The sequence below is a fragment of the Grampus griseus genome (genome assembly GCF_964374135.1).
Source record: "Grampus griseus genome assembly, chromosome: 1".
NCBI lineage: Eukaryota > Metazoa > Chordata > Mammalia > Artiodactyla > Delphinidae > Grampus > Grampus griseus.
Window position 1 is genome coordinate 87869558 of NC_139017.1, and position 106454 is coordinate 87976011.

General features: G+C 38.4%; 2 protein-coding genes across 2 annotated transcripts; one reads left to right on the top strand and one right to left on the bottom strand.

The window, feature by feature from the left end:
- The first annotated feature begins 2488 nt into the window (after window positions 1–2488).
- On the top strand, window positions 2489–29253 carry CLCC1 (chloride channel CLIC like 1). Its single transcript, XM_082678653.1, has 11 exons — window positions 2489–2578; window positions 13651–13791; window positions 14193–14294; window positions 16450–16557; window positions 19144–19365; window positions 19630–19770; window positions 21475–21568; window positions 22827–22924; window positions 23207–23353; window positions 24967–25308; window positions 26767–29253. The coding sequence occupies exons 2-11, from the start codon at window positions 13663–13665 to the stop codon at window positions 26980–26982; spliced, it is 1599 nt and encodes a 532-aa protein (XP_082534779.1). The 5' UTR covers window positions 2489–2578; window positions 13651–13662; the 3' UTR covers window positions 26983–29253.
- Window positions 29254–30167: 914 nt separating this feature from the next.
- GPSM2 (G protein signaling modulator 2) lies at window positions 30168–93148 on the bottom strand. The gene is made up of 15 exons (XM_082679125.1): window positions 93079–93148; window positions 79362–79660; window positions 70210–70431; window positions 69695–69830; window positions 69195–69337; window positions 68540–68663; window positions 68309–68424; window positions 65670–65825; window positions 64441–64549; window positions 63445–63574; window positions 47093–47163; window positions 44486–44662; window positions 42032–42191; window positions 40939–41156; window positions 30168–30970 (listed from the first exon to the last, which is right to left on the bottom strand). Exons 2-15 carry the CDS (start codon window positions 79415–79417, stop codon window positions 30743–30745), a joined length of 2046 nt encoding a protein of 681 aa, XP_082535251.1. The 5' UTR covers window positions 79418–79660; window positions 93079–93148; the 3' UTR covers window positions 30168–30742.
- Between the last annotated feature and the right edge of the window lie 13306 nt (window positions 93149–106454).

Genomic DNA, 106454 nt, shown 5'->3' on the forward strand with positions numbered 1-106454 from the left:
TTGTGGATATTCAGCAGTACAATTTTCCTACCTCTCAGGCATGCAGAAGGGAATTCTGCTAAAATCAGGCCACAGTCTCCTTTAGTTTACTTTCATACTTAGTTTTACACATTTTAGATATTATAGCAGGCCATTAGTGTTAATTTAAAACTAGAAAAAAAGGGCAATTTCTTGATGTAGACCAGATCAACTTCATGGTAAAAAGTGTTCATAAAATTATGTATTCTACCTCCCTCACTATCAAGGAGAAAACTTTAAGGTCCTCCCATATGTTGGGTGTTTGTACTTTGCAGTGCATTAGATATAAGCACTAGAAATTATCTTACTTATTTCAGTAACTGTCTGGTTACATATGTCCTTTTTCCTGTGCCTCCACACTGTCTTCTGCATGGAGGTGAATAGATTCTTGGAGGTTCATGTGAAAGAGAAAATACGAGAACTGAAGTATCTATAGTCTCTGAATCCTCTGTTGGGGGTTCAGGGAAGGAGACTGGGGATGGGAGGGTGGTGTAGAAGTTCCTGACTTCTCCCTGGCAGAAGCTTCAGAGGTCTGATTCAAATTTCACTTTAAAAAAAAAATTTATTTTTAATTTTTTTGGCCATGCTGCTCAGCTTTCAGGATCTTAGTTCCCTGACCAAGGATTGAACCCAGGCCACGGCAGTGAAAATGCCAAGTCCTAACCACTGGACAGCCTGGGAATTCCCCAAATTTCATTTTTTTAATGTTTAATTATTTTTAAAAAATTGTGATAAGCCAAAGGACATAACAGTGAAAGGGCAACCCATGAAATCAGAGAAAATACTTGCAAATCATGTCTGATAAAGGATTAATATCCAGAATATATAAAGAACTCCTACAGCTCAACCACCACCAAAAAAAAAAGTCTGATTAAAAAATGGGCAAAGGACTTGAATAGACATTTCTCCAAAGAAGATAGACAAATGGCCAATAAGCACATGAAAAGATACTTAATATCATTAATCATTAGGGAAATGCAGTTGAAAACCACTGCACACCCAATAGGATGGCCGCTATCAAAAGAACTAAGTGTTGGCATGCATGTGGAGAAATTGGAACTCTTGTGCATTGTTGGTGGGAATAAAAAATGGTGCAGCCACTCTGGAAGACAGTATGGTGGTCCCTCAAAAAGCTAAAAATAGAATTACCGTTTGATCCAGCAATCCCACTTCTAGGTATATATGCTCAAAAGAATTGAAATCAGTGTCGCAAAAAGATATTGTACACTGATGTTCATAGCAGCATTACCCACAAGAGCCAAAATGTGCAAGAAACTGGAGTCCAACAGATAAATGGATAAACTGTGGTATACAATACAATGCAATATTATTCAGCCTTTAAAAAGGAAGGAAATTTTGATATATGTTACAACATGGATGATCCTTGAGGATATTATGTTAAGTGAAATAAGCCAATCACAAAAAGACAAATATTGTATGATTCCACTTGTATGAGGTACCCTAGAGCAGTCAGAGTTATAGAGATACGAAGTTATAGAGTATCTTTGGTGATTGCAGGTGGCTGGGGAGGAAATGAACTGTTTAAGGTGTACAGAGTTTCAGTTTTGCAGGATGAAAAGATTCATGGAGATGGATGGTGGTGATGGTTGCACAAGTATGAATGTACTTAATGACACATCTGTACACTTAAAAATGGTTAAGATGGTAAATTTTATGTCAGGTGTATTTTTTAAAAAAATATTTATTTATTTTGGTTGCTCTGGGTCTTAGTTGTGGCATGCGGGATCTTTTAGCTATGGCCTGCGGACTTTCTTAGTTGCAGCATGCTGACTCTCAGTTGCAGCACGCATGCGGATCTAGTTCCCCGACCAGAGATCCAATCTGGCCCCCCTGCATTGGGAGCACGGAGTCTTACCCACTGGACCACCAGGGAAGTCCCTGTCCAGTGTATTTTAATTTAAAAAAATTGTGATAAGCAACACGCACACTCAAGTGTACTATATGATATACCAAATTTTAACTCACTTTTAAACTTGCTGCCAATAACTTCTGCGTACACCTCTCATTTCTTCCAAGTGTGTAAAACTCATTATTTCCTCTTTGGAGAATTTTACTGACCTTGCAAGGCCAGTAAGGGATAAAATGAAAAGAAAACTTACTATTTCCAACCACCACATAGCGTGCACTCCCCCACCCCTCCCCAGTACCCAATACTTTAGAACTAGTTTGTCATTCATTATGCCCCATTTAAAAAATTATACTCAAAATAGATTCCCGGGTTTTACTGCAAATGTTACACATTCGAGAACTTATAAAATAAATCGATACTAAGAAAATACGCTTCGTATCCGTTTTATATATTTGGCTTCCATGTAAGCCTTCCCTTGCAGAGTTCGGCTGACGAGCGTAAAAAAAAACTCTTGCCTAAAACAAGCCGACGGGGGCCGGCCCCGCCCCCTCGGCAGGCCAATCAGCTGCGCACCCGGGAAGGACGTACAGCTGCAGGCCGAGCGAGTCGATGAGGCCGAGCGAAAGGTAGGACCCCGCTGAAGTGCTCGGCGGCTCGAGGGGCGGCTCGCCATCTTCTCCAGCCTCTCGGGTAGGTGTTTGTCTTCCCGGAGCGGTAAGCTGGCGACCAGAGACGTGAGTCCGCCCGGTCGGGTGTGTTTGTGCGGCAGGCGAGGCTGCGGTTCGGCCTGGGCGGGTCCCGCGGGCGGCGACGCAGGGGAGGCCGGGACCTCTGTGCTGGCGGGGGCCGAGCTCGCCCGGGTCTGCTGGGGACTTAGGAAAGGGGCGCAGACCGGGATGAGCGAGAAACCTGCCCCCCTTATCTCCCCGGCCCGTTGGCGGTCTTAACTCTGGGTGCCACGCGGCTGCTCTTACTTTACGCCATTCATAGAGCGGCCTAGGGAAAAGGGGCAAGAAGGGCAAAGCGAGACGCGAGCGAACGTTGACTTTTGTTGGCTTCAGTTATCTCTGAAAACTTTAGGTACAATCTGAACAAATACCGTCAGCAGAATGGCTCGGATTTGTTTGTAGTTGTTTTCAAAAACTCCAAATTAATTTGAATCTTAATAGAGATGCATATTTATGAGTGGGTGGTGAAAAACAATGACGATTTTCACTATGATGGTGGTTATGAAGGTGTGGTCCCCAGACTAGCTTATCACCATTACTGGCATCATCATCGTAGTCATCGAGGAACCTTTAGAAATGCATATTTTCAAGTTTGAGAACCACGGTTCCAGGAAACTGCACAACGCACACGAACTAAATTGCAAGACCCTGACTTTTATGCCAGGCTACTTCTAGGTTAATACAGAAGTTGACTCTAATACCCAAGTTAGCTTTGTCTTACTCATTTCACGTGTAAATTCATTGAAATCAGGTGTGTCTCCTTTGTGCCGATTTCCACTCAGTGGCTGGCAGTCTCCTTGGAGATCTCTGTCTTTGTTGGTAGCTGTACAGTCTAGTAACTCCTGTTAAAGTCCACTCTCCGTATTTCCTGCTTTGTGGAGGTGGGGATCCCGCAGTTCCTCCTCTCCATCTTCTCAGAAGATGCCACTAGCATCTTGCCCTGGAGAGGCAGTTTTAGGTAGAGCCAGTCTGGGTTTGACCACCTAATAGCTGAGTGGTCTTGGGCAAGTTACTTGTTTTTCTAATCTATAAAATGAAGATAATAATAGTACTACTTCTAAGAGTTCTTGTGAGGATTAAATGAATGAATGCACGTAACAGGTTTTCGCACATAGTAATCAAATACTAGTTACTATTATTATATAATAATTTTTACATTATTAGTGTCAAAGACACATAGATGAAAAAATTTTTAAAAAATAGAACTAAGGGAGAGAGACTATTACTGACAAATGGTAGAATAACACGTGCCACCACTGAATTACACCAACATAGGATGGTTACTTTTCCTTAATATTTTGCTACTCAGAGTGTGGTCTGTGGGCCAGTGTCTCTGCCATCACTAGGAGCTTGTTAGAAATGCAGAATCTCAGGCCCACCTCAGATTTACTCAATCAGAATCTGTTTCTTAACAAGATCTCCACCAGGTTTAGATGTGGCTTTGTTTGGAGGAAGTGTGAGATTATCTGAAGGATTTCTCAAGGAGAAATCAGTGACCACAGGGATTTGGCAGGAGGCCCTGACTTTGCAGCTGATTTCACTATTCTGCATCACCTCCTGGTCTTCCATCATTTCTGCATTGCTAAACCCTGTCCCTGGATCTGCTGATCATTATTGGAGAAAATAGCCTAGTTGCCAATAGCATGACTTTGTGGGGGTCATAGTCAAAACTCAGCTGCTTGACAGGCGTTTTGATTCATCTCCCTTTGTGGAATGCTCCCTTTAGTGCTGTTTTTCCACATCTCCATTCTCCATCCCAGCCTCTGCGTGCACAGGGACACTCTGGGCTTTCCAATGGACTTTTTCAGTATCCTGTTGATACAAACAGTAATGTGAACTTTGAGCTTCTCTTCTTTTTGCTTTAGAACCTTTATTTCCATCCTTCCTCATTCATTTCTGTTGATGAAGTCATGTAAAACTTTGTTGCCTATGAAAAGCCTTAACTGTAGCCTTGATATTAGACACTGCCATCTTTTCCTAGTCTCTGCTCAGTTCAGACACTCCCCTTGTCACCTATTTAGTTCTTTTTTTTTTTGGCCGCGCCATGCGGCTTACAGGATCTTAGTTCCGGACCAGGGATTGAACCCGGGCCCACCCAGTGAAAAAGTGCGGAGTCCTAACCACTGGACCGCCAGAGAATTCCTTAATTCTTTTTTTTTTTGTTTTCATTGAAGTAGAGTTGATTTACAATGTTGTGTTAATTTCTGCTGTACAGCAGAGTGATTCAGTTATACATATATATATACATTCTTCTTTTAAATTCTTTACCATCATGGTTTATCATAGGATACTGAATACAGTTCTCTGTGCTATAGAGTAGTACCTTGGTGTTTATCCAGTCCGTGTATAATAACTTACATCTGCTAACCCCACCATCCCACTCCATCCCTCCCCCAACCCACTCCGCCTTGGCAACCACAAGTCTGTTCTCTATTCACCTTCTTAGTTCTTAACTGCTTAGAATTAGGCTTCTCCCTGTCATTCTGTGAAAGTCAGTTCACAGATGACCAGCTAATTAACCAATCCAATGGCTTTTTTCAAACTTTATTTTTCTCATTTTCTCTGAAGTATTTAATATAGTTGACTAATACCTCCTTCAAATTAAGCCCCTCTTGCATAAAACACTGCATGTTTTTAGCTTGCCTTCTATTACTCTCATTAGTCTTTACTCTCCTTTTGTATTTGGGTCTTCTCAAGGCTTTATTCCTTAGCTTAACTCTTTTTTTTTCCCCAGTAAAGTAATACAGTTATCCAGTATTTCTAAGCATCTCTGGAGCGTGATAGGGATTTTAGGATGCCTTTCCCATCATTATTGTTATCTAGTATTTTGGCTTTACATTTTTAAACATAGAAAGTTAGGTTTTTTAAAAAAACTATCAGTTGTTTACTAAATTTATCAATATGCTTGATCAGTTCCTATGCTCATTGTTGTTTCTTTTATTCACACCTTTCCTCATTGAGGTGAAACTTCTTTAACATATCAAGAGTCTGTGGGTTGTAGACTTTATTAGTTTTTTTTATGTCTAAAGAAATTTGTATTAGTTTGCTAGGGCTACCTTGACGAAGTACCACAGACTGGGCAGCTTAGACAGCAGAAATTAATTTTCTCACAGTTCTGGAGGCTGGAAGTCCAAGATCAAGGTGTCAGCAGGGTGGGTTTCTCTGTGACCTCTCTGCAGGTGGCCGTCTTCTCCCTTTGTCTTCACATCATCTTCCCTCTGACCTGTGTCCAAATTTCTGCTTATAAGGACATGAGTAATATTGGATTAGGGCTAATGACCTCATTTTTAACTTAATTACTTATTTAGAGATCCTGCCTTTAAATACAGTATTCTGAAGAGCTGGGGGTTAGCACTTCAACATATGAATTTGGTGGAGGGATGCAGTTTAGACTGTAACAATACTTTTTTAAAATTAATTTTCATTGGAGTATAGTTGCTTTACAATGTTGTGTTAGTTTCTGCTGTACAGCAAAGCGAATCAGTTATGCGTATACATATATCCCCTCTCTTTTAGATTTCCTTCCCGTTTAGGTCACCACCACAGAGCACTGAGTAGAGTTCCCTGTGCTATACAATAGGTTTTTGTTATCTATTTTATACATAGTAGTGTATATATGTCCCGATCTCCCAATTCATCCTACCCCTGTTTCCCCCCCTTGGTATCCATAAGTTTGTTCTCTACATCTGTGTCTCTATTTCTGCCTTGCAAATAAGCATAACTATATATTAATTAGTCTTTCCCATGGGGGGAAAAAAACCTTTTGTAAAATGTGAAATATACATACAGAAAAGTGTGTAAAATACAAATGTTCACCTTAGCAAATTATTAAAAAGCAAGCACCTATGTAACTACCATCCGGGTTAAGGAGTAGAACATTGCCATCGTCTCAGAAGCCCTCCAGTACCTTCTCCCTTGTCTCATTCTTGATCTCAGAGGGAAGGGTTTCAATATTTACCACCAAGTGTGATGCTTGCTGTAGTACTCTGACAAAGTTTTCTTTTATTCTTGGTTTGCTAAGTGTTTTGTTTTAATCATGAGTGAATTTAACCTGTTTCTTGATATGGTTTTGGGGGCCTTCTTTTTTTCTTCATTAATCTTACTATAGGTTTATCAATTTTATTCATCATTTCAAAGAACCAAGTTTTGGTTTTGTTATCTTCTCTATTACATGTTTTCTAATTTATTAATTTTTACTCTTTGTTTTTGAATTGAATCTTTTCCGTGATTCTTTCTCAGGCCTCAGGTACTTTCCTCCTATGTGTGCACTGATCAGTGTGGTGCTGAATATTCAAGGGAGTCTGTTCTCATACCAATTCCTCTGATAACACACTGTGTCCTCCAATTCAGTTCAATTCTGACCCTAACTATCCAGTTACTGCACACCCCACAAGTTAAGGGCAGAGTCCTTTACAAGACTTTCCCCACATCAGATGCATGTCTTGGGGGCCCCCTGTACTTCTGACCAACTGGCTATAGATTGAGGGCTTCCCATTACCCCGTCAGATTGGGTAATTCACTAGAACCACTCACTGAAAGTTCTACAGTTAATGGTTTTATTATAAAGGCTATAGATGAAGATCAGCCAAATGAAGAGACACATAGGGCAAAGTCTGTGGGGGAGAACGCAGAGCTTTTGTGTCCTCATGGAATCCAGGTGTGTCACCATCTCAGCACATCACTCTGTCACCAGCCAGAGAGCTCCTCTGAGCCTCAGTGTCCAGAGTTTTTATCAGTGTTTCAGTCCGTAGGCATGATTGATTCATTGACCACATGATTGAATTCAGTCTCCAGCTGCCCTCTCATCCCCAGAGGTTGGATGGCTGAAAGTTCCAACCCTCTAATCATGTGCTTGGTCTTTTGGATGACCGTTCCCCAACCTGAAGCTATCTAGGAGCCCACCATGAGGCACTTCATTAGCATAACAGACAGTCCTATCACTCAGGAAATTTCAAGGGTTTTTGAAGGAGCTGGGGCCAAGATGGAGTAACAGGGACCCTCTGCAGACCTCTGCAGGTCTGTCTCTATGCAAATTTCCCTCCTGAACTCCAGCTGCCTTGATTTCTCCAGACTCAACTCCATCTCCTCAAGGATCCCAGCTCCTGGGCTCTCCCTGAGTTTCCCCTCTGGGTGCCCATGGTTACTTAAGACAGTAGCCTGGGGCAGTGGAAGGGCTGTCCATGTTTGTTTCCCATATTTCAAGGACCACCATTCTTTCTTGCCTGGTGTCCAGTTTCTTGAAAACCATCTCATTTTTTTTTTTTTTTTTTTGCTGTATGTGGGCCTCTCACTGTTGTGGCCTCTCCCGTTGCAGAACACAGGCTCCGGACGTGCAGGCTCAGTGGCCATGGCTCACGGGCCCAGCCGCTTGTGAGGATCTTCCCAGACCGGGGCACGAACCCGTGTCCCCTGCATCGGCAGACGGACTCTCAACCACTGTGCCACCAGGGAAGCCCATCTCACATATTTTATGCAGGGTTCTTTCTTGGTTGTTCAGGCAGGAAGGTAAATCTGGTCCCTGTTACTCCATCTTGGCCAGAAGTAGGAGTCCGGGGAGTGCTTTGGAGCAAGGAGTTACTATGTCATCTTAACCCCAAACCTTTACCTGAATTATTCCTTTATTCCTGTCAGGCTCTTGTCCCTAACACTTTGTTAAAAACTGCTGTACCAAATCCAGTGGTCAGTTTGCTGCCCTCTGATCACCTGATCTTTCAGCAGCATTTGATACAGTTATCTGTTCCCTTCTTTCTTCACATGGCTTCTGGAATACCAGCCTCTCCTGGTTTTCTTCCTGCCTTACTAGTACTCACTGACAGTGTCTCGTCAGTTCCCCCTCTTCTTTCTGACCTCCAAGTGTTGGCATGCCCTAGGACTCAGTCTTTTATCTTCTTAATGGATCTTATGGTGATCTTATCCAGTCTGTGGCTTTAAACCTCATCTACATACTGATGGCTCCCAACTGTGTTTCTGTAGCCCCACTCCTCTCCTTAGCTCCATACTGTGTATTAGACATCTCCACTTTGATATTAGTAGGCATCTGAAATGTACGGTGTCTAAAACAGAGCTCTTGGTATGTCAGAACTTGGTATCTGCTCACCTGAGTGTCCCTCAGTCTTTCCCATTCTTCCAGTTGCCGTGGTCACAAACCTTGATGTCATCCTGAATCTTTTCTTGTCCTTACTTCTTACGTCCAATTTACCGGCAATTTCTGCAGTGTATTTCTGGATTAGTTAGGGTAGCACAAGATGGTGTTAAAAAAACAAACCCCCAAATCTCAGGGCTTACCATAAAAGAAATGTATTTTTGTTCACATGAAAGTCAAAAAACATGTTCCCACGTAGTAGGTGGCCTTGCATGTGGTCATTTAGGGTCCCAACTCCTTTAGTTTGGCTGCCCTCCTCTAGGGCTCAGTGCCTTCCCCATTCCCTGATGGTCGAGGGGGCCAGCTGATGGAGGGTCACGTGTGGGAGGCTTTCATGGATGTGTTGCATATCCTTGCACTGCTTTTGTGCTGGCTAGGACTTAATTGTCACATACTTAACTGGAGGACGGGCTGGGATGTGTAGTTACCATGTGTCCAGAAGGAAGAAGATGGAATGTGCTTGGTGACTTGTTAGCTGGTCTTCGCCACATGTGGTAATGTCTACCTCAAATTTTAAAAATCTTATCATTTATCATCGCTTTTGTTGCTGTCTTAGTTCATGCCACCTTCATCTCTCAACTGGACTACTGCAAATCCTCCTTTCTAGTCTCTTGCTTTTGCTCTTCTCTTCCAGCCTCCACATAGTAGCCCCAGTCATTGTAGAATGTAACCCAGATTCTATCTCGTCTGTACTCAAACTCCAGTGGAGACACAGATGTAGAGAACAAACGTATGGACACCAGGGGGGAAAGTGGCGGGGGGCTGGTGGGGTGGTGTGATGAATTGTGAGATTGGGATTGACATGTGTACACTGATGGGTATAAAATGGATAACTAATAAGAACCTGCTGTATAAAAAAATGAAATAAAATTCAAAAATTCAAAAAAAAAAAACCTCTCTAGTGGGTGGCTTCCTATTACACTTAGAGTAAAAACCACACTCATTGCTGTGGCGTATTCCCATTCTCCCCTCCAACTCATTCCCAGGACCCAGTTGTTCCGGCCTTCTTGCCCGTTCTTTGAATGCTTCAAACATAATCCCTGCTTGGACCTTTATGCTTGCTATGCCCTCTCTCTGGGTTTTCTTTTCCTAAATCTTCCTAAGGTTAGCTTATCATTTTTCTGTTTAAATGTTGTGGTTATCTACCACTGTGTAACAAACCACCCCAAAGTTTAGGGGCTTTCAACAACCATTTTATCATCTCTCATGAGTCCGTGGCTTGTGGGGCTTGACTGAGCTCAGCTGGGTAGTTATTTTTTTCCACATGATGTTGGCAGGATCACCAAGTCAGTTACCAAGGGATTGGACTGGAACCACCTAGAAGGCTCACCCACATGGCTGGTCGTTGATGTTGGCTGCCAACTGGGAGCTCAGTGTGCCCCTGCACGTGGTCTCTCCAGGTAACTTGGCATTCTCAAAGCGTGGTGGCTGAGTTCCAAGAGGGTGTCCCAAAAGCAGGTGTTCCAGAGTGGTAAAGTAGAAGCAGCTGATCCTGGTATAGTTTAGGCCAGGCCCAGAACCAACACAGCATTACTTCTACCACAGTATTTTGGCTGGTCACACGGCCAGCCCAGATTTAGGAGGAAAGGAAACAAACTCCATCTCTCAGTGCGGGAAATGATAGAGAATTTGAGGCCATGTTTCTTCTCCTCAGAGGCCTTCTCTAAAATACCCAGCATTACCTAATCCATCTACACCATTGCCTTGTTTTATTTTCCTTATATGACTTACCACTATCTGAATTTTTTTTTTTTGCCAATCCATTGTCATCCCCCACTAGAGTGTAAGTTTCTTAAAGAAGACCTGGCTGGTCTAGTTTCCTGGTAGCCCTGTCACTTACGACAGTGCCCAGTATCCAGCAGGTGTTTTGTAAACGTTGAACAAGAGAGTGCTGAACGTTCTCCCAAAACCTTATTCTCGTTCTGAAAATGATAGCACCATTTTTGTTGTTGGTAGGCCTTAAAATCTTGGAGTCCTGTCTGCCATCGTTCTCTTTCTTTCCTTCTACGTGCATTCAGTTGCTGAGGTCTATAGAATTAATCTTTTAAACATGTCCGATGGGTTCTTTCTGTTCTCATCCACATCACTCTTTCAGACCAACATCCTTTTTCTACTCAAGCCTCCTTGTTGAACTCTCTGAGTGTACATTTAATGCTAGTTTCATCTTCCCAAAATGTAGTTCCCATCACCCTTGAAAGCTATTGTTAGCCCGTGAAGTTAGTCATAAGCGTTTTTACTTTTGCAAAGTCATCTCAGCCACCTCTCCACCTCTGTGTTCCGCCATGTCCATTCTCGTGTTTCCAGTCTCTGAGGAGTACATTTTCCTCTCTGTCTCTGCCTCCCTCATCTCATACTCTTAGAATGTTGCCCATACTTCAAAGTCCATTTCCCATGCCCATTCCTCCATGAAATCTTCCCAGTTTCTCCCAGTCAGATGTGCTTCTTCATCCTGTGAGCCCCTAAAACACTTTGAATCCCTGCTGAGGCTTTGATCATTTGCATTTGCGGCTTAACAAACATTTGCTGAATGTCTTTCACTTGCTGGCCACTGGGCTGAGTGTTGGGCTTGGAGAGATGGAGGGGGCAAGATGGAGAGGGCATTGGGAAGGTGAATTTAGACTTGAGTAAGATGTTACCTTCCCTGGAAAAGTTCACGTTACAGTGCAGTGGTTTTCTACCTTCATTGTGTGATGGAACCCGGTGGGGAGCTTTAAAAATCGCAATGCTTGGGTCCCTCGCCTAGAGATTCTGATTCAGTTGGGTTGGGATGTGGCCAGAAGATTGGAGGATTAAGAAGCTTCCCAGGTGATTCTAATGCACGGCCAAGACTGAGAGCCCGGTGCTAAGGGATGAGACTGCCCAGTAAGTGGTTAATTTCAGTGTGTGATACTCTAGAAGAAGAAACAGAGCACACCAGGAACACAAAAGAGTGTTTAGTTTAGCCTGGAGTTACTTTTATTCCTGCAGCTAGAGTGTAAGCCATTTATGGGCAGGGCCCAGGGCATTCTCCTCTTAGAAATCCCCCACCTGATCCGTATTCAGAGTAAGGTATAAGAGAGGCTGTCTGACAGAACATTCTGCAGTGGTGGAAGGATTCTGTATCTGCGCTGTCCAGTTTGGTAGCCACTAGCCGTATGTGACAACTGAGCACTTGAAATGCAGCTAGTGAGAATGAGGAACTGACTTTCAATGTAACTTAATCTTAATTAATTTAAATTTCAGTAGCCACATGTGGCTAATGACTACTGTGTTGGACACTTGAATAGAGGAGATACTGTGTTTTGAGATACGATTTGAGGGTGTTTATGCAGAGGCTTAGATGAAGCAAGCTGTTTTCTCTGTTTGAGAGTTCAGTCACATCATTTGCATCTTAATTTTGCACCTTTTAAATTTCCCATTTTTTAAAAAAAAATGGGAGATGGGGAGGGTTTGGTTCAAATACCTGTTTTCTTTAAAACAGTTTTACTGAGAAATGATTCACATACTATACAATTCACCCATTTAAATTGTACAATTCAGCAGTTTTTAGTATATTCACAGATATGTACAACCATTACCACAGTTAATTTTAGATCGTTTTTCATCACTATCTAAAACTTTTCATCAGTTTTTCATCAAAAACTGTGTACCGGGGACTTCCCTGGTGGCAGAGTGGTTAAGAATCCGCCTGCCAATGCACGGGACGTGGGTTCGAGCCCTGGTCTGAGAAGATCCCACATGCCGTGGAGCAGCTAAGCGCGTGCGCCACAATTACTGAGCCTGTGCCCTAGAGCCCGCGAGCCACAGCTGCTGAGCCTGCGTGCCACAGCTACTAAAGCCCGCACGCCTAGAGCCCGTGCTCCACAACAAGAGAAGCCACCACAATGAGAAGGCCGCATATCACGATGAAGAGTAGCCCCTGCTCGCCAAAACTTGAGAAAGCCCGCACGCAGCAACGAAGATCCAATGCAGCCAAAAGTAAAATAAATAAATTAAATTAATAAAATTGAAAAAAAACCCCAAAAAAGTCTGTACCGACTCACAGACATAGAGAACAGACTTGTGGTTGCCAAGGGGTGGGGCAGGGATGGATTAGGAGTTTGGGGTTAGCAGACACAAACTATTATATATAGAACGGATAAATAACAAGGTCCTACTGTATAGCACAGGGAACTATATTCAATATCCTGTGATAAACCATAATGGAAAAGAATATGAAAAGGAATGTATACATATGTATAACTGAATCACTTTGCTGTATGGCAGAAACTAACACAACATTGTAAATCAACTATACTTCAATCAGAAAAAAACCCTGTACCATTTAACTACCACCCCTCTGTCCCTTATTATATCCTCAAACTTATATACCTACCAATCTGCATAGATTTGCCTATTCTGGACATTTTGTATCAATGGAATCATATAATATATGGTTTTTGGTGACTGGTTTTTTTCACATGGCATGATGTTTTCAAGATTCATCCATGTTGTAGCATGTATCAATACTTCATTCCTTTTTATGGCCTAATATTCCACTGTATGGTACTCATTCATCAGTTTAGGGACATTTGGGTTGTTTCTCCTTTTTGGCTATTGTGAATAATGTAACTATAAATGTTTGTGTACGAGTTTTTATGTTGACGTATATTTTCATTTCTCTTGGAGATATACCTAGAAGTGGAATTGCTGAATCACTTAGAAAATCTTATGTATACTTTTTGTCTCAGTGAGAATAGAATATGTGTGCATGTGTGTATGTGTTTTTATGCGAATACCACTTAACTGAATATTTTTAATTCAGTTATTATTAAGAAAGCATTATCTTAACACTAGAAGGAAGTGGATTGTTTTTATTAAAACAGTTTCCTTCAAAAGTAATCATACTTCACTATATCTATTAATTTTTGTAGCCTTCATGCAGGATGCTGTGTTCTGTGCTCTTTTGTGAATGTCTGTGGCTGATAACTGCTTATGCTCATGATGATGACTGGATTGACCCCACAGACATGCTTAACTATGATGCTGCTTCAGGAACAATGAGAAAATCTCAGGTATTTAAAAAATGCATGTGTGTATAACACCTTATCAGTCCTGTGATGGAAATAGTCTACTTTTGTTATTGTTTTTCACAGAACTATGAGAATCCTATATCAATGATTAGCAATCATGCAGAATGTCTTCTTGCCTCCTAGTCTAAGATGATTTCAACCTCATCTGTTTATTTCTGTTTCAAATTTGAATGTAAAGCCCGTCGAGAAGCAAACTAATTTGATTTTAGTTCTTAGCTAGTGTATAAATTTGAGGCTCTTACTTTTTTGGTGGTTTAATACAGTTGAGGAATATAATGAGCAAAGCCATAAAATGATGAAGTAAAAATTTTAGTCTCATTAACTGTAGGTTATTTTTACAACTGAACTATGAAGAAAGAAAATCTCTCTCTCCTTTGCTTTAGGTGAAGTATGGTATATCAGAGAAAGAAGAGGTCAGTCCTGACTTATCACATGCTGATGAATTGTCAGAATGTTACAGCAGACTTGATTCTTTAACTTACAAGGTTAGGTTTTTTTATTCATGATTTTTGTATTATTTATAGTATGTTAAATTGCTCTCTGTTTTCCTGTCGTTGCTAACATTATTTGTGTTTCTATCTAAACTACAATTGACATATATATGGGTTATTTTTCTTTAGTTACTCTGGCCTTTGATTTTTAAAATAGTACTTCTATTTTGCTGTAATAACATCTCACTATGCAGTAATTATTTCTTTACCAGACTGAAAATTTCTTGGGACAAGGAATGGGACAAGGTGATGCTCTATCACCTGTTGCAATGCTGGGCTGTAGTAACAACAAATATAGCAAGTGAAGAAATGGCTCTACTGCTAGTTTCTAAGCATAAGAGTTGCTCTTATAAATATAAGGGATTATTATAATTTAGTGTGTGGTAGCTATTCATTTATTCAGTCCTTTATGTGGCTGAAGTAGAGTTTATGAGAGAGGAAGTAAGTCAAGATTGCTGGGGAGTTTGAACACAGGTTATGCTGCGGGAACCCACCTCAGTTGGTTGTGAGGCAGGGTGCTGGTGGCAGTGTGGAGGGGGCTGGGATGGGGGGGATGGCAGAGGTCCAGTGACACTGGAGGCTCACACTGAGGCAGTGACGGGGTGAAGAGAAGAGGAAAGCGTGCAACTTTTCCGTGGTAGAATAAGCAAGTTGTGATGGTTGAGGGAGGAGGGGAAAAGGATAGGGAAGGCTAGCGTGAATGAGGGAGGTTTCCAGCTTGAGAGATTGGGAGGGCTTTTTAATTGAGATCCAGATATATCTGAATTCGAGATCTATAAGCAGCTGCTTGTGGTTCTTACCAAATGTGAATGTTTTCTCACCCGAGTGCTAGCAAAGAAATGCTTGGATAAAATTTGCTTCAGTCTTAACTGCATTTTGTGGTGTAGTGAATTAATTTGGCTGGATGTTAGGAAATGGAGAAATGCCTTTTTACTGAAATTTTTCATTCCATTGTTTGTGACTTTGGTTCAAATGTTGTAACAACATGATTGGTAAAATGGAGTCCTTAGTCTTTGTTTTTAAAAAATCGTTTCTCTTAAAAAGAAACTAAAAATTCTTAGGGTTTGTTAACCTTGCCTGACAGCAGAGGAGACTGCCCTGTGACTTCTTGAGTGTCTTTCTGTCCTGAGTCTGTGTGTGCTGCTCTGTATGTTCATCATCTGAAGCCCACTTCAGTGCTCCATGCAACTTGTGGTCCACGCTCAAGTAAAAAGTACTTTTTCACAGGTTCTAAATGTCTGTAAGATGTGCACTACCCTCCCTCAGAGACTAGGCCACGGTGGTGTTTGTAGAGCTAATTTCAGAGGAAGTCTGTTCTAATGAAGGACTCTGTGCAGAGGGGGTGCCATGTGTAGGACACTCTGGAGAAGCCATGGTTCCTGGCATATGGTAGGGGGTGATTGATAGTTGGCAGGAAAAATTAATAAAAGGCCAAAAGTAATATGCACATTCAAGAAAATCTTTGCTGTGTCCTTCATTTTCCGGCTTCATGCTATCCCTGTTTCTCTTTGTCCTCTCTTTCTGGGTTATTTTTCCCCCGCTTTTTCCTTTCATTCCTTTCTTTGTTAAACCATTACTTTGGAATTAGGAAGAGGCAGATTGGTCCAGATGTTCTGCTTGTCCACATCTCTGCTTCCTTGTTTCATGATCTTCAGGTTTTTTTTTTTTTTGTGGTACGCGGACCTCTCACTGTTGTGGTCTCTCCTGCCGCGGAACACAGGCTCCGGACGCGCAGGCCAAGCGGCCATGGCTCACGGGCCCAGCGGCCATGGCTCACGGGCCCAGCCGCTCCGCGGCATGTGGGATCCTCCCAGGCCGGGGCACGAACCTGTGTCCCCTGTATCGGCAGGCGGACTCCCAACCACTGCGCCACCAGGGAAGCCCATGATCTTCAGTTTTAAAATTGCTGAAAGTCAGCAAGAAAACTGCCAGTCAGGGTACAGTGTGGGACATGTGTTCCTTATTTGTTGCCTACTTGCCCTTTGCAAAGAGAACCCACAAGAAGCAGGTGAGATCTACATTTTAATGCGAGCTTGATAAAAAATAACGAGCTCCTTACTTTGATCTCAATGGGGCCACTAGGCTAGAAACTTGACCCTTATTACATTAAACTTTGACGCTAACTAATGTATTTATTTTGTGGTTACAGATCGATGAGTGTGAAAAGCAGATGAGAAAAGACTGTGAAAGTCAAAGCAATCCTGTTTTTAGGAGATACTTAAATAAGATTTTAATTGAAACCAGAAAGCTTGGCCTTGTGAGTATTTGGTGCTGTGATACTAATCAGTGTAGTGGATATTTTCATTATTTATTAATTTCACATTATATCAAGCAGTGGCAAAGCATCATTATGCTTCAACAGAGAATACCTGACTCACCCTTTTACCAAAACCTATTCATGCAGGATTGAAGGCAGCTGCCTGCTTTACAGTGGTTTGGTGGAAGGCAAGTGAGCAGTGCAGATCCCTCCTCTTTTTCCTGTAGTTCATGGGGATTTACTTACTCTGTGCACTGCCCTACCACTTAATTGAGTTGGAGGGAGAGGGGTTTGTTTTTTTTTTTTTTAAATTTTGGCTGCACTGCACAGCATGTGGGATCTTAGTTCCTCAACCAGGGATTGAACACACGCCTCCCTGTATTGGAAGGTGAAGGGGAAGTCCAGAGGGAGATTGTTTTAAATTTGCTATTTGAACTTTACTGAACAGTTAGAAACTTAATAAACTCATGACTTGGTAAGGAAATCCTATCCCAGTCCTTACTTCCTGTTTTCTACCACTTCCACACTTTCTTATTCAGATGATGTAATATTACATATTGAGAAAAAGAAAAGTGTGTTTTAAGTAGTTTTTTCCCCCTAGCTGTTTACTGTGGCAAGGCTGCTTTATAGAAATTACATATCAGGCACATACTGTTCATGATTAATGTTAAGATTCCATTTTTTAGAGTCATTGTTTTCACTTTGAGGAGTCGAAACATCAAGAAAACTTAAAAAAAGGGGGTGTTAGATGAATAGTAATTCCACCTTATTTTGGAGATGTAAAAGCAGATGTACTCACATGTACACCCTTCAGTTTGAGTCTTATAACTGAGTGCAAGGTGGAAAAGAGTCTATTTTATAGATGAGGAAACAGGTAGAGTCAGAAAATACTCAAGATGGAGATGCTTGGAATATTTCGTTCCTGGTTTTTTAGAAATATTAATCAATGGATGCTTTTTTATACTTACTGATGATTTGTGATATTACATGACACTTTGGTTTTTCTCATTTTATATTTACTTTTTAATATAAATATCAGTATTTACTATTAGAAAAGATAATGTTTATAATGATTTTGCTAACCTGAACTCTCAGTAATATAGTTGTGACTGTCATGCATATTTATGGAAACCAGATTTTGCTGCTTTTTGAGATCCTTTTTGTTTTTCTTATTTGTACTACTGCAAATTTTAGGCTATTTGAAAACTGTGTCAGCAAATGGAAAGTCATAAATGGAATCATAAAATAATGATAGTTTATCCTCATTATTTGTGGATTCCATATTTTTGAATATTTCAAATATTAAACTTTATTTGTAACCTCAGAATCAGTACTCCTGCTTTTGTGGTCACTTTCAGATAAGCGCGGAGCGACAAAACATTTGAGTTGCTCAGTGAGCCCATTCTCAGCTGAGGTGAAACAAGGCCATTTTTTGCCTTCTTGTTTTCAGCTCTCATGTTATAAACAAGTACTTTTATGTGGTCTGTTTATTTTTTCGGGCTTTCATTTTTTAATTTTTAAAATTTTGCTGTTTAAAAATCTCCCGGGCTTCCCTGGTGGTGCAGTGGTTGAGAGTCCGCCTGCTGATGCAGGGGACGCGGGTTCGTGCCCCGGTCTGGGAAGATCCCACATGCCGCGGAGCGGCTGGGCCCGTGAGCCATGGCCGCTGAGCCTGCACGTCCGGATCCTGTGCTCCGCAACGGGAGAGGCCACAACAGTGAGAGAGGCCCGCGTACTGCAGGAAAAAAAAAAAAAAAAATCTCCCAAGTGTTATGCTGTCTAGTGTTCCTAAGCACAAGAAGGCTGAGATGTGCCTTAAAGAAAATTCCCTTGTTAGTTAAGCTTAGTTCAGTCATTAGTCATAGTGCTGTTGGCTATGAGCTCAGTGTTAATGGATCCACAGTATATATATTAAGGTGTCTTTATTTATATATATTTTTCTTTCCTTTTTTTCCTTCAATATTTATTTATTTTGGCTGCGCTGGGTCTTAGTTGTGGCATGCGGGATGGTTTTTTTTTTTTTAGTTGCAGCACACAGGGTTCTTAGTTGCGGCATGCATGTGGGATCTAGTTCCCAGACCAGGGATTGAACCTGGGCCGTCCGCATTGGGAGCGTGGAGTCTTACCCACTGGACCAGCAGGGAAGTCCCTATATTAAGGTGTCTTTAAACAGTAACATAAAAGGGTTATGAATTGATTGGTTGATGAAAACGTGCTTGCAGGAACCTAACCCTGTATTTCCTGTAGGAGCCATGGTTCAGTATTTGCTAACTAGTGTGCAGGGTGACTTTATAGAATGTAAGTACTGCAGATAGCAGGAATCAACTGTAATTTAGTAAAATGTACTGTATGTTACTTGCATAGAGTTTTATAATTTTTGAAGTGTTTTTCACGTTATTATCTTTGGTTTTCATGTTGGCCTGTGAGTCAGACAGGTAGATATTATTCCTCTTATTTTATACCTGTGAAATATTGTGAACTAATTATATATTTAGTTCCAAATTAGCTTTTGTCTTAAAATATTTCATTGAGTAATGATAAAATTCTCCTTTTCTGTTTGTTTTTTTTCTGGCAAATTTAATTCAGCCTGATGAAAACAAAGGTGATATGCATTATGATGCCGAGATTATCCTTAAGAGACAAACCTTGTTAGAAATACAAAAGTTTCTCAGTGGAGAGGATTGGAAGCCAGGAGCCTTGGATGATGCACTAAGTGATATTTTAATTAATTTTAAGTTTCATAATTTTGAAACATGGAAGTGGCGATTTGAAGATTCCTTTGGAGTGGATCCATATAATGTATTCATGGTAAGATGGGATGAGGGGGACATGATTAACATGTTTTTATTTTAACATGTTTTTGTTTTTTAAAACACTTTAAAAACCCCACCATAATTATGTTGAGAACTCATACTAAGTCACTGTTACTGGGTTGACGAACATGCAGCAAAATGGTACAAATGATTTTGCGTATTCAAGTCCAGTTCTTTTGTTTTTGCTGACGATCAGTGTTGTTTTTGGGAAGGATGGCTTGGCGGTGACTCTTCTTTCTATTCTGTTTCTGTTTTTGAGATGCTTCTGTGTCTGCTCTGCATCGTGGTGTTAGTAGCTACTGAGCTGTGGACATATGTTCGTTGGTACACCCAGTTGAGACGTGTTTTATTCATCAGTTTTCTCATCAGTTTGGGATGGAATTGGATGTATTTATATAAGGTATTGTATAGATAGAAGGTTTTTAAATTTTCAAACGTTACTTCATAATGAAAGACTGTAATCCATTTAGAGCTAGTATATAATCTTGCCTCAGACGAGGGCAGGAGGCAGTGATTAGAGGTGGTGATGGTGAGGAAATTGGCAGCTGCTCAGGTGTCCCTGGTGTTTTGGGTCCTTGACCAGTTAGTGGGGAAAAATGTGCAGTCCTGATTTTCATAACCCAATTCCTGATGTTGGGTGGCATCTGGACAGCTAAATCAGAATAGAGTTATGTAGACACACTTGAAAAATTCTCATGTAGGTAACTTGGGGTATGTCTTTTTGTTTGCTAGAAGTGATACCAAAATACTGTTTTTTAAAATTAGTTTATTTTCTGAATATAAAAGTGGTATATTTATGGTAGAGAAGATAGGAAAGATAGAAAGATACAGAGAAATTTAATTCTTAAAAATTGTCTAGGGAATTTCCTGGCAGTCCAGTGGTTAGAACTCGGCACTCTCACTGCTGGGGGCCTGGGTTCGATCCCTGGTCAGGGAACTAAGATCCCGCAAGCTGCGTGCAGTGGCGAAAAAATAAAATAAAATTGTCTATAATTTTACCACCTAGAGATAATCACTGTAGATATTTTGAGGTATTTCTTTTTTTTTTTTTTTTTTAATTTACCATCTTAACCATTTTTTAAAATTTTATTTATTTATTTATTTTGGGCTGTGTTGGGTCTTCGTTCCTTTGCAAGGGCTTTCTCTAGTTGTGGTGAGCAGGGGCCACTCTTCATCACGGTGCGCGAGCCTCTCACTGTCGCGGCCTCTCTTGTTGCGGAGCACAAGCTCCAGACACGCAGGCTCAGTAGTTGTGGCTCACGGGCCTAGTTGCTCCGCGGCATGTGGGATCTTCCCAGACCAGGGCTCGAACCCATGTCCCCTGCATTGGCAGGCAGATTCTCAACCACTGTGCCACCAGGGACGCCCCGAGGTATTTCTTATAAACTTTTTCCAAATTTTTAATTCTTTAAAAATCAGGACCACGTTATATATAGAAATTTGAAGAAGCATTATTGTTCCTGTCAAAATAGCATAATCATTTAAGGAAAATTTTAGACCTTTTTAGCAGGGTGAGTCAAGTAGCCAACTATTTTCAGTGAATTCATCTGATTAAATCATTGTGATATTTCCTTAGCTCTAAGTTCTATAGCTTCTAGAACTAAGTATTTACAAATTGGAGGAAATAAGGTAGTTTGGTTGAAAATTGTTCTCTCAATGATTTCCCCCGGGGCTTTTATTTTTAAAAGGCATATTTGTCATTTGTGCTAAAAATCATCCAAAGCAAAACACCATTTTGTCATGAATTGTATAAGAGAATGAGTAGTCGTTTAATATGTATAGCTATCTTTGGGGGCATGATATCAGCTATATTTGAACTAATTTTTAAAACAATCTTTTTAGTAAAAACGTTTTCCTTCCTCCTCATAATTACTTTATAAAGAAGGCAATTGTAGTTAGTTCTTTACCTGTTGCATTAAGACTGTTTTGCCATGAGCTGAAAAGAGCCACTTTTAAAAAATAATATATTTTTTTCTGTGAAAAATTTTTAAATAATCTGGTTTGGGTGAATGGTGAAGACACACTTTGAACTAAGGTTTTTAGGATGTGTAGGCGTAACCTTCATTGTTAGCAGCCTTTCATGGTTCCCTTTGGTGTTGGTCAGCTAGCCTTTGCCCAGCATCAGGCTGAAGTTGCCAAGATGGAGCCATTAAACAATGTGTGTGCTGAGAACATGGATTGGACTGGAAGTCTCTTGGGTAAGGTGTTGGTTCCCTTGGCCTTATTTTGAGTAGAATTTCTGAGAATGAAAAAACATATTAATAATTACAAAGAAATGATAAAATGCCAGAAGGAGGCTTTCTATGACTGAATCTTTAGTATCAGAACAGGCAAGAAGCGTCTTAGGTTTCAGACCAGTGACTTCTATGTTCATGTAATGTGACAGGAAAGGGATAGAAAGTGTGTATATTGCTGGCTCTTATATTATCTGTCTCCCTGCATTAGACTCACTTTTGTTCATCTAGTCCTTAGCACAGTGCCTAGCACATTCTGGGTCCTCAGCAGAAGTTTATTAGAGAAGTGAATCAATGTATATATGAATTCATTTCCATCTTCGATTTAATCTCCTTATATTGACGTGTGAAATCTTATTGTAGCTTTACTATACTGTTTTTTTTAAAAATTAGGAATTATTTTACTTTTTCTTACAAATTTTATGAACACTCACTAATGTTGACTGCCTTTAGTTATAGGTATCTAACAGTGGGAATGGTTTGATGATCAAAGTCTCTTTATAAATGCAAGTCTCTAATGACTGACCCAGAATAGAATCTCAGCAACAAATCAAGGTGTCCAAAAAATTAATTTTCTTGAAAAGATATGGGAGCCAAACCAGCCCAGCCTTGCTTCCTGGCTTCAGGGGACAACTAAATGCCTCCTGTAGCTCTTGCTAGTACATAATGTACATGAGTCTGATTTAGAAAAAGTGAGAGAACTAATGTTCTACTTTATTTTGTAAAATAAGTAAAGAACTGACATTTTTAATTGAAATTGTTTGGACATAGTTGTAGGTTCACAGGTAGCTGTAAGAAACAGAGATCCTGTGTACCCTTTACCCACTTCCCCCACTGGTAACATCTTGCATACTTACAATAGTGCAGTATCACAACCAGGATATCGACTTTGATACAAGCCACCAATCTTACTCAGATTTCCCCAGTTTTACTTGGATTCCTTTGTGTGTGTAAAGAACTGTTTTTGTTTACCTTTTAGAAATCTTAATAAAATATATTTTACCTGTATAAGAGTTGTATAATTTGAATGGATTTTTAAAATAAACATTTTGGACATAAGATGAAATTTTTAAAAATCACTGTTAGTGGGAGACTGTTTGCAAAACAATTTAAAATTGATTGGGGGTTGTGGGGAGAGGGACAGTTAAAACTAAAATATTGTCTTATTTGGGAATGAAATATGACTTTTTAAAAAAATGACTGTTTTTGTTTCTCTAAATAGAATGGCTTAGAAGTTCATGGACCTATAAGGATGACTCATGCCAAAAATACTATGAGCTCTTATTAGTCAACCCTATTTGGTTGGTCCCACCAACAAAGGTTAGAATATATTTTGTGAAAATTACTTATACAAAGCAAGTAAAAAGTCTCTGTATTTATTAAAAATTGTTAGTGTTTTTTACCATCATTTTGCTAATAATAAACCTTTGTTCTAGAAAAAAATACTTCCATTACACAGTGATTTTCACATGAAAAGTATATGATAACATTTAAATGTATGGAATTTCATAATTTCAGCCTCAGTACAGTTGATTATGGCTTATTCTATATGCCTCAATCCTTTGAGGAAAAAAATTAAGTTGTTTTTATCTTTTGTTGTAGGCACTAGCAGTTACATTCACCAACTTTGTCACGGAGCCATTGAAGCATATTGGAAAAGGAACTGGTGAATTTATTAAAGCACTCATGAAGGAGATCCCAGTGTTACTACAGATTCCAGTGCTGATAATTATGGCATTAGCTGTCCTGGTTAGTATATAGCACTGTTAACAATTAACAGGATTTACAGAAAAAAGGCAATTCTGAAATTATTAGGTTTCTTTTATGTTGTAAATCAGGCTAAGTCATGCTTAATGGTATGAAAAGATGATTTTTAAGTGATAAATGTTTGTTTATACTTACTTGTACATTCCTCTAAGCAAGAAAACGGTTCTCAAGTTTGATTGTAGATGTCAAAGCGGTGATTTAGAATAATACCCTCTTTTAACATTTGTTCTTTAAACTTCATGAATTACTACACATGATATCAGTTATGTCTTCTTTGAGAAAGGGGACCTTATTTCAGTCTGAATTTTTGCCGCACTGAGAACAGAAGAACAGTGGGTTTAACATAGCATCAGAAAAGGATGTAGAAAGAGGTGGGTGTACTAAGAAACAATTTGGGGGATCCAGGAGCAGACATTTATTAAGGAATATTACAGTATTACTTGTCAGTCATCCATGGTCTCTTCAGCTCTTTTTTTGGTTGATTTTCAGCCCTTACCCTAATAAAGCAGTTGTCTCATAAAACAAAATGCAAAGAACTCAGATATGCCTGGGGAAATTATTAAAGAATTGTCTTCCCTTAAGGATACAAAATTCACCATGATCTATTTACTTAAAAATTATTCTTGTTTTGTTTTTTGACTTGTGATTAGGATTCATTGGTTTAGGGATATGGTTTTGTTAGGTGACATTAGTTGTATAGTAGTAGTTTAGTCTCTAAGACTGAAATTATAAGCAAAACCCCTTCATCGCTTGTTGCTTCATCTGCTGCCTAAGAAAAGGCCTTTTGCTGCTCTGTCTTCAAAGAGTAGTATCTCCAGTACAGTGGTTTTCAAACTTTTTGTTCTCAGGACCCTTCTGTATTCTTCAGAATTGAACACCACAAAGAGCACTTGTTTGTGGGAGGTTTATTTATTGATATTTACCAGAAATTTTTAAAATACAAGTATACACAAGCACACAGTGCATGAGCCATCAGAGTGAGGCAGTCACTGTAGCCCCACAAGACTCTGCTGTACAAGAGGAGAGTGAAGAAGACTAATGTCTTTGTATTATGAAAACTTTTGACCTCACAGATTCCTGAGAGTCTCAGAGATCCCCTGAGGGGTCCCTGGGCCACACTTTGAGAACTGCTGCCTAGTTTTTCCCTTGGGGTGTGACTCAAAACCTGTTGAATTTTAGCTGTAGCTAAAGCGAGTTTGTAAAAAATAAACCTACAGGAGAATATTTACATAATGGTGTACAACTTTAATTTTCAGCATTTGCCTTATATGATGCGTGTGAATGTAGACAACACATGAGCAATGATCAGACAATTAATACCTTTTAAATTTCTAGGCTTTAGCCTAACTGCTGTTATAATTCAATAAAAATGTGTCCAGCTGATTGAAATGTCTGCTTAATACTTGGCGATTTCTCAAATTTTATTGGCTACTCTGGCCCTGTATTAATCTAGAGAAAATCCAGTGAAATTAAGATGTTTATGTCTATAAGTGCCACAAGTTATGAAATTTTGTTGGCACCGTGGAAAGCACCTCAAAATTTCGTTGTAAGTCAGCCATTAAGTACTCAGGAATATGTATTTCTTTTCCTTCTAGAGTTTCTGCTATGGTGCTGGAAAATCAGTTGATGTGCTGAGACATGTGGGTGGCCCTGAAAGAGAACCACCCCAGGCACTTCAGCCAGGTGAAAGAAGATGGCAGCAGGAAATTGATTATAGACCCCATGGTGGAGCAGGTGATGCAGATTTCTATTACAGGGGCCAAATTGGCCCCATTGAGCAAGGCCCTAATGACAAAACATGTGAGGGTAGAAGAGATGTTTTGAGAAAGAGAGATGTTGACTTGAGATTTCAGACTGGCAACAAGAGCCTTGAAGTGCTTCCGGCATTTGATTTACCAGACGCAGAGGCGAGAGAGCATCCCAAGGTGGTACCCAGTGTAAGTCAGCAACTGTTTATTTCGCTGTCCCTTCATACTAGGTGTAAGTGCTTCCTATAGTGCTTTTGGTTAAGTGCTTTTACTTTTCATGGTTAATTATATCACCAGTGATAATAATTATTCACTCTCCCCCTTTCTGGTTGAAAGTTAGTCCAGCCTCCTCAGAAGAAATGAGATTTAATTTTTATGTTAAATAGTATTTAACAGTAATTTGTTGGAACAGATGGTAATTCATAATGACATTTCATAGGAAACCAACAAGTGAGCATGACTGAAATTTCTACCTTTGAAGAGATCAGAGAAAAGTCCTCACTGAAGGCCTGGAGCCTTAGGGAGCCAACCCGCAGGAGAGCCCTGAAGCCTTAGGTAGATGAAGAGTGAGCTGGGAAAGGACCCAAAACCTCGCTTTCCCAAATCTTTTATATCGTTGGCTGGCTAGACTATACTTTTTACCTGTGGAATGGTGAGGCCTCTTTTCCACCATTATTGGCCATTTAAAGGGACATTTCCATTTCTGTTTGAGAGAGGACTTTGTATTGTCATTTGCAAAGTTTAGGTTGCAGACGCAAACCTTTGAGAAATAGTAAGAAGCGCAGTAGAATCTAGGAAATTGTAGAATCCCTTCCCATGGAGTTCCTTAAAAGAACGTATCTGCCTGCGTCTAGAAAATTAAGATGTTCCTTTCAGCTTTAATAGTTAATGGTTATCTGTCACTCATCTCAAAAATCCTCCAGTGAGTTCCGGGCTCACTTGAAGGGAAAGCCAAAGATATCAAGATGGCCTAGGGCTTCCCACCTCTGTTACCACGCTGCTCTCTCCTCCTGCGCCCCCTCCACCCTCATCCTCCTTCAGCCACAAGGGCCTCCTGCCTATTCCTTGAACTCAAGCCTTTGTACTTGCTGTTCACTATCTAGAATGCTGTTCCCAATATATTCATAAGGTTCATTTCTTCAAGCCTTTGCTCATGTCATCTTTTCAGACCGCCCTAATTTAAACAGCTATCCAACCCTCCCACCCCCAGCATGATACTTTGTTAAGTTATTGCCTGATTCTCTCCCCAGCTTAAATGTAAATTCCAGGGAGGGCAGGGGTTTTTGTCTGTTTGTTGTCTTGTATCCCCAGCACCTCGAACTTAATGTATGCTCAGTAAATATTTGTTGAATGAATTATTCTCCCTAGCAAGAGGAGTTAGCAGTACTGGTCACCAGTCTTCCTGACCCTTCCTTAAGCTGCATCACTAGACCACCTGGCATATCCTGAGTTTCCCATTCCTCCATGTACAGTTCTGTGAGGCTTAATAACATTTATATAATTACAATCCAGCACTGGAACCAGGACTTGAAAGAGTTCAACGTTTGCTATAACAGATTTGTGTGGGAACTTGTTGAACATGTTTATTACGAACTTTCACATTATGTTAATTAAACAATTAAAACACTGTAATTCTCTACTTTGTAGCATAAATCACCTATTTTGGATACAAAGCCCAAAGAAATTGGTGGAATCTCAGGAGAAAGCACACTGACTGAAAGCAGCCAGTCTGCTAAGCCTGTCTCTGGCCAAAAGATACCAGAGTGTGTGGAAGGTTCCCCTGCAGTGGAAAAGGCCCAGCTCAGGACTGACGCCACAGGCGGCCCAGAGGAAAGCAGCACGTCCAGCCCAGCACTGCAGTGAGGGTGTGTGGAAGGGATCCAGACTGCAGCCCATGTGGCTAGAGGAACACAGACATGGACCACAGCTCTGAGGTCATCTTTGAGTTTTGTAAAGTATACTCCTCACAGCTATTTCTTCTTCTCTACAAATATTCTGTTATTTACTACACAGGTGCCAACTTAAACATCAGTATTTTTACTCATAATCAGAATTAACAAGCACACATGTATCTCTGTTTAATTTCATCTTTCTTTGATATTAAGATGCATCCTATAAAGTTTTGAAGTGTTAATTCTGGAACAGGATCTCATAGATGACATATGGCAAGCATTAATGATTTTGAATAATCAAAGAGGCCAGTCTGAATTAGGGGACATTGAAAAAGAAGTTCTGTTGTTTACAGGCATATATAGGAACCAACTCACCAAAGTGTGTGTTGCCTCGTCGAAGTCCTGTGATACCTACTTTAGTTAACAGAATTATTTGTTGTGCACTGGACTCAGAATATTTCACGTGGTAGGTACTCAAAACCAACATTTAAGGAAAGTCACTGTAGTCATGCTTACCCTCTTCATTCACTTCAGCATTTTAGTGCAGCCACGAAGTCTGCATCACCAGTGTCAGTCTGCCTCGTGTAGGCTGCCTGCAGATCAGCCTTCATCTCTCAACTCTTACCGCTATTACTGGGCCTGCTTCCTTATCACCCCCTTTACTTTATCCTTAGCTAAGACAGAACTGAAGAGTGTCAGGGGAATTTAGATTACATAGCTTGTTAAGTCAGTAATCTCAGTTTTACATCCTTTGAGAATGGCTTTATTTCCCCAGCAGATGAAGTACACAGGCTTTATAAGACCTGTTTTCCTTGCTACTCAGAATCCCAGCAGTTGTGATTGTTAGATATTACTATATCTTATTTATATTACAGTAAACCATATTGTCCAAGCCATATGAAGTTCTAATTTTTAGAGATCTATACAAAGAGAGGAATAAATACCACAATAAGGAAAACAGAGTAGGATGGTTTTTTTAACCCTAGACAGGTGATATAATCAACATTTCAAATTAGTTATTCTGATTTTTAAACTATTCATTTTAAACTTTCTAAAAAAGGAATTTATAAATTTTGCACAAGATCTAACTAGGAAGCACATGTATTACACATATTCGGGTATCCTTTATCTTAACCTTCACACTACAATTTATATTCAGCTGCTTACTAAAAATGATAGCAGTCAGGAATGGTCTTAAAATTTTCATGCAGGCATTTCTTTCAGAAAAAAAGATGTATTTAAAGCATTTGCTTTTTTTTTTTTTTTTTTTTTTTTTTGCAGTACGCCGGCCTCTCATTGCTGTGGCCTCTCCCGTCGCGGAGCACAGGCTCCGGACTCGCAGTCTCAGTGGCCATGGCTCACGGGCCCAGCCGCTCTGTGGCATGTGGCATCTTCCCGGACCGGGGCACGAACCCGTGTCCCCTGCATCGGCAGGCGGACTCTCAACTACTGCGCCACCAGGGAAGCCCAGCATTTGCTTTTTGATATGTTTTTTTACGTGAAATGCAGAAATACCCCCTTTTTGGCTCCCAGAAGCATCACTTAGATGCCTGTAACGATTTAATTTTATGTGTTAATATTGTTTTCTAGCTTCGTACTGCAAACAGTATTTCATCAGAAAGGTAATTTTCTCCAAGAAATGCAAAAGGATTTTATATAAAACTTTATAACATAGTAGGCATGTAGGGATGCCAGCAGTTTGGGATAGATTTGTGAACATTGATGAATATAGTCATCTGGGGGCTAGGCCTGTTCACACTGATTGTATGCTCTGAAGGTGCTAATTATCCTCTGAGCTGTGAAATGAATGCCTCAGTTTATAGACTGTAACTGTGAGAGTACAGTTAATGTTGTTTTGCACTTCTGACTGCTTTTTATCTATCCAAAAATGAATCTTTAAAAGAAAATTTAAGAGAAAGTTCACCTTTGTATTCTTTCATTACAGATAACCATTTGGGGGTGAAATCTACTTTGACAGCAGGGCAGCAAGGTACTGCTGTTGAAAGGTGACAGCAATTCAGAGAAGACTTATTAAAGCAAATTGAATATATCAAGGCCAGTTTATAACTAGAAGAAACAGCCTTGTTTATTGTCTAGCCAATATTTATCATTAAAATCAAGGATGATAGTAACGAGCTTTTAGGAAAATCAGAGTGGGGCAGATAGCTTTTCAAAAGCAGTTTTTAAGTGGAATGGATAACGCTGAATGTTTACAGGGTCTGAGAACTACCATATACACAAAATAAACACTTATTTTTACATTATTGTGGTTTGGTATGCTGTCTTTGCTCAGTAAATATGCTTGTAAGAAAAAGCCCAATGGAATTTAAGTGCAGGTTTTAAAAGGATGCTAATCCAGGACATTATACCCTATATATAATACATAAAACATAATATAATCCAGGTGTTAGTACTTTTGACAAAATTTGTGTCTGATCTCAGAACCAGGAGTAATCTTTTTTTTTTCCTCTGAGCCCTTAATGTGAGTCCAGATTGTGTAACTATCTTTCTTCTCATTTTTTAAAACATTAGCTATTTGTAGAAGTGCTTTTCACTGCCCGTAAAAATCGCCTGGAGGATTTTTAGAAAGAACAAAGGCCCAGATCCCTAGATCCCATCCCAGCTGTGTAGAATCAGAAGCAACCAGAGGTGAATGAGTTGCCAACTTGTTCCAGGCGTGGGCATTTGTATTATGCAATTCAGCCTTAGTCCAGGCCCAGCTCTGTCCCATCCTTGTTGACTTGCTTTTGCTAAACTTATGTCATGTTGCATTATGTCCCCTTGTAAAACCACCTTCAGTTTCTGGGAAGAGGCTTAATGACAACTGAGGGCTTAACCTACGTCTTTCGTACTTAATTTTTGTGACCTACGTTCTTGACAGAGTCACATGAGGGTTTTGGATTTTCTGACATTAGGTCCTAAAAAGTTTTACAACAGTATTTTGCAACAGAACATACAATTTTAAACCATTTTATATACATACACATACACACACACACACACACACACACACAATGTACATATATACATATCTGTACTTACATATGTAAATATATAAAAATTAGTTAGTTATTTAAAAAATTACACAGAGGCCAAAACATGCTAAAGAAGTTTATTTTTAAGAGTTTCTTTTATAATGGTTTTGGCCTAAAATTATATTGAAAATAGAGATTTTCTTAGTGGAAAAAAATCTAGATTTTTTAATAGACTGTATAATTTTTTACACACTGGTCAAGTATATTATTTTTATGAAATAGCATAATTTCCCACTACATCGGTATAAAAAAGAGCCACTGTCAATTAAAAGTTAAAAAAAAAAAATCTACCTCAGCAAGAGGATTAAATCCTAGGCTAGAGTCATTTAACTTCCTACTTTACAAATACTAGGTAAAGGAATCTACCAAGTTGCAGAAGAACATAATCCCAAGCAGTAATCACAAAAGTTGACTTTTCACTGCCTGTAAAAATCACCTGGAGGATTTTTAGAAAGAACAAAGGCCCAGATCCCTAGATCCCACCTCTACCCTGAAACGAGTGTCCAGAGGAATGTTAATTAATACTATGCTATCAAAGGTTAAATATTTACATCAGGCTAAAAACATTTTAAGCTCAGTACAGTGCTATAATTTCTCCTTTGAAGGAAAAAAGTAATAGATTGAATTTTCCTGCAGTGTTCTGAAAGGAAATAAGGTTGCTTTAAAAAAGATATTCATTGTATACTAGTGGTTTGCTTATTTTTTTCCTGAATTTTCAAGTTCCAACAGAGCATTATTCTGCAAAAGGTCCTTCGGTCCAAATTCAGTGTCTCTGTTTTGATCTCTTTGTAAAAGAACTCTCTGTTCATCCATTCTTTTTGCTTGAGACCGTAAAATAAGGCTAAAAAAGTCCTCATCTGGTACTGTTGGTCCCTTTGTGGCAGCAGGTGGTGGAGCACATCTTTGATCATCTAATCTGGATCCCTAAAAATTTACAAGAAAGAGATTAAAATACAAATACTGCAGGGAAGGAGAGCACCAAGGTATGTTATGTCTGTCATTCACAATAAGAAAATGTAGCTTTAAACATTTTCTGCCTCTTAGAAGTTTACTCAATCTTTAGACCTGAAACCTAGTAAGATCTTTTATTTGAAATGACATATAATCAGAGCATAACAAGTATTGTGTATAACAAATATGAAGCCATAGCTTCATGGCTTTGGTAAGATTAGTTAAGATGCAAGGTCACCTATGTCTAAGATTATAATCTTACTGTAATAGGCATCACTAAATACAACGTACCAAATCCTTAGGAATATCATGTGAGGTACAGAAACCCTACATCTCTACCTTATAAATACTGTCTTCGGCCAAGGGTCAGCAAACTATAACCCACTGACCACTGTTTTTTTAAACAGTACTTTCGTTTCAATACCACGCTTGTTTGTTTATGAACTGTGTACGGCTGTTTGCCTGCTACAAGGGCAGAGCTGAGCAGTTGCAACAAAGGCCATAGGGCCCCAAAAAGCCTAAAATATTTTCTTTGGCCCTTTACAGAAAAAGTTTGCCTACCCTTGTCTTAGGCAATAAAATCTGTTAAGGAAATAAATAACCCAGAGTGAATTTTTCCTTCAAGTTCTGACTTACGATTCTTATTTTAGAAGTACGTTAGAAATGTTTTTGATCAAATGAAAGCACTTAAAAGTCTACAGGACAGTGTCTGGTATTGTAACTCAAGAATACAAGTAGGAATGTGATGGCTGACATCGGAGTGCCCCGTGTTGCTAGGCGCTGTGCACTAACACGCCTGAGCGTTTAACCCCACCGCCCAGTGAGGGTGCCGTGGCTGCCCGGATTCCTAGTCAGCGCCATCCCACCCTCCACACACACCTGGTTCACTCTTCATCATCTCTCCCGTCACGATTCGTGGTCATTTCACTTTCCTCTAAGTTTACCCAACACTCAGGCGCTTCAGTTCCTAGACCTCCCCTCCTCTGGTGTTTCATCCTTGCCCTCTGCCTTATCCAATAGCTCCCATGGTCAGAGGCCAGACACAGTCATTCTCAATAACTGCACCGTCTTTGAAATCATGATTTTAAAATATCTCATGTTGACCACGGACTCCTATTTTTCTAGATCAAGCTCCCCAGTACTACCCCCCAGTAAATCATTTTTTAAAAAACTGAGGTAAAATAAATATAAAATTTACCATTTTTTTTTTTTTTTTGCGGTATGCGGGCCTCTCACTGTTGTGGTCTCTCCCGTTGCGGAGCACAGGCTCTGGACGCACAGGCTCAGCGGCCATGGCTCACGGGCCCAGCCGCTCCGCGGCATGTGGGATCCTCCCGGACTGGGGCACGAACCCACGTCCCCTGCATCGGCAGGCGGACTCTCAACCACTGCGCCACCAGGGAAGCCCCAAAATTTACCATTTTAACCATTTTTAAGTGTACAGTTCAGGATCAGGTACATTCATATTGTTGTGCAATCATCACCACCATCCATCTCCAGAACTTTTTTCATCTTGCAAGACAAACTCTAAACCTATTAAACAACAACTCCCCATTCTCCCCTCTCTCCAGCCTCTGCAACCACCGTTCTACCTTGTCACTGTTAATTGGACCACTCTAACTAGCTCACATGAGTGGCATCAGAGTATTTGTCCTCTTGTGACTGCATGTTTCTCAGCATCCATGTTGCAGCATGTTTTTAAGGCTGAAAATATTCTACTGTGTATGTACACCACATTTTGTTTATGCATTCATCTGCTGATGGACACTTGGGTTGCTTCCACCTTTTTGGCTGTTGTGAATAATGCTGCTATGAATATGGGTGTACAAATATCTGTTCATGTCCCTGCTTTCAGTCATACCTAGAAGTGGGACTGTGTATGATAATTCTGTTTTTAACTTTTTGAGGAACTGCCGTACCGTTTTCCATAGCAGCTGCACCATTTTATATTCCCACCTGAAGTACACAAGGGTTCCAATTTCTCCATATCTACACCAGCATTTGCTATTTTCTGCATTTTTTGGCTTGTTTTGATAGCCATCTTAATGGGCGTGAGGTGGTATCTCACTGTGGGGTTTTTTTTTTTTTTTTCGGTTGCACCAGGTCTTAGTTGTGGCATGTGAACTCTTAGTTGCGTCATGCATGGGGAATCTAGTTCCCTGACCAGGGATCGAACCGGGCCCCCTGCATTGGGAGCATGGAGTCTTATACACTGTGACACCAGGGAAGTCCCTCATTGTGGTTTTGATCCTACATTTCTCTAATGATTTGTGACGTCAAGCATCATTTCCTATAATTACTGGCCATTTGTATATCTTCTTTGGAGAAATATCTGTTTGGGTTCTTTGCCCACTTTTGAATCAGGTTTTTTGTTGTTGTGCTTTTGGAGTTCTCTATATTCTAGATTAATCTTTATGTTATATGATTTGCACATATTTTCTGTGGGTTGCCTTTTTGCTTTGTTGATGGTGTCCTTTGATCCATAAAAGTTTTAAGTTTTCATGAAGTCTTTTTTTTCTTTTGTTGCCTGTGCGTTTGGTGGTGTAACCCAGAAACCATAGCCAAATCCAAAGTCATGAAGCTTTCCCCTTAACGTTTTCTTCTAAGAGTTTTTTAGCGCTTATATTTAGGTCTTTGATCCACTTTGAGTTAATTTTTGTATATGGTATTAGGTAAAGGTCCAACTTAATTCTTTTGTATGTGGATATCCTGTTTTCCCAGCATCAACTGTTGATAAGACTTCCTTCCATACTGAATGGTCTTGTCACCCTTGTTGAAAACTGTTTGACAGTATATAAGAGTGTTTATTTCTGGGCTATTCAATTCCATTGGGTCTCATTATGCTGGTATCACACTGTTTTGATTACTGTAGCTTTGTGATAAATTCTGAAACCAGGAAGTGTGAGTCCTCCAACTTTGTTCTTCTTGTTCAAGATTGTTTTGGCTATTTGGGTTTCCTTGAGATTCCATATGAATTTTAGGATGGATTTTTAAATTTTTGTAAAAAAGCATCACGGAAGTTTTTGATAGGGATTGCATTAAATGTGTAGATCACACTCTGGGTGGTACTGACTTAAAAAAATTTTTTTTCACTTTATTAAGTAATTGTCAGACCAGTATACTGGTCTGACAATTCCGTCACACTACCCTACAAATGAGGAGCGATGGGATTATGTCAGGTGTCAAAACAGTGTTGACTTTTTAACAATCTTAAGTCTTCCAGTGGGAGAGACTTACGTCATATTTAATTTCTTTCAGAAATATTTTGTAGTTTTCACTGTACAAGTCTTTCACCTTCTTGGTTAATTCCTAAGTATTTTATTCTCTTTGATGCTATTGTAAGTGGAATTGTTTTCTTAATTTCCTTTTTGGACTGTTCATTATTAGTGTATAGAAACGCAACTGATTTTGGATGTTGATCTTGTAACTTTCCTTCTTAGTTCTAATAGTTTTTTGGTGAAATCTTTAGGATTTTCTACATATAAGACTCTGTCATCTCCAAACAGATCATTTTACTTCTTTTCCAATTTGGCTGCCTTCTGTTTCTTTTCCTTGCCTAACTGGCTAGAACTTCCAGTACTATGTTGAATATAAGTGGCAAAGTGGGCATCCATGTCTTGTTCCTGATCTTAAAAGCTTTCAGTCTTTTACCACTGAGTATGATGATAGCTGTGTGTGTGGTTCATAAATGATTTTTATTATGTCATTGTAGTTTCCTACTATTCTTAGTTTTTTTTTATCATGAAGATGTGTTGAATTTTGTCAAGTGACTTTTCTGCATCAACTGAGATGACTGTGTTTTTTTCCTTCATTCTATTAATGTGGTATATTACATTGATTGATTTCCATATGTTGAACCATCTTTGCATTCCAGGAATAAATCCCATCAGGTTATGGCATATAATCCTTTTAATATGCCACTGGCTTCTGGTTGCTAGTATTTTGTTGCTAATTTTTGCATCTGTATTCAAAAAGGATATTGGTCTGTAGTTTTCTTATAAAGTCTTAACTGGCTTTGGTATCAGGGCAATATTTGCCTCATAGAATGACTTAGGAATGGTAAATGTTCCCTTTTTTACAATTTTTGGAATTGGTGTTCTTTAAATATTTGGTAGAATTCACCCATGAAGCCATCAAGTCCAGGGCTTTTCTTTTGTCAGGAGGTTTTTAATTACTAATACAATCTCCTTATGAATTATGGATCTATTTTCTATTTCTTCATGGTTCAGTCTTGGTTTTGTGTTTCTAGTTATTTGCCCATTTCATCTAGATTATCCAGCTTGTTGGCATACAGTCATTCATAGCATTCTCCTATAATTCTTTTTATTTCTGTAGAATCAGTAGTAATGTCCCTGCTTTCATTTCTAATTTTAGTAATTTGAACCTTCTCTTTTTCTTAATATAGCTAAAAGTTTGTCAATTTTGTTAATCTTTTCAAAGAACCAACTTTTGATTTTGTTGATTTTTCTCTATTTTTTCATGTTCTCTCTGCCTCTGCTCTAATCTTTATTATTCCTTCCTTCTGCTAGTTTTAAGTTTAGTTTATTGTTCTTTTTCTAGTTCCTTAAGTTGTAAAGTTAGGCTGTTGATCTGAGATCTTTTTTTTTTTTTTTTTTGCCGTACATGGGCCTCTCACTGTTGTGGCCTCTCCCACTGCGGAGCACAGGCTCTGGACGCGCAGGCTCAACGGCCGTGGCTCACGGGCCCAGCCGCTCCACAGCATGTGGGATCTTCCTGGACCGGGGCACAAACCCGTGTCCCCTGCATCGGCAGGTGGACTCTCGACCACTGCGCCACCAGGGAAGCCCGATCTTTCTTTTTTAATGTAAGCATTTACAGCTATAAATTTTCCTGAGCACCGCCTTCACTGCATCCCATAAGTTTTGGTAAATTGTGTTTTCATTTTCATTAGTCTCTAGGTTTTTTGTGTTTTTTTAAAATATTTATTTAGGCTGCACTGTGTCTTAGTTGCGGCACACAGGATCTTCCTTGTGGCACGTGGGATCTTTAGTTGTATCATGTGGACACTTGGTTGTGTGCTGGTGGGCTCTTAGTTGTGGCATGTGGACTTCTTAGTTGCATCACGTGGACACTTAGTTGTGGCACGTGGGCTTCTTTAGTTGTGGCATGCATGGGGGGATCTAGTTCCCTAATCAGAGATCAAACCCAGGCCCCCTGCATTGGGAGTGTGGAGTTTTACCCACTGGATCACTAGGGAAGTCCCTAGGTATTTTCTAATTTCCCTTTTAATTTCTTCTTTGACCCACTGGTTTAACTTCTACAAATTTGTGAATTTTGCAATTTTTCCTTTTGTTGCTTCTAACTTCATCCTATTTTGGTTGGAGAAGATACTTTGTATAGTATCTTAAGATATCTGTTGAGACTTAATTTGTGGCGTAACATATGGTCTGTCCTGGAGAGTGTCCCATATACATGTAAGAATGTGTATTCTGTTCTGTTGTGTATTATTCTAATCTGTTAGATGTAGTTGGTTTATCGTGTTGTTGTCCTCTGTTTTTTCTTATCTTCTGCTTGGTTGTCCTACCCAGTAATGAGAGTGGGGATTGAAGTCTTTAACTATTATTGTAAAAACTCCATTTCTCCCTTCAGTTCTGTCAATTTTTGCTTTATAGATGTTGATGGTGTGTTATTAGGTAAGTAACTTCAGCATTTCTTGAATCCACTGAGACCACTGCCACTTTTCACTTTCACACCTTTCCTTACGTTCCTTCTTAGACACAGTCCAGGTTCCAAAATCTGTTACTAAAAGCACTTCCTGACATTGCTCTCCCTCTCTATCCTATTCTCCTGGCAATACAAAGCTTGATTAAATCTATCTCTCTGCCTCCTTAAGCAGCTGGTTATGACTGGAGAAAATATACAACTACACTGACCAGCCTTAGTTCCATGACTGTGAACCTCAGCACAGCTCAGCAACCCTGTTTTCCCTGGTCAGCATGCTTTTAGTTTCTCCAAGTCAACTATACTCCACTTCCTTTTGTTTTCATAATTACCATGCTCCAACCTCAGTCTCTGCTAAATGGCTCTATTTTTTCATTCATTCATTCATTCAGTTTATTCTTTTGGCTGCATCAGGTCTTAGTTGCAGCACGCAGGATCTTTTGTTGCAGTGTGCAGGCTTCTCTCTAGTTGTGGCAGCACGTGGGTGCTGTAGTTGCACATGGGCTCTCTAGTTCTGGCATGTGGGCTTAGTTGCCCCTTGGCACGTGGGGTCTTTGTTCCCCAACCAGGGATCGAACCTGCATCCCCTGCATTGGAAGGCAGATTCTTAACCACTGGACCACCAAGCAAGTCCCTCTATTTCTTTTTTTTTTTTTTTTTAATTAAGTATAGTTAATTTACAATGTTGTGTTAGTTTCTGGTGTACAGCAGAGTGATTCAGTTATACATATTTTCTTTTTCATATTTTTTTCCATTATGGTTTATTACAATATATTGAATACAGTTCACTGTGCTATACAGTAGAACCTTGTTGGTTATCTATTTTATATATAGTAGTGTGTATATGTTATTTCCAAATTCCTAATTTATCCCTCCCCCTGTCCCCTTCCCCCCTCCTTGGTAACCATAAGTTTGTTCTCTATGTCTGTGAGTCTGTTTCTGTTTCATAGATAAGTTCATTTGTATCACGTTTTAGATTCCACATATAAGTGATATCATATGGTATTTGTCTTTCTCTGACTTACTTCACTTAGTATGATAATCTCTAGGTCCATCCATGTTGCTTCAAATGGCATTATTTCATTCTTTTTTATGGCTGAGTAGGTATTCCATTGTATTTATGTACCACATCTTCTTTATCCATTCATCTGTCAATGGACATTTAGGTTGTTTCCATGTCTTGGCTGTTGTAAATGGTGCTGCTATGAACGTAGGGGTGCATGTATCTTTTCAAATAAGAGTTTTCTCCAGATATATGCCCAGGAGTGGAATTGCAGGATAATAGGGTAACTCTGTTTTTAGATTTTTTTGTTTGTTTTAATTGAAGTATAATTGGTTTACAGTGTTGTGCCTCTTTGCCCATTTTTGAATTGGATTGTCTTTTTTTTTGGCTGTGCCAGGTCTTCGTTGCTGCATCGGGCTTTCTCTAGTTGTGGCAAGCGGGGGCTAACTCTTCGTTGTGGTATGTGGGCTTCTCATTGTGGTGGCTTCTCTTGTTGAGGACCATGGGTTCTAGGTGCACAGGCTTCAGTAGTTGCAGCACGCAGGCTCTAGTAGCTGTGCTACTAGTTGCAGCACGTGGGCTTCAGTAGCTTTGGCGCGTGGGCTCAGTAGTTGTGGCTCATGGGCTCTAGAGCACAGGCTTGGTAGTTGTGGCACACGGGCTTAGTTGCTGTGCGGCCTGTGGGGTCTTCCCAGACCAGGGATCGAACCTGTGTCCCCTGCATTGACAGGCAGATTCTTAACGACTGTGCCACCAGGGAAGTCCAATTTTTAGTTTTTTAAGGAACCTCCATACTGTTCTCCATAGTGGCTTTACCAATTTACATTCCTACCAACAGCATAGGAGGGTTCCCTTTTCTCCACACCCTCTCTAGTTATTATTTGTAGACTCTTTCTTTGATGATGGGATTCTGACCTGTGTGAGGCAATACCTCACTGTAGCTTTGATTTGCATTTCTCTAATGATTAGCCATGTTGAGTATCTTTTCTTGTGCCTCTTGGCCTCTGTATGTCTTCTTTGGAGAAATGTCTGTTTAGGTCTTCTGCCTTAAATAGCTCTACTTCTTACTTTGCTAAGAAAATAAAAGCAACCAGAGATAATTCCTACTTGCTTCTACCTCCAAGTCTGTACACATATACTGTTTTCCTTCTCACCTATGCAAAAACTGTTCTTTATCCATACTCTTCTGCATCACTGGTTCCCCTCTCTACGTGATCATTCCATCAGCAGACATGCTGTATATTAACTCTCAAAATAAGGAAAAACCCACCTATATCCTATAACCCCCTCCAACTTATGATGCATTTCTTTGCCTTCCTTTTTTTCTGTGTACTATCTCCCCTTTTACATTTCCCATTTTCTCAACCCACTCAGTCCTTTGCCCCCTCATGCCACTAAAACAGTATCTTTCACAATATAAGTGTTGCCATATCTAGTAGGCTCAGCCATCATCTTACTTAGCTTCTTAGCAGCATCTGACACAGATGAACATTCCTTAAACACTTTCTTCACTTGGCTTCTACCACACTCTCCAAGTTTTCTTCCAAATCTCTGGCTGATTTCCTGCTTCAGTGGTTCATCTTCCTTTATCCAATTAGTGGTTTTCCAGTGCCCAGGGCTTAGTCTTCCTATTTCCTTATCTATTCTTTATGTAATCTCTTTCCCAGGGCTTTAATACCAGCTGATGACTCCTAGAGTTACTTCTCTCTGGGGCTCCAGGTTTTTATTTTAATAGTGCCTATTCCACTTGAATGTCTAATTAGGTTTCCCACATTTACATATCTAAAGTAAAACTCTTGCTTTTCTCCCCATACCTGTCTCTCCTCTGGTCTTCTCCATTTCAGTAAATGGTACCATCCGTTTACTCAGTTATTCAAGCCAACAAGGTAGGAATCATCCTTGATTCTCTTTCTCATACCCTCCATCCAGTTTATTAACAGGTCTTGCCAACCAACCATAATTTCAAGTTATATCCCTATTCTGACCACTTATCATCACTGCTCCCACTATGCTAGTCCAAGTCACCAATATTTTTTGCCTTATTACCACATTAGTTTCCTAGCTGGTTTTCCTACTAACAAACACCCTTTGCCACTACATTCTTTCAATGATGGTCAGGATGATCTCCTAGAACCATCCAATGTCTTCCTATCACATCTGGAACACAAGACCTCATCATGGCCTACAAGAGCCTATATGATCTAGGCACTGATCACTTCTCCATCCTCATCCTGTAGCACTTTCCTCTACCCTTTACTCACTCTACACCAGTCACACTACACTGGCCACCTTGCCATTCCTTGAACCTGCTAAGCTTCTATATCCAAGAGGGGACTTGCTGTCTCTGCATGGAACGCTCTTCCGGTAAATATGCACATGGCTGACTGCTTTACCTCATTCAGGTCTGTGTTCAAGTGTCAACCCAGAAAGGTCTTGCCTAACCACCACGTCTAAAACAGACACTCCATCAACCACCACCACCACCACCCCTGGTTACCCATTACCTCTTTATCTTGCCTTAATTGTCTTTATAGCAAGTATCAGTACCTGACATATACTACCTATCTATGTATCTGTACACACACACTCTTACTCAATGTCTCTCCCGCTAAAATGTAGGATCCTTTAAAAAGTATCCCCAATATCTAGAATAGTGCCCAGAACATAAAAGGTGTTCAGTAATATTTTGATTGAATGAATGAGAGATCATCATTTCATCTTTTTATGAATGAGAAAACTGAGACATAGAACACAGAACTAGGGTTAGGCACAGGAAATGTCTCTTTTTAGTGAAAATAAGCATTATTTTTCTCATGGTCCTGTCCAAGCCATTTGAGATATTTCTTAACCACTTTGGTTAATAATTATTAAAACAGCTAAAATATGAAAGCTATCTCAATATATACATTTCTCCCAAATGGTAAACTGTCTAGAAAGGGCCCCAGCTAGACTCTCTCCATATTAATCACTGGGTTGCTCCTGATGCTATTCCGAAAATTCAGAAGAGGGGCTCTTCCTGTAGTCTCTACTACAGCTCAGAGGGAGTCATTGGCAACATCCCACCTCACCAGCCAAAAGGAACACAAAATATGAAGCGATCATAAGGGAGAAACAGTGTCTGATGGACCCCTGAATAATCAACTTACTGCCTTTCTAAGACAAAATGAGCTTTTCCCAATTTAGAATCATAATACTGCCAAAGCTCTCAACAACATCTGAGCTATATATACGGAATGACAAAAATGTGCAGACATACTTGACATTTTACAAGGATGTCAAAGAAGTCTTCATCAGCCTCTTTGTTGTCATTAGTCATCAGGTGGCCAAGTACTGACTGACTGTTGTTTTGTGTCAGACGAAGGCCAGGCAAATTACTGAAACTGGCTCTCTGATCATCCAAACGGCGGCTCTGTGAGCTGGCAAGAAGGTCTAAAAACTCATCTGTGTTGGGGGACACCATGGAAACAGATGGTGCTACGAAAAAAAATCAAAAAATAATAAAGTTATTTAAGCATATTTATTATATACATAAAATTTCTTTCTGCCTTATTCACTCCCAACACCCTTTCTGCCCTCCTGCTTTAGCTCCGTCACTGAGAATCACTGATAGGCTGGGGCCAGACTAGATGGGTGGGGAGGGAAGAATGAATCCCAGAGTACTTCAGATGGTCCGCTTGGAGGTAATTCGGACTTGACTATATTTCCCTTTATCTAATGTCACCCAATATGTAACTTTATAAGATATGGGGCTAGATTTCAGAAGGTAACTAAATTGTTTTTCTCACATACTTTCTCAGACCAGGATGAATGGACAGTATTTTTATCCCATGCCCTGGATAGGACATTCAGCTAACTAAACTTCGAGTTAAGTGCTGCTGGCAAGTCTTGGTCTATGGGGGAGGAAGTCTTTTGGTAACTGAAATAGAAAATTTTAAGTAACCTATTTTAGATCTTTCGAAGGCTCAGGCAAGCCTTAGCTTCTGCTATAGCCATAGGTTCCTCTTCAGTCTGTCCTGGCTTTTCTTTTTTAATCCACATATGAAGTATCTGCATTTTACATGTAATTATAAGGTATGTATAACTATAATTTTTTCCTCATTTTTTTTAAAGTTAGATTTTTTCCCCCACCCCCTAGGAAACTTGGGAGGCAGTATGATATAGTTAGTAGAAAGTGCACGGGACCAGAAATACAGATAAACTTAGGGGAACTGAAACAAAACCTTGTTTGAAACTGTACAAATACCAGCGTTTCAGATGTACCTTGATTCAGGCTCCTTTACTGTACCTCCTAAATTCTCAGAAATAAATCACAAGAATATCAAATTGCAGGAGAAGCACAGATAACTTACTTTGTAGCATCATTCTGGGGGGAGTGGCAGAAGCTGCTGTTGAAGCTGATCCGGAGTTCTGTTCTTTTAAGCAGCACCTCTGATCATCCATCCGATTGCTCTGAAATCGGCTCAGCAGGTCAAAGAACCCTTCATCTCCAATAGTATCTGCACTGATTTTCTAAAATATTGAGAGGAAGTCTAAATATTTCAGCATTATCCTTAGATCATCAATGAAACAATAGCATATATACCTCAAATGCAAATGGTAAACGATGAAGATTAAAAATAAAAAATTGACATTTTCTTTATACAAGATGCCAACCACTTGGTAATAAAAAGTTATTTCAATCCAACTAACAAAAAGCATTTCTAGTTATTTTTTAATCCTTGTATTCCTAAAGCTAAATAAATGTACCTCAGACTTAGGGGAACTGCTACAGATACTGAATAAATTATGCAAATATCAGTGATACAGGCATGTAACCCAGGTTCAAAGTTCAGTTCTAAGATTCTACAACAGAATTTAAGTAAACTAGTCTTTCTAAGAACTGATTAAAGTAAGAAAGCATGTATATTTTCCTGGCATAGTGATTTTTAAGGTCTTTTATTGTATTTAAAGATTTGAAGATCCTGAAGAAATATAAACTTCAAATAAATGAATATTTGAGACAGAGGGGTACCAGTTATACTTTATTTGGAAAGCTTCAAAACTAAAATAATGTTTAATAAAAGTAATTATTTTAGTTTTCATAATGATAGTATTATAATAGAAGTACATATATACAAACTGTTATGAGCCTTGGGAGAAGGGTGTAACTAATTCTTAAGTGAAACAGCAGAAACTTACGTGATATTTGAGTGGGTTCCTGGAGAGTGAATAAGCATTTGCAGGGTAGAGATGTTTCACACAGATTAATGCGTAATTCCAAAGCTTTGTAGTGTTTAGGGGATAATGAACTGAAGGGTATGCAGGGGTGGTGAAAAGGGGAGGGGAAGAAGAGACCAACACAAGGACCTCTGTATGACTAACAAGTTAAAGACATCCTATGTGACATAAGAGAAGCACTGGTAATAGCCAGTTTTAAGCGGTTTTGTACAGAAACAGAACTGGCCCTTCCAATTGATTACAACGGTTAATAATGGAAGGAAAGGGGTCAGTTCAGGTGCCTATTCCAGAAATCTGGGTAAGAGATAAAGCAGTACATTAAGAACTAACACATAGTAACAGAGATTTTTTTTAAAGATGGGGGGACGGTGGTCAGGGCAGATCTGAGTGATATAGGGATTAACTGGATGTGGTCAATGAAGGAGAGGGAGTCTAGAATGACACCGGCGTTCCTAGCTTGGGTGACAGTGTAGTATACATGGTATCCCTTTAATTGAAGTAAGGAAAACAGGAGGGCTTGAGACAACACAATTTTTAACACGTCAAGCTTGAGGTTTGGGAATAAGTATGTACATAAGCTATAGTCAACTGTCTTAATCACTAACAAAAAGACTTTTCCCTAGGGGCAAAAAGCCTCTAATTAAAAATTCTGAATATCAAAAGACAGGCTCCAAAAATACAGACATTTTTGGTTGGGCTAAGTGGGCTTAGTTAAGACCTCAAACCTTGAACAAAGATATGCCTTCCAGATCTACAAAATTATTCTTGGACCATTTTTATATACCCCATAATATTTTTAATAATATAATAATAATTATAATAATTTCCTTTTGTTAGTCATACATGTGTAAGGAACATGTAAAAAACTGATAAAAACCAAGGCAAAGGACACTACAAGGGTGCAGATACAAAAAAAAAAAATGCTGACAACAGGACCAATAGAAATTTCTGTTAAAAAATAAAAGGCTAACAATTTTTTCAAAGGTTCTCAACTGCTTGAAAAATGGACTTGATAATTTGAAGTATCTTCTTTGTAATTTATTTTGATCTTTTTATCAGACTGTAGGGTAGATAGAGATACCCGATACTTACCAGTAAACCCATGGTATTTTTCAACTTCTAAATATTTTTTTATGTTTAATAATCTGATTTCTATGCTCACTTTTAAACAAAATCGTTTTTAACTGTATAATTTTAACAATAGAAATAAATAGAAATTGATCCATGCAGACACTCTTCATTTTAAATTAGTATTTAAAACTCCTTGAACATCTGAATTTCATTTGTTCTGACTTCTCGACTGAGTGGAGGACATTTTCACTGGGAGATGCTCTGGTGAAATGAAGGTAGTATTTTTGCAAACAACAGTGACTTAAAACACAAAGAAATAATTACTGCCCAAAGTAGTGGAGCAACTTATCTATGAATGGAGTAATTATAGTTTCTAGCTTTGAAGAACACAGAAAAGATAGGAAAATACAGAAGACTTCTTTGAATAACAAAGATATTTTATACTGAATATCTAAAAATATATTACAAAAATCCAGTATGAATATAAAAAACTCAAAAACTTATTTTAAACATACCCTTTGAGAATTTGAAATTCGGTGATCGATGGAATTACTGGCATCTTGGAGAACTTTAGTGGAGGAATTACTTTTGTATTTTTTCCCCTTCAATCTGTTGACAAAGAGGAGCTTTGCAGAAGGTTTGGCAATAAGAGGTTTTTGTTTAGCAAGAATTTCACTGTTCCAGTTTTGAACCTACACAATTATAAATGGAAAGCACGACATGAAAAAAAATCACCAAAGCTATATATAATCTGCCATTTAGTAATTGGGGGTGGGAAGGGGGGTGAGTGGCTTAGATCTCTTAATAAATTCCTTTTTGCCAGTATATCTCACTGTTTTCTTTTTTAATTAATTATCTTTGGCTGCATTGGGTCTTCGTTGCTATGTGCGGGTCTAGTTGTGGTGAGCAGGGGCTATTCTTCATTTTGGTGCGTGGGCTTCTCATTGCGGTAGCTTCTCTTGTTGTGAAGCATGGGCCCTAGGTACATGCTTCAGTAGTTGTGGCATGCGGGCTCAGCAGTTGTGGCTCATGGGCTCTAGAGCGCAGGCTCAGTAGTTGTGGCGCACGGGCTTAGTTGCTCTGTAGCATGTGGGATCTTCCCAGACCAGGGCTCAAACCCATGCCCCCTGCACTGGCAGGCAGATTCTTAACCACTGCGCCACCAGGGAAGTCCCTAACTCACTGTTTTCAACAGCTTGTACCGAATGTGTGTTATGGATTTCTCATTATCAAAATATTAAAATGGAGGTTTTTAAGAACCTAAGAAAACAAAGTTTGCGAAAAGTCCATAAAAATAAAATTTAAATGGTCAGAGAAGAAGCCAAAGTTTTATTCTTGGTATGAGTTACTTAGAAATCTGCTACAACTGGAAATTTTGGATGTATGTAGAATTTATAACCCTAAAAAATAACATCTAAAACTTACACAGCAGTAGTAATCTTTTGTTGATAAAACTGTACTGAACTCTTTGACTTTATTATGACTTCCAAACAGGAAGTTAGGGACTTCCCTGTTGGTCCAGTGGTTAAGAATCCATCTTCCAATGCAGGGGATGTGGGTTTGATCCCTGGTCAGGGAGCTAAGATCCCACATGCCGCAGGGCAACTAAACCTGCACGCTGCAACTACTGAGCACACAGGCCACAACTAGAGAGCCCACGTGCCATAACGAGGAGCCCATATGCCTCAACTAAGACCCAAGGCAGCCAAAACTAAAACAAATAAATATTTATTATGAGGTAAAAAAAAAAATCACGAAGAACTAATTCCACTTAAACATATTTTAAATTAGACATAAAGCTTTATCATCATTAGGCTCTTGGAAAATTACAGGGTTGAATCTGGTCATCTTCTCATGGAATTTACTGTTGGTACCACTACAGATGCACCAAATTAATTTTGCTGCTTATTACTAGTTTCCTACCTACTAGAAAAACGAAGGAGATCTAAATTGACTTAAGTTTTTTGTGTTCTGGTTTTTTATTTTTTAAATAATCTACAGATTTAAGGATTTGAGAACCACTCACCAATATAAGAGGTAAATATATGGGGGAAATCATAAAGCCCTTCAGAAGTTAACCAGAAGTTTTAAAAAAACTCTGTAACTGTTTGGAATAAAAAAATATTGGATATTAGTTCAAATCAGATGTTGGTCTTATGAAGACTACTTACACAAAAATGTCAATATTAAAAAATAATATGCCTATTATAATAATAGAGCAGAAGAATATTTCATTACATGGAAAGATGTTGATATATTGCTATGTCTTATAAAATAGTATCTATAATATGATATTCATATGAAAATGCAAGATGAATAAATACAAAAACATTAATTTTGGTTACTACTGGGAGGTGGGATTACCGATAATTTCAATTTCCTTGTTGGAAGTTTCCAAAGTTACTACAATAAACACATTTTATAAAAAGTGTTTAAAGAAATATACCATAAAGGTGTTAAGAGCATACCGTAACAATGTAAAATTAAGATAAATGGAGGTAGAAGAAAGCAGCCTAGATTTGTTCTTCAATAACCTTTTTCCAATTATAAAGTCCCTTCTCTGTTACTTAAAAAAAAAACCTAGAGAAGATGCGTCTTGAACAGAGTTATTTCTTTGTTAAAAAAAATGCTTTTCAAAAATGCAGTTAAAAACACTAGCTTGATCATACATATCATTAATCTTGCCAATAATGTTGCTGTTATTTAGGTGAAAAAAGTTTCCTAATCCTTTTCTGATTTTCCTGTTCTTCTTTTAATTAAAAAAACAAAGTAATGCATGTACATGATAAAATAGTAAAATATTCAAACAGTTCAAAATAGTATATAAAAGTGTTTCTCCTAACCCAGACAGCAATTCTTTTCCCACAGGCAATCGTTACAAGCAAGTATCTTATATATTATTCCAGAAATGTCTTATGCATCTACAAAGTATATATATGCATAAAACTTTTCTTAAACAGATGGCAGCACACTGTACACATTCTTTTTGCATTGTACTCGATTCGATTCTTTTCAAAGGAAAATGTTAAAGTGATACCCATATATGACAAGACTTAAATTATTTAAATTAAAAGTTGCTAAAATATTTTGTTATAATAGTTCAAGAAATAAAAACTGCCAACCTTTTCTGGTGTTAACTTCATAAGTTCCATGTTTTCCATACTGTGTCGGCGTCCAAACTTGGGGCGTGCACCTTTGTAAAAAAAAAGTTAATTTAAGTAAGCCAGGGAGCCCTTAAGACTGAAAATTCAGCATCACTGTGTTATTCAAATTTAAAGTCTGCTACAAAAACCCACATGGAAGGAGGAAACATGTATTCGTTCAAGAATAATAATTTTCCACACCAACTAAATTAAAATAAAATATACACTCCCTCTAAAACGTTTTGATGTAAGGAAGTTAACATTTTGGTTGGAAACTAACTTTGGTTACTAACTACCCCTTAATTTAGAAAAGGCATTTTTATAATAACTGGTTTTATATGATACACAGTCTCCTAAAAACAACCCAAACAAACTGTAGAGAGGTTTAAGTAAGTAGAAACATAAGGAAAACATAAGGCCTTCAAATTTGAGGTAAGAACCAAAATAACATCCCCAATACTATATTATTACTCTTCTGAGTTACCTGTTTCCATTTTAAGATCTCATTAGATGACAGATTTACTGCCAGTCAGGAAAAAAGTTAAAGAAAAAGATCTTCAAAATATTTTTTCAAAAAGTTGTCATTAAATATGAAGAACTTTCATATCCATTCAATCTTTAATATTTTAAAAGGCATAATATAAGAAATACATGATACCTGATAGCCAGCTTCAGAAATAAACCACGGGGGAGGGTGAGGGGTGCCTTCAAGATGACAGAGGAGTAAGACGTGGAGATCACCTTCCTCCCCACAAATACATCAGAAATACATTTACATGTGGAACAACTCCTACAGAACACCTACTTAATTTTAACAGAAGACCTAAGACTTCCCAAAAGGCAAGAAACATCCCCACGTACCTGGGTAGGGCAAAAGAAAAAAGGAAAAACAGAGACAAAAGAATAGGGACGGGACCTGCACCTCTGGGAGGGAGCTGTGAAGGAGGAAAAGTTTCCACACACTAGGAAGCCCCTTCACTGGCGGAGACAGGGGGTGGCGGGGGTGAAGCTTGGGAGCCACGGAGGAGAGTGCAGCAACAGGGGTGCGGAGGGCAAAGCAGAGATTCCTGCACAGAGGATCGGTGCCGACCAGCACTCACCAGCCCCAGAGGCTTCTCTGCTCACCTGCTGGGGCGGGCGGGGCTGGGAGCTGAGGCTTGGGCTTTGGAGGTCAGATCCCGGGAGAGGACTGGGGATGGCTGCGTGAACACAGCCTGAAGGGGGCTAGTGCACCACAGCTAGCCAGGAGGGAGTCCGGGAAAAAGTCTGGACCTGCCTAAGAGTCAAGAGACCACTGTTTTGGGGTGTGCAAGGAGAAGGGATTCAGAGCATTGCCTAAACAAGCTCCAGAGATTGGCGCCAGCCGCGGCTATCAGCATGGACAGCAGAGATGGGCACGAGATGCTAAGGCTGCTCTTGCAGCCACCAAGAAGCCTGTGTGCAAGCACAGGTCACTATCCACACCTCCCCTCTTGGGACCCTGTGCAGCCCGCCACTGACAGGGTCCCGTGATCCAGTGACAACTTCCCCAGGAGAACACTCGGGATACCTCAGGTTGTTGCACCATCACGCTGGCCTCTGCCGCCGCAGGCTCGCCCTGCATCCGTATCCCGCCCTCCCCCAAGCCTGAGTGAGCCAGAGCCCCCGAATCAGCTGCTCCTTTAATCCCATCCTGTCTGAACAAAGAACAGACGCCCTCAGGCGACCTACAGGCAAAGGCCGGTCCAAATCCAAAGCTGAACCCTGGGAGCTGTGCGAACAAAGAAGAGAAAGGGAAATCTCTCCCAGCAGCCTCAGGAGCAGTGGATTAAATCTTCAATATCAACTTGATGTACTCTCAGTCAACTTGTGGAATACCTGAATAGACAACAAATCATCCCAAAATTGAGGTGGTAGACTTTGGGAGCAACTGTAGACTTGGGGTTTGCTTTCTGTATCTAATTTGTTTCTGGTTTTATGTTTATCTTAGTTTAGTATTTAGAGTTTATTATCATTTGCAGTTTATTGATTTGGTTGCTCTCTTCCTTTGTTTATTTTATATATATGTATATGTACTTTTTTTTCCCTTTTCCTCTTTTTGTGAGTGTGTATGTGTATGCTGCTTTCTGTGATTTTGTCTGTACAGCTTTGCTTTTGCCATTTGTCCTAGGGTTCTGACTGTCCATTTTGTTTTGTTTTTTAGTATAGTTATAGTTTTTAGGGCTTGTTGTCATTGGTGGATTCGGTTTTTGGTTTGGTTGCTCTCTTCTTTATTTCTCTTTAAATTACTTTTTTATTTTTAATAAATTTTTTCTATTTTATTTTATTGTATTTTTTCTTTCTTTTTCTTTTCTTTCTTTCTTTCTTTCTCTCTCTTTCTTTCTTTTTCTTTTCTTTCTCTTTCTTTTTCTTTTCTTTCTCTCTCTCTTCTTTCTTTTTCTTTTCTTTCTCTCTTCTCTCTTTCTTTCTGTCTTTTTCTTTTCTTTCTCTCTTTCTCTCTTTCTTTTTCTTTTCTCTCTCTCTCTTTCTTTCTCTCTTTTTCTTTCTCTCTCTCTCTCTCTCTCCCTCCCTCCCTCTCTCTTTCTTTCTTTCTTTTTCTCCCTTTTCATCAGAGCCACGTGGCTGACAGGGTCTTGGTGCTCCGGCCAGGTGTCAGGCCTGTGCCTCTGAGGTGGGAGAGCCGAGTTCAGGACACTGGACCACCAGAGACCTCCCAGCCCCAAGTAATATCAAACAGTGAAAGCTCGCCCACAGATCTCCATCTCAACACTAAGACCCAGCTCCACGCAACGACCAGCAAGCTACAGTGCTGGACACCCTATGCCAAACAACTAGCAAGACGGGAACACAACCCCACCCATTAGCAGAGAGGCTGCCTAATATCATAATAAGGTCACAGACACCCCAAAACACACCACCAGACGCAGCCCTGCCCAACTGAAAGAAAAGATTCTGCCTCATCCACCAGAACACAGGCACCAGTCCCCTCCACCAGGAAGCCTACACAACCCACTGAACCAACCTTACCCACTGGGAGCAGACACCAAAAACAATGGGAACTATGAACCTGCAGCCTGTGAAATGGAGACCCCAAACACAGTAAGTTAAGCAAAATGAGAATAGAGAAATACACAGCAGAGGAAGGAGCAAGGCAAAAACACACCAGACCAAACAAATGAAGAGGAATTAGGCAGTCTACCTGAAAAAGAATTCAGACTAATGATAGTAAAGATGATCCAAAATCTTAAAAATAGAATGGAGAAAACACCAGAAATGTTTAACAAGGACCTAGAAGAACTAAAGAGCAAACAAACAATGACGGACAACACAATAAATGAAATTAAAAATTCTCTAGAAGGAATCAAAAGCAGAATAACTGAGGCAGATGAATGGATAAGTGACCTGGAAGATAAAATAGTGGAAATAACTACCACAGAGCAGAATAAAGAAAAAAGAATGAAAAGAATTGAGGACAATCTCAGAGACCTCTGGGACAACATTAAACACACCAACATTCGAATTATAGGGGTCCCAGAAGAAGAATAGAAAAAAACAGACTGAGAAAATATTTGAAGAAATTATAGTTGAAAATTTCCCTAACATGAGAAAGGAAATAGTCAATCAAGTCCAGGAAGTGCAGACAGTCCCACACAGGATAAATCCAAGGAGAAACACGCCAAGACACATATTAATCAAACTATCAAAAATTAAATACAAAGAAAAAATATTAAAAGCAGCAAGGGAAAAGCAACAATTAACATACAAGGGAATCCCCATAAGGTTAACAGCTGATCTTTCAGCAGAAATTCTGCAAGCCAGAAGGGAGTGTCGGGACATATTTAAAGTGACGAAAGGGAAAAACCTACAACCAAGATTACTCTACCCAGCAAGGATCTCATTCAGATTTGACGGAGAAATTAAAACCTTTACAGACAAGCAAAAGCTAAGAGAATTCAGCACCACCAAACCAGCTCTACAACAAATGCTAAAGGAACTTCTCTAGGCAGGAAACACAAGAGAAGGAAAAGACTTACAATTAAAAACCCAAAACAGTTAAGAAAATGATAATAGGAACATACATATCGATAACTACCTTAAATGTAAATGGATTAAATGCTCCAACCAAAAGACATAGACTGGCTGAATGGATACAAAAACAAGACCTGAACATATGCTGTCTACAAGAGACCCACTTCAGACCTAGGGACACATACAGACTGAAAGCGAGGGGATGGAAAAAGATATTCCATGCAAATGGAAATCAAAAGAAAGCTGGAGTAGCAATTCTCACGTCAGACAAAATAGACTTTAAAATAAAGACTATTACAAGAGACAAAGAAGGACACTACATAATGATCAACGAATCAATCCAAGAAGAAGATATAACAGTTGTAAATATTTATGCACCCAATATACGAGCACCTGAATACATAAGGCAAATGCTAACAGCCATTAAAGGGGAAATCGACAGTAACAAAATCATAGTAGGGGACTTTAACACCTCACTTTCACCAACAGACAGATTGTCCAAAATGAAAATAAATAAGGAAATACAAGCTTTAAGTGATACATTAAACAAGATGGACTTAATTGATATTTATAGGACATTCCATCCAAAAACAGATTACACTTTCTTCTCAAGTGCTCATGGAACATTCTCCAGGATAGATCACATCTTGGGTCACAAATCAAGCCTTGGTAAATTTAAGAAAATTGACATCATATCAAGTATATTTTCTGACCACAATGCTATGAGACTAGATATCAATTACAGGAAAAAATCTGTAAAAAAAAAATACAAACACAAGAAGGCTAAACAACATGTTACTACATAACCAAGAGATCACTGAAGAAATCAAAAATATCTAGAAACAAATGACAATGAAATTCAATGACCCAAAACATATGGGATACAGCAAAAGCAGTTCTAACAGGGAAGTTTATAGCAATACAATCCTACTCAAGAAATAAGAAACATCTCAAATAAAAAACCTAACCTTACAGCTAAAGCAGTTAGAGAAAGAAGAAGAAAATAACCACAAAGTTAGCAGAAGGAAAGAAATCATAAAGATCAGATCAGAAATAAATGAAAAAGAAATTAAGCAAACAATAGCAAATATCAACAAAACTAAAAGCTGGCACTTTGAGAAGATAAACACAATTGATAAGCCATTAGCCAGACTCATCAAGAAATAAAGGGAGAAGACTCAAATCAATAGAATTAGAAATGAAAAAGAAGTAACAACTGACACCGCAGAAATACAAAGGATCATGAGAGATTACTACAAGCAACGACGTGCCAATAAAATGGACAACCTGGAAGAAATGGACAAATTCTTAGAAAAGCACAACCTTCCGAGACTGAACCAGGAAGAAACAGAACATATAAACAGACCAATCACAAGCACTGAAATTGAAACAGTGATTAAAACTCTTCCAACAAACAAAAGCCCAGGACCAGATGGCTTCACAGGTGAATTCTATCAAACATTTAGAGAAGAGCTAACACCTATCCTTCTCAAACTCTTCCAAAATATAGCAGAGGGAGGAACACTCCCAAACTCATTCTACAATGCCACCCAAAAATCCTCAACAAAATACTAGCAAACAGAATCCAACAGCACATTAAAAGGATTATACACCATGATCAAGTGGGGTTTATCCCAGGAATGCAAGGATTCTTCAGTATATGCAAATCAATCAAAGTGATACACCATATTAACAAACTGAAGGAGAAAAACCATATGATCATCTCAATAGATGCAGAAAAAGCTTTTGATAAAATTCAACATCCATATATGATAAAAACCCTCCAGAAAGTAGGCATAAAGGGAACTCACCTCAACATAATAAAGGCCATATATGACAAACACACAGCCAATATTGTTCTTAATGGTGAAAAACTGAAACCATTTCCACTAAGATCAGGAACAAGAAAAGGTTGCCCACTCTCACCACTATTATTCAACATAGTTTTGGAAGTTTTAGCCACAGCAATCAGAGAAGAAAAAGAAATAAAAGGAATCCAAATCGGAGAATAAGAAGTAAAACTGTCACTGTTTGCAGATGACATGATACTATACATACAGAATCCTAAAGATGCTACCAGAAAATTACTAGAGCTAATCGATGAATTTGGTAAAGTAGCAGGATACAAAATTAATGCACAGAAATCTCTTGCATTCCTATACATTAAAGATGAAAAATCTGAAAGAGAAATTAAGGAAACACTCCCATTTACTTATATTGAAACAAAAAGAATAACATACCTAGGAATAAACCTACCTAAGGAGACAACAGACCTGTATGCAGAAAACTATAAGACACTGATGAAAGAAATTAACGATGATACAAACAGATGTTGAGATATACCATGTCCTTTGATTGGAAGAATCAACACTGTGAAAATGACTATACTACCCAAATCAATCTACAGATTCAATGCAATCCCTATCAAACTACCAATGGCATTTTTCACAGAACTAGAACAAAAAATGTCACAATTTGTATGGAAACACAAAAGACCCCGAATAGCCAAAGCAATATTGAGAAAGAAAAATGGAGCTGGAAACAGGCTCTCTGGCTTCAGACTATACTACAAAGCTACAGTAATCAAGACAGTATGGTACTGCCACAAAAACAGAAATATAGATCAATGGAACAGGATAGAAAGCCCAGAGATAAACCCACACACATATGGTCACCTTATCTTTGATAAAGGAGACAAGAATATACAATGGAGAAAAGACAGCCTCTTCAATAAGTGGTGCTGGGAAAACTGGACAGGTACATGTAAAAGAATGAAATTAGAACACTCCCTAACACCATACACAAAAATAAACTCAAAATGGATGAAAGACCTAAATGTAAGGCCAGACACTATAAAACTCTTAGAGGAAAACATAGGCAGAATACTCCATGACATAAATCACAGCAAGATCCTTTTTGACCCACTTCCTAGAGAAATGGAAAAACAAAAACAAACAAATGGGACCTAATGAAACTTAAAAGCTTTTGCACAGCAAAGGAAACCATAAGCAAGACAAAAGGACAACCCTCAGAATGGGAGAAAATATTTGCAAACAAAGCAACTGACAAAGGATTAATCTCCAAAATATACAAGTAGCTTATGCAGCTCAGTATCAAGAAAACAAACAACCCAATCCAAAAATGGGCAGAAGACCTAAATAGACATTTCTCCAAAGAAGATATACAGATTGCTAACAAACACATGAAAGCATGCTCAACATCCCTAATCATTAGAGAAATGCAAATCAAAACTGCAATGAAAAAAAAAAAAAACAGGGCTTCCCTGGTGGCGCAGTGATTGAGAGTCCGCCTGCCGATGCAGGGGACACGGGTTCGTGCCCCGGTCTGGGAAGATCCCACATGCCGCGGAGCGGCTGGGCCCGTGGGCCCGTGGGCCATGGCCGCTGGGCCTGCATGCCCGGAGCCTGTGCTCCGCAACGCGAGAGGCCACAATAGCGGGAGGCCACAACAGGGAGAGGCCCGCGTACCGCAAAAAAATTAAATGAAATTAAATTAAACAAACAAACAAACAAAAAAACTGCAATGAGATGTCACCTCACACTGGTCAGAATGGCCATCATAAAAATATCTACAAACAATAAATGCTGGAGAGGGTGTGGAGAAAAGGGAACCCTCCTGCACTGTTGGTGGGAATGTAAATTGTTACTGCCACTATGGAGAACAGTATGGAGGTTCCTTAAAAAACTACAAATAGAACTACCATACAACCCAGCAATCCCACTACTGGGCATATACCCTGAGAAAACCATAATTCAAAAAGAGTCATGTACCAAAATGCTCATTGCAGCTCTATTTACAATAGCCAGGACATGGAAGCAACTAAGTGTCCATCGACAGATGAATGGATAAAGAAGATGTTGCACATATATACAAAGGAATACTACTCAGCCATAAAAAGAAATGAAATTGAGTTATTTGTAGTGAGGTCAATGGACCTAGAGTCTGTCATATAGAGTGAAGTAAGTCAGAAAGAGAAAAACAAATACCATATGCTAACACATATATGTGGAATCTAAAAAAAAAAAAGGTTCTGAAGAACAACCTAGGGGCAGACAGGAATAAAGACGCAGACGTAGAGAATGGACTTGAGGACACGGGGATGGGGAAGGGTAAGCTGGGACAAAGTGAGAGAGTGGCATGGACATATATACACTTCCAAATGTAAAGTAGATACCTAGTGGGAAGCAGTCGCATAGCACAGGGAGATCAGCTAGGGGCTTTGTGTCCACCTAGAAGGGTGGGATAGGGAGGGTGGGAGGGAGATGCAAGAGGGAGGAGATATGGGGATGTATGTATATGTATAGCTAATTCACTCTGTTATATAGCAGAAACTAACACACCAATGTAAAGCAATTATACTCCAATAAAGATGTTAAAAAAAAAAAGATTGTTGCTCCACTTCATAAGCTACATTTTAAACAGGAAGTGCTCTAATTATCTTCTTTGAGGCATGGTGATAGTGGGAACTGGTTCCCACACGTTATTCTACTCAGACAGTTTTATTCTGGGAATAGTGTTGTAGGAAATAGATTAAAAATATTAAATTACTTTTGAATACATACCATCAGAAAACAAATACTCACATAATGTGGTTGTTACTGTTTATGATGTCAAGAATTTTCTTCCCTGATAAGAAACTCTTGAAGATAAAGAATGAAATAAATACATCTTCTAAAACAATAAGCTCACAAAATAATGAGGCTGGTTGCAGTGCTCTCAGAGTTTAACTGGAAAACATAGTCACTGAGAAGGTAATTTGTACTATGACTATAAATTTTTGTGAAGAGTCATCATCTGTAACAAGCCTTTTACTTCATTTATTCTTAGCTATTTCACATAAAGAGAAAAAATTTTCTTAAAGAAACTGGATGCACTAGAAAGTAATGAAATCTAAAGTCATTCATTTTGTACAAAGTGAATCTGTAAACCTCTCCAGTTGCTACTCTTTCAGTCCCTTTCTTTGAGATTTTTACTTGACGGGGGTGGGGTAAGGGAACGTAGTTTCTCAACAAATTGCCTTCTTTCCATAAGTAGTTCCTACCCTGGGTTTTCTTGTCACAAAAATCTGTAACTTTTCCAACTCCGAAAATTATTTCGTCAAATTGTGTATCATGTGCTGCTTACTTTGTAAAACAGAACTTTGAGAAGCAAAAAAAAAAAAAAAAGAAAAAGAAACCACAACTGACACATTAACTCCCCCTTTTGTAATTCCCCCTATAACTTCCCTCTTCCTCCCTAAGTTTTTATATTTTCATTACATATGTATATATCTCTAAGCAATGGAGCTTATTATATAACATTACATACTGTGTATGTTCTCTAACTTGCTTTCTATGAGCAATCTCATGTTTGTGAGATTCATCCAAGTTGGTATGAGTAGTTTAATTTTCATTGCGATTTTAGGACAAGGAAAGCATATACCCTTTCTATTGGTGACAGCTATTTAGGTTGCTTCCAATCATTTGTCATTATAAGCAATATTACTACAGAAATTCTTGGAAATATCTCCTCGTGTACATGAGCAAGGCTTTGTTCCAGTCTGGATAACAGATGAGTGTAACTGGGAGTGGAACTGCTAGATCATATGGTTGGTACATCTTCAACTCTACCAGAATATTGCCAGACTACTCTTTTGAATACACCAATTTCTACTCCTATCAACACTGCATAAAAGTTTCTATTACCTGTATTGTTTCAATACTGGTGTCATCAGGCCTTTTAATTTTCATCCACCTCATCCACCAATATTACCTCACTATGGTTTTCCCTGATTAGTTAAATACCTTTTCACATATTTATGGGCTATTTGTGTTTCTTCTGTTCATCACTTTTGCCTATCTTTTAGTTAGGTTATTTGTCTTGTTTTTAATTCATAGGAGTTCTTATAAATTGAGGATACAAATCCTTTTTTAATCATCTGTGTGGCAAATGTCCTTTCAGTTTGTGTTTTATCACTTTACAGTTTCTTTTAATGAAATGAAGTTCTTAATTTCAGTGTCAATCTTTTTCGTAATGGTTTTGTTTTTGTGGGGTTTTTTGTTTGTTTTTGTGTTTTGAGAAATCCTTTCCCTCTCTGATATCATGAAGATATTCTCCTTTATTTTCAGAGGTAGTACAGCATACTGATTGAACAGACCAATCACTCATTGTGATATGACCTTGGGCAACTACCTCTCTGTGATTTTCTCATTTGTATAGGACAACTATACCTACCTCATAGATCACTGTGTGATGATAAATGCACCATCATCTGTAAAGGGGTCCGTATAATGCCTGGTAAGTAGTAAGCATTCAGCAAGTGTTAGCTGGCTGATCATAATTATTGCTCTAAATCTGTCTTCCATACTTAAATCCTTGATCCATCAAGAATTTATTTTTGTGTGCTATTAATTTCCATATATGCAAGGATTATAAATATAGACTCTATATTCCATTCCATTGGTCTATTTGTCTCTATGCCAGTAACACACTGTCTTCATTACTGTAGCTTTATAATCTTTATATCTGTAGAGAAAGCACTTCTCATCTCTTGTTTTTCATCAGGAATGTTTTGGCTTTGAGTTCTTAGCCCTTTTTTCTTTCATATACATTCATGAATGACCTGGTCAAATTCCACAAAAAAACTGCCATTATTTGCTTGGCAGCACACTGAATTTATATCAATTTGGGAAGAACTGACATCCTTTAAAATATTTAGTTTTCTGATAGGCGCAATTCCTGAGAGAAATGTGTTTAGATTTCCCCTTATGGTTCTGGATTTTCCCATTTCTCCTTTTAGTTTAGTCAGTTTTGCTTTATGTACACTGAAGCTTTGTTATTAGGCTTGCTAGATACATACAAATTTAAGGCTTTTATCTTCCTGGTGAATTGAATTCTTAACCATTGTGAAGTGACTGTCTTCATTTCTAACAAAGTCTTTTGACTTAAAGTACATTTTATCTGATATTAGTACAGCTGTACCAGCTTTCTCTTGATCAGTTTTTCCATGGTATGTTTTTTCAATCCTTTTACTTTCAGGCTTAGTGGGATTTTATTCTTTTACCAATCTGATACTCCTGGTCCTTTAAATGGAATGTTTACATTTAATAGAATTATGATATATTTGGATATTTGAGCTATTTTCTCCTTTACTATGTTTACTGGTATATTATATTAATTGATTTCCTGATATTCAGTCCACTTGAATTCCTATTTATTTGTTTTAAATACACTGTGGGTTTGGTTTGCAAATATTTTGTTTAAAATTTTTACATCTATGTTCATAAGTAAAGATTTGCCTGTAATTTTCCTTTCTTGTACATACTGTTCTTGTCTAGTTTGGATATCAAGGATATACTAGTCTCAGAAAGACTGATAAAGTGTTCCCACTTTTCTAGTTACCTATAAAATTTTATGGAAGGTTGGAATCAAGTTTCTTAAACGTTTGGTAGATCACACTTGTAAAATCACCTTGGCCAGGTATTTTCTCAGTGGAAAGATTTTAAATGACTCATCAAATTTCCCTATGGTTCTAGGCATTAGAGATGCCATCCATTCACATTACATTCTACCATTAGATTTTTCTAGATTCAATTTTGGTAAGCTGCTTTTCTAGAAATTGTCCATTTCTCTTAGGTTTTCAAATAAAATTATTCAGGATAATCTCATCTTTTTAATGTCTGCTGCATCTACATTATATCCCCTTTTCTCTTTCTTTTTTTTTCCTCAAATAATCTTGCTGTAGATTTGTTAGTCTTTTTAAAGAACCAAATTTGGGTTTTTAAAAATTTTCTCTATTGAATTTTCATTTTAAATTCATTAATTTCTGCTATTATTTCTTGCCTTCTACTTTCTTTTGAGTTTTTTGTTTTTTGTTTTGTTTTTAACTTTTTAAAAGCTGGATACTTAGGTCACTGAGTCTCTTTCCTTTTAAAATATGATACAATATAAATTTTGCTCTAAGAACTAATGTAAGTTGTATCACATAAATCATAATTCAGTCCTAAGTCATTTTCTAATTTTATTTATGATTTCTTCTTAAATCATACCATAAGTTACTTAGAAGTGTGTATTTTCCAATGAATATGTTTTATACATTATCTTCTTGTTAATTTCTAACTGAACTGCACTGTGCTCAGGGCATGAAATCTATGTGATACAGATTCCTTCAAATTTGTTGGTTTGGCATGTCGTCAAATTTTTGGACCTGTTTCATGAATGTTTTAAAAGAATGTGAACTGATTAGTTGCTTGACACAGTATTCTGTATGTCCATTAAATCAGTGTGACCCATATTTTTAACTGTGACTCACATTAAGAAATACATTTGGAATCTAAAAAAATAAAACGAATAAATATGAGAAAACAGAAACAGACTCACAGATACAGGCAAGAAACTAATGGTTATCAGTGGGGAAAGAGAAAAGGAGAGGGGCAAGATAGGAGTAGGGTATTAAGAGGTACAAACTACAATGTATAAAACGAATAACATGCAAGGATATACTGTACAACACAGGGAATATAGCCAATGTTTTATAATAACTTTAAATGGAATATAATCTATAAAAATTTTGAATCACTATGTTGTACACCTGAAACTAACATAATAATGTAGATCCACTATAACTTTAAAAAATACATTTGTGGGCTCCCCTGGTGGCGCAGTGGTTGAGAGTCCGCCTGCCAATGCAGGGGACGCGGGTTCGTGCCCCGGTCCGGGAGGATCCCACATGTCGCGGAGCGGCTGGGCCCGTGAGCCATGGCCGCTGAGCCTGCGCGTCTGGAGCCTGTGCTATGCAACGGGAGAGGCCACAACAGTGAGAGGCCCGCGTACTGCCAAAAAAAAACATTTGCATTGCAACCCTGAATACACTTAAATGTAGAACAAAATCTCCACACAACAGTACTTGCCCTTATTATGTATGATAACCGCATTAACATGTATGTATGTGGGTGTGTATGTATTTAATGTTAGTTGCAACACCTGAGATTGATTTTATAACTCATTAAATGGGTCAAACACACAATTTGAAAACACATCAAGCCCATTAATTGTGGTCAAATCCTCTATATTATTACTGATATCTGACTCCTGATTTTTACCTATCAATTACTGAGAGGTACGTTAAAATCACATTAAGCTAGAAGTATCAGCTAAGACGGACTCTGAAGCCAGACTGACTAGGTTGAACTCCCATCTCTACCACTTAAAAAGGTAACCCCAGGAAATTTACTTAACCTCTCCTGCCTCCTAGAGTTGTTAGGATTAAATCAGTTAAAACAGGCAAAGCACTGCCTGCGCACATAGTAAGCACTCAATAATTGTTAGCTATTATTATTTTTTTCAAATCTGCATGATCATTTTTGTTATTCCTTTGTTTCAATTCTGTTATTCCTGTAAACATTTAATCATAGTCATTTTATACCCTGAAGATCTTGGTGACCTGATTTTGCTTTTGTTTGTTTTCTTACTCCTTTTGGCTTGTTTCTTTAGGTATTTGGTAATTTTGTTATTGTTGTTGTTGTGAGTCTTTATAGGCCTGGATAAAGGATGGCTTGCTTACCTCCAGAAAACATTTGATCTTACTTCTGCTAAGTCCCTAGGAGTATTTCTACTTTAGTATTTCTAAAGTGCTTTCAAAAGCACTTTAATGGATTGGGCTTTCTTATACTGTGCAGATAGAATAAATCAAATTCCAAACCAGTGTGTAGACAGGCTTATGAATTCAGATTCTTATGGGAGACTCCTTTCCTCCACCCTGAGCCAACACCAGAAATATACAAGTTTTCTTGTTTCTTTTGGCTGCACCACATGGCATGCGGGATTTTCATTCCCCGACTAGGGCTTGAACCCGTGCCCCCCCTGCAGTGGAAGCATGGAGTCTTAACCACTGGACTGCCAGAGAAGTCCCTATACAAGTTTTCTTGCAGTTCCTTTAGCCAGCAGATTTTTCCAGGCACTAGGGATATAGCAATGAACCTAACAGACCAAAAAATACCTGTCTTCATGGAGCCAAAGTGAGCAGGGGGTGTGGGAGGAAATGATAAAGCAGTCTGGGCCCGGATTACAGGGCCTTTTAGCCACGATGAGGACTGAAGATTTGGTTCCAGGTATGATGGGAAGTCACTGGAGGGTTCTGAGCAGAGAAATGACATGACTTGATTCATATTTTAAAAAAGCACTCTGGCTGCCCTGTGGAAGTCAGTGTGAGGGATCAACAGCGGAAACAAAAGAAACAGTTGCAAGGCTAATGCTCTGCTGGGAGATGTTGGCAGCTTGTACTAAGATTGTTGCAGTGTACATTGTAAGAGAGATTAGGGATGTATTTTGAAGGTAGGGTTTCTGATATGTTGGATGTAGGAGTGGGTGGGAGAAAGGGAACAAGGATGGCCCTTAGGTTTTTGGCCTGAACACTGGTGTGAATCATGGTACCATTTCCTGAGACGGCAGACTAAAGCAAGAACGTGTTTGGGGAGAAAAAAACAATTGATCCATTTTGGATGTGTTAAGTTTTAGATGCCTATTAGATATTCAAGTGGAAATGTTAAACATATGAAACTCTAACTCAAGAGAGAAATTATGACTGGAAATACCAATTTGAAAATCATCAGCATATAGATGATATAAAAGCCAACCGACTGAATGAGATCATCTAGAGTTGTGCTGTCTGATATAGTAGCCACTAGCCACATGTGGCTTTTAAAACTTTAATTAAAATTAAATAATATTTAAAAATTCACTTCTTTTTGCATTGGCCACATTTCAAGTGCTCAACAGTCACATATGGCTAGAGGCTACTATACTGGACAGCACAGATACAGAACATTTCCATCTTCACAGAAAGTTCTATTAGAAGCACTGATCTAGAGTGTAGGATAAGAGGAAAAAGGATAAAATCAGGAGGAAGGATATGGATGGACAGAAGATAGAGAAGGAGAGAGGGAAGAGGGAAGGGAGAAGAGGTCCAGCAACAGAACCCCAGGTACTACAAATGTCAAGGATTGGAAAGATGAGGAAGAGAGGGGAGTTATGAAGACAGAGTGGCCAGTGAGGTGGAGGTAAGCCAGAAAGAGGGTGATCCTGGAGGCCAAACGAACAAAGCACTATGAGGAGGGAATGTTCAGCTACAGGAAATATTGCTGAGAAATCAAATATGCGGACATCTAAAACTGATCAACGTATTTGGTAAATTGGAGTTCTCTGGTAACCTTGAAAAGGTTTTAGTATCATCATGGGGCCAAAGCCAGAGTCCAGTGGTTTGAAGAGAGAATGGGAGGTGAGGAAGTAAAGACAAGGAACAGTGATGTTATTTTCAAGTTTTGTTGTAAAGGGAAACAAAGGAATAGGTCTATAGCTAGAGCGGTCCATGAGGACAAGTGATAATTTGTTACAATATGAGAGCTATTACAACTTAACCAACTTGAAAATTAAACACAGGAAAACCTTTTAGCCCATTATTCAATTACAAAGTACATGGTCCAGTTTACTATACTGTTCATACTTCAATATCATTTTTCAATTAAATGTTCTTTCAAAGTCTTAGATGACTAGCCACTAATTTCTTTTTCCTCTTCCTTTTCTTTGTATGGGTTAAAGGAGGATATTGGGAAGATAAAAGCTAGATTTTTCACTGACTTTCAAGTTCAAAACATCTGTCTGTGTCAGTAATTTTTTTCAGACTAAGAATTTTTTAAGCCTTGTCTGGATCTTTAAAATGGATCTCACATAGAGTTACATATAGATGGTATCCAAAAATGTGGTTCTACTTTTTGTTCCTTTTTATTTTTTTAATCAACAGTAGGTGTTTTTTTTTCACTTAGAAACAGAGACATTATAGCATATTTTTTTCTTATAGCAATGTCAAAACCAAATCAGCACCTAAAGAAAATTTCTGGGTTTTCTGAATTAAAAAAATAAAAAACCTAAGAGATTCCCCCTTAGAAATGAAACGGGGGGAATAAAAGCTAAACAAAAATCAAATACGTAAAGACATTTGAAACAAAGAGGTTAAACAGTAAAATGTTTTAATTTTCACATCTTCACATTTATAAATTTTTGAGTGAGCCTAGAGATACAGAATTTAAATGTATTTAAAAAATATTTAAACAAAATAGTTATACCTTTACCATTTCTAAGTTCATGATAAAAGCTATAAAATACTGTATTCCATACTGATAAATTAATGGGACAGTGGTAAAGCAAAAAAGTATAATATTTGAGCTTCCTATGTTATATATCTCTCTGGATATGGTAAACATGAGATAAGTAACTTAAATGTAAATCTTGAGGATAAAGAAATTGGGTTTTGAAGACCTAATACTTACCATGCAAACTGTTATCAACTTCAATATTTTCAGACATCATTGAATTGTTTGTGCTGTAGCTCAGCCCAAGAACCATTTGAAGATCTGAGAGATTGAGTTGTGCTGTTAGTTCACCACTTCTATCCCCAACCTACAACCATAAGCATTTATACTTTAGAGTAGTATTTAAAGTAAAGAATGGTGAAGATTAGTTGAAAATGTTGTCAACCTAAAACTGGAAGAAACTAGAGAGATGAAAATAGTTATTTTAAAATTATAATACTATGAATGAAATGTGTTTTTTCATTAATAGTATTTTAAAGAAGAAAAGCGACTAAAATATGACAAGAGGACAGATAATTACATTCTGCCAATTCCTTAATTCTCTAAATATTAGATTGCTCTTAATCTCTATGATCACCTTAAATAATAAAGTAGGTTACTCTGTGACACGTTAACTTGGCATCACATGAATACAATTTCCTTAGAATACTGTATTTCCATCCTATAGTAACAGTGTTTATTAAGCTAGCACTAGACATTATACTAGGTACTTTTATATATACTTTATCTCTAATCTGTATAACAATTTGCAAAGCAGATATTATTATTATTCTCATTTTACAGATGAGAGAAATGATGCTCAGAAAAGTTTCCAAGCTCAAATAGCCAGCAAATGGCAGAACTGTAACAGGAACCAGTCCTTGATTCTAAGAGCCATGTTCTTCCTTTCATACCATGCTACTTTTCCACGTAGAGATGGGGGGACAGTGGAGGCACATGTTAGTAATTCTCCCATTCCTCCATGCTCAGCCCTTCCTTCCTGTCTTCCTACATCAAGGCCAGTGCAAACATACCCCTGATCTGTATCTCAAAATGCTCTGTGCAGTTCTTATGCCAAGAGAACAATATATAATTAAATTTATTACTCAGCCATATAGGAGCATTCTAGAGAAATAATAGGGCTGCAGATCTGTGAATCGCAATAGCACAGATAACAATTTTTTAGTTTCATACCTCTCTTGAAATTTCCAAGTGCTTTTCAGCAAAATGCATCGCTTGATCATGATTTCCTAGAGCTGTGTATGCATTTCCTAAGCTCCAACATGCTCTTCCTTCACCAATTCTACAAAATAATTCAAAGCTAACATGCAGTTATCTGAAAGGAGGTCTGTGTGAAGAATAAAATCTATCTAGTAGTAATTAAAGGCATAAACAATGCTCTGGATTTATTTGGTCTTTCTTATAAAGAACAAACTATCATAATACTAGAGACATACAGTTGGCCTGCTTCAGGTTCCACATCCATGGATTCAACCGTTATCTGAGAAACCCCCCGGATACAGCCAACTGTACTACACCATTTTACATAAGAGACCTGAGCTTCCATGGCTTTTGGTATCCATAGGGATCCTAGAACCAAACCCCTGCAGATATCAAGGGACGACTGTATTAGAAAAACCACATAATAATGAACTCAGAGTCAAGTTTTAAAATGGAAAACATCCTTTTTAAACATGCAGTATATTATAAATAAAGTCTCAGGGATAGGTCTTGCAGTTCAACTACCCCATTTTCTTTCCATGGCATCCTTACCAGGATTCAGTCTATAATCATTCAGTCTGTATTTGAACACCATGAGGAAGAGAGAACTCACCTCTTGAGGTAGCATACTTCATTTTGAATAACTGTACAGAGTTCTTCATACTGAGATAAAAATCTATCCTACTAAAGCAAACATCAAAGACTAAAGTCCTGCACAGATATTGTTTCTTCATACAGTTTTTTAAAAAAAAGAAGAATTAAACATCAACATTTAAAAATCAGAAGATTTTATATGAAATTCAGGACTCGCAGCTTCTCTTGAAAAAAGAGGCGGCTCTGGATCCTCATTCCTTCCAGGCAACACTTAGCTGGAATTGAATAGCAGCTGTCCCCTTAACACTGTTGGGCCTATTAATTTCACTACAATTTTCACACTGATCTAGTCAGGAGGGCCTTTGCAGGCAATTGAGTTTGTGACCTATTTACTGATCTTGGTTCAAGGTTATATGAAACCATTCTAATCCTCTCCAGCCCTTCAAACAGTAACATACAGAGGATGTTACTGAAACAGAGGAAATACCTTAAAAAGGAATTAAAAAGAAAACAAAGGAAACAAAAAAGAAATTTAAAGGAAATATTCTAGGGATTCAACAATGTATCTATATTTTATCATAACTATAGTAAAAAGGTATATAACTTACCTATCATTCAGCTCTTGAGCAATTGCTAAGTGCTTTAGATGATAGTCAATGGCCTTTTCATAGTCTTGAAGTAAAGTATGTGTGTTTCCAAGACTGTAGCAAGACTGTGCTTCTACAGCTCTGTCTTTAAGCTGTCGAGCCAATAGTAGTGTCTTTCTGAAAAAAGAAATTAATTCTTACATAATGGCTATTATAACTATATTGGCTACAATAACCATAAAATAAAACTCACTTTTCCTCCTGCCTTTAAAGTAAATCTGTTTTAGATCCTAATATCCCATATTTTCTCTATTACTTCTAGATAAAATGAAAAGATGTCCTTGAAACACAAAAAGCAAATCCAGACTTTTAGAATAAATGTAGGAGTCCTATTAATTCCCCAGAGAAAAGAACAGATGCATGAGATCAAGTGCCTCTGAAGATTAACACAGTATTTTTAACATTAAAAAAACACTTTCGCTGTTGCAGTGCAATAACGTAAAGTTAAGTTTGTCCACATACCCTCTCTTTTCAATCATACTGTTGCCTTTACATTTTGTCAAAATTGAAAATACTTAGTTAAAATTGTTATGTATAGGCCATTAGTCACTGATTCATGAAAAATATTAAATGCTACATTTAAATATTAACCAAATTCTACCTTGTGAAATCAATGAGAAGCTAGTGTAGCAATTAAGAGCATGGACCCTAGAGCTAGGCTGACTGGGTTCAAATCCCAACTTTGTCAGTTAGTAGCTCTGTGACTGGGGCAGGTCACTCACCCTCTCTATTCACTAATTTCCTTTTACATAAAATGGGGAAAACACCTCACAGGGGTTTGTGAGGATTAAATGAATTAGTATATATAACGTGCTTAGAATAGCATCTTGCTCACAATAGATGCTAATAAATGTTAATATGTTTTGTTATTATTATCATCCGTGTTAAATCTACAGATGCTTTTTGGATCCAGTAATTTAAATGACTCTTTCCTATAATTTCTGCCAAACAGTATAAATACTTCATATCATTTATAACTATATGATAATGTGATAGTTTTTTTTAAGCAAACAAACCTGAAATTATATGTTTAATGATGATACCTTTAAAGCTGTTACCTTGGGAGGCTACCCGCTTGTTCTAACATTGCCTGCCCTCTCAAACACTTTTGGAAGACTTTTGGAATTGCTTCCAGCCCTGTGGCACAACCCTTTCTGGCACGCTGTTATTCTTTGAGAGTACAGCTAATTTGTAAATGGTTGGAAGTCTTTCCGGAACCAAACTCAATTACTAAAGTAGGTTTACCAAACTACTGCTTTCTGTCCTTTCTATTATGGATCTATAATGTTAAGAGAGTTTTCTTGTATGGCCCTGAAAACACTTCCAAAGAAGAGTTCCAAAAATATTTTTAATCAATATTTTTGGAATATGTGTAAAGTTCTGAGTTCTACCTGTTTGTGGGTGTGTGGGGCAGGGGTAAATTTCATTACTTTATACTCATGCTTCTTTAGTCAGACAGCCACCATCCACTTTATTACAGAACTTTTCAGTATTTAATATAAGTACATCATTTATTAAGACTTTTCTATGTGTTTTGGATTTAAAATATAAGAAACTTTTGTATTTAAAATCAAAACATATGCTCCTTGTATAGTGATGTACTTTATTTGGAAGGATATTTCACATCTAACTAGTCATAACTAGTCAACCAACAAATATCAACCATTAGTTGAAGTTTAAAGGAGGATGGGATGACATTCTAGTTTTTTAGATGGACCTAAAGCAATTTTACCTTTTTTTTTAGATGATGAACTTTCCAGAACTCTCTCATGGATTTTTCAACAATAAAATATAAATCAATCAAGACTGTGTCTTTGGTTCAGTCAAACTGGCTTCTGCCTAAGGTCTGTATGGGCCTTCAGTTCCCACTAATTAGAGAAAACTCTGAATAATCTAGAAAGCGCAGGGCAGGCAATATGAAGCAGTTTAAACATTGCTGTCATGTATGCTTCAAGTCTACAGATAGATTAAAGAGACCCTGCCACAGAAGAAGCTGGGAGTACTAACTCCTCGAGTAAGTGAACGGGGGCCTCAGCTTACAGCAAGGATCAAAGCTGGGCAGAGGGTGGGAGGATAACTGCTCGATAAGATGCTAGGATGATGGCGGGAAATTCAGTCATCACTGGAGGAAACTAGGGCATCTATTTGTTACCAAGCTTTCTTGTGGCCTCTCTGCAAAGCCGTAACTGGTGGTGGTGGTGTGGGAGCATATAACTATACACACCATACATGCTAAACAGGTTTAAAGGATTTTAAATGTTTAGAATCTCATTTAAAATAATGTTTTAAAGGTAAAAGCTAATAAAAATATAAAGGGGCCATACTGCTGCTATTAAATCTTAGGTACAATGATATGTATTGAGCACCGTGTGCCAGGTACTGTGCTAAATAAGTGCTTAATATATTCTTTCATTCAATCCTCATAACAATTCCAAAAGCCAAGTATTGGTATCTTCCATTACAGATGAGAAGACTGAGACTTAGAAAGCCCAAGGTTCTGCTGCTTGTATGCAGCAAGAAAGTTTTAAACCCAAAGCCTATGATTCTTTGGATTGCATAACTACCCATTTTACATTTATCTACAGAAATATTAGACTAACCTATAGTATTCAGAGGCTGTTTCAAATTCACCAAGAAATATATATGCATTTCCAAGGTTGCTATATGCTCTTCTTTCAGCTGCTTTATCTCCAAATTCTTTTGCAATAAGGAGACGCTGAAACAGAAAATTTTAATTAGATGTAACTATATAATAAAACTAAAGAATAATCTAATCACTGTTCAAAACACTGATGGAGAAAACGACCTGGCTCCAAAGCCTTGCATCATACCTGCTCATGAGCTATAACTGCATCCCTGAAGTTGCCAAGGAGGTAATGCGTGTTTCCAAGATTGCCAAAGGCACGTCCTTGGGCTGCTCGGTCGCCCAAAGCAGTCACTAGTGATAGGTTTTCCCTAAGTGATAATAAAAAGTCGTGAAAAAATGAGTTTGAGAAAAACATTTATTGACTTTATTTACAAATCTAAACTCTTTATCAGGAAAAGAATATTTAAATAAGCTTACAACCATAATGTGCCACATTTAAAAGATATAGCTATGCTGGAGGGTGATTACAGGAAATAATTGGGAACATTTTACTCAACCATTCAGGTAGGTTTCTGCCCAGAGTCCAGGACAGAGTTAAACTTAGAACCCCTATAGCTAAACAGTTCTATGAAATTCTACTGATAAAAGACTAAGTTTACTCCAAATAACTTAGACTAACTATTGATGCTTCTTGTTTGTGCCATTAAGTGGCACTGGTCTGCAGTTTAAATAAAAGTTTTCCTGGGGAGGGAGGGGATTACTTCTAATACAACACTATAACATTTTGGCAATGATTTGATGGTTTATTTTACTTACTAGTCTATGATTTTAAAACCTTTGCCAAACTGAAAAACTTACTACTGGCTTGGGTGGGCCACATGACTGCTGATGCTACTCACTCATAATAATCCACGGCTGCCTGCAGAGCGCTTCTTACTTCTTCTGGAAATTCTCCTACGTCCTGAGGACCAGGGCAGCCAAAAGTTTTCCCTTTGGCGTGATACACATTTCCGAGATTGTAAAGTGCTCTTGCTTCTCCCACCTAGATGAAGATAACAGCAGTTTACAATTTGAAATAAGAGGCCAGGTATTATAATGCTATCACATGTATTTATTCATGAGATCCTTGACATTACGGTCAAGAGAAAGAAATGTTTACATTAGCCATCCATACAGAACCAAACACATGACTACCTATGAAAGAAGGACCTCTCGTTATTTCTTTTTTCTCATCTATTAAAAATTTTTCATTATGTTTCTCTTTTTCTTCCATTTTTCTACAAATACTTTTTTTTTTGGTATTAACTTTTAGATAAACTACAGCATAATTAAATAGGATTAAAACACAAAGCAATTTCAATGAAAACATTTGGCCTACCATCTAATGTTTCCTTATTACCTTGTCGTTAAGCTCTCTGGAAATATCTAGGTGTCGCTGACAACAAACTACAGCTTCATCAAAATTCCCAAGAACCTTTAAGGTGTTTCCCAGATTACCACTAGCTTTAGCTTCCCCCAATTGGTCTCCAATAGTCCTGGGGTGAAAAAAAAAGAAAAAAAGCAAATGGTGTGTTAAAATATAAAGCAGCCAGAATACAGTTTTCCCTAGAGAACAGTTGACATGCTTAAGGTAAGAAAGACCCATTAGCCTTGAAACCTTCTTTAAATAAAAATCTTAAACTTACATTTCTGTATTTAAATTTAATTAGTTTTCATTCATTTAATTAAACTCTAGCATCATTTCACTACTATTCATTTACTTAATTAAACTGTGTTCAGCCTAAAGATTAGTTTTAAAATTCAATGCTAAATCAGAACTCACTAAATGTACTGAATTGTTAGTTTTTTTAATTGAATGAAAATGTGTTTTCAAGTGACAGTTAATCTAGGGAGAATTCAGCTTAAATTAATTACCTTGCAAGAGTTAAATCATGATGATGGTATTCTAATGCTTTGGCATAATCATGCAAATAGAAATAAGCATTGCCCAGCTGGCTGTAAATAGCACTAAGTGTTTTTAGGTCTTCAGTTCCAACTTGAACTGCAGCTTCAAAGAAGGACACACCAGCACGGCAGTCTCCTGATTTACACAGACGCTCCCCTTCCAACGCCAGTTCTAGGCAAGAAGCTTCCATTCTATAAAATTATATAGGACAGACATTTACAAGATTACATTACAAATGCACCACAGTGTTTTAACTTCCAGTAATATAATTTAAATGTGGACTGTGGCTACTCTTGCTTACAACAGCAGCCTCTATCATTGAAGTATATATACATTATTGATAAAAGAGGAAACTATTATTTATAGCAAAAGCTTATTTGCCTATTCAAATGTCTCTCAGCTACAGAGGTCTTTTTTATATGATAGCTAAAGACCTCTATATGGAGCTGATGAAATAAAATTCGTGTTTTATGGCAAGATGAGAAAAATTTAAACATAAAATTTTTCTTTGACCATTTGGCCTCCTTCCTCCCCTTTATTGTGTATTGCACATCTGCATTAACCAGACATCTTTAGGAGACAACATTCCTTCTTAATCTCATCAAGGGTCACAACTCCTTAGGAGATAACCTTCCTTCTTAATCTTTAAGGGGCCACGAGGACCCCATGACCCACTACTTGCTTTGTTGACCCATTACTTGCTTAGTACGTGTAAATCTGGATTGTGTAAAATGTCAATAATAAGCCATCTAATGTACAGCCCTCTGTCTCAAAAACGTACATAACTCAAACAGGTAGAACAATTCTCGGAGTTTTCTGAGAGGTGTTCCCGGGTTATAATCTTCAACTTGGCTTAAATAAAATTTTCCATTTCTTTCTTAGATCCACTGATTAATTTTTTCATCGACAGAGCTCATTTTACTTGCCTCACCCAGAGCAACCTACTTTACCAATGAGAGAACCTAGTAGTTTTTCCTAAACTGTTCTGAACTGTGGCAGACTTACAGACTTTCTGAGAGTCTGGGGAGAATAGGGGTGCCTGTGGGAGGTGAAGTCCTATAACTAATACTCTTCTCTATCCAGGTATGCAGGTGATCTACTCAACCTGTCCATCAACCCCTCCTACCACACATCCCTATCTCACACTCGTGTCCATGCACGTGCACGAGCACACACACCACCACCCCCTTCCCCGTCTTATCACCACAGGATCACCTATACCTTAGAAAAGCAGAGGAGCAAAATATCTTGATGCACAAGGTACACTTCTATGAAAGAACTAAGTGTTAAGAAACTTTATGTTAGGAAGCAATGATTTAAAGATCTGCAGAAATTCTAATTCTCAAAGTTTGTCACTGAATTTTAAAAGCCAGAAAAATTAAGTTACTATAAATATATCTAGGCGAAAAAGCACCATTACTTCCGATTCTAATCCTAACCTTTAGTAGGTGCCCTTCACCAAAGTTGCCATTGTGTTTCTTCAACATTTTTATGATTTCTGCCATGTCTATGTACTACATAATCATTCACTTAAATGTGTTTCTAAAATTTGGCAAATTCCTTTAAATTGGCACATGCCGTGAAAAAAAAAAAATCTAGTTTCATCCAAAGCAGTATCTATGAAACTGTGAGTTTGATGTGATACTTACATTCATTTTCTAATGCACCTCGAGACAAATATGGAAGTATTAAAATAAAAAAGCGAGTAAAATTACCTTATGTACCACCAGTGGAATAACACCATCCTTTGGAAGACTCTGATTTAGCTCATCAAGCATTTTAATTTTTGGAGCAGCGCTAAATTATTCCTTACTACAATTAGCTTTGAGCAACTCTACCAGAGTGGTGGTTCTTGATCCTGGCTGCACAGCAGCAGAGCTCACATGGAGCATTTTTTAAAACTCCATGCTGGGTCCCACTCCCTTGGGCGTGAGGTCTGTCCCCAGTATTGTTTAAAAGCCCCCAAGTGGGCTTCCCTGGTGGCACAGTGGTTGGGGGTCCGCCTGCCGATGCAGGGGACACGGGTTCGTGCCCCAGTCCGGGGAGATCCCACATGCCGCGGAGAGGCTGGGCCCGTGAACCATGGCCGCTGAGCCTGTGCGTCTGGAGCCTGTGCTCCGCAACAGGAGAGGCCACAGCAGTGAGAGGCCCACATACCGCAAAAAAAAAAAAAAAGCCCCCAAGTAATTCCAATGTACAGGGCAGGTTGAGTATCACTGCTTTAACAGGAAATATGAGTTAAACCACCACTCACCCTAAACTCATTCAAATATGATTACACTTTGTATTTTTAGTAGCAGATCAATTAATATGTTTCTTCAGGTGCTGTCTTTTAGTCTATAAAACTTCAAGTTTCCTTAGAGTCATAAATTAAAATGGAATTGTAAAAGTGGAAAATGAACCAGGTGAAGCTAAATGAAAAGTCTGGACTAAGATTAATAGAGCCAATTAACAAAGGTTCAGAGCAGACTTCTGGCTCAGTATAAGCAGATGAAAGTAGTCATCTCTGACAGGTATTTTTTAAGTTTTACATCCAGGTATCTTTTTCTAATAATTCAGGTGATTTAGCCAAAGGCTACTGTTTGTTCACAGTTAGACTAGTGACTTCACCCTCACTTTATGGGTCAAAGTAAAGTAACGCAAGTTAACCTCTTTTTAACATTTTGCTTCAACATTAGACTAGGGGGCGGGGGTGGGGGGAGAGCTAAAGCACGTGGAAATATAAATCAGTTTACTGGAAACCTTAAACTGCTGTATTTATTTTTCTTTATAGGTCATTTCAAATTTAAAAAGCCTATTTTTGTCTTTCACAAGTGACAACTGCCATTTGGAACTGTATTTTTGAAGATGAAAGAGTTAAAAAAATAGATTTTTTTTGTTTAAGGTTTTATGAGGTTACTGGTGTATTGCATGTGTGAAGAGAAATGAGTCGGCAAAAGATTAATATGTAAAAATGTGGTTTTATTTTCGCTAGATAAAGTACCTGAACTACTTGCCTCTATTTGTCTAAATACTAAAACCACTGAACTTCTAAGAATTATCATAGGGAAAAAAATTGGAAAAGATATTTTTACATATAAAATACATTGCTTTCTTTCTATTAACAAATTTTAATTTAAGCATGATACCAATTATGGAAAAAAATTATATATTGAGCAATTTCACTGCTAGGAATTTATCTTAAAGCTACACGTACAAAAATTCAAAAGGATATATGTAAAAGGATGGTCACAGCAGCAAAAAACTACCAACAATTTAAATGCCCATCACTAGAGTATTGTTTAAAAAAAATTACATGCCACCATACAATGGAATACTAATGATGGCACATGATTTCACCGAGGGAGAGGTAGAGAAATAGTCACACCAGAACCATCAGTTCAGGATGATTAGGTTGCTGGCCAGGAAATCAGAGATAAGGCTATTGATGAAACAAAATTATTTTTAAGGCAGGACAAAAAAAATTAACATAAAATTTTCTTTGCCATTTGAGCCATTACCATCTCCCCTTTAGTGTGCATTGTGCACCTGCATTATACATTAACTAGATCCCCTTAGAAGACACAGGAATGTCATCTTGCCAAAAAAAAAAAAAAAAAAAAAAGCAATTCCTCCTGGAGCCAGCAGGTAACTCATTAAAGACACAACATTCCTTTCTCAATCCTGTAAAGGTCACAATAATCCACTACTCACCTTGCTGGACTATGTAAACTGTCAACATGTTACTTTGATGTAAAACCCTTTGTCTCAAAAACTTTTATGACTGTGCATTAACCTCTCTAAGACAGAACAGTCCTTAAAACTTTCTGAAAGACTGTCTCCCAGGTTATAATCCTCAGTCAGGTTGGCGCAAATAAAATTTTCCCTTTCTTTCTAAGATTAACTATTGATTAATTTTTTGTCAGCACTATTCATATGTAAAAACTGGAAGTTAATAACAGTACAGCCATATAAAACACAGAAGCATGTTCTTCAAATAAATATCTTCACCACAAATATTTGACCTTCTGGACTTAAAACTTATACAAAATTACAATGGAACCATCAATCCAAATGCTGTTGCCACTAACAAAAGTTAGCTATAAGGCTGAATGGTATCATAAGAGCTACAAATTTTTAAAAAGGTACTTTACATAATTCTCACTGGAAACAGTGATAGCCACCTGGAACCCTGCTGGCTACACAGCTGTCCTTAAAGTGCATGAGGTGAGACTGCCCTACAGGAGAACCTACCTTAGAAAAGTCATTTCAGTAACGAATGCCCAAAATAAAGCTCAAAACTCTCTAGCTTATTAGAGTTTATTTTGACATATATTTTGGCTGTGGTATATTTTATTGGAAAATAAGTCAATATTCTGGCAAAATCTCCAACACCTCAAATATACCTAATTGCAAAACAGCCAACGCAGGTTGGTTTATAAATTTTTTAAAAGATCATTAAATAGTAACAGAGAAAGTAATTTCATATCCTGTCTCTATGAGAGAATAGAATTACTTCATTTGTTTATCAGTTGGGTTGAAAACAAAGAACATACCCAGAGTAGAAGACAAACCAGGAAAACAGCTCTCCATTAAAATACATCCCACATACAAAGTTTCTTTTATTCTTCCTAATGGCCTATTTAATTATATAATCAAAAAAGTACATTTCTAATAACTATAAAGACAATATTACTATCCTTGACTGAAATGTTTTCATTTTTGTTAACAGACTGAACATTATAGCTTTAATTCCTCATCTTCTGCACAAACACGTCATTTCAATTTATTTTAATTTTTGTATTTTATTATTTTTTACTTTTCTTCTACAACGCGATTTGTTTTTTTACCTCCTTATTTTTGGTTTCTTGTGTTTACAGTATATCAATGAAAGCAAAAGAGGATTAAAATCTTGACGCTACAACATTTAAAAAAATTTAATAACCGATTTTGTCCAAATCTGACTCTCCCTTCTAAGGGCTTACATACTAATTAAGAATAAATGATGGGATTCAGGACTTAAGATCAAAGCAAGAGTGCCCTGCACCTTCTCCATTGTGCTGTCTTCTGTGGCAGTCCACTCTCTCATTACAGCCCTTAGCTCCACCTTCTATGTGTTCTACTTGGGCGTGGATCTTTTCCATTACCAGTCCTAGCCCCCATAAACAATTTTCATCCATCCAATTTACCACATACATCTAATTATTCCAGTTTACTTTATAAAAGGGAAAGTGCAAAACCATCTTGATTTAAATTTAAATTTTGATTGGTAACTTAGTTTTAAAGTGATTCTAACTATATATTATATCAAATTTAATTCTCAAAATGATGCTCTGAGATGGGTATTATTACAGAAGTGGAAACTGATGCTCAGTGACCTGCTTAAGATCATACAATGACAAATCTGAGAAGTGAAATCCTGTCTTTGTCTCCAAATCCAGTGTTCTTTCCACCACTCCACATTACCTCAAACTATTCTTCAGAAAGAATATTATTAATAACTATATTTATCTATCAAAATTGAAGAATTCAACACCAAAACTGTATTCCTTTACAACTTATGTGCAATAATCTAATTTTCACATTAAAGTACTGAAATGTTTGTTATTCACAGTAACAAGTATGAACAAGGACATTTCTCAAAGAAATATAAAACTAGAGAAACTAGTATGATGAACCTGATACATCCATCCTTCTACATCAACAATTACCAATATATGATACATTATCAATATATATTTCATCTTTACTTCCACCCTCACTCTACAACTTCAGATTCTTTTGAAGTATATTCCAGAATGCATATAATTTCATTAGTAAATATTTTAGTATGTAACTCTAAAAGATAAGGAGCCATTTTCAAAAATTATAATCAGGACTTCCACGGTGGCACAGTGGTTAGGAATCTGCTTGCCAATGCAGGGGACATGGGTTCGATCTCTGGTCTGGAAAGATCCCACATGCCACAGAGAAACTAAGCCCGTGTGCCACAACTACTGAGCCTGCACTCTAGAGCCCGCAAGCCACAACTACTGAGCCTGCGTGCCACAACTACTGAAGCCCGTGCGTCTAGAGCCTGTGCTCCACAACAAGAAGCCACTGCAATGAGAAGCCCGGGCACCGCAACGAAGAGTAGCCCCCACTCGCCGCAACTACAGAAAGCCCGCGTGCAGCAACGAAGGCCCAACGCAGTCAAAAAATAAATAATAAATAAATTTTTAAAAATATATAATCACAGTACTATTATCATTCTTAAAAAAATTAACGATAGTTATTTAAAATCAATTGCACACTTTTTAAAAGTTTAGAAACAAATCCCATTTTACTATCAGTTTCCATTTCTCTCTGCCTCCACAAATAAGTTGTAAACTATTTCATAAAGCATTCTGATATCTCTCAAGAGGTTTCTTAGTGTCTGAAGAATTATTCCACTTCAAAATTACAAACTTATTGTGCCACAGAAGCTCCTCCAGAGATAGATGAGGACCTCCTCAATGAAAGAACCAGATGGATAAAACTTTACATGCTAAGTGTTTTCCACAGCAAAAAAATAACCTATATTGGGCCATAACTCCTAACACAAGGGATACAAACTATTACCTGCAGTTATACAATAATCCAGTCAGTGTACAGAATGCTGATCTTACAGCACTGATGAAACCAGAGATTTGTTTGGTATAGTCTTACTACAAGCAGTTGAGTCTTAAATTTCTTTTGGTGAAGTCCTATATCAATGTATAACCATGTTTGACCTATGCTATATCATGAAAAAAGGATGAATCTAAGACCTTCTTATAGGCAGAGGTAAAATCCGCTCCTGCTTATCTATTATTGTTACAGTATTAAGAAGTAAACCACTCTTAAAAACATTTAGCAAGACAGATAAACATCTTACCAGGTTCATCTGATGGTTATGTCCAGTGAAGTTCAATGGACAATTCCATCAAATGTGGACTACAAGCCAGACCACAGGCTAGGCATCATGGCTGCCCTAAGGGAGCTAAATGGTCAAAGAAGGGGTGGCGGGGACTTCCCTGGTGGTCCAGTGATTAAAACTCTGCACTTCCACCGCAGGGGGCACGGGTTCTATCCATGGTCACGGGAACTGAGATCTCACATGGCACACGGTGCAGCCAAAATATAAAAATTAAAAACAAAAAAAGAAAAGAAGGGAGTGGCAGGGAGGAGGAGACAAACATATAAACAGATACACTGAATTTTAATACAGTTGGTGCTAAGAAAGAGATATGCACACGATATGTGAGGGCATATAGCCAAACTATGGAGTTTAGAAATGGTTTCTAAGAGGAGAATATTTCTGAACTGAATCTTAGATATTGAGTAGAATTAGCTAAACCAAGAAAGTGGAAAGGGCATTCAAGTCATAGGGTGTAGCATGAGCAAAGGCACTGAGTCATGCACAGGGAACCAGAGCTCAAAGTGCAAGGTGAGGACTGGAAGGAAGTAAGGGTGAAGGAATAGGTAGAGGCCAGGCAATGGAAGCTCCTTTGTACTATATTAAGTGTGGCTCTGCCCTACAGGTGACTAGGAGCCACCAAAGGGATTAAAACACAGGTTGCATGTTTATAGACAGAGCCCTCTAGAGGCAAATTTAAAAGACAGATTCCAAGAGGAGAGAATGGAGAAGGCAGGGAGTCTGGAGGGAAGACGATTTAGTTCACTGCTACACTGAACTGTAGCAGTGGTGGGGAGGATCCAGATGGATGGATAAATCTGAGCAACATTTAGGAGGTAAAACTGGCAAGACTTCACAGTGGATACAGATGTTCCTGGAACTATGCCCCACAGGGTAGAGCGAGAGCATTTCTATTAAAAGCTGATTTTAATTATGGTGAATGTCTTCCATTTTCTTTTATTTGAAAATTTTAAATTTTTAATAGAAATGCTCTCAGCTTACCTATATAAACTTCCTTGGCACCATGCCCTAACATGGACCAACTGCTCCAAAGCAAAGGACAGTAAATCTCCTCACTATTTCCTATGCATGTGTTAAGACATCCAAAATTTGGTATCAAACATCTTCACTCATTAGGGATTTGAATACTATTCAAAGCCATAAGTTCTGACGTTTTTAAATATTATTCAATATTTAACTTATAATAGTTTTGATAAGGAATCTATTCATGTCTAATCACCTTACTAACAACTGTCTTCCATTCTAATATTTGTTTGTCTTTATTTTAGTTTAGTACAATGACCAGAACTTCCAAAATAAATGTTAAATAATGATGATGCAGATATTCTTGCTTTCTTCCTAAATGTATCAGAAATGTCATTAATATTTTACCACTAAATTTTTTTTTTCTGGCCACGTTGGGTCTTCGTTGTTGCTCACGGGCTTTCTCAAGTTGCAGTGAGCAGGGGCTACTCTTCGTTGCAGTGCACGGGCTTCTCACTGCAATGGCTTCTCTTGTTGTGAGGCATGGGCTCTAGGTGTGCAGGCTTCAGTGGTTGTGGCACACAGGCTCAGTAGTTGTGGCGCACAGGCTCAGTAGTTGTGGCGCACAGGCTCAGTAGTTGTGGCGCACGGGCTTAGTTGCTCCACGGCATGTGGGATCTTCCCAGACCAAGGCTTGAATCCATGTCCCCTGCATTGGCAGGTGGATTCTTAACCACCGTGCCACCAGGGAAGCCCCCAGTTTTACCACTAAATATTAAACTATTAGTTTATCATGTTTAGAAAGTACCCACCCATTCCAACATTAATACCCATTTTTTAAAACTCATTTATAAAAGATCACTAAAAATTTTAACAGAAAAATTAGGTCATTCAGCCAACCACACTACAAAATCCATCCTCTGCCCTCAGAGATTCAGAAATATATTTCATTTTTATATTTGCATTATATAAAGAGTAACAAAGTTTAAAGTAACTATTCATAAACTCTTCCTCAGAACATTAATAAACTATAGTAAATAATTGGTCTCTACTACCATTTTCCTATAGAAAGGATATAAAAACTTATAACAACCACAACAAAAAGAAAACACTGCTTAAAGGAGATTCTAACTATGGCTAGTATATTTTTAGTACTTTCAAATTTAAATTTGAAATGATCAGAGTTAAATACATGTTTAAATAAGTATTAAAAATTACCCGCTAAGAAAGCAGTAGTCTTACCTGTAACGAACATGAAAAGAATGGTCTTCCCTCATGCTTATCAGATTTTCCTCCATCGAGTCATATTATAAGCTGGGTATAATAAGAAATTATTTTATTTTGTGCCAATCCAGTTCTACAATGTAGAGTTGTTGCAGAACATTGTCTGGTTAGTATATTAATGAGTTGATGTTAATACATCCTAAGCTCCTGCTTCTTCTTTATTAATAATGAAAGGAGGTCAATGTCAGCTTAAAGGTTCAAAATGTGTCCCAAATCCTTGCGTCTCTGGCCCTTTCAGCAGCACTTCAGCAACATTTCTGCAAAAGGAATACAAGATGTTTTGCTTGAAGTCCTATTTGCAAAGAATAACCTAATGTACTTCCAAGCTGTATATAATCACACAGGTAACTTCACAGACTGTTGTCATGTCAATTACGGGAGAAAAACAGCAGAGGGCTTGATTGTCAGAGGGCTTCTAAATAAGGATGTGAGTATATGATATTTATTTGAGACCTGTACTTTAATTTTTTAAATTGGTTTGAAATAAATAATTTTATGTAATATTTTCTATTACAAACATAGAAGAATATGTATGATATTAGTATCTTAAAATTATGATACTTCAAGATTTTAAAAACTGCTATTAACAAGTAAAATGAAATTTCAATAATTCATTTGAACAAGTCAATCCTAAACTCTGTAAACATATTTCTTCAAAGAAGATGTTTGTGCTGATAATAATATTACACTGATATTCATTTGTTCTCAATGCACATCCTATTTAAAATCTTTGAGGATTTTTAAATGTTTTCACTGAGTAAGTACAAAAGAAATTTAGGAAATATGTGTATGGTAGAATGACACAATAGCACCCACTTTAAGATAAAGAACATTAGCACTGCCTTTGAAGTCTCCCGGGTGCCGCAACCTAACCCATCTAAGGTGATCTCTAAACTGAATTGTGTTCATTATTTCCTTGCTTCTCTTTATAACTTTGCCACAACTGTCTGTATAGGTTTAAATTATATATTGTTTAGTTTTGTATGGTTTTGTTCAACATTATGTTTCTGAGATTCACCTCGCTTGTTGTTGTACATAGCTACCATCTGCATGTTTTACTGCTGTATCACATTCCACTGTATACCAAATGTATTTTTCATTCTGCTTTTGATGGGCATTTGGCTTGTAGTTTTTCAGATTTTGTTTTGCTACTATTAAAAGTTTTGCTATGTACATTGAAACTAGTAACTCAAATTACTGGTTAAACAGGACAGCAGATAAACTAAAGAGATGTACTAGAAGAATATCTGCAGAGTTTACCCAGACATACACAAATAGATAGAGATGAAAAATACTAAAAATACTAAAGAGCAGTTCAGAGAAAAGGAAGACAAAAATGAAAGGCTCTAACAGAGGTCTAACTAGAGTACCAAAAAGAAAAATAGAAAAAGGAGCAAAGGCAAAATCTTCAGTGATAAACACTGAGAGTTTTTCAGAATCAAAGACAGACATTAATTAGCAGATTGAAGAAGCACACTAAGTCCTAAGCAGGACAAATCAAAATGAATCAATATCCAGATATACCACAGAGAAACAACAGACCATCATATATAAACTATAACCTCTACAGAAGTGGTTCTGGGACCCCCCTGCTGCCCTCCCGGACCCCATGAGTGGTCACAGGTCCCCACGACTGCCTGCCCGAACTCCAAGAGTGGTTGCAAGCCGCCTCTGCTGCCATCGCGTGCTCCAGGGGCGTGCCTGAGCCGCCACCGCCACCACCAAGGACCCCAGGACAGGGCATCTGCCACCGCATGGGCACACCCTCTATCAACGGGATGACAACCAGCACATGCTGAGGAAAGAGGCGACAGACATCCATACTAAAACAGCCCGCGCACCAAATATATTAAATGCACACAAGCAACACAGAGACAATCCCACATATAAACAGCCCTTCGAGACCGCAGTAGGTACCTCTTTCTCCTAAACTCACAGAGTAAGAGAAATATAAGCAAAATGAAGAAGCAGAGGAACCACTCCCAGTTAAAAGACCAAGAGCATTCCCCTGAAAGAAAATGAAGCAGACCTCTTCAGTCTAACAGACACCAATTTCAAAATGGAGCTAATGAAAATACTGAAGGAATTAAGAAAGGCTATCAACAGAAATGCAGAGTATTGTAAAATGGAACTAGAAACTATAAAGAAGAACCAAGAAAAATTAGAAAACTCATTTGCAGAGATGAAAACTAAGCTAAAAGCAATGAAGAGCAGATTGAATAATGCAGAAGAATGAATAAGTGACCTGGAAGATAAAATAATGGAAATCACCCAATCAGGACAGCAGACAGAAAGTCAAATGAAAAAAAAAAAAAAAAGAAGGCAATATGAGAGACCTATGGGATAATATAAAGCATGCCAACCTACACATTAATAGGGATGCCAGAAGAGGAAGAAAGAGAAAAGAAGATTGAAAATGTATTTGAAGAAACTACGGTTGAAAACTTTCCAAACCTAGGGCTTCCCTGGTGGCGCAGTGGTTGAGAGTCCGCCTGCTAATGCAGGGGACATGGGTTCAAGCCCTGGTCTGGGAGGATCCCACATGCTGCGGGGCAACTGGGCCCGGGAGCCACAACTACTGAGCCTGCGCGTCTGGAGCCTGTGCTCCGCAGCAAGAGAGGCCGCAATAGTGAGAGACCCGCGCACCGCAATGAAGAGTGGCCCCCGCTTGCCACAACTAGGGAAAGCCCTCGCACAGAAACGAAGACCCAACACAGCAAAAATAAATAAATAAATTACTAAAACTCCTACCCCCAACATTTAAAAAAAAAAAAACTTTCCAAACCTAAAGAAGGAAACAGATATCCAGTTACAGGGAGCACAGAGGGTCCCAAGCAAGATAAACCCAAACAGACCTACACCAAGACATATTATAATAAAAATTGCAAAAGTTAAGAATAAAGAGAGGATTCTAAAGGTAGCAGAGATAAACAAACAGTTAATTACAAAGGAACCCCCATAAGGCTATCAGCTAATTTCTCCACAGAAGCACTGCAGGCCAGAAGGGAGTGGCAAGATATATTTAAAGTCTTAAAGGGAAAAATCTGCAATCTAGGATACTCTACCCAGCAAGATTATCATTTAGAATAGAAGGAGAGATAAAGAACTTCTCAGACAAGCAAAAATAAAAGAATACAGCAATACTAAACCTAAACTAAAGGCAATATTAAAAGGTCTTCTCTAAATAGAAAAGAAGTAAGAATCTGTAGGAAAGAGAAAATCACAATTGGAAAATAAATCACTTAAATAAGCCAGTACACAGATTAAAAAAAAAAAATCAAAAAATTTTCTGTGAAAGTGATGATAACCACAATGAGCAGCAAAAGGATGAACATGAAGATGTGAAAGAGGACATCAAAATCATAAAATGTGGGGGAGGAGAGTAAGAAAATGTAGATTTTTTTTCCCCTAGAATGTGTTTGAACCTATATGACTACCAGTCTAAGGCAAGTAGATATAGGAAGGGGTTAACATACTTGAAAAACAGGGTAACCACAAATCAAAAACATACAACAGCTTCACAAAAACCAAAAAGAAGTGAACATAAGTATAATACAAAAGAAAATCACCAAAACACAAAAGGAAAAAGAAAAAGAAAGGGACAAAGAAGAAATATAAAATCAACAGGAAAACAAGGTTTAAAATGGCAATAAATACATATCTATCAATAATTACCTTAAATGTCAATGGACTAAATGCTCCAATCAAAAGACACAGAGTGGCAGACTGGATTAAAAAAACAAGAGTGTACAATGTGCTGCCTACAAGAGACCCACTTTAGGGCAAAGGACACTTATAGATTGAAAGTGAGGGAATGGAAAAGATATTTCATGCAAATGGAAATAACAAGAAAGTGGGGGTCACAATACTTATATCAGACAAAATAGACTTTAAAACAAAGGCCATAAAGAAAGATAAAGAAGGACGCTATATAATGATAAAAGATCAATACAAGAAGAGGATTTTACACTTGTCAACATATATGCACCTAATATAGGGGCACCCAAATAGATAAAGCAAATACTAACAGACATAAAGGGAGAAATCGATAGGAATGCAATAATAGTAGGAGACTTTAACACCCCACTCACATCAATAGACAGATCTTCCAGACAGAGAATCAATAAGGCAACAGAGATACTCAATGATACAACAGCACAGTTAGACTTAATTGATAATTTCAGGATATTACATCCAAAAAAACTGGAATACACATTCTTTTCAAGTGCACATGGAACATACTCTAGGAGTGACCACATAGTGGGCACAAAAAAAACCCTCAACAAATTTAAGAGTATAGAAATTATCTCAAGCATCTTTTCTGACCACAATGGCATGAAATTAGAAATCAACCACAGAAAAGGAAATGAGAAAAAAAAGATTACATGGAGACTAAACACATGCTACTAAAAAACCAATGGGTCAACAATGGAATCAAAGAGGAAAGTAAACTATAATCTTTAAGGTAACAGTTAAAAGAGACAAATAAGGTAAAATTAAGATATATGTGCTTATATAAATAAAATTTATTTATTCATTCATTCATTCATTCATTCCTGGAATCCAGCATTATAAACAACCTCATAGGTCAGTTAGTCCAACATATTACTACAACTACAACACTCCCAGAAAGGTTACAAGGCAGCTAATCCTAATTTTGACTAGTCCTTTTAGACAGTTGTTCCACACTTTGAGCAATCTTTCCATTTCTACCCATTTCTTCCTTCTGATGCCATCCAATAGAGCCTCATTCCTCTTCCACATCCTTTTAAGTATTTCAGCTATAACATAAATTAGACTCTAGATAATACACTCCTGCTGCTTTGTTAATTAAGTATAGTTACAGAGAGGTTAGTATGGAACAGAGCAGGAGGAGGAAGGTGGAAAGGATTAGCCTTGGGAACACTGACAAGCTTCCTAGAGGAAATGAGGTTTTCATATTAATACCAGTTTGGCACATAAGAAATACAAAATATCATTCCTCTTATCCTCTCTCTTGGCCAACAAAGGAAGCAGTGTCTTAAGAAAAGATGAAAAGGTAGGTAGCAGTTATTAATCCAACAAATCTTCTCTTTTCCTTTTGTTCAGAATTCCACTGTACCTTTTTACCTTAATAAAAAACATTAAGGGAATTAGTGTAGATATTCATAGCAATAGCTCCAAAGTGCATCTAAATTACACAACAGCTACACTGTCAATTAAACTGTCTTCCACTACCACTTTGAGGTCTAGGTTGTTATTTATACTACGGGGCAGAAGGTGAGGTATTAGAATTAACTTAACTTAGAATTAAGTTAAATTATAATTTAATTGAAATATTTTTCCAGTCATGAGATCATAATGAAATCCCCAAATTCACCAATCATTAAAAAAATGTTAACTTCATACTTATTAAAATGTAAGCATTTAATTAACAAATGTACATAAATGGAGCTGCAAAATACCTTACTTGATTAAGACTGCATACAGAACCACTAAAAAATTTTTTTAAATAAGCAAGAAAACAGAGAATACAATTCACCATTTTACCAAAGACAATTTATAACATGGCTTTACTATCTTCAAAGGAAGAGTATCCCCCTCCGCAAAAGTCACTCTTAAATTTCAATCTCCATAACAATTAGGTAGCATTTCTTTTCTTTTTTAATAAATGTATTTATTTTTCGCTGTGTTGGGTCTTCGTCACTGGGTCTTTGTTGCTGCGTGCAGGCTTTCTCTAGTTGCAGAGAGTGGGGGCTACTCCTCGTTGTGGTGCGCAGGCTTCTCATTTCAGGGACTTCTCTTGCTGTAAAGCACAGGCTCTAGGCACGTGGGCTTCAGTAGTTGTGGCACTCGGGCTCAGTAGTTGGGCACTCGGGCTCAGTAGTTGTGGCTCACGGGCTCTAGAGCACAGGCTCAGTAGCTGTGGTGCACGGGCTGAGTTGCTCTGCCCATGTGGGATCTTCCCGGACCAGGGACAGAACCTGTGTCCCCTGCATTGGCAGGTGGATTCTTAACCACCGTGCCACCAGGGAAGTCCCTAAGTAGCATTTCTTACCTTACAATTACTCACTGAACAAACAAGCAATTCTTTTTTTTTTTTAACTTTTTTTTAATTTTAATTTTATTTTTGGCTGTGTTGGGTCTTCGTTGCTGCGCATATGCTTTTCTCTAGTTGTGGCAAGTGGGGACTACTATACATTGCGGTGCATGGGCTTCTCACTGTGGTGGCTTCTCTTGTTGCAGAGCACGGGCTCTAGGCATGTGGGCTTCAGTAGTTGCAGCATGTGGGCTCAACAGTTATGGCTTGTGGGCTCTAGAGGGCAGACTCAGTGGTGCATGGGCTTAGTTGCTCTGTGGCATGTGGGATCTTCCCGGACCAGGAATCGAACCTGTGTCCCCTGCATTGGCAGGTGGATTCTTAACCACTGTGCCATCAGGGAAGTCCCAAACAAGCAATTCTTGATTCAATGATTCATGTTGCAAAAACTCTCTAACTAATTTACTAATGTGTTCATTAATGCTCCACGTGGAGCTAACAAACCCACTTCATATTTAACATATAGTTTACATATTACTAGATAACACTGATAAAATTTACAACAAATATTAAATTATTTTTAATATTTTAAAATAATTAACATAATAAAATTTAATGACAGGACCAGGAAATGGAATGGAAATTATAGGTTTGAAAGAATATTAAGAAGCTATCAAGTTTAACTTCCAACCTCCATTAAGACTTACAACTAATAATTTTCAAGAAACACATATGCCCTTAATAGCATCTCCCAGGTTTTAACAAACAATGCTCCAAAAACCTCACTGCTAACAAAATTGTTAGCTCACAGCACCTTTTGGTCTAACCATAGATAAAGAGAAAGCAATAATTATTTTCCATTTTCCATATTTTCCATCGATACTTTACTCGATTAGCAGTAAAGTATCTTCAAACTAGGTGACTGAAAAATAAGGGATAGACAGTTACAATTACAGTTGACCCTTGAATGGGTTTGAATTCCAAAGGTCCACTTAAACGGGGAATTTTTTCAATAGATACTACAGTACTACACAATCCACATGGTTGAAACTGCACATGTGGAACCATGGATATGGGGGGCCAACTGTAAAATTTTTCGTGGATTTCCCACTGCCCAGGGGGTCAGCGCCCCTAACCTCCACATTGTTCAAGAGTCAGCTGTATATCTTTTGTCCTTCTTTCAATTAATCTAAACTATCTACTCCTGACTGCAACTTAAATGCCAATAACTTTTGGTCTGATTCTTTCATTTAAGTGTCTCTATAAAGTGGTAACACCCATCAGATAATAAATATCTTACTTTTCTTGCCTCCAGGATTGATAATCTAAATTCTTTAAACTCCTCTTATCCTAATAATTCCCTCTAAGGTACAATACTCAAATTCTCCAAATCCCTTCAGCTGTAATGTTTCAAATCAGATACAGGAGCTCTTTATAAATTGGAACTGGGATAAATACTGAGGAAGAATGAAGAACACATTTAAAATAAAGTTCTTTCACATTAGAATTCAGGGTAAAGGTTAGAGTAACAAATACACATCATAGTACTAATGGGGGTAGCAAAGCAGGAGGCCAAAACATCCACTTATAAAATAAACTCAGGTAACTACCCTAGGTAAACTGGTTATTTTCTGTCAAATTATGTATCAGTAAGCAGACACTAATTTATTTGTAGATGGTCTAAATATGGCTTGTCACCTAATCTAAACATGTATTCCTGATTACATTCTATCTGGAAGCTACAGTGCAAACAAGGTGGCAGGTATAAGGAACGATACATGTAAAATCAGGAGTAGGAAGGTAAAAGCAGGAAGTTTACATAGAAGGAGATGAAGAGTGTAAGAAAAAGCAAAGGGTGTAGTAAGCAAAGTCCAACAGAGTTCAGAGCTTGATTTTAGTGTAGCAGGTGTTGAGGAGCCAATCAAAGGCAAGAAAAATTATTTTGACATTAGAATATACGACTGATGTGGGAAATTAGTGCCTAAAGCAAGGGAAGTTAGGATCAAGAACGACTGGGTACTTAAGTAATCTAGCTAAGAGTACCTACAGAAAAATGAAAACAATGCCCACTGGCTAGGTGAGAGGCAAAGGTCAAGCAGAGACAGAGAGCTTACAAGACTTCCAATTTTGAGGACAGGTGGAACAGTAGCAATAGGCACAGTAACTGACAAATTGGATTGCAAGAGTGATACTTCGAGAGGGAAAAAAATGGACTATTTGTTTCAAACTTGTACTTGGTAAAGTGCTAGGTTCACAAATAATAGCTGAAAGAAACAAAAAGATAACTTGAGAAATTTTGATATCAGATAAAATTTGATAAATGGGGAAGGATGGGGGAGGGGGGAAGTAGAACGAGTGACTAATATTTCTTAATTTTTCACATCTTTAAAACTAAAAAATTTTAAAGTACCCATGAGATTCAAATGTTAAAAACTGTGATGAGTCAGTGGCAAAATTAAGGAGAAATTGCGATGGGAGAAAAAAAAATAAAGCAATGCATAAAAGGTCTGATTCTTCACTCAACATACTAAATCTCTAAACCAATAATATAATCAAACTGTCACATAATACTGTGAACTCAAGATTATAGGCATGTGTGTATCTATCTATAGCTATCTATAGTGTTGGACATAGTTTTAGTGTTAACTGATAATTGTATATATCAAATGTAAATTACTTTACACAATCTGAAATTAATAAACAATCATGGTACATAGTAAAGCAGATGATTCTATTCTCTAATCATTCTGGAGAAATGGGAATTTGCCACAGAGTATGCTATAAAAACTGTATCAGTAAAGTTTTCCTTTAGCAAATATATAACCCTAAAGTATGTGCTCCAATTAAGGTTACATCTCAATTTATTGCTAACCTTTAAGTCTGCAACAATAAATATAAGTCTGTAAGATGTTAGGCCAAGTTAGGTTAAAAAACAAGTGTAACTAACAGTGTAACTGTTAAATAAATACATATTATAAAAACTTTCTAATAAACTGTGACTACTGATCAGCTAAATAAATAGAATAAATTCAATGAATAGATTAGAATAATGGTTCTAGATTCCAAGTAAATCTATATCTTAAAGGCACATCACCAGTCAGAAGGGTTCCCATGTATATTTGAAATTAATCCTCATGGGTCATTCGGAAAAACAGCAAATACATGCAAAGTAAAAGCACTATTGATTTTAAACTCTCATATTTATTCTTGGCAGATGAGAAAACAAGAAATTCAGGTCTAGAGCTGTGGACATTAAAAAGGTAAAACAATGAATGCAACTATTTCAAAGCTGTATAATCCAAAAATAATTTTAGTAATATAAAATAAGAATTCCTTTTCATTTTTTCCAAGGTTTACACCTAAAAGCTCACCATTCTAAACAACTATATATAAACTTCCTTTTTTGGTGAAGAGCATTTATATTTTTATCCATCACATAAAGCTAAAAGGACTTCAAAGAATATGTTCTCTGGATAACCAAAACACTAATAAAGACCGTATATGAAATTTCAAATTAGATAAATACTAAAACAAAATGTAACCTAGAAGAAAGGGATTTGAATATTTCAAGTCTTCATCTTAGCATTGTTGTTTAACGGTGAGAAAGGACCAAGTGTATGAGTCTACTTATGAGATAGGCTGAAAGTTTGTAGTTCAACAGTAGTTTCCAACCATCTCTACACGAAGCACTACAAATATAATCATTACTGCACAGGCAGCCTCTTAGTGTCTTAAGGTTTGGCAGTCCGTGATAAATCAGAAAGAAGTTGAATACTGAATATTTTCCTGGGGAAGGGGATGATAAACTAGAAAGGGGATCTATTTTTAGATTAACATGGAGCCAATCTGAATTATGCCAGTGACTACGCTAATCATTAAAACTGCTGTTCTGAAATTACAGTCCTTAGTGATTACAATAATTTAATGGAGGATGAAACAGTTGCTTAAAAATTTCAAGAACAAAAGGAAGATTCTTTTATGCAACAGCTCTAATCTTGGTTACCTTTTTTCCCTGCAAAGCAGTTAATGAATCAAAAATCCTATTTCAACAAAATTACTTATTTATATTTAAGAATATAAGTATGTCCAACTAAAGGAGAAGAGTCTTATATATGTTCATTAGAATAAAATTAGTATTTTTCTCCCTATTACTTGGTTTTATTTTTCCTCAAACTGAAGCCCAGAGTCTACAAATAATGTTAATTTTCCCTCCTATAAAACAATTTAAAATATATTGTACTTTTAATCCATTAGTAAAATTAATAACCTTTTGGAAGAGTTTCAACTAGACACATAAATGATTTTTAGTTCATTACTGTAAACACATAAAATTGGACACATAGCAGTATTTTAATATCAAGGTTATAGAAGACACAATGATAATTTTTTAAAAATTCAATCAACCCCAATTATATTTTCAGTACATTCCAAATGACTACTCAGGTTATAAGGCCAGGTGATCACAAGAAAATGCAATCCAAAAACACTAATGATTCACACTAAGCCCAATTTCTTAAAAAAAAAAGACAAAAACCAAACCTAAATATATACATTAATCTTTGCCCTTTCCAAACTGTAGTCTTTTGTTAATAAATAAATTATCGGACAAACATGATGCAATTAATAGAAGCTCAAAGAAGTAAATGCAAAATAAACATTATCTTATGAGGACATTACTATGTCAGAAAGAAAAAAGAGAAATACTTATTAGTAAACAATGGGGAGAACACTACTTTGAGCAAAACTCGTCACCAAGTCACCAGAAAATATGACCAAAAGCCCTTTATTACTACCAATGATGGTCAGCCATCAGCTTAAACCAATTAATATATGTATGAAGAACGAAATAGTGAAGGAGAAAAGAAGTGGTCCCTTTTCCTGAGCATTGTTCTTGAGTTAGTAAATGACAATAAATCAGTTCTCTTAACGGAAGAACTATGAAATGGCAAAATTGGTTTCAAACACATTTTTAAGGAGAAATAAATCCCAGATGCAAAATGATTATAAATGCCTAAAAAGAATCCTTAGAGAGTTTGAATTCAGAATTCTTCATAGGAAAATATAACTGTTTTCTCCCTCTGAAAGTTATCACAATTAAGTGTAAAAATGTTTCTGTTCAATTCAGTGACATTATGAGATGATATGGGAAGAATAATTCTAAGTAAAAAGGACTAGGGAAAGCTTTTTGGAAGCAAGGAAATCGGCATTGCACCTTGAAGGATGGGTAAACCTTATTAGGCAAATCCAGAAAAAGTGTTCCAGTCATGGGGAATGCTCAAGCAAAAGTAAGGAGGTGGGATCGCAGATAAAGTGTCCCAGGATGAGCACACTGGGTTAGCAGTAGTAAAAGAGAAGTCTAAGAAGGTACTAAATTGTGAGGGACACTGAATATGTACGTGGCTGAAGGAGTATTTGTTCTTGTATTTATATGACGAAAAACCTTGTAATTTTTTCAACAAAGGAATAGCAAAGCTGGATCTGTGTTAGGAAGATAAACTGGCAGCAATAGACAGAGGAGGACAGAAGGAAGTTACTGCAAAAACTCCAGAAACTATTATTGAAAAGGAAGCTTTCTCTCCGCTATCTCACAACACCAAGCAAATTGCTTTGCACATAATTGATGTCCAACAAATTTTTTTGATTTCTTGCCTGGGAAGAAGATAAGAACTATGAAGCGGCAAAGAATCCTATGGTAGTGAGAAAACCAGACTTTAATACATTTCTACTCCAAAGTAAAGAGTATATTCATAGTCACGTAAATAACTCAGGAAAGTCTTACTCTTATATTTTTACTGTTTTTATAAAGACGATTAAAAGGACACTGAAAATGTTATGTGACTTATAAAGCATTGAAAGGAAAATAGCTGTCCTAAAAGAAGGGCTGAAATATTTCTGCACAGTTCACAGCAAAACAGAGCACATACAGGCATCTTAAAAGTAGGATTATGTCTCTACAAATGGAATCCAGAGACCTGGAGGAGATTTAAACAAACACAGAAGCAATACAGCATGTGCTTTGGGACCAGGCCATGGTTTGAATCTCAGCACGGTGACTTACTAGTTATACGATCTCGAGCTAGTTAAACTCTCAGTGTTGGTTTGGCGTAATGATACTTATCCAACATGTGTCATGATGATTAGAGATATGATTTATAAAAAGCACCTCAGTGCCTGGCTCTGGTATTTAAAAGTACTCAATAGAGTAGTAATACTGATAATTGCCATTGTTATTATAAACAATAACGTCTATTAGATTTAGAACACTAGTCTAAATCTATGTCAGGTTTTCAATTTTAAAATTCCAGAGAAGTAATTACAGAATTTTTATCTTTTAGGTAAATCTTAGAAACATTTTATGCTTAAGAACAATGCCATTTAAAGAACTACTATAACCTATCTTTGTTTCAATTAGCCTAGTACCAAGTCTGAGATTTATATTAAAATATAATATTTGTAACACTGCATGTCTGATTTAATAACAGAAGGAAATACAACTAAACAGCTTATCTAGCCAAAGAGGATTTGGAGGGAATGCCTCTAAAACAATAACACACAACTTTTTACTCTGTATCTGCTCCACTCCTAATATTATAAATAATGGCCTGAGAAAGAGCTTGCCAGAAGGAATCCATGGTAGGGTGTAAAGAAGAGTAGGTATGAGACTGTTCCTCCTCCCGAGTCCCCACCTACACACACTCACACACACACAGGTCAAGCAACAGCGATCTGCCCCTTTTTAATGCTGCTTACTGACTTCTAAACAATCAGCCAAAGCTGCTTCTTGAATAATGACAAGCCAAGCAAAAGTAGTATTTATCAGAGGTGATCACACTGGTGATTATCAAGTCAGAAATCTTCCGTGCACCCTTCTAAAGTGGCAGCTTGAAAATTCAGCTTCCCACACACGCCACCAGCGACTCCAATACAAGCCGACTGAAAGGAAAGCCAAGAATCTACTTCGTTCAACTCCACGGGAGGGTTAAATTATGCATTAAGGCAAATAGAATTTCCATCCTTACTCGTTTTCTTTAGGAGTTCAAATTATACCAGGTAAAATGAGCTAACTGGTTACCATCAATACAAGGAAATTATATGTTTTCCACTTTTTAGTATTCGCAGATATTCTATAGATTTTCAGGAAAGCGCTTTCTTGACATTCTCTGCTTACTACAACTTTTTGCAGCAACTATCAATTTCTACGGTAAGTCGACAGGTTGGTTTCCCCGAAGTCCATGAATGTCAATGTGGTAAACGCAGGTGTCTGAAAAAGCCTGCCCGCTTTAGACAAGAAACTCACGACGACAAGTGAACGCGACCCGCCTCGGATTTAATTCCACAGGGTTTCGGGTTTTTAATGTTTGTCACACTCCGAATACGTAAGAAGTCGTTGTATCCTACTGTACTTTTTATTTTTAAAAAAACTAGAGAATGAAGCTCTTAGAATGTACTCTTCTTTTTAAATCTCCAACCTGAAAGCACCCGACTGCTCGACCTGGAGCGGGCTGCTGCTCACGCCGAGCTTCAGGTTTCTCGAGACCGCCCCCGCGACCACCCCGGCCCCCTCCCGCCCCGAACAAAGGAGCCCGCCCCCCCCTACACGCCCCCTCCCTGTCACCTCCCTCCGCGGGGAGCCCACAAACTCCCCTCCGAACTCACCTCGCGGGGGCCGGCGAGTCTGGGGAGCGCGGCGCACGACGCGAAGCTGCAGCAGGGGCCACCCGGGCTACTGACGGGTAGCCGCGGCCCTTCCCCCGGCGGGTCCCCAGGCAGAGGCACCGCGGGAAGCCGGCAAGCAACACCCCTCCCCCGCCCCCACAGGTCACGTGGGTCAGAACTCGGGGCTCTCCTCGCCTCCCGGCCAGTCGGCCGCCACACTGTGGTCCCGCAGCGTCGCCCGCCCGCTGCCGCGCCCCTCCTCTGCGCCTGCGCCCCACAGCTCCAGGCGCTCCCATTCAAACCGACAACGCCCCGCGTCTTTCGGACACGCCAATGGCCAGCGCGGGAGGCGAGGCGGGGCGGGGCCATCGGCGCTCTGCCTCCGCCGTCTGGGGTGGGCTGGGGACTGCGTGTCGGCCTTAGAGGAACCTTGGGGTTCTTAGTCCCTCCGCTGCCCCGGCGTCTGTCCTCAACCACCAAGTTGAAGTTGCTTTCCTGCCCTCCTGTTTCTTCTTCAGACGCTGAAGGGTGGGCGATAAATATCGTCCAGAAAGCGTCCTTCAGACGGGGTCTGGCGGAGAGCATTTTAAAAGATGGGAAGCCCAAGCAAGTGCCGCCTGTCCTGAAGGCTTGGTTCCAGCCCGGAGAATGAGTCCCCCAGCGGCATTTGTGGGATGTTTAAGAAAAAGAGGGCTCTATGAAAGGAACAGAGGGACCCGTGTGAAAGTCTGAACAAGGCAGCCTCAGTTCTTGAGGCTGTGTCACAATTCGGCGTTCCCAGCTGTTAAAAAAGCAAACTTGTGTTGACCGCAGAATCATTGGTTCCCGGGAAAGTTGGGTGGCAGCTTTGCTCAGTTTCAAGCAACTACATTCCAAAGACACTAGGAAGGCTAAGTTTTATTTCCATTCCCTTCCTCTTCACGTCAAGTTAAATGAAAAATAGGTCTGTTTGTGCTTTACAAAAATACTAAGACTATAATCTCTCTCGGCTAACTAATCTGATGAATTTAATAGGATTATTTCTCAAATAGATATTTCTCCACTGAAATGAAATTTAAGGGTTTTTACAGCCTTAAGGCTGTGTTAAGAAAACTCCATTTTCAGTATCTCTTACTGAGAACGTGTTAATGGCAAAGGGGTTAAAACAACAGCTTTGGCATCAAACTAGACCCAGATTTGAGTTCCATCTCTGCCACTTACTGGTTGATTGACCGTGAACGAGTTATCCTTATCTTCTTTAGCCTCAGTTTCCTCAACTGTAAAGCACAGATAGTAAATCCTCTTTTAATAAAGGTGGTTGTGATGCTTAAGTGAGGTAAGTTTTGTTAAGTGCTTAACATCGTTCCTGACTGCTCAATAAATGGTACCTGTTATCATTATTATCAACAACTACCCTTAATATCAGGTGCTTAGAAGCAGCAACTGAATTAGCTGGCTGTACTATTTCAGAGATAGGTATTATAATCTCTTCTTACTCATAAATTCTTTTTGGGGTGTTGATATGAAAGCCACAAAGGAAGTACAATGTGTCAAATTCATCATGTCGGAAATGAATCATTATTTCCCCTTGCAAATCTTCTCTTACACATATGACTTTCTATCATATTAGTTATCTCCATATTACTCAAGTTGAATTATTTTTAAATTATCTTTTAAAAGGTATAAATCAGATGTCCTACTCCTACTTGAAAACCTTTAGTGACTTCTCATTTGATTTAAAATAAAATCTAAATTCCCTGCCATGACCCGCAAAACCCTAAACCATCTTTCCCTGCCCACCTCTCCACTCTCCTGCATTTCTCCCTCCTGCTAGCTCACTTCCCTCCAAGGGCACAGGACATTCCTCAGACACAAGAATAGACTAAGCTTCAGGGTTCTCTCAGGGCCTTCTCCCTGGCAGTTCCCTCTGCGAGTTTTTTACCCCAGCCTCTTTAAATGCCTGGCTTGTTTTCAGTCCTCAGCTTTCAGCTTATTCATCAGAGTATTCAGCAAGTATTTATTCTGTTTTTGCTATGTGTCAGGAACTGTTCTAGGTGCCCGAATGTAGTAGCAAGCAAGAAAGAACACAGCCCTGCCCTCCTGGAATTCAATTAAAATAAATAACAAGAAAGATATCAGGCTGTGATAGGGACCATGCAGAGAATTCAAAGTAGGGGGATGTGAGAGTGACTGAAGGACTGCTTTACATTGAGGGTCAAGGTAAGAGAGGCCACTCTGAGAGGACAGTATTCAAACTGAAATTTTAATTATCAGAAGGAGCCAACTTTCCAGCAAAGCTCAGGGAAGAGCACATTAGGCAAAGGGAACAGCTAACGCAAGGACTAAAGCTAATGCCTGTGAGGACAAGCTTCGTGGGTTTGAGAAACTGGAAAGAGGCCACTGTGGCTTAAGATGCAGTGAGAGAGAGGAGAGTATACAGCTCACGTAGGCCTTTGTAAACCAGGGGAATGCGTTTGGGCTTTATTGTTATAGAAGCCAGTGGGAGATTTTAAACATGGAAATAAGTTTATCTGTTTATATATTTTTAAAAAGCACTGTGAAATAAATGCAGAATTTGAGACATTCTATTAGCCAACTAGCCCAGACTCTTCATAAACATCATTGTCAGGAAAAACTAACCAAAAAAAGTACGTGAATCTTGATGGAGTTCTAAATGAGAGAGAGACAGGGGAAAGAGAAGAGAGAAAGAGAGAGAGAAGAAGGGAGAGACTATAAAAGACATTTAAGAAACAATTGGGGAAATTTGAATATAGGCTGTGTATTAGATGATATTATGGAATTACTGTTATTTTTCTCAGATATGGAATTATGGCTATATAAGGGAATTTATTTTTAGAAGATGCAAGCTGAAATATTTAAGGGTAAAGAGCCATGACTTCTGAAACTTATATTCAAATGGCTCAGCAAAAGACAGAGAGAAATACAAACCAAATATTAACAGTTGGATCTCGGTGAGGATGTATGGGGATATATATATATATATATATATACTATTCTACTATTTGTGTACTCTACTATTCATGTATTATTATTTTACCTTTTCTAGAAATTTGGAATTTTTCAGAATAAAAAGTAGGGAAGAAAATCACTCTGTAGACTTCCATTTCTGACAGTTAATGAAATAGATATCTTGTCCAACTCAGACTGAAAGCAACTTAAAATGCTTTTAAATATTAAAAAAAAAAGAAAATGTATCAATGAGCTAGCATGAAAATAAGGATTGATTACTCAGAAGCTAAGAACTAGTAAAAGAGATAAGTAGAACCCTGAAGTCAAGCTTTGTCTTGGCTAAATCAGATGAATTTGAGTTTTAACTGTCATGGTCTCATGAGGCATGGAAAGAAGAGACAAAGGCCAGGTTCCTGCCAACGTGAGGAATCTCATAAGACACTCCACACATAAAGCCAGGATCCCCCAAAAGGCCTCTTCAGCCTCTTTCCAGAAGACTACAAAAGGAAATTGCCTATAATCAGCCTTAACATAGGATGGAGGGGGAAATATCTCCTCTGAGATTTTTTTTTTTTAACCAAAGGCAATAATCTTCTCTACCTGAGTTGTCTGAAAAACTCAAGCACGTAATTTACCTTAAAGTGGTTTCAGGTTGGTGATGCCCGCAGGCAGCTGGCAAAGGTAAACCAGGTCACGTTTAGAGAAATCCAAATGCTATAGGCTGAATGTTTGTTTCCCTCCCCCAAATTCATATGTTTAAACCTAATCCCCAGTGTGATGGTATCTGGAGATAAGGGCTTTGGCTGGTGATTAGGTCATAAGAGTGGAGCCCTCATGAATGAGATTAGTGCCTTTATAAAGGAAACCCCAGAGAGCAACTTCATCCCTTCCACCATGTGAGAACACAGTGAGATGATAGCCCTCTATGAACCAGAAAAGGCACCCTCACCAGACACTGAATCTGCCAGCACCTTGATCTTGGGTTTCCAGGCTTCAGAACTGTGAGGAATAGATGTTTTAAGCAATGGTATTTTACTTTACGGTATTTTGTCAACCCAAGTTGACTATGACACCAACTTAAGCCAGACCCCAAACATTTCCACAGAAAAACTTCCAAGAAATATGAACTCTCAATCAAATCAGAAATCATACAAAGAGAGAAGGCGTCTTGTACAAGAATTAGCAGGAAAAAAAAAAAAACCCAAACAAACAAAAAAACAGATAACAGAATCAAACACATAAAGACTTTAAAACTGGAATAGATCACAGTCATAGATTATAAATAGTCATAGACTATAAATAAGTATGTTTAATATAAAAGAAATAAAAGATTGAAAATATAAATAATGAAGTTCTGCAAAAAATGAATGGGCAGGTTTAAAAACAATCTAGACTTTAAAAAAATCCACAATAATTAGAATTTAAAATTCAATGGGCAGGTTTACCAGTAGATTAGACATTCTGAAGAGAGAATGAGCAAATTGGAAGATAGAACTGAACTAATTTTTTTATATAAAAGAGAATCAGAGGATAGACTGAGAAGATCTAACATGTGTCTGATTGAAATTCTAAGATGAGAAGAGAAACAGACAACACTTTCAGCAAGATTTTTTAAAGAATAAAAGAAAAATATTTACACCTAGACATGAAATAATGAAAATGCAGAGCACTGAAAACAAAGTAAAACCAGCGAGAGAGGGCTCCCCTGGTGGTGCGGTGGTTAAGAATCCACCTGCCAATGACAGGGACACGGGTTCCAGCCCTGGTCTGGGAAGATCCCACATACCGCGGAGCAACTAAGCCTGTGTGCCACAACTACTGAATCCTGCGCAACTAGACCCCGTGCCCTGCCACAGAGAAGCCACCGCGGTGACAAGCCCGCACACCACAATGAACAGTAGCTGAATATCTTTGATATTACAGTCAGAGAAAATGACTGTCAACCTAGAGTTATTTAACCAGTTGAAATATCTTTCAAAAATGAGGATGAAATAAAGGCATTTTCAAGTAAACAAAAACTGATTTTGCCATCACAGACCCTCACTGACAGAAGCTATATGGGTTCTCCTTCGAGAAGGAAAATGATCTTGGATGGTTAAAGATGCAGGAAGGAAATGGCGACCATATTAAGTGGTAAATAAATAGATACATATAAACAACTATTAACTGATGTCATTGCTCTATCTTGCCTTGTAAATTCATTCAGTCATCTATTCAATAACACATATGTTGAAATGCCTATTGTGTGCCAAACATTACTAGATGAATGCCCTGGTGTTGACATAGGCTTACTTGACCATTTTCCAGTGCCTTGAAGAAGGGAGAGAGCAATGAGTGTGCATAACCTTAAACCTGCTGGGTTGTTAGGATAGATCAAGCTTAGCTTCTTTTTTTAAAAGCTGAAGCTGGGTGGCTGGACTTTTCTCTGAGTTATAAATGACACCATTGAGTCAAGACAAATTTGAATAACCCGGTGGATGATGCTTGTGGCTTCCTTTTCCAACAATTCTATCAGAGAATAACACTGCTCCCTTGACTGAAAGAAAGTCAGAATGTTGGGTGTGATAAAAACGAACGAAACTGAGTTATTTGTAGTGAGGTGGATGGACCTAGAGACTGTCATACAGAGTGAAGTAAGTCAGAAAGAGAAAAACAAATACCGTATGCTAACACATATATATGGAATCTAAAAAAAAAAAAGAAAAAAAATGGTCAGAAGAACCTAGGGGCAAGACGGGAATAAAGATGCAGACCTACTAGAGAATGGACTTGAGGATACGGGGAGGGAGAAGGGTAAGCTGGGACAAAGTGAGAGAGTGGCATGGACATATATACACTACCAAACGTAAAATAGATAGCTAGTGGGAAGCATCCGCATAGCACAGGGAGATCAGCTCAGTGCTTTGTGACCACCTAGAGGGGTGGGATAGGGAGGGTGGGAGGGAGGGAGATGCAAGAGGGAAGAGATATGGGGACATATGTATATGTATAACTGATTCACTTTGTTATAAAGCAGAAACTAACACACCATTGTAAAGCAATTATACTCCAATAAAGATGTTAAAAGAAAAAAAAGAATGTTGGGTGTGGAGGTTCCTCAGCAAGAATATAGACTTGGCAGCTCTACCTTTTGGAGTAAAAGAGAAAAAAATGAAGGGGAAGGAGCTTTCCAAAGGAATACCTAAGAAAAGGAGCATGGGAAGGAGACCTCAAAATGCAGGGGAAACAACCTATTAACAGGCTTAATCTTTGATTTGAAATGGAGAATGAATCAATCAATAATAATAGATAAGATTAATTGATGCTAAATATGCACCAGGCATGGTTCTAAGCACTTTACTTGTTTAAGGATTGTACCTGGACCCTGACTGATATAAGGACTAAATGAATTAATACATGTAAATTGCTTAGGACAATGCCTAGTGCATAATAAACACTAGACAATTTTTGCTATTACTATTATTTTAATTAATATTTCATCTCTACAGCAACCCTATGAAGTAGGTACTAATATTATCCCCATTTTACAGACTCTTAGATTGGCTTCCCTAGAAGCAGATCCTGAGACAGACATTTAGATCCACGTGATTTATTGAGGGAGAGATCTACAGGAGGCACCTGTAAGGAAAGGAGTGAAACAGAATAGGGAACAGAAAAGAGCTGAGCAAGAATAACTCCAAGGAAATCTTAGCCTTGGTCTGATTCATAGACAGAGGGCTCTAGAGTCTAGAGCATAAACCTCACCCACTTTAGAGAAGGGTGCTAGCTTTTAGTTCCCCTGTATCGGGATGGGCTGAAATGTAACTTCCCCAGGTATGGCAGCTCCCTCTAGGGCAAACTCTAGAGAGAGGAGGGCAGCTGTAATCCTTAGTAGCCAACCTCACAGCAGCTGGGAGATGTGTATTCAGTAAAGGGCCTCTGAACAGGGCATCTAAACAGCATCCACCACAGCTGGTAAATAGCCGAGCCAGTGTGTCTCCCCCTATACTGCCTCTTGTGAAGTCAAAAGGAAAATGATAAATGGAGACATATGTGACTGACAAAGGGTTAGTACTAAATACTTAGTATTTAAAGAGCTCTTACAATGAAACAACCCAACAGAAAAAAAGGCAACAACCTGATAGAGAGGCAAAGGACAGGGACCAACACTTTACAATGGAAATTCAAGGAACCACAATGAGCCCACATGTGAACTTCAGCTTCACTAGTGTTTCAATAAATGCAAATTAAAGCAATGGGACACCTTTTTTGCCTATCATATTGCAGATTTTAAAGAACGATAATACTGTCGGTGAGGCTATGTGAAATTAGTCCTTTCACGTGCTGCTTTTGGGGCAGGAAATTGGTATTACCATTGTGGAAGATTTTGTAATACATATCAAAAACTTCAGTACCTCTTGACCAAACAATTCCATTTTTTAGGACTTTACCTACATAAATGATCAGACAAGTACACAAAATAAATGAACCAGATGTTCATCACATTCATCACAGTCATTTTTAACATGGAAATATTAGAGACAACTTACATGTCCAGAGGATTGGTGAAAACAGTTCTTGTTAATCCATACAATAGAATATTATGCAGTCATTAAAAAATGATGGCTTAGGGACTTCCCTCCACGCTCCCAATGCAGGAGGCCCGGGTTTGATCCCTGATCAGGGAACTAGATCCCACACACATGCTGCAACTAAGAGTTCTCATGCCACAACTAAAAGATCCCACATGCTACAACGAAGATCCTGCACGTGGCAATGAAGAACCCACGTGCCACAAGTAAGATCCAGTGCAGCCAAATTAAATAAATAAATAAATATTGTTTTTAAAAGTTGTTTGTTTAAAAAAAATGATGGCTTGGGCTTCCCTGGTGGCACAGTGGTTGAGAGTCCGCCTGCTGATGCAGGGGACACGGGTTCGTGCCCTGGTCCGGGAAGATCCCACATGCCGCAGAGCGGCTGGGCCCGTGAGCCATGGCCGCTGAGCCTGCGCGTCCGGAGCCTGTGCTCCGCAACGGGAGAGGCCGCAGCAGTGAGAGGCCCGTGTACCGCAAAAAAAAAAAAAAAAGTAAAAAAAAAATGATGGCTTAGATATACACTGGTTGACATAGAAAGATATTCTCAATGTATTGGATTGAGTTATTTAAAGAGCACGTTATAAAACACTATAAATATTCAAATGTTCTAATCCATTTTACAATGTGTTCATTACTTTTTAGTTACTTTTGTAATAAAATAACTAGTCGTATTGTGGATAATAGATAAATGAGCAAAGTACTGAGATAATTCACAAATGAAGAAATAAAAATGGCCAATAGGGACTTCCCTGGTGACACAGTGGTTAAGAATCCACCTGCCAATTCAGGGGACACGGGTTTGAGCCCTGGTCTGGGAAGATCCCACATGCCGCAGAGCAACTAGGCCTGTGCGTCGCAACTACTGATCCTGAGCTCTAGAGCCCGCAAGCCACAACTACTGAGCCCACGCACCACAACTACTGAAGCCCGTGCGCCTAGAGCCAGTGCTCTGCAACAAAGAGAAGCCACTGCAATGAGAAGCCCGCACACTGCAGCAAAGAGTAGCCCCTGCTCGCGGCAACTAGAGAAAGCCCGCACGCAGCAACGAAGACCCAATGCAGCCAAAAATAAATAAAAAAAAAAAGTCAGTAAACATATGAAAAATGTCTAACCACACCAGTTATCAAAGTACTTCAAATTAGAACAACACTGAAATTATTATTATTATTTAAATTGTTGGCTGCACTGCGCAGCTTGTGGGATCTTAGGTCTCTGACCAGGGATCTAACTCATGCCCTAAGCAGTGAAAGCATGGAGTCCTAACCACTGGACAGCCAAGGAATTCCCTGAAATTATTTTTTAATTGACAAAGATTTTTTAAATGTTACTGTTTAGTGTTACAGAGTATATATCAGTATATCACTCCCAGGTTGCTAATGAGAATATATGCCTTTTGAAACTAATTTGATATACATGTTAAAAGCATTAAAATATTTACACTCTGTCCTAATACTTTCCCACATAAGACTCTATCCAGAGTAAATAATTTAAAATACAAGGAAGAATGTTTACTGTTATGCTATTTTAAAACATTGAAAAATTGGATACAACGTAAATGTCTGTCATTAGGGAAATGATAAATTACAGTATAGCTATAGGGTGGATATAACCATTTTAAAAAGGTATTTATTTCAAAGTTTTTAATAATATGGGGAAATCAATGTTCAATGAAAAAAGCATGTTGCAAAATTGTATATTATGACCCCAACTATGTAAAAAATGTTTAATAAACACTAGAAAGAATTATCCTGAAGCATTCTCTTTACACTTTTCTCTACTTTTCACATTTTCTGTAATAAGCAGAAAAACATAAAGGAATTTTTTAAGGTTTAAAAACTAAGAAAAGTTACCGTGGATTTGCATATCCCCATCCCCCCATAAGTGTGCCTCTCCGTCATTTCCTTCTGGTGGCTTTGTATAAAAAAATACTTACGGGGCTTCTCTGGTGGCGCAGTGGTTGAGAGTCCGCCTGCCGATGCAGGGGACACGGGTTCGTGCCCTGGTCTGGGAAGATCCCACATGCCGCAGAGTGGCTGGGCCCGTGAGCCATGGCCGCTGAGCCTGCATGTCCAGAGCCTGTGCTCCGCAATGGGAGAGGCCACACAGTGGCCCGCGTACTGCAAAAAACAAAAAACAAAAAAAACTTAGATATGAAATGGGATTAAGTGATTAGGAGTAAGGGGATAACAGAGAGGTTAGGAATTTGGTGGGGTGAGGGAATCCATTCTATGTTGGGGTGACTAACCATTCCTGGATTGAGGGGGTCTCAGGATGCAGAACTGTCTTAAATCCAGGACAGGAGTTGGTAAAGGCAGGTGAGCACGGCAACCTTTAGGGCTTGTGGAACAAAGACGGTAGGTGTACGAAGTCTGAGAAAGAGAAGCAAGTAGTTCAGGGCTTTAACCAGGAAACAGCTGTGTTCTTTTACAGGGTTAACTTTTGGGGTTATCTAAAGTTGAGATGGTCAGTATCACAGCTTAACAGCAGATCTGGATGCTGCCTGTTAGCAAAGCAATCAAATGCTCTTAATTCACATGGTGTCACATGTGAAAGAAGTTGCCCAATGACACTTATTTACTACCCTATGATTCCAAAGATCACTTAGGAGGGTGGATTGCTTAGAAAGGAAGCGAGACTCTCTTTCAACTCCCCTAGCAATCTTCCATGTGTCTGACTTCTAAGAGTCTGTCTGCCTCCAGGATAGTATGCATACTCAGATGTTCTCCACTGAAGATAATAACCACTGTTTTATGACGTTATTATCAGTTTTAATTATGGGATTGCAAATGTGCCCAGAGGTTCCCTTTGAAGACAGAACCATGCAAATCTAAACTATACCTGCTTAGAACTCTTTCTACCTTAGTAGCTAGACTCCACCTCAGATAGGTGTCACTGACCCTTCCCAAAGCATTGTTTTGTTTTGCATCAGTAGGACCTTGATAGGACCCAGAACTCACAGTCACAAGGGACTAAGTTACTTTTTAGAGGTGCCCTACTTCCCAGCTAGCTCAGATTCCTCCCAAGAAGTCAGGTGTGGTCATCCTACAGATACTTGCCAGCTTGCTTGCTGGAGGGATTGTGCAGAAAAGAGCAGATCTTTTAAGAATATTGAGCAACACCACCACGTCAGCGTCTACGAATTCTCTTCATTGCTTTTTACTCACCATCAGTTACAATTGACCACCCACTGACCACAGGCTTTCTTTAAGATGTTCATGAGTTCTCAGAGCCCCTCAAACCCATTTAGATGGCTTATTCATGTCTCCTCTCTATCCAGCTAGGTATAAAGGCTAATTTTTAAGTCCAGCTTTCTTTTTTTTTTTTTTTCCACCGACTCCCAGCTTTCTTAATTAAACTTCTATACTTGTATATCCTTCCACTAGGGAAGAGGAGGAAGAGGGAAGAAAGACTGGACAATCATTGAGTACCCCCCCCCGCCGTGTCAGACACTGAGCAAGCCACTCTATATACTTATCTCATTTAATCCCCACAAATACCCTTTATCCACATATTGTGGATGAGGAAACTGAGGTTCAAATCACTTTGAAAAGTTAATCAAGGTCCTCATTTAACAAGGAGCAGAGCTAAGAGTCTGGTTTTTTTTTTTTAAACACGTGTGCTCTTTCCCCTCTCGTCAAACAGCCAAATAGGTCTTTCTCCCTCTCTCCCCTCTCGTTTCCTTTCTTCTCCTGGTCCCCTTCTCTCCCCACCTTCCTTCCACCGATATTTTATAATTGTGATAAATGCCATTAAAGATACACAGAATGCTCTGAGGGCTTATATCATGAGAACCAGAACTAGTATAGGAGATGAGGGAAGGTTCTGGAGGAAGAGATATGCTAAGAGATGGGTAAGAAATAAGCAGGTAGAAAGCAGGAAGGTGGGTCAGACACTTTAGGCAGAGTGAACAGCATGAGGGGAGGGCCCCAAGGTGGGAAGGAGACAGGGTATCCGAGGAACAAAAGAAATGAAGTGGGCTTCCCTGGTGGCGCAGTGGTTGAGAATCTGCCTGCCAATGCAGGGGACACGGGTTTGAGCCCTGGTCTGGGAGGATCCCACATGCTGCGGAGCAACTGGGCCCGTGAGCCACAATTACTGAGCCTGCGCGTCCGGAGCCTGTGTTCCGCAACAAGAGAGGTCGCGATAGTGAGAGGCCTGCGCACCGCGACGAAGAGTGGCCCCCACTTGCCACAACTAGAGAAAGCCCTCGCACAGAAACGAAGACCCAACACAGCCATAAATAAATTAATTAATTAAAAAATTTAAAAAAATAAATGAAGTGCAGAGAGTAGGAGGGCTGAGTGAAACTTGGTGGTCGGTGAGGCAGATGGGGCCAAGGGGAGTGAATGCTTGTAGCTGGGGGAGAGGACTCTGGTCCTTCACTGAATGCACCTCACACTCACCTGAAGCACTAAGGAAGAGGAGTATTTTCAGTCTTTGTTGAGAAAGCACTTTCTGTCTTTAGAGTAGTGTTTCTTAATGAAAGCCCTATCGGCACTAGATGTGATTAATCTTCTATGTACAGGACTGGTTGTACTTTGCTTCCAGGCTGGTCTCCAAGTAATAAATGCCAGCAGCAACTTCCTCCTCCCTAGTCCAGGCACTGTGATGACCCCAAACACCCCACAGATTTCTGGAATCCTCTGGAGTGGTCCTGCCTCCTACTGAGAACCATTGCTCTAGTTTGGGCTGCAAGAGTCACTGCCACCAACTTCATGACCATGCTTTATCCCTTCGTCTATCAACATCCAAACTTCTCTTTTGCTGGATGTCCTTCCTACAGACACCCTAATGGCTCTGATGTTTGTCTCCATTACATACTGCGAGCATTTTAATTCCATGCAGTAACTGTTGAGTCTGTTATATGCCAAGGTTGGGAGTACAGATAGGCTAGTGACATAGACAGACTGGAAACAATTACTTACCATACGGTGGGGAAAGTGCAACTAAGGAAGCTTGCACAAGGGACGGGGTTGGCAGAGGAGGAAGTGATGACCTCTCCTGGACCAAGAGGCCAGGGGGGAAGGGCATTCTACAGGTGGAGAGGGCAGCAGCATATTTTATGGAGACATAGAACACCTGGTGAGCTTGGCAGCTATAAAGAGCTTGGCATTGTTGAAGCATGAATTTCAAGTCAAGGTGTGGCAGGAAGATAGGTTGAAGAGGGAGGAAGCCACAGTTCACCAGGGGTCTCATGTGCCATGCTAAGGAGCTCAGATAACATGCAGAAGAAACCCCCCAATGTGTTATACTTGCAAATCTTCAATCATCCTGAAATGATAACATCTGAATGAGGTGTTTGAGAATTTTCTGAAGAGCTATATAGATAAGGTCACAGCAGTGTGATGCAGTTTCTCTCTGGCTCTATAACCTCATTTATGAAGTTCTTGTGTGCCTTGGTAGATTTTGAAGTTTCTTTTCATGGAGTTTTTAAAAACAGCTTTATTGAGCTATAACTGGCAAATAATAAACAGCACATACTTGAAGTGCATAATTTGTTAAGTTTGATGTTTAAATGGCATACGTACACATCTGTGAAACTATCACCTCAATCATCATATCCATCCATAAAAATTTCCTCATGCTCCTTGGAAACCCCTCCCCTAACCTCCATCTCAACTCCAGGCAACAACTGATCTGTTTTTTGTCACTATATATTAGTTTGCTTTTTTTAGAATTTTATATAAATATGTGCTCCTTTTTTTTTTGGTCTGGCTTCTTTCAAAGAGCATAATTATTTTCAGATTCATCCACATAGTTGCATGTATCAGTAGTTTTTTTCATTTTTAAAAAACTTTCCACTTTTGAGGTATGCCCTCCTACAGTATTTACTATATCTCAACAAATTTGCTC

Excerpts from the sequence above, each read along its gene's own strand:
- GPSM2 (XM_082679125.1), bottom strand. The coding sequence starts at position 79,417 with ATGGAGGAAAATCTGATAAGCATGAGGGAAGACCATTCTTTTCATGTT. Across the intron at positions 63,575-64,440 it reads ACTTGGAAATTTCAAGAGAG|GTTGGGGATAGAAGTGGTGA; the intron begins GTATGAAACTAA and ends TTATGGTTGTAG. Across the intron at positions 42,192-44,485 it reads GAATTTCAAATTCTCAAAGG|AAAATCAGTGCAGATACTAT; the intron begins GTATGTTTAAAA and ends TCAATATTTTAG.
- CLCC1 (XM_082678653.1), top strand. The coding sequence starts at position 13,663 with ATGCTGTGTTCTGTGCTCTTTTGTGAATGTCTGTGGCTGATAACTGCT. Across the intron at positions 22,925-23,206 it reads GGTTGGTCCCACCAACAAAG|GCACTAGCAGTTACATTCAC; the intron begins GTTAGAATATAT and ends CTTTTGTTGTAG. Across the intron at positions 25,309-26,766 it reads ATCCCAAGGTGGTACCCAGT|CATAAATCACCTATTTTGGA; the intron begins GTAAGTCAGCAA and ends TCTACTTTGTAG.